The sequence below is a fragment of the Stegostoma tigrinum genome, chromosome 46, assembly GCF_030684315.1.
Source record: "Stegostoma tigrinum isolate sSteTig4 chromosome 46, sSteTig4.hap1, whole genome shotgun sequence".
In the NCBI taxonomy this organism is placed as follows: Eukaryota; Metazoa; Chordata; class Chondrichthyes; order Orectolobiformes; family Stegostomatidae; genus Stegostoma; species Stegostoma tigrinum.
This window is the reverse complement of record NC_081399.1, coordinates 11,212,154-11,349,653: the sequence shown is the minus strand read 5'-3', so window position 1 is coordinate 11,349,653 and position 137,500 is coordinate 11,212,154. Positions and strand designations below refer to the sequence as shown.

Here is a 137,500-nt window from a genome sequence, read left to right as displayed (position 1 = left end):
CTTCAAAGTTTAACAACATCAACACTGCTCAGTCATCCACCAACAATCCCGATGGCTACCAGTGACCAGCAAAGCGATTAGCTGTACAAGCAGAGCAGGTCAGAGGCTGGGAATCCTGCAGCGAGCAACTCCCCTCGTGACTCCCCAAAGCCTGTTCCACCATCTACAAGGCACAAGTCAGGAGTCTGATGGAATAGTCCCCACTTGTCCCTGGATGGGTGCAGTTCCAACACTCAAGAAGCTCGACACCATCCAGGACAAAGCAGCCCTCCAACTCGACTGGCACCACACCCACAAACATCCCACTCCCTTCCCCCACCGACGCTCAGTCACAGCAGTGCGTACCATCTACAAGACGCTCTGCACAGACTCAAAGATCCTCAGGCAGCACCTTCCAAACCCACGGCCCACTTCCATCCAGAAGAACAAGGGGCAGCAGATACATGTGAACAACATGACTGAGCCACTCACCATCCTGATTTGGAAATACAATCACCATCCCTTCAGTGAAGCTGGGTCAGAATCCTGGAATTCCCTCCCTAAGGGATACTTGAGTCTAACGTTACCCCCAAAGACTGGAGCAGTTCAGGGCGGCAGCTCACTGCTGCCTTCTGAAGGGGTAGTGGGTAGCAGTGGAGCCCAGGATGTGCTGTCAGAGTGTGAAGGCTCACCTCTGTTAATCCGGACAACCCGTTCACAGCTTCTGACGTGGGCGCCCAGATCTTCACATCGTGGTCGAGACCGCTGGTTGCTAGGACAGGAAGGTGAGGATGTGGCTCAAGACAATTCACCTGGGCAGTAGGAGTGGAAAACAGAAACAGTAACAGTGCAGTCAGAGAGATAGGGAGGGAGGAGTGTTGCAGATGATTGGGGAAGAAGTGAGAACACCAAGAACTGTTCTTAAACATTGCTCATCTCAGCCTGACCTAATTTACAGAGCACTTTCCCACTTGTGGACTCACCATTTCCCACAGTCTGTACCAGGCCCCACGCCACTGCAATCATTGCTCACCCCACACCACTCTCCCTGGCCAACTCACCCAAACCCTCACTTTTAATGCAGAAATGTAGCCACTTAAAAAAAGGACTATTTCAATTTAAGAGTACAGGTACAATGCTTTTAGACTGTTATTTCCCTCTGGGAAGGAAAGTCCAACAGAACTGGACTCCAGTTTTCAGGTGGGTTCCTGTGGGAGTCAATGATTCACTTAAAGATGCAGCCTTCAGAAACAACCTTAAAATGAGGACAACCTGATAGACGGTGGCTCACTGTTGCACTGGCCAGTGGCCAAGTGTTGATGTCACCACAAGTGCTGGGCTACAGCAGGGCTCTCCTGCCCAGTGACTTCAACTAATACGTACCATGGAGTCTGACATACAGCACAGAAACAGACCCTCCGGTCCAACTTATCCACGCCAACTACATATCCTAAATGAATCTAGTCCCTTTTGCCATATTGCTCTAAACCCTTCCTATTCATGTCCCCATCCCAATGCCTTTTAAATGCTGTAACTGTACCACTTCCTCTGGCAGCTCACTCCATAAGCACACCACCCTCTCAAAGAGTTGCCCCTCAGGTCTCTTCTAAACCTTAAACTGATGCCCTCTGGGGTTTGGATCCCCCCCCCACCCTGGGGAAAGACCTTGTCTATATAGTCTGTCCATGCCCTTTATGATTTTAAAAGCCTCTGAACCTCTGGGAAAATAGCCCCAGTCTATTCAGCCCAACCTTGGCAACATCCTTGTAAATTCTTCCTGAACCCTTTCCGGTTTCACAACATCCTTCCGATTGCAGGGAGACCTAAACTGAACACAGTATCCTAAAAGTTGCCCTAACCAATGTCCTGTACAGCCACAACATGACCCTCCCAACACCTATATTCAATGCACTGACCAATAAAGGTATGCGTACCGAACACCATCTCCTCTATCCTGTCCACCTACCACTCCACTTTCAAGGAACTACAAACCTGCAATCCAAGGTCTCTTTGTTCAGCAACACTCCTCAGGACCTTGCCATTAAGTGTGTGTAAGTTCTGCCCTGATTTCCCTTTCCAAAATGCAGCTCCTCACATTTATCTAAATTATACCTGCCACTCCTTGGCCAGTCTAATCAAGATCTCATCTTGGGAGGTAATCTTGTTCTCGGTCCACTACAACTCCAAATTTTGGTGTCATCTGTAAACGTACTAACCATGCCTCCTATATTCACATTTGAATTATTTTATAAAAATGACAAAAGCAGTGGACCAGCACCGATCTTTATGGCACATCACTGGTCACAGGCCTAGAGCGTGAAAAGCAACCCTCCTCCACCACCATCCTCTGTCTTCTACTTTTGAAGTAATTCTGTATCCAAACAGCTAGATCTCCTTTTATTCCGTGTGACCTAACCTTGCTCAGAGGTTACCATGAGGAGCCTTGTCAAATACCTTACCAAAGTCCAAAGTCCATTCAGATTACATCCACTGTGCTACCCTCAATCCTTTTCATTACTTCAAAACAAAACAAACCAAATCAAGTTAGACAGGCGCAATTTCCCACACACAAAGCCATGTTAGCTGTCCCCAAATACATGGAAATCCTGTCTCTCAGGACTCCCTCCAACAACTTGCCCACCACCAATGTCAGGCTCCCCAATCTATAGCTCCCCAACTTTTCCCTTAAATAATGGCACATTAGCCAGCCTCCAGTCTTTGGGCAACTCACATGTGGCTCTTGATGATACAAACATCACAGCAAGGGGCCCCGTGATATGTTCCCTAGTTTCCCCACAGAATTCTAGGGTACGCCCGATCCCAGGGATTTACCCACCTTTCTGCATTAAGACATCTAGCACCTCCTCCCCTGTAACATGGATTTTTTCCAAGCTGTTACTATTTATTTCCCTATGTTCTATACCTTCCATATCCTTCTCCATGTAAGGACTGGCAAAGTAAATTGTTTAGTATTTCCCCCATCTCCTGCAGATCCACACATCGGCAGCCTTGCTGATCTTTAAGGGGCCCTATTCTCTCCCTGCTTACTGTGTTGTCCTTAATGTATTTGTAGAATCCCTTTGGGTTTTGCTTCGGCCAAAGCTCTGTCCCTTCTTTGCCCTCCTGATCTCCAACTCAAGTATACTCCCCCACTGTTTTTGTACTCTTCTCCGGATTCACTTGACTCCTTGCTGTCTCCGTCTGACATATGCTTTCTTCTTATTCTTGACCAATACCTCAGTTGGTCTCATCACCCTGCATTCCCTGGACCTAACAGGAACAAACTGTCTCTCTGCACTCATTATGTCCCTTTTTGCATGATGACATTTTTCCCATCTTCCAGTCAGCCCTTTACCTGTGAACATTTGCTCCCAAGCTTTTGCTGAACACAGTCAAAATTGGCCTCCAAGTTTTAGATCCGGTCTATCCTTTTCTATCACTATTTAAAAACTAATAGAATGATGGCCACGTAACCCAAAGTGCTCTCCCAATGACACCTCAGTTACCCGCCCTGCCTTAGTTCCCAAGAGGTGGTCACGTTTTGCTCCCTCCCTAGCAGGTCCATCCACACACTGAATCAGGCAATTCCTGTACACGCTTAGATCCCTCCCCATCTCAACCCTTAACACCAAGGCAGTCCCAGTCTACGTTTGGAAAATTAAAGTGCCCGAACATAAACCATCCTATTATTCTCACGGATAACCGAGACCTCACCACAAATTTGCTTTGCAATTTCTCACCGACTGCTGGGGGTCTATATTACAATCTTGGGAACTCTACAGTAGTCAACCAGTAGTGTGGAAACAGGTCGTCTGGTTGCTGTTGGTGGGAGCTGATTTTAACCTTGCTGCTGTTTTTCATACATGACTCAATCACAAAGCAAGAGACGTCAGTTCCTGTGGCAGTGTGTCCCAAACACTCCGTGTTCTGGCTAAAGTGGTTTCACCAGAAATGGATTTTGTGATCACTTTGTACTGACCATCTTGTTCTGACCTCATTCACGAGTAGAGGTGTCGCCTACTCTGTCGTTCCATGTGGGTTGAGAAAGGGTGGCACCTCTTCAAACACCTTTCCTCCAGGGAGAAAAGGAGAGCAGTTGTGAAAAATGCCGTTTTTAAAAGGTTAAACAGCTGGGATTATGCATCCCAAGAGAAAGGAGAGTCAACCCCAACTTTTAAAAGAAACAAAAACAACAACCAGATAGCATTTTCAGGGGGCGGGGCAAAAAGGGAAGGCCATCATCTCCCCTGTGAAGCCACAACAACTGTATGGAAACTGAGCTTAGCCAGCTCTCAAAGACTGAACGCGGCCTGCTTTGGTGTTACAGGGGCCCAGTACCTCAGCAAATGAGGCCACACACAGTACACGCCGTATCCCTCAAAATGTTTTATACTCACCACTCCTCCTTTGTCACCCTCCATGAACTGGACAATTTGACAGGATGACTTCTCCCAGAGGAAGATATGGCCACAGTCACTTCCACTCACGACAAACTCACTCTTGGGGCCGTAGAAATTCACCCCTTTGACTGTGAAAGGGCAAACAAAAAAAAAAAAGCATGAGGAGATCCATCCTACTCCAAGTAGCCACCCCCACTTGGGATAGCCCTCCAAAATAAAACAAAAAAGGAATTAAACCTTCCTACAGAAGTATTCCGCATGCAGGTGGCCTCAAGGCCCTCCACTTCTTCCTGTCCCGCAGGCCCAACCAGTCCCCCTCCACCGACACTCTCATCCGCCTAGCCGAACTCGTCCTCACCCTCAATAACTTCTCTTTCGATTCCTCCCACTTCCTACAGACAAAGGGGGTGGCCATGGGTACCCACATGGGCCCAAGCTATGCCTGCCTCTTTGCAGGTTACGTGGAACAGTCCCTCTTCTGCACCTACACAGGCCCCAAAACCCACCTCTTCCTCCGTTACATTGATGACTATCGGCGTCGCCTCTTGCTCCCCAGAGGAGCTCGAACAGTTCATCCACTTCACCAACACCTTCCACCCCAATCTCAAGTTCACCTGGGCCATCTCCAACACATCCCTCACCTTCCTGGACCTCTCAGTCTCCATCTCAGGTAACCAGCTAGAAACTGATGTCCATTTCAAGCCCACCGACTCCCACAGCTACCTAGAATACACCTCCTCCCACCCACCCTCCTGCAAAAATTCCATCCCCTATTCCCAATTCCTCCGCCTCCACCGCATCTGCTCCCAGGATGAGGGATTCCACTCCCAACATCTCAGATGTCCACGTTCGTCCAGGACCGCAACTCCTCCTCTCTACCACCCCGCACCCCGCACCCCCCACCCCCCCCCCCCCAACCCCCGTGGTCGAGAATGCCTTTGACCGCGTCTCCCGCAACACATCCCTCACACACCACCCCTCCACCACAACCGCCCCCATAGGATCCCCCTCGTTCTCACATACCACCCCACTAACCTCCGGATACAACGCATCATCCTCCGACACTTCCGCCATCTACTATCCGACCCCACCACCCAAGACATTTTTCCATCCCCACCCTTGTCTGCCTTCCGGAGAGACCATTCTCTCCGTGACTCCCTTGTCCGCTCCGCACTCCCCTCCAACCCCACCACAGCTGGCACCTTCCCCTGCAACCGCAGGAAATGCTACACTTGCCCCCACACCTCCTCCCTCACCCCTATCCCAGGCTCCAAGATGATTTTCCATATCAAGCAGATGTTCACCTGCACATCTGCTAATGTGGTATATTGTATCCATTGAACCCGGTGTGGCTTCCTCTACGTTGGGGAAACCCAGTGGAGGCTTGGTGACCGCTTTGCGGAACACCTCCGCTCGGTTCGCAACAAACAACTGCACCTCCCAGTCACATACCATTTTAACTCCCCTTCCCCTTCCTCAAACAACATGTTCATCCTGGCCCTCCTGCAGTGCCACAATGATGCCACCCGAAGGTTGCAGGAACAGCAACTCATTCTGCTTGGGAAACCTGCAGCCTAATGGTATCAAAACCAGCCCAGTTCTTCCCCTCCCCCCACTGCATCCCAAAACCAGCCCAGCCTGTCTCTGCTTCCCTAACCTGTTCTTCCTCTCACCTATCCCCTCCTCCCACCTCAAGCTGCACCTCCATTTCCTACCTACCACCTCATCTCACCACCTTGACCTGTCCATCTTCCCTGGACTGACCTATCCCCTCCCTACCTATCTTCTTTTCTCTCCATCTTCGGTCCGCCTCCCCATTTATTCCAGTTCCCTCTCCCCATCCCCCCTCTCTGAAGAAGGGTCTAGGCCCGAAACGTCAGCTTTTGTGCTCCTGAGATGCTGCTTGGCCTGCTGTGTTCATCCAGCCCTACACTTTGTTATCAAGGAATTAAGTCTGTGCCTAGCCTGCGTGGGGCAATGGACAGGGCCAGTAGCTGACCTGTAGCATTATTGCGATGTCCTTTGTAACGCTTGACGTAATCTGCACCATCGCTGTGGGACGAGTTGAAGAGGTAGATATCCTCGTCGTTGTAACTCGCTAGCAGGTCTGAGGAGCACAGAGAGAGAAAAAATTTAAAATAGTACAAAGTTCCTCCGTACTACTCCACCCAGACAGCTCAGTTTAACCCCCACCCTCCCACGTCAGCACTGTCAGACCCAACCCTCTCACCAGAGCCATCGTGGCTGTAGACCAGACATGTGATGTTGGCTTTCGATTCGCTGTTGATCTGCCAGAAAAGGACAGAGATAGATAAGGAGACAGTTACAGTGATACTGGGAACATACGGACACAGCATGCCGGAGTGAGGGCAAGATGTTGGGGCTCTCTTACTAAGTGATGAGGGCAGAACTTCTTCAGTACACCATTGTTCTCGTTCTCATTTAACTTGCGCTGGTCATACACCCTGCAAGAGAAGGCCAAGGTACAAGGATTAGGTAAGAGAAGATGGAGGGCAGAAAGAGCCTGCAAATGCACACAAATTGATTAAAAAGAGTACGTAAAGTTTGCCACGTGGGGAACAAAGTCATAGAAAATGTGAACAGGCCCACTTTAGCAGGATGAATTATTAAAAATAAAGCAGCATTATTTAAAATGGAGAGACTGCTGAGCTCAAGTATACATGGATTATACAGTCATCAAGTACATTAAGCAAGTAAAAATGGGGTTAGGAGTGTAAACAGAACACTTTGTTGTGACTCAAACAAATACAAAAGAATATTTGCCTTCCAGTTTTGTGGACCGTTGGTGAGGCTATAGCTGAAGTATTGTGTAGTTTTGGCATCATTTGCAAAGGGTGGCCTAGAATGAAGGGACAATTTCAGAATAAAGGGAGTCTCACATTTAGGATAGCGAGGAAGAGATATTTCTTAATCAGTTGTTAGCTTGTGGATCATGAACATCTTGCAGGCTAAGGTGGACAAATGAGTAGCAGATGCATGCTTTCCAGACAGAAGTCGATAAAAAGCTGACTGAGAAGGGATGTGAGGGGAATATAGAATCAAAACCACATCCTATTCAATGTTGGAGTCACTCAGAAGGGCCAAGTGGCCTACGCTTGCTTCTAAACTGGTTGAAGGGTTACAAATCGCTGCTCTGAGGGGAGGCAACACAAGACTGACACTCAACCCAAAAGATGGGCTGCTGCCTCTGACCCCTGAAGGAACACACTGGCCAGTTTGGCATTTTTTTTGGCTCCCAGGAGAGAAATGGAGTGTCTCACCTGACGTACTGATCCCTCCCTCCAACAGCAAACTGGTGGGTATTGGAGGGGTTCATGTAGATGGTGTACAGGCCGACCTTTTTGTCCTTCTCCTTGGTGACAACCAGCTTCCTGGAAGGGGGAACAAGAGGAGAAAGCACAAACATTGCAGCTCAACAATGGTTTGTGTCAGGTCAGAACATCCCAAAGCGCGCGCGAGCATTGATCCCACAGCACTGACAACTCTTTTGGTGACTCATTGGTTAGCAGGGATCTGGGTTTGATCCCACCCTCGCCAACTTTGCACATTCTCCCCATATCTGCACGGGTTTCCTCTGGGTGCGTCCCACAGTCCAAAGATGTGCAGGTTAGGGTGGATTGGCCGCGCTAAATTGTCCCATAGTGCCCAGGGACGTGCAGGTTAGGGTGGATTGGCCGCGCTAAATTGTCCCATAGCGTCCCAGGGGTGTGTGGGTTAGGGTGGATTGGCCATGGAAAACGTGGGATTACAGGGATAGGTTTTTTTTTTGCAGGCAGGGGTTCAGGACGTCAAGGTGAGATGCTCTTCAGGAGGGTCAGTGTGAACTTAATGAGCTGACTGACCTACTTCCACACTGCAGATTCTAGGATTTCCACCTGCTTCTTCACCCAGGATGGAAGGTGCAACTGGATTGTTTTAGAACGAACCAGCCCAGAGCCCACCCTCCAACCCTACAGATCAGATACTCACGATGCTGGCCTTTCTTGGCGCAGGTCAATCGCAAAGACCACAGCGTCCTCTCCAGCTGACAGGAAGGTGCACGGGGAGTCCGGCTCCAGCGCTAGCTGCAGAACAGAGACAAGAAGTACTGAACCACAATGCCACGTGGTTGAATAACTGTTTGAAATTATTCAACCTGATGTGGGGAGCTGGAGCTGGGGACAAAGGCCACAAGGCGGCCCGTGCTCACTCACCTTGTGTGCAGAGCCCTTGTGCTGGGCCACTCGCTTGGTCGACTTGCAACATTCTGTGGCTGACAGCTCAGCAATACGAATCTGGCCGTCACGAGCGCACATCGCCAGCGTGGAGTCACCGCTGTTCGGCAGGAACTTGGCCTGGAGAACACCAAAACAAAAACAGGAGGGAACAGGAGGCAGGGGAACAAAGGCCATCATTACGCTCGCACAGGGAGGGGGGCCGGGGCCGGGATAAACACCGGCCCTGCAGCCGGCACGGGGAAGGGGGGCCTGGGCAGGGACAAACACTGGCCCTGCAGCCAGGATAAACACTGACCCCGTAATTTCCCGACGAGTGATGATTCCTCACCTAGTTGATGTACAGTGATCCGCCGATAATGTCTCTCTCTCCCTCTCTGCTCCCTTACCCGCGACCCCCACCCCGGACACACACACACACACACACACACATGCCCCGACAAAGTGGGGATGATATATTTCCTGCACACAGGCCGGCAGCCCCTACCTGGAAGACATTGCTCTTGTGACCACTGTCGAACTCAAGGACAGGCTTCCGCCGAGCCCAGTCCCAGATTACCACTTTGAGGTCATCGCTGCCGCTGGCCAGCCAGGTCCCACGGCGGTTAAAGTGCAACGTGTTAACACAGCCGGCATGGTGCTCCAGGCTGTGCTGCAGCCTCAGGCGTTCCACAAAGGTCCGCGCTCCGCACGCCCGGTACATAAAGGCACGGGGGTCCCGGCCAATTTCACGGCCCCCCAGGGCTGGAGCAGCACACCAGGTGGGTGGAGGTAAAGCTGCCACCTCCGAGTGCACCCAGCGCTCCAGCGCAGCCTCTTCCTCAGAGGAATCACGCTCCGGCTCACTGGCTCGTTTTGGCCCTCGGCGGCGCCGGGCGCGTGGTTCTGGCTGCCCATCCTCCATCTTACTTTCCTCCTCCTCCCGTTCCTCTCCCTCCTCATCGTCCTCGTCATCCTCCTCATCCACAATGGAGTATGTGCCGGTGTCCTCCAAGGAGTCAGAGTCCCGCTCATCTGAGCTCTCCTTCTCCGTGCCATGCCTGATCCCTTCCCCTCGCCGCTCCCTGTCTTCCTCCTCTTCGTCTTCTGCCATGTGCTCGTCCCCAGTCAGGCTCAGGCTCAGATCGGACGCTTCCACCTCAATACCAGACGAGGACTCACGGGCCTCTTCCGTGTCCTCAGGGCTACTGGACAGGCTGCCTGCAAGGAGCAGGAGGTTAAAGACAGTGAGCACAGTCCCCATCCTCCTGGCACCGAGCTCCCTACAGCATCACGCCCCTCAGTACTGACCAGATGACAGCACCAAATCCTTTCTGCATCACCCACCTCCCTTCGCAAGTGAAGTCCCACCTACTCAGCCGGGATCGACATGGTCAACAGGAATTTTTCAATCAAATAATAAAAAAGGAATTTTGTAGCTTTGTCGGGCTGGGAGCTGCCGTAGGTTCACAGTCAGATCAGGCGGTAAGGCAGGGCTATCTGGTGAACACTTCATGGCACAAAGATACACAGAGTGCTGGGTCCAGGACAGAAGCAACTGCCCCTTTAAAAAGGTAGCCAGTAGGATCAGCAGACTGCTCCGCTGGGCATTGGGATAGGCCCAAGGGCTGCCATGGGGCGGCAAAGTGGCTCAGTGGTTAACCCTGCTGCCTCACAACACCAGGGACCCAGAAATTCTAGCCTTGAGCAGCTGTCTGTGTGGAGTTTACATATTCGCCCCATGTCTGCGTGGGTTTCCCCACAACAGTCCAAAAATCCTCAGTAGATTGACCATTCTAAATTGCCATTGTGTTCAGAAACATCCAGGCTAGGTGGCTTAGCCACGGGAAATGCAGAGTTACAGGGATTGGGAAGTGGTGGATGCAAATAGACCAAGTGGCCCGCTTCCAGACTGCAGGTATTCCATGATCCGGAGATCAGAGTTAGCATACCTGCAGTGAGGGGGAAGGGAGGTATACTGACAGCAGGGTCATGCCAGACAGAAGAAATGTAGAGAGCTCATCACCTACCATTCCTGAAGTCAGGCTTCAGATCCAGTTCATTGCTCCTATCCCCCATCCTGCCAAGTGCCTCAAGGTGATCCACAGGTTAGCAGAGCCTGTGAGAGACAGACAGTTGGAAATGCACAGAAATACTGCATGAGGCTGTAACCTCTGCCATGCCCCCCCGCTTCCCCCTCAAATACAGCTAAACTTCAAAGACTACAAACTGCTGCCTGAATTTCTGTGTTATCCTGCCTGTGAGGCTGCTCGCCATCGAGTGTGATTAGAAATCACTGATCAGACCTCACTATGTCCTGCAACCCCAGCTGTACAAAACCCTGAACAACTCAGTTCATGGTACTGAATTCTTTCAATCTCAGTGAAATTCATAGTCCCAACCTGCTCTCCAGTAGATGGAGAACCCTATTTTACAGTTGTGAAATGTCAAATTTTCTCCGTATTGACAGCTTCCAAAGACCTTTTTGCTTTCAACAAGTAAGTTTAGGATATTTCAGATTTTGGACAAAGGTAGAAAGCCAAGTACCGATCATTTCTTTCAAACTAGAATTTGGGTTGGCTCAGTGGTTAGCACGGCTACTTCACAGCACCAGGGAATCTGGTTTTGATCCCACCCTTGGGTGACTGTCCGTGTGGAGTTTGCACATTCTCCCCACGTCTGTGTGGGCTTCCTCCAGGTGCTCCAGTTTCCTTCCACAGTCTAAAAACGTGCAGGCGAGGGCGGATTGGCCATGGGAATTACAGGGTTACGCTAGTAGGGTCAGCATAGACTGGATGGACCGAATGGCTGTCATCCACACCGTTGGGATTCTATGACTCGACAATATCTCAATCATCCCGAGGGTAGAGAATTCCATGATTCACCACCTTTGGACCGATGAAGTTTCTCCTTAGCTCAGAGATACAGCAGATTGATTCAGAGACCAGCATTACCATGGCACAGCAAGGCACCACTCAGCCCATGCCAGGCTTCTCTAGAGTACTCCAGTCTGTACCCAGTTATCCTGCAATCCTCCTCCCCCCAAGAGACCATGCAAGTTTATTTTCCCTTAGGGCATTCTGTTCTCCAGAAATCATTCATCATAATTCCCATTCACCTGCACGGCAGTGAGCCCTTCTCCCCTCCTCAGTTCATGTACCAATAGCTGATGGGAGAAGCTTTCCCTTATCCAGCTTCTCTAAGCCAGATGGAGTGTAAATTTCAGGTGGACCTCAATCTAAAGTCTCTCCTCCAGAGGGTAACCAGCCCAGGTTCTCCAAGCAAACTCTGGAGAGCAAGTGCACCCCCCACCCCACCGCCAGATGTGCATTGTCTATCCATCAGTTTGTGCTGGAGCTTTCAACTGTCCCGCTTCTGTACTCAATGGCTCTGTCTATGAAAGCCAGGATCCAGCAGATTTATCACTCAAGGAGTCCTACTTCCTTCAAAAGGTTGGCACTCATACACTCCAAGATCCCGTGTCCTCTCCAGAGCTCTTGCCATCCTTTCTGTCAAATGGAATCACCTCATTTCTCAGTATTAAATTCCATCTGCCAGACCCTGTGTGTGCTGGCTTTGTTCGGAGTCTGTCACATCTCCAAATCTGGTATCCCCATAAGCATCTAAATTCTACAGCACTCCAAAATCTAAGCCATTTATACACATACACGCACACACAAAATACCATCTGCACACAAACCAGTCCCAATACTGACACTGAATTTGTGACATAGCATTCTTCCTCGCATTCCAACTTGCCACGCATTCCCAGTTACTGAAATATGTTCAACTTTTTATTTACAAAAATAGTACTTTTTAATAAAAAGCACCTTCCATCGAAAGGGCTTGAATACAAGAAGGTGGAAATCATGTTTTGTCTCCACAAAGCACAGTCAGACCAGACCCTAGAGTGACCAGAACCAGTTCTGCACAATACACACAGACAGGAAGGTCAGCTGTGGAGGCAGCACAATGCAGATTTACTAAAATGATATTTGGATTTCAAGTGTCAAGTTACGATGTGAGATTACACAAAGGCAGAACTCCCTGGAATTCAGAAAGTTTAAAAAGAAACAAGCAATGCCCTCTAACTGATAAACAATTTAATCTCCGTTTGCACAGTAGATTGGTTTATATTTCCCCCAACAAGGAAGCAGAAAAAGTTACAGGCAGCAGGGTGGAAGACTGTGGAATACAAGATTAACAGAGAGAAGGTACTAACAGGTTCAGCATCCTCAAGGGGAGATAGCAAGGACCCTGGCAGTATTCTCCCAAACCTTGCCGGCCAAAGGCAAAATGCCAGAGAACTACAAACACTGCCCCATTATTAACGAAGCGAAGCAGAAACAGGTCAAGAAAGTACAGGCCAGTCAGTCTAACTTCGGCTGTAGCGAAGTAATCAGAAAGCATTGAGGGACAGACTTTATCTGCACTTAGAGACACAGATTACTCAGGAATAGTCACCATAGATTTGTGAAAGAAAGGCTGCATTTGACAAAAAGAGACAGTTTTTTCTAAATAAACTATCCAGGAGTATTGACGGGGGCAACGCATCTGATATTGTCGACATGGACTTTTGATAAAGGTCCCTCCCTGTGCCAGCCAGGTCAGGAAAGTAAAAGCCTACAAGATCCAAGGCAAAGCATCACACAGTCTTAAAACTGGCTGAGAGACAGGGTGCAGAACACGACGGTAGAGGACTGTTTCTGTGACTGGAAGTCTGCTTCCAGTGGGATTTTTTAGGGATCAATGCTGGGACCCTTACAATTTGTGGTGGGGTGGATGAAGAATGAAGAAGAGGTTCACAGGTGACATACATATAGGGAGGGTGAGAAATAATGAGGAACGTAAGCTACAGGGTGGGCTTGGGGTCGGTCAGCTGGGTAGAGCAGAAACAAATGCAATTTAGCCTCGAGAAACATGAAGCAAAGCTAACACGGCAAGGAATTACACTGGATGGGTAGAACCCTGGAGTACTGAAGATCGGATTGTGCTGTGCATATCCAGAGGTCCCTGAAGGACGACTGGTTAAGGCAACATTTGGGATATGTACCTTTATTAGTAGAGGCATGGAGAGGGGTGGGAGATTATGTTGAAACTGTGAAAAATGCTGGTTAGACCGTTAAATGGAATACCACGTTCAGTTGTAGTCACCACATTATAGGGCAGACTGCACTAACGATCACAATCGCTTGTTAACAAGCACGATTGCCCACCTCAGAAATCACATGTCACTGGGTTATGGGTTCTCTGGGTCAGTGCGTGGCTGACTCTTCGAGAGCCATTAGCACTGACGGCAGATTTGACGAGTGCTTCGGGGTGGTAGAATTGGCCCTTCTGACTTTATGATCATTGGCATTCCTTTCTTCAGTTCCTTTCCAGTATTTCCTCTTGCCAACAGGTGCTCACAAAGAAGCTCGTCCTTTCATACAGGAGCCCCCTCCAAGTTGGGTTTCCCGTGAACAAGGGTCTCCCACACTAACACCGGAGGGAAACCTTCAGGAGGTCTTAGAAATGCTTCCTTTGTCCTCATCACATTCAATCTCTTGCTAGGAGTTGAGCAAAGATGACCTGCTTTGGCAATCAGAGCTCAGGCATCGTAGGCACACGGCCAGCCCAGCAGAGCTGGTTTCGGACGATCATGGCCTTCTAAAGCAGAAAGTAAGACTCGCCCTACACAATCCTCAATCAGCATCATGGTCTTTACTCTTCGGGTACAGAGTAAAGTTCCATAAGCATAATCCAGGGGCAGAATTACATCATTTGACCCATCGAATCTGCTCCATTTGATCATAGGCAACATGTTTCTCAATTCCCATCTTCTCCCTTTAATCCTTGAACCCCTTACTAGTCAAAGGCCTGCCTGCCTTCAAGGCACTGAATGATTTGGCCTCTACGGCCCTCTGAAGCAATGATTCCAAGGCTCATCAACCTCCCCTTGTCCCAGTCCCAAAGATCCATGCCTTCACTGAGGCGGTGCCTTCAGGTCCTAATCGCTCCTACTCGTGGAAACATCACCTACACATCCACTCTATCCAGGCTTCTCAGTATTCTGTAAGCTTCAATCAGATCCTGTCCACCAACACTTCAACCTTCTAAACTCCAAGTACAGACCCCAGAGTCCTCAACTACACCTCGAAACGACAAGCCTTTCACCCCCAAGATCATTCTTGTATAGTTCCTCTGGGCTCCCTACAAGGTCAACACACTGTTCCAAGATACAAGGTCCAAAACTGCTCACAATATTCCAAATGCAATCTGACTAGAGCCTTACCCAGTCCCAGCAGTACCTCTCTGCTCTTGCATTCTAGCCCTCTTGAAATGAAGGCTAACATTGCATTTGTCTTGCCAACTGAACCTGCATGTTAACCATAAGAGAATCCTGAACTAGAACCAAGTCGCATTGTGTTTGAGATTTCTGAACACTTTCCCCATTTAGAAAGGTAGCCTACACCTCTTTCTTCCTCTCAGGTGAGAGTTCTGATCTCTCTGCAGCTTCGACACTTGTATTCTGTACACAGCGTGAACCCCGCCCCTCGTAACACACAAAACACCACTTTTCACAGTTATCTCAGTGCATGTGACAATAAATCAAAGGGTATCGCCTCACACGTTCCCCACATTGTATTTCACCTGCCACTTTTGTCCACTCCCCTAGCTTTTCCAATGCTTCCTCAGCACTGCCTGTCCCTCCATCTATCTTTGTGCAAGCTTAGCAACAATGCTTTTCATTTCTCTGTCCAGATTGTTAATGTATAAAAGGTGAACAGATGTGGTCCCAGACAGACCCCTGTGGAACTCTACTAGTAACTGGCTGCCAGCCTGAGAAAGACCCTTTTATCCCCTCTCTCTGCCTTCGGCCAGTCAGCCAATCCTCTAGCCATGTCAGTACCTTATCCCTAACACCATGGGCTCTTATTTCAATTAACAGCCTTCTGTGAAGCACCTTGAGGGGGGTTTCTGGAGCTTCCACTACACGCTCTTCAAACAAACAATCCCAGGATCTGGTAGAGCATGTGGGTTGAAGACTGAAGCTCCTTCTCCACCATCCCTATCCAACTCTCACAGGAGATGGAGCACTGGGCTAGATACACTGTCAGGCTCCTTCTATACTGTCCTCACAAAGAAAGCGATCCCAGGGCAAGATAATGACTTCTTTGCTGATGTTCGTACCACTGTCCTCCCAGATGTGAGGAATCCTTCTCAAAACAACATAGATGGTACTTCAAGGGCTGAGGCAACATCTATATGTAGTCCAAGCTTCAAAGCTGCAGAGATGAGTTAGAAGGGTGACTGTCTTGTACACCAAGGTCTTGGTATCAGCACGGATGTCATGGGCTTTGAAAACACTTATCTTTAAGCGTTTGAAGGCAGGACTCGCAGATTGGGCGGTGGTGCTGATTCTCAGCATCGGTGTCAGTCTTAGACAAGGGGTAGCTTCCCAGGTAAGAGCAAAAGATTGCACATTTGGGAGGATATCTGTCAACCTTAATGGAAAGATAGGCTGATAAGGGATTGGAGGTTTCTGGAGGTTGAAGCAGAGACAGATCTTACTGTATGCTTCCACAACGGGGGCTTGGAGATTCTCTCGAGTCAGAGACAACACGGTCACCTGCACCCTGAAGTTCCCTAAGGGAGTGCAGCGTCATTTAGTTCTTGGATTTCAGCCCGTTGAGGTTGTAAAGTTTCCAGTCTGTCCTGTAAGACACGTCCAACTCACTGGGAAGCTTGCTCTTGACGAGAAAAAACAACAATGAAGCCGACAGAGCGCAAGGGTGTGGGGAGTTCTGGGGCATGGCATATCCTTTGCGTGACCCGCCTCGACCACAAAGGATTCTGTCATACAATACCGAGGAAGCCATTGCCAACATCATTGGCGAGGAGAGAGTGAGGATGATAATCTCATCATACAGCCCTTAGACTGGCCCTTTCTTCATACTATCCATACTAGTCAAAAGCCTTGGCTGGATTGATGAAGGCCACGCAGAGTGCCTGGTGGTGTTGCCAGCATTTCTCTTGGCGTTTGGGCAGTGACAATCACGTGCATAGTTCCATGGTTTGGTTGGAAGCCATACCAGCTTTCAGGAAGGATCTCCCAAGACTGGGAGAAGTCTCACCTAGAGCCTAGCACAGCCTCGGGCAATGATCTCCCCAGCACGGGGGAAAAGGCAGATTTCTCAGTAGCTCCTACAGTTCACCGTCTCCTTCTTTCAAGGTGGTGGTATTGGCAATGAGTTGTTCTCGGTCTCAGATTTTCAGGAACAGCTGAAAAGGGACAGACAAGCTCTGCTCCTCCAAGTTTGGAAATCTGTTGGAATCTGATCTCCTCCTCTATGTGTCGAACAGAGTCCAAGATCATCTCGGAGGAGGAGCTGGAGGATTTCCTCAAATACTTCCTGGATGATTGCATCATGCTTTAGAAGTTCTTTGAAGCATTCTGTCCATCAGAGACTGACATTTTGTCACTCAGAAAGGTGCCACCCTTATTCCACACTGGTTTGGGGCCAAAGGTCTAGACGTTACCTTAGCGGCACTAACAAAACCTGGGTGGTCAAGAAGGAGCTGCGGCTCCTTAGCTTTTTCAGTCACCGGGGGCCTTTGCTGTTTAGATGAGCTCATTCTCAGTGTTTCCTGGCATCACAGTAACTGCTTCCTCACAGCATGAAACAATGGCTGTCTTCAGCTCTTCCAGACTAACCTCCACTCCATTAGAAGTTTTGCTTTAAGTGGTGACAACACTGTTGCGGACGTTTGCTGATCTGCTTGGCTCTGAAGCCACTCAATGTTAAAACTTCCTCCTGAACAGTTATTATCTTCAGCTGCTTCTGATAGATTTTGACAGGCATTGGAGGAGCGGGTGAGTCAGTGTTCGGTCCAGCAGTTGTCTCTACCAGTCACTGCTTTGGTCACAAGGACATCCTTTAGTCTCAGGATTGAAAAATGTGATAATTGATCATGGATGCCTCCAGAAGTCTTGAACTTGTCTTTTGGGTGAAACAGCATGTTGGTGACGACCAGTTGGTGTTCTGCACATTTGGTGAGCAGGGGAATCCTGCTGGAGTTGCAATTCCTGACTCCTTCCTGTCCAACCCTGTTAAGAGTCTCCAAGGAGAGCAATTACATCTCTCTTAAATGGTGGTGAGTCCAGTGACCAGGGTGGAGGCAGGTTTTTCTACAGCATCAGGGGTTGGAGCACAGGTACTCAGCTGTGGGCAGGCAGGGATGTGGGTTGGAGCAAGTTGTTGATAATGCCAACAGGGAGCCCTAAAGAGTTGGTTGATATGTTCATCCTTGCTGCCAAAACGCTCTCGCCTGTTCCTACTCCAAGAGCAAAATGACTGAGTCAAACTCCACCTCCAATGAGTAACAGCAAGAGAGCAGTGGGGAATCTCAGGATGTTGCCTGGGCTGGAGGATCTTTGACACAGGACTGGGCTGGAGGGTCTTTGACACAGGACTGGGCAGGCTGAGATTTTTTTCCCGTGGGGCAGCGAAGGTTGAGAGGGAAATGGATACCAAGCTGCACTGGATTATGAGAGGAAGCTTCCCGTTAATAGAAGGATCAGAAACCAGCAGGATACGGAGTTAACCTAAGATTTAGAAGGTTAACACCAGAGTAAAGGAGAATTTTACTTCATCAGGAGGGTGGGATGAGGTTGGAACTCACTGCCTAAGAAAGGGTGGCCAGGTTTAAAGCTCTCGTAACTTTTGCGCTGCATTTAGGTACAGACTTGTGCTTTATGCTGCTTTAACCTTCGCAGCTATGGGCCAAAAGCTGAAAAATGGAATTGATGCAGCCAAGATGTTGTTGACCAGCAGAGACCAGATGGGCTGAAAGGCGTCCTTCTGTGCTGCAAGTGTCCAGGAACGAGTCTACAAGGACCAAGGGTACACCAGTCAGCTCTTTAAGCTTGCTCCACCATTCAATAAGATCATGGCAGCTCTGATTGTTAGCTCAAACCCACACTCCTGATCACCTTCCACCCATTTATTTAGGGACTCAATTGATCTTTAAGTCAAAAATGCAGAGGCATTGCTTCCATTGTCTTTGCAGAAAGTTCTAAAGACTCATGGCACAACATTTTCACCTCATCTCAAATTCTAAGTGGTGACAGCTTACTTTAAGCAGTAAGATCCCTAGTTCTCAATTCTTCCACAAGATGAAACACCCTTTCCACAACCTCCCTGTCAAAAAAAAAACACCATCATCTTAAATTTGAATCAATTTGCCTCCTACTTTAGCAAACTCCAGCAAATACAGGCCTAGCTCACCCAAACTTCTCATAGGGCAATTCACTTATTCCAGGTATAGCATGGGACACCTTCTCTGAACCACCTCCAATGCATGTTACACCACACATTCCTGAACCTGAGCACACTCAAAGGGTTGGTCACAGAGCAAAGCTCCCTCCACACTGTCCCCATCATACAATCCCAGGACATGGGACAGCTCACAGTTAGCTTTACTCTGTATCTTTCTCTACAGTCCCCAAACATTCCCAGGACAGGTAAAACAGAGCTAATATAAAATTATATTTCCTCTACTCTGAGCCCTCACTGACTTTCCATCATTTTCTTATTTCAGTTTTAGTTTGAAGTCATGAACCAAGAGCTAAAGTTGACTTTTGGGCTTTGGCAAGTTTTTGTTGAAGGCAAAACAGACCAAAACAGGCTATTGTTTATTTATGAGGCCAGTCCTGGTGATAAACTGCAGAATGGCGCCTAATCGAAAGGTCATGCAGGTACCCCACTTCAGGGGAAGAGCGTTGCGTTTAATCAGAGAGATCAGAGTTATTAGTGAGGTTGACACCCAGGAATGAATTCCAGTAAGTCTGGGAATGACCACAAGCTCAAGCAGATAGATGTTGAACGGTAACAACATTAAAAGGTGTTTGGAAGAAGGTATAGGGGACATGTCAGGAGTAGGTTCTTTACATAGGTAGGAAGAGAGACGGGGATTTAAGGCAGAAATTCAGGGAGCTAGGATGGAAGCTGAGAGCTAGGACGAACATAGTTGTTGTCTCTGGTTTGTTGCCCGTGCCACGTGCTAGTGAGGCGAGGAATAGGGAGAGAGAGGAGTTGAACACGTGGCTACAGGGATGGTGCAGGAGGGAGGGTTTTGGATTCTTGGATAATTGGGGCTCTTTCTGGGGAAGGTGGGACCTCTACAAGCAGGATGGTCTTCACCTGAACCAGAGGGTACCGATATCCCGGGAAGGGGGGGGGGGGGGGGGGGGGGGGGGGGGGAGGAATTTGCTAAGGCTGTTCGGGTGGGTTTAAACTAATTCAGCAGGGGGGTGGGAACCAAAATTGTAGTTCGACTATAGAAAAGATTGAGAGTAGGGTGGTCCGAAATAAAGTTTCAGGGAAACAAGATGGCACTGGCAAGCAAGAAGTTGGTTTGAAGTGCGTCTACTTCAATGCCAGGAGCGTCCAGAATAAGGTGGGTGAACTTGCAGCATGGGTTGGTACCTGGGACTTCGATGTTGTGGCCATTTCAGAGACATGGATAGAGCAGGGACAGGAATGGTTGTTGCAGGTTCCGGGATTTAGATGTTTCAGTAAGAACAGAGAAGATGGTAAAAGCGGGGGACGTGTGGCATTGTTGGTCAAGGACAGTATTACAGTTGCAGAAAGGATGTTTGGGGACTCATCAACTGAGGTAGTATGGGCTGAGGTTAGAAACAGGAAAGGAGAGGTCACCCTGTTGGGAGTTTTCTATAGGCATCCGAATAGTTCCAAAGATGTAGAGGAAAGGATAGCAAAGATGATTCTCAATAGGAGTGAGAGAGACAGGGTAGTGGTCATGGGGGACTTCAACTTTCCAGATATTGACTGGGAACGCTATAGTTCGAGTACTATAGACGGGTCCGTTTTTGTCCAGTGTGTGCAGGAGGGCTTCCTGACACAGTATGTAGACAGGCCAACAAGGGGCGAAGCCATATTAGATTTGGAACTGGGTAATGAGCCCGGCCAGGTGTTAGATTTGGAAGTAGGTGAGCACTTTGGTGATAGCGATCACAATTCTGTTATGTTTACTTTAGTGATGGAAAGGGATAGGTGTATACAACTGGGAAAGAGTTATAGCTGGGGGAAAGGCAATTACGACGAGATTAGGCAAGATTTAGGGAGCATAGAATGGGGAAGGAAACTGCAGGGGATGGGCACATTAGAAATGTGGAGCTTAATCAAGGAAAAGCTCCTGTGTCCCCTAGATAAATATGTACCTGTCAGGCAGGGAGGAAGCTGTAGAGCGCGGGATCCGTGGTTTACGAAGGAGGTGGAATCTCTGGTCAAGAGGAAGGAGGCGGCTTACGTTAGGACGAGATGTGAAGGCTCAGTCGAGGTAACCAGGAAAGACCCAAAGAGGGAGCTCAGAAGAGCCAGGAAGAGACATGAGAAGTTGTTGGCGGATAGGATCAGGGTAAACCCTAAGGCTTTCTATAGGTATTTAAGGAATAAAAGAATGACGAAAGTAAGATTAGGCCCAGTCAAGGATAGGAGTGGAAAGTTGTGTGTGGAGTCAGATGAGATGGGGAAGCGCTAAATGAATATTTTTCAACAGTATTCACTCTAGAAAACGACAATGTTGTCGACGAGAATACTGAGATACAGACTACTAGACGAGGTGGGGTTGAGGTTCACACGGAAGAGGTATTAGAAATCCTTCAGAAGGTGAAGATAGATAAGTCCCCTGCGCTGGATGGGATTTATCCTCAGATCCTCTGGGAAGCCAGGGAGGAGATTGCAGAGCCTTTGGCATTGATCTTTAACTCGTCATTGTCTACAGGAATAGTGCCAGACGACTGGAGGATAGCAAATGTGGTTCCCCTGTTCAAGAAGGGGAGTAGAGACAACCCTGGTAATTATAGACCAGTGAGCCTTACCTCAGTTGTTGGTAAAGTGTTGGAAAAGGTTATAAGGGATAGGATTTATAATCATCTAGAAAAGAATAAATTGATTAGGGATAGTCAGCACGGCTTTGTGAAGGGAAGATCGTGCCTCACAAACCTTATTGAGTTCTTTGAGAAGGTGACCAAACAGGTAGATGAGAGTAAACCGGTTGATGTGGTGTATATGGATTTCAGTAAGGCATTCGATAAGGTTCCCCACAATAGGCTATTGTGCAAAATGCGGAGGAATGGGATTGTGGGAGATATAGCAGGTTGGATCAGAAATTGGCTTGCTGAAAGAAGACAGAGGGTGGTAGTTGATGGGAAATGTTCATCCTGGAGACCAGTTACTAGTGGTGTACCGCAAGGGTCGGTGTTGGGTCCACTGCTGTTTGTCATTTTTATAAATGACCTGGATGAGGGCGTAGAAGGATGGTTAGTAAATTTGCAGACGACACTAAGGTCGGTGGAGTTGTGGATAGTGACAAAGGATGCTGTAGGTTGCAGAGAGACATAGATAAGCTGCAGAGTTAGGCTGAGAGGTGGCAAATGGAGTTTAATGCAGACAAGTGTGAGGTGATGCACTTTGGTAGGAGTAACCGGAAGGCAAAGTACTGGGCTAATGGTAAGATTCTTGGTAGTGTAGATGAGCAGAGAGATCTCTGTGTCCTTGTACACAGATCCTTGAAAGCTGCCACCCAGGTTGACAGGGCTGTTAAGAAGGCATACAGTGTTTTAGCTTTTATCAATAGAGGGATCGAGTTCCGGAACCAAGAGGTTATGGTGAAGCTGTACAAAACTCTGGTGCAGCCACACTTGGAGTATTGTGTACAGTTCTGGTCATCGCATTATAAGAAGGATGTGGAAGCTTTGGAAAGGGTGCAGAGGAGATTTACTAGGATGTTGCCTGGTATGGAGGGAAGGTCTTATGAGGAACGGCTGAGGGACTTGAGGCTGTTTTCATTAAAGAGAAGGTTGAGAGGTGACTTAATTGAAACATATAAAATAATCAGAGGGTTAGATAGGGTGGATAGGGAGATCTTTTTTCCTAGGATGGTGACAGTGAGCACAAGGGGGCAGAGCTTTAAATTGAGGGGTCAAAGATATAGGACAGATGTCAGAGGTAGTTTCTTTACTCAGTAGTAAGGGAATGGAACACTTTGCCTGCAACGGTAGTAGATTCGCCAACTTTAGGTACATTTAAGTCGTCATTGGACGAGCATATGGACGTACATGGAATAGTGTAGGTTAGATGGGCTTGAGATCGGTATGACAGGTCGGCACAACATCGAGGGCCGAAGGGCCTGTACTATGCTGTTATGTTCTATAATCTCTCCGTTGTGTACTACTACAAACCTGAAGAGCAACTCCCAAGCTTGAGAAATTCCCATCAACCTGACCCCAAGCTTCTGTTTCGGGGTTTTAAATGCACAGACCATCTGCAAATGCACATGAAATGTACAGAAAATGAACTGTACTCACCTGCTCCAGGACTGATTCCAGTCCCTGTTAGAAAAAGGAACGAGAAAAAAATAAGTCAGGTTTCCCCATCCAATGCAGCGGATGAGCCAGCTCAATACATTTCATGCAAAAAACAGGAAAGCACTCTATTTCTACCTGTTTTTAAGAAAAGAAACTGCAGCCACTGGAAATCGAAAATGACGAAGTGCCGGAGAAGATCAGCAGGTCTGGTAGCATCTGCAAAGGAAAAAAAATAAGATTTAACATGGTCAAGTCCAATGTTTAAAGGAAAGACAAACTGCATGAAAAACAGGTCAGAATGATACCTGGAACAAAGGAAGTTATTGTTCAAGGGAAGAGACAAACTAAAAACAGCAGATGCTGGAATCCAAGGTGGACAAACAGGAGGCTGGAAAAGCACAGCAGGCCTGGCAGCATCTGGAGGAAAAGAGCCGTCAATGTTTTGTGTATTACCCTTCCTCAGGGCCTTAAGAAATCCTGAGGCAGGGTAATGCCCGAAACGTTGACTGCTCCTTTCCTCCAGATGCTGCCGGGCCTGCAGTGTTCTCCCATCCTCCTGTTTGCCCATCATTTAAGGGAAAACTGGATGGGCTGCATGTGTGTCTATCGCAGTTCAGAAGAATAAGTGTGATCTCTTCAAAGCTTCTAAGACCCCGACGGTATTTCTCTGCAGAAGAGTCTGGAGCTAGGGGATTGCCATTAAAAAAGCTGATCATTTTCAACAAGGGGATTACGGGTGTGTGGAACTCTTTTTCCAGAGAAGAGGAGGAGGAAGTGGAGTCATTAAATACTTCTAAGAGACAGATCGCTTCTTGGCTAACAACACAGTCAAGATTTATTGGAGCTACGGTGGAGTTAGGGCCATTATCAGATCAGACATCATCTTTGTAAATGTTTGAACAGGCTGAACAGCCTGCCTCTGTTGTACAGAGCTCTCATTCAGAACTGAAGGGACAGAGAGTTATGCTGTGTTTTATGTTGTTGAAAGTAGAGGCCAGAATAAATGACCACAAACAATAAGCAAAGGTTGCAGTGAAGAAACAAATCATTGGTACATTGGAAGGAGGGAGATTTAGATCTCTCTGAACCTTACAATTCAAACAGGAGCTGATAGGGTAAATGCAGGAAGGCGTTCTTGGTGACTGGGAATCCAGAACCAAGGGGCATTTTAGGGCAGAGATGAGAATAAATGTCTTCATCAAGAGACTGGTGAACCCATGGAATTCTCTAACACAAGAATCTGTTGAGGACAAAACACTGAAGGAGATTAAGAAAAATTATTTGGATTAAAGGGATCAGAAGGTATGGGGAGAAAGCAGGAACAGGGGACTGCGATAGACAATCAGCCCTGATCTCATTGAATGGGGAAACAGCCCAAGGGGTGAAATCGACTACTCCTGCTCATATTTCTACGCCCAGAGTGAGTGCCGTTAGCAGAATAAAGAAGAAGTTTTTCCCCAGATTAGACACGAGACAGTTACAGTGCAGAAGCAGGCCTGTCAGTCAGTCAGGTGACATCCTTCCTTTCCCTTGAAAATTAAAGATTCCCACCGTCCTTTCGAGCAATTCACCCGAGACTGCCTCCGCTGCACCCAAGCTGCATGTTCCAGACCTGAACCACCCACCAAGCTTGAGAAAGCTTCCCTTGTCCCACTACTACTTCAAATCGTGGCCCTTTCATTCTCAATCCTTCCCAAAACCAGAATTTATGTCCCAGCATGTGATTTTGAATGACTCTTCTCAAAGCTCCTGTCAGGCTTCCTCTCCCACAAAGGTCGAATTCCCAGAGCACAGAGTCCCTGCAGTGCAGGAAGAGACCACTCGATCCATCAGGTCTGCACCAGCAAGAGAGAGTGTTCCACTCAGACCAAATCTCCATGACCCCAAATGGGGTTCTTCTGTTTAAAAACCCACCTAACCTGCATCTCTCCAGTGTATGCACCCCAGGACTGTTCTTATCAAGAAACAAAAGGATACAGAAACAGAAATTGCTGGAAAACATTAACGGCTGCAGTGAGAAAGCAGAGAGTTAACATTTCAGATCCAATGAACCCTTCTGCAGAACTGATGGTAGCTGGGAAAAGGTTGCAGACTGATGCAGAAGGAATGGAAGGAATAATAATTTTAAAAAGTGAAATGGAGGCATGTCAAAAGTCTAACATTTACCTGCTCTGGATCCAACACCTCTCCCTGCAAAACAAAAAGGGCAACAGTAACCACCATCAGAACCGTAGAATGAGCAACAGTCACATCTCAACCCTGCCTATCTGAAATTCAGAACTCCGCTAGGGAATGCCACTCTATCAGAGTCGGGCGGGGGGGGGGGGGAAGAGGGGGGAGATGGATCCAGGATGCTTTCCCGAAGGTTTGGTGACGCTGACCCTCACTCACCCCATGAAAGGGGGGGGGGAAAGCTGGAGTTAGGTGCTCCTGGTGTGGTGCATCGGGGGGGGGGTGGCCGAAGAGGGCCACTGTAAAAGACGGGGTCTCACTCTTCCTCCTCTTGGCAGATGCACCGCCTCCGACACAAGCCCGTGGGGGACGCGAACCCTGGAGAGTAACCCCCAACACTCCCGCCCGCCCCCGTACAATCCCCCAAAATTCTCCACCGACTCCAGACCGCGAATACCATCTCTCCCCCCACCACCGCCCCAAACCGCGCGCCTTCATCCAACCCCATCCTTCACCCCCCCAAAAAAAAAAGCACTTACGCTCACCTTAAAGTGAACATTGCCTCATTACTATCATTACATAGATGTGCATTTTTTTTTAAAAGAAAAGAGAAGTTAAACCCCCTCCTGAAGTCTTTTAAAAGATGATATTAGAAATTTTAAAAACACCAGATTATTTTGGGGGGGGGGGGCTTGTTGTTGTAGTTAAACCAATGAAACTGTCTGTTTTTGGGCTCCCCTCCTGCAAAATATTTATATCTTTCAAAAAAAACAGAAATAACAGACGACGAGGCGGGAAAGTGTGTGGCTGGGTGCCCGGGAGGGGAAGTAGTTGCCCCCTTCAGGACTGTCCAGAGCCAGCGGTGCTTGTTAACGTTGTTGTTGTTGTTGTTGTTGTCGACCTGCCCTCCGCCGCCATCTTGATTCTAATGGGGGGGGGGGCGGAGGGAGGGGGTTGACCCTTCCTTCCTCCTCCCCCTCGGCCCCTCGCCTGCTCCACGCCGCCCCCCGCACAATAAAGTTGAGTGACGCCCCGCTCACAACAACAACAACAACGGCCGGCGGACGCACGGCTGCCCCGCAACAAGATGGCCGCCCAAAACGGTCACTTCCTATCCGCCGCGCGAATCCTCTTTCGAGGCCCGCTCCTTCCGAGAAGGCCTCACCCGACCGCTTCACGCCGCCGCCGCCACCCCCCCCCCTACCTTCTCCGGCCTCTGCTTGAATCCCTCCGCCACAGTCTTTTCGGTGAGCGAGAATAAAGAACGCCTTCCGGCCCCACCTTTTAGCGACGCGGGGATCCCATGTTGCCCCCGCCCCCCCCCCGCACACACACACACACACACACACACACACACACCAACCGTCGCCGTACCCCTGACTTCCGGTCGCCATCTTCGCTCCGCCCCTCCGCCGTCTCTCGCGATAAATCGTTTCTTTTCCAACACCCTCCCCTACCTCAAATCGTTCCCAAGAGCGAAATGAAAGCAGTTTGTTTTACCGCCAGTTGGATTCCGAAAATTCGCCGATTTGGAGAAGTCACCCGGAGGGTGGGGTGGGAGGGGAGAAGGGGCATGTCGTCACTTCCTGTACTAGCGAATCATCGCGTGCCCTGGCGGGTGCCATCTTTGTTTAGGGCAAACCCCGCGACAGAACTGATGCGGGGGAAATGGGAACGTGCGCCATCTTTTTTCGAGGCAGGTCAGGAAGCGTCCTTTCCATTTGCGTTGGCTCGGGTGGTCGTCATTTTTGTTTGGGGCACGATTATGGCACCGGCCAACAGCGCCAATGTTGACCTATGGTTTTTTTTGGCACCATCTTTGTTAACGGTGCAGCACTTTATTGACGACCGCGCTTCTCTGTTTAAGTGCTTCCGCTTAACACAGACTATACTTAACGCCTGTCGATACAAACTCCCTTTCAAATAAATAAATATCAACTTTGCGAGCTTTCAGCTGAATATGCTTGACTCTAGACATCGGATATACAACGCGCAAGGGTGACGTCACTTCCTGTATGCATGGGCGCCGCCATGTTTGATGCTCCATTCTATTTACTGGAGGTGAATTGAGTGTTTGGTCCACACTGAGGGCAGTAACATGAATGGGCTCGACTGCAATACAAGTCATTACTCGGGTTTTCTTTTAAAATCTGGAGGTGGAAATATCTCTGGCTTTAATTCCTATTTAAAATTGCCTAGAGGAGAGCCAGGATCCCATTGCTGAGAGTCTGAAGTTACATGTACAGTAGATTTCTTTCCCCAAAAGTTATTAGTCAACCTAATGGTTATCCCTGCACCCCCATAAAAATTGGCATGTGGCTACCATTTTATGCAGTTCAAATTTCATCTTACCATGGTAGGATTCAAACCCATACCATAAAGATATTAACACAGAAAGCTGAACTGCTAGCCCAGTGACATTGTTGCTACTTGCACCAAAACCCTGTTGCTACAACACAATTGTTGCAAGTTTCAAGGAACTGAGTATGGGTGCCTGGCAATATCCAGCAAGATCAGATTGGAAACATCAACTAGGTGTCTCTTAGCACAGACACTAGCAGACCTGATGCTCTCCAACCATTTTCAGTCCTCCTCCTGTCCTTGATGTTCTAACTCTACAAGCTGAATGTCTTCATCCCATTTTTCCCATTTACAAACCAGCAGGACCAAACTACCTCCTCCTGTTGGTCACTCAATAGACTGAATGGCTACTTCCTGTTCCAATACAGTAAGAAAGGGGATTCGTGGATCAAGGAGAAAGACAGGAAGTAAGGGCATTCAGAGAACATATTTGCCATTAGAAAAAGCAGGAGCCACCTTAGTGTTAGAGATCCCAGGCTCCAGACACAGACCAGGATCAGCTGCAGACTTGGTGCCCATACAGAGGAAGCAACAGTTCAGCACTTACATATAATTCTCTGTTTCTTTTCCCCCCTCACACCATCTTCAAGCTTCCATCTGCAAAATAAACCTCCAATTACCTGGCAAGGCAACTAAGTAGAGAACAGATTAACTCACCCAGATATGATTGGTCCACAGTCACATGACTTCTCCCAAAGCTCACCAATCTCTGCAAAAAAAACAAAAACCGAAAGACCTGCGGGTGCTGGAAATCAGAAACGCAAACAGAAATTGCTGAAAAACCTCCACAGGTCTGGCAGCATCTGTGGAGAGAAAGCAGAGTTAACGTTTCAGGTCCAGTGACCCTTCTCCAGCGATTTCTCCTTCAGTATTTTTTAAAAACAAAGCTGTGCATGTGCCCTGATGAAAGCAAGCTGAACAGTACACATTGGAAATGTTACAGTTGTTAATGATAAGATTCTGGAACACCTACCCACACAGCACCATGGGCTGTCTTACTTCCCGCGCCGGTCATGGCAGTTTTCATCGGCAGTTAGGGACCAACAATAAACGTTGGTGCAACCAGCAATAGCCAAGCCCCAGGAATGAAGAAAACAATTCTCAACAGGTGTTATATTAATGCCTGATGTTCAGGGCAGGAGTGTCTCCCCTTCCCACCATTCCCTCCCTCTGCTGCTGAGGGGAGAATGTATAGGAGCAGCTGCAAAGTCAAAGCTTCCACCATTTTTTCCTCAGTAGTGCATCCCATGGCCAAATCCCTCACTCCCCCTCCCAATTCCCCTGCTATTATCCCGTTCTCCACTCCTGTACTCCCACTTAAGAGTCACACGGCATGGAAACAAAACCTTCGGTTCAACCAGTCCACATCTTCGCAAACTAAACTAGTCCTACCTGCTTGTGCTTAGTCCGTATTCCTTCAAACTTATCCGATTCATGTCCTTATTCAAATGTCTTCTAAATACTGTAATTAACATGCACCACTTCCTCAGGGAGCTGATTCCGAACACAAACCACTCTCTGTGTAAAATCATTGCCTCTCATTGTCCTTTTTAAATCTTTTCTCCTCTTACCTTAAAAATATGCCCCCTGGTTTCGAACTTGCCCACATTAGGGAAAAGGTCCCTGTCATCAGATAATGTTCTGGGGACCTAGGTTTGAATCCTGCCCTGGTGGAATTTGAATCCAGTTTTTTAAAAGAAATCTGGGATTCAGAGTCTCGTGATGACTGTGAATCCATTGTCGATTGTCAGGAAAAACCCATCTGGTTCACTATTGTCCTTCAGGAAAGGAAACTGCCATCCTTACCTGGTCTGGCCTACATGTGACTTCAGACCCACAGCTTAACTGCCCTCTGGGCAATTAGGGATGGGCAAAAAACCAGTAAGGTCCACATCCAGGTCAGCCCTCAACCTCCTGCGAATAAAAGTCCCAGTCTTTCCAGTCTATTATTATAACTCAAACCCTCAACACCTGGCAACATCTTGGTAAATCTTTTCTGAATCCTCTCCAGTTTAGCTTTATTCCTTACAGGGAGACCAGAGCTGCCGAGAGTACTCCGGAGACTGTGTACCCTTGTGCAGTAAATCATTGTCAGAATTACAGCACAAAACAGAGGCCTGGGGATAACTACAACTGGAGAGATAGCGTCGTGTTCGCAAGCAGTGAAAAATGCAGAACAAGTTCTGTTAAGCGCCACAAAAATGCAAAGATTGTAAAGTTAGAGACTAACTGTTCAGTTCTTTCAATCTTCAACAGTTCCAACAGGAACATAAGGTCCAGGAGCAACAGTAGGTCATCTGGGCCCTTGAGCCTACTGTGTCTTTCAATAAGATCATGGCTGATCTTTTCAGCTCCACTTACCCTCACCCCCCCCACCATAACCCTTAATTCCTCTTCTGACCAATAATCTGTCTTTGCCTCAAGCATTCAGCGAGGCAGCCTCACTGAGCAGGGAATTCCACGGATTCACAACCCTTTGGGTAAAGATGTTCCTCCTCAACTCAGTCCTAAACCTGCTCCCCCCCTTATTTTGAAGCTATGCCTCCCAGTTCCAGTTTCACCTGCCAGTGAGAACAACCCCCCTGCTTCCAGCTAATCTATTCCCTTCATAATTTTATATGTTTCTATAAGATTCTCCCCTCATTCTTCTAAATTCCAATGAGTATAACCCCAGTCTATTCAGCTTCTCCTCATAAACCAACTCCCTCAACTCTGGAGTCAACTGAGTGAATCTCCTCTGCACCCCCTCCAGTGCCAGTACATCCTTTCTCAAGTAAGGAGACCAAAACTGCACACAGTACTCCAGGTGTGACCTCACCGGCACCCCGTACAGCTGCAACCAAACCTCCCTGCTTTTAAACTCCATCCCTGTAGCAATGAAGGACAAAATTCCATTCGCCTTTTAATTACCTGCTGCACCTGCAAACCAACCTTATGCGATTCATGTACAAGGACACCCAGGTCCCTCTGCACAACAGCCTGCTGCGATAGAGGACAGTTGCAATCAAAGTAAAATAATTCAATAGGTAGCTGAGGCAAACACACCTCAGAGATCCCAATTCAGTTTTCGGCCTGTGACTTCAGTTGAGTGTTAATAGAAACCCACTGGGACAGTAATCGAGATGATACAAGTGTCCTCAGTCCTTGAGTTAGGTGAATCTTGATCACGTTTGCATACAGCTACGTGTGTGCATGTTGATAAAGACGCAATTAGAATTAGCTGTAATATCTCTCGAGCTGAAAAAGCTAGCTGATATTCCCTTAAGGGCTCAAATAAAGGATTTCAACGCCAGCAGAGGAGGAATGGTCAGTGAGTTTGAAGATGGCACCAACAATGGAGGTGTAGTGGACAGCAAAGAAGGTTACCTCAGAGTACAACAGGATCTTGATCAGATGGGCCAATGGGCAGAGGACTGGCAGATGGAGTTTAATTGACATAAATGTGAGGAGCTGCATTTTGGAAAGGCACATCAGGGCATGGCTTACACACTTCATGGGAAGGTCTGAGGAGTGTTGCTGAACAAAGAGACCGTGGGGGAGCAGGTACATAGTTCCTTGAAAATGGAGTAACAGGGAGACAAGGTATTTTTAGAAGGTATTTGGTGCGCTGGCCTTTATTGGTCAGTGCACTGAGTATAGGAATTGGGAGGATCATGTTGCGGCTGTACAGGACATTGGTTAGGGCCACTTCTGGAATACTGTGTGTAATCCCAGTCTCCCCGCTACAGGAAGGATGTTGTGAAACTTGAAAGGGGTCAGCAAAGATTTACAAAGATGTTGGAGGGTCTGAGCTACAGGGAGAGGCTGGGGCTACTTTCCCCGGAGTGTCGGAGGCTGAGGGGGGACCTTATAGAGGTTTATAAAAGCAGGAGGGACAGGGATGGGGTAAATAGGCCAGGTGTTTTACCCCAGGGTAGGGGAGTCCAAAACTAAAGGGAATAGGTTAAAGGTGAGAGGGCAAACATTTAAAAGGGACCTGAGGGGTAACTATTTCACACAGAGGGTGGTGCGTGTATGGAATGAGCTGCCAGGGGAAGTGGTGGGGCCTGGTACAGGTCCAGTATTTAAAAGGCATCTGGATGGGGACATGGATAGGAAGGGTTTAGAGGGACATGGACCAAATGCTGGCAAATGGGACCAGATTAATTTAGGATATCGGGTCAGCATGGACAAGTAGGAGTCTGTTTCTGAGCAGTATGACTGTTTTAATAACAGCAGCAGGGCACAGAGGGTACCTGATGCCCTGAGAAGAGAGGAAAACTAACTAATCAGGAAGAGATATGTCCGAGATAGGTTCAGAGTGCAAATCTCCATCTTCCACCAGGTGGTAATTGATGCATGCATGGAAATGCAGTTCTTGTCAGCACCTGTTATAAACAGAGGTACGAATGAACACAGTTCACAATGTCATAAGATCATTACAAATATATCCCAGAATTCCAGGCATAACGTCACTGATAAAAGGCAAGTGTTTCATCTTGGACTCATCAGGACACTTCACAAGAATATCTTCAGGGAACACCCAACATTTTGATACTGCCCAAGAGCAGCATGTTGATTGGTGGACTCCCGGAGAGGTGTTACCATGGACAATGCACCAACTGAGTATGATTGACTGGCTTTTTCTCATTTCAGACCAAGTTGATATGAAATAGACCGGGCACTGCCCTCACTTATTTTGAGTAAAAACAAGGCGCTGTGGACAAGATGCTCTTCAGAGGGTGGATGTGGACTTGACGGGCTGAATGGCCTGCTTCTGCTCTGTAGGGATTCTACGATTCTGCTCCTTTTATCTTGTCCCCTCACAAGCCCTCCATTTGGATGGCCCCTCTTTTTACCTCCAGCCCTATTCCTCCCTCTCCCATCTCATTTCCCCCATGTTCTATTGCACTCCTCCAAAATCCCATACTCTCCTCCCTCCAACACCTCCACCCTCAAACCCTGCCTTCTCCCCCATCCAAGCCTCCAATCTCTTCCCTTTCCAATTCCTTCCCTTTCCTAGCAAAGTTAGTTCACAGAATCCCTATAGTGTGGAAGTAGGCCGTTCAGCCCATTGAGTCCACATCAATCCTCTGAAGACCATCCCACCCAGATCCATCATCCCTATCCAATGTTTCCCATGGCTAACCCACCTGGCCTGCACATCCCTGGACACTATGGGACAATTTAGCACGGCCAATCCCACCCTAACCTGCACATTCCTGGGCATTATGGGTAATTTAGCATGGCCAATCCACCCTAGCCTGCGCATCTTTGGACTGTGGGAGGAAACTGGAGCACCCGGAGGAAACCCACAGACATGGGGAGAATGTGCAAACTCCACACTAACAGTTGGAGATGCCTCCATCCAGGGGCAAGTGGGCAGTATTCCATCCCACTCCTGACTTGTGCCGAGTAGATGGTAGGACAGGATTTGGGGAATCAGGACGGGAGTTACTCGCTGCAGGATTCCCAGCCTCTGACCTGCTCTTGTAGCTGCTGTGTTTATGTGGTGGGTCCAGGGGAGTTTCTTGTCAATGGTAAGCCCCAGGATGTTGATAGTGGGGGGTTCAGTGATGGTAACACCATTGAATGTCAAGGAGCTGTGGTGAGATGGTCTCTTATTGGTGATGGGCACAGTCTGGCATTTGTGTGGTGCAGATGTTACTTACCATTTGTCAGCCCAAGTCTAGATATTGTCCAGCTCTTTGTAGTGTTTGGAATTTTGTTTTAATTCATTCATGGGCGTGGTTATAACGTACTGGGTCAGCATTTAATGCCCATCTCTCGCCCAATGAATCACATAAGTGCAGAACTTGACTCTCACATGTAGGCTGGACCAGATTTCCTTCTCTCAAGGGCATTAGTGACCTCGATGGGTTTTAACGATAGTGTGGGTAACCTGGTCACAATTGGGCTAACTTCAAACACCAGCTTTCAAAATAAAAACACAGCTGAGTTCAAATGTCACCACCGATCCTGGTGAGGCCACATCTCGGGAATGTCAGCCTAGGCCTACGATTCCTCACCCAGAGATATTGCTGAGTCCCTGTGAACACGCGTCAGTGTCTGAGGAGGGCTGCACCGTGCAACAAACTGACAACCACAGGATAAACATCCCCGTTGCTGATGGCAGAGGGAACGTCGTCGACACAGCAGCTAAAGGTGGTTGGACCTGGGTTGGAAAATCTCTTTCAGTGTGCATTTTTGGCTGAACTTCAACCCCATGCTCCCGATCTTTGGACACCTGGTGTGGAGGGGGTGTGGGCAGATTGGAGGAGCTCCTCCTGGGCCTGGGCCTGGCTATAAACAGGTCCAAGAAGTGGGCTGTGTTGTCTCTGCTGACAGCCTTCACCTCTTGCATGGTTATGTTTGTGCCCAGCTGCCTTTGGAGAGGGAGCGTGCGATGTTTATCAACGCTCTCACTGCCCTTAGGGAGAAGCAGGAACCACAGGGATCAGAAAGCTTCAGTTCCTCCTCCCAGCCCCTACCCCGTACCTTTGATGCTTTACATTGCTACAGCTGTGTTATTAGTTTTTAAGAATAAGGGTCATGGTGATTTCGGTGATAGGACAGCCATTCTGTTGTCTGTGATAACACTTCTGAGTAACTAAACCAAAACCCTGAAGAACTCCTGCAGAGATGTCCAGGAGCTGGGATGTCCTGGAGCTATTATGTCCTGGAGCTGGGACGTCCAGGAGCAGAGATGTCCTTGAGCTGGGATGTCCTGGAGCTATTATGTCCTGGAGCTGGGACGTCCAGGAGCAGAGATGTCCTTGAGCTGGGATGTCCAGGAGCTGGGATGTCCTGGAGCTATTATGTCCTGGAGCTGGGACGTCCAGGAGCAGAGATGTCCTTGAGCTGGGATGTCCAGGAGCTGGGATGTCCTGGAGCTATTATGTCCTGGAGCTGGGACGTCCAGGAGCAGAGATGTCCTTGAGCTGGGATGTCCAGGAGCTGGGATGTCCTGGAGCTATTATGTCCTGGAGCTGGGATGTCCAGGAGCAGAGATGTCCTTGAGTTGGGATGTCCAGGAGCTGGGATGTCCTGGAGCTATTATGTCCTGGAGCTGGGATGTCCAGGAACTGGGATGTCCAGGAGCTGGAATGTCCTGGATCTGGGATGTTCTGGAGCTGAGATATCCAGGAGCTGAAATATCCTGGAGCTGAGATGTCCTAGATCTGGGATGACTGATCTCCAACAACCACGACCACCTTCCTCTGTGCCAGGTATGACTCCAACCCTGATTCCCATCGACTCGTTTCACCAGGGCTTCTTGATACTCCTGGACTGATGGGGCGGGAATTGGCCACGTTGGATTTGTGTACAGGACATACTTGGGCAATTTTCCACATTGTGGGATAGATCCCAGTGTTGTCACTGTACTGGAACAGCTTGGCTAGGGGAATGGCAAGTTCTGGAGCACAAGTCTTCAGTACCACTGCCAGAATGCTGTCAGGGCCCATAGCCTTTGCAGTACCCAGTGTCTCCAACCACGGGATTGGACGGTTTTAGTTATAGAGAGAGTTTAGGGACTTTCTTTTCCCCTGGAGCGTTGGAGGCTGACGGGTGACCTTATAGAAGTTCATAAAATCACAGGGGGATTGAATAGGATAAATAGAGAAGGTCTTTTCCCCCAGGTAGGGGAGTCCAAAACTAGAGGGGCATAGGTTTAAGGTGAGAGGGTTAAGATTTAAAAGGGACCTGAGGGGTAATTATTTCACACAGAGGGTGGTGCGTGTATGGAATGAGCTGCCAGAGGAAGTGGTGGGGGCTGGTACAGTTACAGCATTTAAAAGGCACCTGGATGGGGACATGGATAGTAAGGGTTTAGAGGGACATGGGCCAAATGCTGGCGAATGGGGCTAGGTCAGATCGGGATGTGTGGTCGATGTGGAGAAGTTGGATTAAAGGGTTTGTTTTCGCGACTATTTCTTGATATGACGTGGAGTGAATCGAATTGGCAGAAGACTGGTCTCTGTGATGCTCAGAACTACTGGAGGAGGCCGAGATGGACCGTCCATTCGGCATTTCTGGCTGACGATTGTTCTGAACATGTCATTCTTTTCTGTCAAGTCCATCATGGTGCTATATTCACACGTGGAATGTTTATTGCCCATAGTTTACTGCCCTGGGGAGGGCGATTGGGAGCTGCCTTCTTAACATTCAGCAAATCGGAACACAAGATATTGTACAGGATATCGGTGTGGCGTTTTCTGGAACTCGGGTCTCCCCATTATAGGAAGGATGTTATTCAGCTGCAGAGGATTCAGAAGAGATTTACAGGCACGGGAATGGGGGGTTTGAGTTATAAGGAGAGGGTGGAAAGGCTGGGATTTTTTTTTCCACTGGAGTGCAGGAGGTTGAGTGGTGACCCCATCGAGGTTCATAAAATCATGAGGGGCAAATATAAGGTGAGCATGAGGTGTTTTTTCCCTAGGGGGCTTTCAACTCTGGGGGTATATTTTTAAGGTGAAGGGAGAAAGATTTGAAAAAGACATTTTTTTTACATAGGCAGTGGTTTGTGTGTGGAATGAGCTTCCTGAGGAAGTGGTGGATGAGGGTACAGTTACAGAGTTTAGAAGCCCTTTAGATAAGTTCATGAATAAGAAATGTTTGCAGGGATATGGGCCAGGAGTAGGCAGATGGGACTGGTTTATTTTGAGATTATGTTTGGCATGAACTGGTTGGACCAAAGAGCCTGTTTCTGTGCTATGTGAGTGTATGACTTAAATCCAGAAGCAGGCCATTCAGCCCCTCAAACCTGTTCTGGAATTCAATAAGATCACAGCTGTACTGTGGTCTCAACTCCATTTTCCTGTCTGCACCCAATAACTCTCAAATCTATAACGCTCTTCCGTGAATAATTTTGGAAATAAAACTGAAAACACTGCGGATGCTGAGTATCAGAAACAAGAACGGAATTTGCTGGAAAAGCTCAGCAGGGCTGACAGCATCTGTAGACAGAAATCAGAGTTAACATTTCAGGTCCAGCGACCCTTCCTCAGAACTGATGGTAGCTGGGGAAAGGTGGGTTTTTATGCAGGAGATTGGGTAACAAATGAACGACAAGTGACAATAGACCCCAAAAAGAGAGAAAAATGGTTGGACAAAGGTTTGGTAACAATCGGCCGAGGAGAATGTATAGTTGTTAATGGAGGCTGTTCGTGGCTAACCACAGCGGGTGTGTAATGGCAGGCTACAAGGTAACAAGGCCTGGTGTGTGGGGTAGGGGGCTGGGACACAGGACCCCAAAACCTTACAGTTATCAAACTTGATATTGAGTTCCCAAGTGGAAAATGAGGTGATGTTCTTCCAGCTTCACTGGAGCTCTGCAGCGAGCCAGAGACAGAGATGTTGGCCAGGGAGCAGGACAGTGTGTTAAAGCGGCAGGCAACAAGTAGCTCAGGGTCTTTTCTGCAAGCAGAACATCGATGTTCTGCGAAGCGGTCGCCAAGTCTATACTTCATTTCTCCGATGTAGAAGACACCACATTGTGAGCAGCGAATGCAGTAGCCCAGATTCTGGGAAGTGCAGGTGAAGTGTTGCTTCACCTGGAAGGCATGTTTGGGCCCTTGGATTCTGGGGAGGGAGGAGGTAAATGGGCAGATACTGCACCTTCGCCGGTTACAGGGGAAGGTGCTGTAGGGCTGTGGGGACGTGTTGGGGGCGAAGGAAGAGTGGACCAGGGTGTCCCAGAAGGAATGGCCCCTGCGGAAGGCGGGCAAGGGAGTGTCTGGTGGTGGCATCTCACTGGAGATGGCGTCTGATGATTTTCTGGATGTGGATGCTGCTGGGATGGGAGATGAGGAACCCTATCGCTGTTGTGGGAGGGAAGAGTGCGGGAGATGGGTCAGACCCAGTTGAGGGCCCCATCAACAATGGGGTTGGGGAATCTTCTGACCAGAAGAAAATGAGAAGAGTTAAAAGAGTCGTTGTGGGTGAGGATGAGCTAGGCCAAGAAGAGGTGGGTCGGGATGGTTCAGGTCTTTGCTCCAGGAAGAAGCAGACAGCCCTGAGACCAGTCTCGTGGGGGATAGGCACGTAAAAGGATTGCATGTCCCTGGTAAAGAGGAGGTGACTGGAACTTGCTAACTCCCATTTCCAAAACTGGTGGTGTAAGGTGTGGGCAGGGACTGGACAAGAGAAAACAACAACTGAGTTCTAGGGGTCAGGAACAGGCTGAAACAATGGGTCAGCCCCGGCAAGGCCTGTTTCTAGATTTTGGGAAGGAGGTAGAAGCGAGTTGTATGGGGTTCAAGGCATCACTGAAAGGAGATCACCAGATGAAGTAAAGTTAACAACCATTGTGGATACAATAGCCTGATGTTCCATGGTGAGGTTATGGTCCAGGGTGATGGGAGGAGAGGTCTGACAGCTGGCGCTCAGACTCTGCAATGTAGAGGTCAGTATGCCAGACTACAACAGACACTGCCTGCCACTTTAATGCACACCCTGCTCCCTGGCCAACATCTCGGTCTCTGTCTCTGTCAGCACAAGCTGGAAAGACATCACATCTATTTTCTGCTCGGGGACCCTGCAGTCCTCCGGGCCCAATATTAAGTTCAACAATTTTAAGACTTGAGGCACCTTGTCCGATATCTTTATTCCAAACACATTGTTATCACATGGTCTGCTATTACACCCCATTGTCAGCCACTAACAGCCCCTATTAGTAACCATCCATGCTCCTAGGCTGATCATTATCCACTCCTTTGTCTGTTCGTCTGTTCTCTCTCTCTTTGGTCTCTATCCCCACCTATTGTTTAGTCCTATCCCCTTCGCTTCTGCGTAAATGCCAACTTTTTCCTGGCTACTATCTGTTCTGAGGAAGGGGCTCTGGACCCGAAAATGGAACTCTGCTTTTCTCTTGACAGAGCCAGACCCGCAGAGATTCTCCCATCGGTTTCTGTTTGTGAATATTTTCCGTTTATCCAGGTTTATGAATGACAGAGAAAATAATCCCTCCTCCTCTCGGTTTTCTTTCCCAGAACAGGAGAACAGCTGGCCAGTACCCAGCCTGCTACCTCCCTCGAGGCTGAGAGAAATCACCTCCTGCTCTCCAGCATGCTGTCTGTGTGGTGGACACACTTAGAGTGCCCTTTGGAATTTATTACGAGGGGAAAATGGTGTGGAACTAACGACAATACGATGTGGAGCTGGAGGAACACAGCAGGCCAGGCAGCACCAGAGGAGCAAGGAAATCGACGCTTCAGGTCAGGACCCTTCTTCAGAAAATTCAGAACATTCTCTGAAGAAGGGTCCAGACCTGAAACATCAGCTTTCCTGCTCCTCTGATGCTGCCTGTTCTGCTGTGTTCCTCAAGCTCCACACTGTGTTATCTCAGACTCCAGCAACTACAGGTCTTGCTACCTCATGGCGTGGAAGTAACTTTTCAAAAAGGTAATGGAAAAGTTTGATGATGCCAACACTGTTGAAAACAGCACAGGAAAAGCCCCTTCGGCTGACCAAGCCTGTGCCAATTCCTAATCTAGGCCCGTTATGTAATGGTCATGCTCAGTTTCTCTCCCTCCGTTCACCTCCCATTCTGTCTCTTCACATACGTTTTATTTGCCTGCTTACCACCTCCACTGGCAGTATATTTCAGGTACCCACCACCCAGCTGAGGTGGGACGCACAGATTTCCACAAGGCGCGAAGTAACAGTCTCGTAAAGAGAGCACAAAATAGGGATAGTAGCAACACAGACTCAAAACTGACTGAGTTGTATGAGAGAGAGAGTAAAAGTCAACAAATATCTTTCAGACTGGAAAAAGGTTCGAATGGGACTGCCCACAGATCGACATCCAAACCCTTGCTTCTCCTTGTGGAAATTAAAGAGTTGGATTCTGGCGCACAGGTGAAGATCTCAAAGCTTGCAGATACCACAAATTGTAAGCCATGAGGTAGAGTTCCCATTGGCCCTTCAGGGACTATCAGGCTGTTCTCCTGTTACAGAGAGTCGACCAGCACTGGTTTAATCGGGCAGTCATCACGTTTCCGGTGAGGGGACAGGTTCAGAAGGACAGTCCTCGGCTGGTATGGGAGCTGTGCCCACACTGCCGGCATCACTCTGCATTGCAGAGCAGCCATCCAGCCAACCGAGCCCTGCTAAAAGTCAAGGGCAGTGCGTAACTCCGAAAGGGCATTGACGAGCCGGTGCAGCGGGCAGGCACAGGGGGGCAGGTGAGATTCGTGGCAGGGAAGCGGGGATGATGCACTTTGGGTGGAAGACCATTGAAGGACAATACAAGTTGGAGGGAACAATTCTAAAGGAAGTGATGGAGCTGAGGGATGTGGGCGTATATATGCACAGATCACTGGTGGCGAAGCAGGTAGACAGCATGAAATAAAGCATAGTGTTCATGGTTTTATTAACAGGGACATGGAGTGCAACTTGTATGAGACACTTGTTAGACCTCAGCTGGAGTAACGTGTACAGTTCTGGGCACATTGTGGGAAAGATGTCAATGTGTTGAGCAGAGAATGCAGACGTGATCTACTAGAACAGTTCCAGGAATGAGGAACTTCAGCGATGAGTGTAGATTGAGGAAGGTAGAGACTGTTCTGCCTTGGAGAGGAGAGGGAGATCTGATAGAGGTTTTAAAAATCAGAAGTGGGCTGCACACTTCTGGACTGGGGAGAAGCTGTTTCTTTCTGGGGTGGCACAATAGCTCAGTGGTTAACACTGCAGCCTCACAGCGCCAGGGACTCGGGTTTGATTCCAGCCTTGGGTAATTGTGTGTGGAGTTTGCACATTCTCCCCGTGACTGCGTGGGTTTCTTCCCACAGTCCAAAGATGTGCAGGCTAGGTGGATCGGCCATGCTAAATTGCCCGTAATGTTCAGGGATGTGTGGGTTATAGGGGGGTGGGTCTGGGTGGGATGCTCCAAGGGTTGGTGTGGACTTGTTGGGCCGAAGGGCCTGTTTCCACAATGTAGGGAATCTAATCTAAAAAAAATGAAAACGACAGCAGCCTCACTTTTAAAGTGATTTACAGAAGGAGGTACAGTGGTGTGGGGGGAAAAGAAACCCCTCGCTCTCTCTCACACACACACAGCGAGCAGTGAGGGGATGGAATGCTCTGCCTGAAAATGAAGGCAGGTTCAATCGAAGCATTCAAGAGGAGCGCTGGATTATTACAGGAATAGAAACAGTTTGCAGGGGAATACAGGGGCAGGAAACTGGAACTAGAGAACACAGCCAGTACATACATGTTGGGCCGAATGGCCTGCTTCTGCACTATAACACAGCCACACTGAGGGTACAGAAATATGCTTCCAAGACAGGAACTCGCAGGGGGTGGCGTGTGTGTGTGTGTGCGCGCGTGTGCAATCCCACTGTATCATGTTGGAACAGGAAGCAGCTGAGAGAACCGGGCCATGAATGAGGGGCAGCAAAGCTGCAGGCAGACAGTTCTGTCAAAGGAAGTGCACACACAGGGATACCGTTGAGATGCCGCCTTGGAAAGCTGCAGGATTGTTGATTAAGGCATGAACAGGAGTTGTAGCGACAGCTCCGCTGTGGATGGAAAGTGGGTGATATCTCAGCTGACGATCTGATGTTGGCTCTGAGAAGCCAATGCAGATAATGTTGCACTGGGTAGAAGGAGAAGCATTAACGAGGCCAGTATTGGAGGGGCTCGAGGGCAAAGAGAAGATTTTGAAAAAAGGCATGACGGGCAATTTTTTTTGTCCTTTTTTTTTACAGAGAATGGTTCATGTGCAGAGAAAGCGGTGGATACAGGTGCAGCTACAATGTTGAAAAGACATTTGGTAAGTACGTGAATAGGAAAGATTTGGAGGGTCATGGGACATGAGCAGGCAGAAAGGACTAGTTTAGTTTGGGATTACATTCAGTGCAGACTGAAGGGTCTGTTTTCACGCTGTTTGACTCTAAATGACATCCTGTAGATGTGGTGGAAATGATACCTGAGAGCACCAAGATCTCAAATTTAAGCTGCAAGTTTTTTTTTGAAAACATTAGCTCCACTTGTTGAGTTGAAGAAAGCAAAATTTCAGCAACACTCAGGGTGTGAAAATGGGAGCAGCAGACCATTCGGCCTTTCAGCCAGTACTGCCATTCACGGGATCATCCAGTACAGGACCGAGTTCCTGCTCTTTCCACATACCCTTAGATTGCCTCACCTTAAGAACAACACCCATCTGCAGCCACCCCTCACCAACACCCTGAAACTATCCAATGTTTTCACGTTAATTCCCTTCTGTGGCAGAGAATTCTCACTCCTCTCTGGATGAAGAAAAGTTTCCCTGTCTCTGTCCGAAATGACCCATCCCATATCCTTACACCGCCCTGGGCCTGCGGCAAGAAATGTTTTGAGTCAAATGTGATAGGTGGGACTCCTTCTCCCTGGAGCGTCGCATGCTGCGGGGTAACCTGAGACAGGTTTAGAAAGGCATGAGGGGCGTGGATAGGGTGAATAGACAAGGTCTTTTTCCCTAAGGTGGGAGGGTTCAAACCGAGGGAGCATATCATTCCGTTGAGAGGAGAAAGTTTTGAAAAAAACATGAAGGCTAATTTTTAAAAAAGTGGCTCGTGTGTGGAATGGACTGCCAGAGAAAGTGGTGAACGCAATTAGTTACAATGTCTTAAAGACATTTGGATAAGGACATGCACAGGGAAGGTTTAGGGGGATATGGGTCAAAAGCAGGCAGACAGGACGAGTGGAGTTTGGGAATGTGTTCAGCACAGACGGGTTGGATTGATGTTTCCATGCTGTATGACGACAATTCAACCAGCTGCCCCTTGTCCTTCTGGACAGAAGTGGCCATGGGATTGGAAGGTGCTGCCTGAGGATCTTTGGTGAATCTCTGCAGAGCACCTTGTAGATGGTACACACTGCTGCGACTGAGCGTCAGTGGGGGAGGGAGTGGGATATTTGTGGGTGTGGTGCCAATCGAGCGGGGGCTGCTTTGTCCCTGGATGGTGTCGAGCTTCTTGAGTGTTGTTGGAGCTGCCCCCATCCAGGGGCAAGTGGAGGGTATTCCATCACACTCCTGCCTTGTGCCTTGTAGATGGGGAGACAGGACGGGATTTTAGGGGGAGACAGGACGGGAGTTACTCGCTGCAGGATTCCCAGCCTCTGACCCGCTCCTGTTTATGTGGTGGGTCCAGTTGAGTTCCTAGTCAATGGTAACCCCCAGAATGTGGGTAGTGGGGGGATTCGGTGATGGTAAGGGGCGGTGGTGAGATTATCTCTTATTAGTGATGGTGGTAGCCTGGCATTTGTGTGGCGCGAATATTACTTGCCAGCCCAAGCCTGGATATTGTCAGTGTGCGAGAGAGTGTGCGTGAGTGAGTGTGTGCGAGAGTGAGTGAGATGCGTTGTAAGTGAAAGAGAAGGAGAGATAGAGACAGTGAGATTCAGTGAAATCACTTTTAGAGTTGATCAGGAGTTAATCACACAAACCAGTCCACCACTCGAGCTGGAGAGAGACACCGCTGCAGACCCAGCACAGAGACCGAGCTACGGCCAGGTGAGGAAATATTCCAACGTGGAGCTCTCTGAGAACTCACTGCTCCGTCTCCCGGTCCCCAGCCCGAGGGCATCCAGCAGGAAACCGTCTTCAATGTTGACAGCAGAGAGGAACCAGCAGATTGCAGTTTATGTGCTGCCCCCATAGTCAAATAGCTCCCTGAACAAACATGGCAACACGGGCCCTCCACCTCCTTGTTGGGAACTGCACGGTGTCGGGTTCCCAGATTCAGGGCATCACTCAGAGGGAGGGACGGAGGAAGGGAGGGAGGGAAAGGGTTCAGAATCTGAAACATGATTGGCCCACAGCCTGTCACATGACCACACACTGCTCCGTGCCTGCTGTCATGTTCTCCGGGAGGTTCATCCCATCCAGGTCAAAATTCAGGCCAGGAGGCTGTGGGAATAAACAGGGAGGCGAGTTAGTTCACACCACTGCTTCCCCACGCTTAAACTCAGAGTAAAGCTCCCTTTACACTCTCCCCCATAAGACACTCCCAGGGACAGGGACAGCATGGGGTTAGATACAGAGTAAAGCTCCCTCTACACTGTTCCCCCCCATCAAACACTCCCTGGCACAGGGACAGAACGGGGTTAGATACAGCGTAAGGCTCCCTCTTACACTGTCGCTGTGAAGTGGTCCCTGGTCTCAGTGAGGGCAGTGGGAGATGAAGGAATAATTCTGTAAATGAAGCCCGAAGCGAGGTGGGGAAATGGGAGGCTTGTACTCACCATATCAGCCAGCTCCTTTGGTGGTTCGCCAAGATCCTGGAGCTGACAGCAGGAAAAGAGACAGCGAGTGAGAGCAGTAACAGGCACGCATGTGTGTAAACAGCGAGTGGCGGCGCCCGGCAACATGCAGGATAACGGAGCGCAGGGAGGCGGTGGGGGGAGGAGTAAGAGTTCAAGCAGGGTGGGGGAGCAAGGGGGACGGTAGTGAGCGAGGTTGAACTGCAGGTATTTGCCAACACTGCCCTCTGGAGAAAACATCTCCAATGGTTTCGACGTCAGCGAACTGCTGAAACCACAGTTTCACATCTGAGTGGCCCACACGGGCTGCTCTTTCGCTCCCCCAGCAGCGGTCGTTCCCACAAACAAACCGAATTCACACAGCAATCCACAGTGCGGGGCCGGCACTAATATTCTACCCATTCATTTCCAAGGGTGGGAATGGAGTCTAAATCCAGGCCAGAAAGTCTCAGGGTAGGGGCCAAGCTATCTCAGATGGGGCTGAGGAGGAACTTCTTTTCGGGCAAATTCAACGGGCTGAATGGCAGACCAGCACTTAAGGGAGCTTAATCTAATCATTAATACCAACTAAGGGAACAAGAGCTGGGCAGTTACATTAAACTTGTGTAACGCTGGGCCTGAGCCTGGGGCACTGTGTCCCGTTCCCAGCTCCGGTCTTTGGGAAGGACGTGCAGATATTGGAGAGACTGCAGAGGGATGAGGAACATCAGTGAGGAGTTGGGATTGGAGAAACCGGCACTGTTTCCCCGGGAGAAAAGTGGGCTGATGGGAGATGGGATTGAGGTGTTTAACATTGTGAGAAGGCTGGACGGAGGGGAGAAGGGGAAACTGTACCCACAGTGGGTGGGTGGGGGGGGGGGGTGGTGAAGGATTGAGGAGGAGATCAGAAAAGGAAGTGATAGAGACAGGAAACGGGGAACTTTCTCACACAGCGAGGGGTTTAGGAACGGGAATGAGCTGCCTGAGTGCAAGGGGGGTGCAGGGTCAATTGTATGGGTTTGCTCCTTCGGAAGGCTGGCACAGAGTGAATGAGCTGAGTGGCCAACCCCCACTTCCCCACTGGAGAAAGCCGCATAGTTCGGCCCCTCAATTCTGGCCCTTACCTGTTGCATGAGCTCGAGGATGGTCTCGAAGCGAGCTCGCTGTTGCTCCTCCTGATTGCTGTCCCCGTCAGCCTCGAACTGCTGGCAGATCTTGTCCATGATGACATGCTGCTGCTCGTATCTCTGAAGCTCGTCCCTGGTCAGGGAGTCTCGGTGAACAGATAACCACTCCGGGTACTGGAACACGAGGGAAGAGTGATAAAGGGTTAACCACACGCAGCACTCCATGTTGTCATCCTGCGGCCCCCACCCCCTCCGAAATGCTGAGCAGTCATCATCAGGCAGGACATTCATTCAATAAACATGTGGGAGAGAGCGAGAGTGGCTGGGGTGTGGGGGGGGGAAAACACGTGCAGGTGTAATGATAAGTGGGCACGAGTGTGCGAGAGGGGCAGTGAGGGTGTAAAGTTATAATGGAAGTGTTAGTAGATGTGCATGCGAGACAGCAAAGTGTGAGTTTGAGAGTTGAGCTCTGGACAGTCAGCATGTGAGCTGAGTGGCGCGGGTGAGAGTGATAGTGAATGGAGATTGTGCAAGGAAGTTCACATTCAAGGCAGTCAGTTTGCATGGCAGCGGGGAGTGTGTGTGAGCAGCTGTGTGCTTGCAGCATTGAGCTTGTGAGACTGTGAGCTGTGAACAAGTAATCGTGGATTCGAGGTATTGAGGAGTGAGTGTGTGTGGGTGAGACAGTGAGTACTAAGCGTGCAAGGAGTTCAGCCTTTCATACAATAAGCCATTGTGCATCTAGGGATCATGCAGACAGCTAGCAGAGTGGTGAGTGTGCAAGAATGAGTAATGACTGCAAATCAGTGAACGTGCACAGCAGGGAGTAAAGTGTGAGAGAGAGTAAGCAGGTGTATTAAGCATGGGGAGCAGTCAGTTGTGACCAATGTGAAACTAGGAGCAGGGTTATCAGAGCAGGACTGAAGTGAGGTGCCTCACCTTGACAGCGATCTCCTTCAGCGACGGGTACAGAATGTCCTTAGACAGCAGGTTCTGCATGATGGTCTGCATGACGGGCAGAAAAGAGCCCTCTGCCTCAGCACTTCCCTCAGCCAGCCCCAGGTCCACGCCCAGGCTGCCCATCGCCTGGCTCAACTCCTCTTCAGTGGCATCAGCACCCTGTCACCAGGGGACAGGCAGAGACAGTGAGGCACAGAGAGAGAGACAGAGTGAGACAGGGGAGGAACGCGGACACATGGACACAGAGCGAACGTTATGAGGGAACGACGTTACCTGCAGGCCACTGGCATTTTTGGCCAGCCCGGAGAGTGTCTGCTGTAAACATGAGGTGAACTCCTGATTGGAGGCTGGGTCAGTGCCTGCGAGGGACAGCAGAAGTCAGACAGGACGCAGTTACCAACCGAACGCCCGGTGCTGCCACCCGAAACCCAGCGCTTGCCAGCTCTGTCTGGCACGGCATACTCACCGACCTTGGAGGCAATCTCGGACAGTTTGTGGAACTGTTCGACCAGTTGCGGTTCCTGCTCCGCCAGCTCCTGCATGGCCTTATCGAACTCCTTCGTCGCCTCGGCAGCTAACTCACTGTCAAACAGCTCACTGAAGAATTGTTCCTGGGCAGTGAGGAGTGCATCCTGCAGGCAGGCCAGGGGGGAACATCAGCACCGTGTCACAGGGACAGGGACAGCTCCCTCTACACCGTCCCCCCCTCCGGCAAACACTCACAGGGACAGGGACAGGACAGCTCCCTCCACACCGTCCACCCCCCGTCAAATACTCCCAGGGACAGGACAGCTCCCTCTACACAGATTCCCCCACTACTGGCAAACAGTCACAGGGACAGGGACAGCTCCCTCTACACCGCGCTCCCCCCACCCCCAGTAAACACTCACAGTGACAGGGACAGCTCACTGAAGAATTGTTCCTGGGCAGTGAGGAGTGTATCCTGCAGGCAGGCCGGGAGGAACATCAGCACCGTGTCACAGGGGCAGGACAGCTCCCTCTACACCGTGCCCCCCTCCCCCACATCAAACATTCCCAGGGACACGGACAGCTCCCTCCACACCGTCCCCCTGTCAAATACTCACAGGGACAGGACAGCTCCCTCTACACCGTTTCCCCCTCCCCCATGTCAAACACTCCCAGGGACACAGACAGCTCCCTCTACACCGTCCCCCACAGTCAAACAATCTCAGGGACAGGGACAGCTTCCTCTACACTGTCCCCCGCCTCCTCCGTCAGACACTCCAAGGGACACGGACAGCTCCCTCTACACGATTTCCCCCCGCCCCCGTCAAACACTCCCAGGGACAGGGACAGCTCCCTCTACACCGTCGCCCCCGCATCAAACACTCCCAGGGACAGCAACAGCTCCCTCTACACTGTCCCCACGCCCCCCCCCGCCCCCCACTTCGTCAAACACTCCCAAGGACACGGACAGCTCGCTCTACACCGTCCCCCCCGTCAAACACTCCTAGGTACACAGACAGCACGGGGTTAGATACAGAGTAAAGCTTCCTCTACACTGTCTCCCCATCAAACTCTCCCAGGGACAGGGACAGCACAGGGTTAGATACATTCTGAAGATGCCTCTACACTGTCCCCTATCAAACACTCCCGGGACAGGGACAGCACAGGGTTAGATTCGGAGTATCTGCACTTTGTGTTAAGATCAATGCGGCACTCACTTTGGAGCCTTTTCCATCTGGTTTCTCAGCTTCCACTTTTGCTTGGGGATGTGGAGTAGGTTTCGTTTTGTCAAAATCATCAAGGGCACCTTACAGAAGATATACAGCGTTAGAGATAACAGGAACAGCAGCATTACCAATGGTATCTTACCCCTGCCTCGCCTTGTTCTCTGTCCACACTCCCACTCGTAACCGCATTCTCTTCTACTCCGAGCCCGATATTACTCCTACCTGCACTGTCACACATTCCAGCCACCAAACAGTGCCTCTCACCTCCTAGCTGTATCTGCCGTCTCCATGTATAATCAAACATTGCTGACCTATCCTCGAAATGACCATTCTTCCATTGACAAAATCTCAAAGCATCAAACCTAACTAATTAAAACACATCTCAATGGAGAGACTCAGCAGGTCTGGAAGCATCTGCGAAGACAAACATTTCGCAAAATGTTCTGAACTCTGCTTTTCTCCTCTTTGAGTTTCTGCAGTTATTTCTGCTTTCATTTCAGGTTTCGAGCAACCAAAGCTCTTTATCTTATCTTACCCAGCTAGACTCCCATCGATCCCATCAAACCGAGCCCCCACCGACTAACCCATTGGCCACTCCTCACCGACCAACACCCCAATGGCTGTTCCACACGGCCCACTGACCAATCCTCACTGAACAACAGCCCACTGACTAACACCTACAGGCCATTTCCCTTGACCAAGACCCTATCAACTCATCTTATTCACCAATACACAGTGAGCCAATCCTCATTGATGAACACTACATTCAACAATCCCATTGACCAATCCTCTAGCAAACACCAAGTGGCCAATTTTCATTGGCCAATCCTCAACAACAAACCCAACAATAACCAATCACATTGAGCAACTTGCCAGCTACCAATGCTTATTGAACAACACTCCACTGGCTACTCCGATTGACCAAGACTCCACTGACCAAAGCCCCAGTGGACAAATGTCACTGACTGGGACCACATTGGACTAATCCCTACTGACCAATTCTAACCGGCGAAAACCACATTGACCAAGTAGCCAGTGAACCAATCCACACAGAGTAATCTGCAATAAGCGACACGCTACTACACAAACACTCAGTGATCATTTCTCACTGATCAGCACCAAGCAGCCAAGAGCCCTTGGCCAAACCTCACTGACCAATCTGACTGACCAACTTGCCAATGAACCAATCCCTATTGGTCAATTCTCACAGACTAAGATCCCATTGAACCAATCCGTAATAGTCAGCGATCACGGACTAAGGTCCCAATGAACTCATCCCTATTGGTCAGTGCTCTTGGAATCAGATCCCAATGAACCAATCCCTATTGATCAGTGCCTACGGACTAAGGTCCCAATTAACCAATCCCTATTGTTCAGCGCTCACGGACTAAGGTGCGAATGAACCAATCCCTATTGGTCAGCGCTCACGGACTAAGATCCCAATGAACCAATCCCTATTGGTCAGTGCTCACGGACAAAGGTCCCAATGAACCAATCCCTACTGGTCAGCGCTCACGGACTAAGATCCCAATGAACCAATCTCTATTGGTCAGGGCTCACGGACTAAGGTCCTAATGAGCCAATCCCTATTGGTCAGTGCTCACTGACTAAGATCCCAATGAACCAATCCCGATTGGTCAGCGCTGGACGAAGATCCCAATGAACAAATCTCTATTGGTCAGGGCTCACGGACTAAAGGTCCCAATGAAACAATCCCTATTGGTCAGGGCTCACTGACAAAGTTCCCAGTGAACCAATCCCTATTGGTCAGTGCTCACTGACTAAGATCCCAATGAACCAATCTCTAATGGTTAGTGCTCACGGACTACGGTCCCAATGAACCAATCTCTAATGGTCAGTGCTCACGGACTAAGGTCCCAATGAAACAATCCCTATTGGTCAGGGCTCACGGACTCAGGTCCCAATGAACCAATCCCTATTGATCAGCGCCTACGGACTAAGGTCCCAATTAACCAATCCCTATTGTTCAGCGCTCACGGACTAAGGTGCGAATGAACCAATCCCTATTGATCAGCGCCTACGGACTAAGGTCCCAATTAACCAATCCCTATTGGTCAGGGCTCATGGACTAAGATCCCAATGAACCAAACCTCTACTGGTCAGCGCCTACGGACTAAGGTCCCAATGAACCAATCCCTATTGGTCAGCGCCTACAGACTAAGGTCCCAACGAACCAATCCCTATTGGTCAGGGCTCACTGACTATGGTCCCAATGAACCAATCCCTATTGGTCAGGGCTCACTGACTACCAGCCATTAACCAAAACCCTCTCGGCCATTCTAGCCTTTGACCTCTACCCTCTGACCGTTGCGGCGGGTTGAGACTTATTCAATGTTTGCAGAGTCTCCTCCTCAGTGTCAGCATCATCCTCTCACTTTCCAACAACTCCTGGAGCTCCTCATCCTCCTCTCCACCTCCACCTCCTCCTCCTGCCGCCGCCATCTTCCCCGTCACCAGCCACTGACGTCACCGCGCCGGCACCGCTTCCGTTCCAGCCGCGGCCTTCACTTCCGCCGGGTCCCACACCGCCCAGCGGGCGCCGCCATCTTGTCCCGGAAGAGCGTTGAAGAGTGTCAATACCGGACATCCGGTTGCCTCTTAAAGGCACACGCACCAAGCGCCACTCACCCGGAAGTGGGCCCTTTACCATTCAGAGAGTCATGTTTTGTGCATTTCTTCATCGTGTTTATGTTAAAATTTATTTAGTGCTTAAACTTCATGAATAGAATCAATATGTAGGTCATCGACATAGATTCCAAAGTAGTTCTAGATTCACCTACAGGATTCTTTTGTGCATTTCCATCATTGAGATAAATATATGATCGGCTAAAAGAGTACTCTCTGTACAATGTTGTGTTTTGCATCCTCCCTTCAGCAATGAGCATAAAGTAAATAAAATAGCCCTAAGAATAAGCCTTAGAAACTATCAAAGATTTTCATCCATTAGAATAAGAAACAGGAGTAGACCATTCAGCCCCTTCAGCCTGCTCCACCATTCAATAGGATGATGGCTGTTCCAACATTCTTCACGTCCACTTTCCTGACCTTTCACTGTAATCGTCCATTCCTGGACTGATCAAGAATATATCTACCTCAACCTGAAATATACACAAGAACTCTCCCCCCGCCCCACCCCACACACACCTTTCTATGGCATGGAGTTCCAAAGACACACAACCCTCTGAGACAGGAAATCCCTCCTCCTCTCCGTCTTAAATTGGTGACCCTTTATTCTGAGACTGTGCCCTCTGGCCCGAGATTCCCAACAGGGGAAACATCCTCGCTCAGCATTTACCCTGTCAAACCCCGTAAGAATCCTGTATATTACTAATCGGGATATATCACAAGAACATCAATTCAAGCAGAATACATGCATGTGCACTTGACACAAAAAGTAGCAGCTCAGAGGACAGTGTAGAATTAGCTCTAAGTTCCAAAATGATTTAGATAGGTCAGTGAAGTGGGCAGAAATGTGGCAGATGGAATTCAACTCTGATAAGTGTGGAGTAATGCATTGACATGATAAATGGGATTATGCTGAAATGGGTGGATGAAGTGAGAGATCTTGGCATTGTCAGGGATGCACATGACTGAGCAGCACAAAATGGCCAATGGCTGCCCAGGGCTAATGCAGCAAAATATGACTGACAGTAGTTAGAGAGCTCAGGAAAATATTCGCTTAATGTAGCTGCAGAAGTTAGAACAACAGCAGCTCTGTGGAATTGCTATAGAATATGCAGCTACAGTTGTTTACACATAAGACATAGATAAGAATATTTCACACTACTATTAATTTGTGAATCTCTCTTTAATTATTTCATCAACCTGTTACAAAACTAATAGTAGGTTTTATTCGGGATCCTTCGAATAATCATAGATATTGATTCCAACGTAGTTATAGATTCACCTACATAGTAAAAAAAATCACAGAGAGCTGGAGAGGAGGTAAATCATGAGAGCAAACCAGTCTCTGACAGTAAAAGCAACTCCCATATTATGACAGCGAGAAATGAATCATCGGTTACAGAAATGAGCAGAGATTGGAATGTGGGTTAAATGAACACTTTGTTAGACAGCCCTGTTTGAAGACAGAGAGTGGGGTGGGGGGATTTCACTTAAACATGCTAAGATAGAAACTGCTCATTAGCTAAAGAATTCTAACATTAGCGGTAATCACATAACTTTGTTCAAATTGAAACTATAACTCTTTGGTTCTTCCCGTAATGATGATTGTAAGGAATTTGAAAGGTCCTGGCATGATAGGTAAGTATCCAATTATTTGGCAGTTACCAGACTGTAGTTGGCAAACGATTGGGAGAGAATAGACCTGAATACAGTGAAAAGCCTGAAGAAGGGAAATAAGACAGTGTTATGGACCCGAGCAGACTCTCTCAAAATATTTTAAAATATCCTACACCCTAACATTTTCTGAATTAAAGAGTAAAGGTGAAGTGCCGAGATGGGACGCGCCTGGTCAAATTACTCGATATTAAGCAAAACACAATTGATTTAAACACTACGGTTAAAATACAAACAAAAGAAAGAGGAATTTAGAGTAAATTAACCTTTGGAAAGCTTAACTGAATAACAGGTACAGTAGCCGATACTCATTCACTGCTCCCATTTAGTAACACCCAATTAACACACCCCATGGCAAAAAGGCAAATTTAGGCACAGATTTTCACATGCAGTTCTCCAATCCAGGAGGCTAAAAAAAAGAGAAAATTCAGAGAGAACAGCAGTCAGAAAACATTCACTAAAGCTCTTATTAGACCCTGAAGGCTTCTAATAATAGCAAAAGCAGGAAAATCTGGATCAGTGACAACTGGCCAAACCCATTCAGCCTCCATTCTTCCAACTTGTAAAACAAAACACAAGGCCTTCCAAGCTGTTTACCTACAGTATCCAGTTCAGCATCTCTGCCTCACAATGACTCTTCCAAATAAAAGGGCCAAGGTAACTTTTAGAAGTGACAGCATTGTCACAAGATCCTGGGAGACATTCTGAAACTGTGGAGGATGAGGAGTTGACCCGAAATCCATCTCTGGCTGTACAGTCATACAATTAGCTTATTTGGAAACGCACGTCATTAATTAATAGTATGATATGTTTGCAATTGCGAAGACAGGATGAAACAAATGTATAAAAATGTATAGAGGTGTAGAGCTTGATGAACACAACAGGTCAAGCAGCGTCTTCGGAGCAGGAAAACTGACATTTCAGGCCTAGACCCTGAGGGGTCTAGGCCTGAAACGTCAGTTTTCCTGCTCCGAAGACGCTGCTTGGCCTGTTGTGTTCATCCAGCTGTACACTTTGTTATCTCGGATTCTCCAGCATCTGTAGTTCCCATTATCTCTTATAAAAATGCATGTTTTCCTTTGTTTGGTGAAGTGCTCTGTTACATCTTGTATTTTCCAATGAGGATCTGACTTGTGTGTAACTGCCAGGTAATCTTTATTGCGGCTTTATTTTCAGTATTGCTTCTTATTCCAGTGCCACAAGGCCCATAAAAAATTCACAATGTCATAAATTACACTGTTTAAGCTCAAACCCTGCCCCCATCCCGGTTTGGTTACTATTGGTCAGTGGTACTAGGTTATCCCTTTGTAATCGGCTCTCAGGTACAGCAGGTTATGCAGTTAGCCTCAGCAATTTACCTACTGTGGTGTACACCGTGGAACTGTTGATGGTCCATAACCTGAAGGAAGTGCTGCCTCATTCACCCATGTGAACATCTTTCCAACTGACCCAATCACGTCACTGAAAGACTGGTATATGACCCACCTGTGGTGCAAGATAATGTCTGGCTTAGAAGGGGTGGACGCTGGGAAGTTGTTTCCGTTAGGCGGGGAGACTAGGACCCGTGGGCACAGCCTTAAAATTAGAGGGGGTAAATTTAAAACGGAAATAAGGAGATATTTCTTCAGCCAGAGAGTGGTGGGCCTGTGGAATTCATTGCCGCAGAGTGCAGTGGAGGCCGGGACGTTAAATGCCTTCAAGGCGGAGATTGATAAATTCTTGATCTCACAAGGAATCAAGGGCTACAGGGAGAGTGCAGGGAAGTGGAGTTGAAATGCCCATTATCCATGATTTAAATGGTGGAGTGGGCTTGATGGGCCGAATGGCCTTACTTCCACTCCTATGTCTTATGGTCTTATGGATGGTGTTTCCCAGACTCTCTTATCTCCCTGTAAGGTGATGGGGGCTGCTTTTACTAAGTCAGACTGCGTCTAGATCTCTAAAAGCTTTTAGTTTTTTTTTCATCAGTGCATCTGTAACTACTTCAGAGCCTCTATCTATGATTATCGGAAGGATCTTAATTAAAACCTACTCTTACTATTCTAACAGATTGACAAAATAATTCGAGAGGGATCGTGTGAAATGTTCTCTTTTGCATAAATGACTGCAGCTGCAGATTCCATCTCAGTTTGGTAACCTTGAGTCTACAGACATGCTATTGTTCTACTTGTGAAGACTACATTAGGCAAATAGTTTCCCAAGCTCTTGAACTACCATCGGCCACGTTCTGTTGCATGAGCTGCCGTCGGCCATTTTGTTCTGCTCAGTCGTGGGCAGCCGTCGGCCATTTTGTTCTGCTCAGTCGTGGGCAGCCATTGGCCATTTTGTGCTGCTCAGTCATGGGCAGCCATCGGCCATTTTGTTCTACCCAGTCGTGGGCAGCACTGACAAGCTCTCTGAATTTTCAGAGGGATTCTTCCCACTGCTGTAATTTCAATAAACTCTTTGATGCTGCAAGTGAACTCCTTGATCCACCTGGTTATTCCATTCCAACAGCGTGTGCTCGTGCACAGGTCCCTAAAGGTAGCAGTATGGGTAGATAAGGTTATAAAGAAGACATATGGAATGCTCTCCTTCACACAGAGGTATGGAATAGGAAAGGATGTATAGGATGACGAAATTGTATATGACCCTGGTGAGGCCACAACTGAAGTATTGTGTTCAGTTCTGGTCACCACGTTACAGGAAGGACATTCATTAACAGGATGAGGATGTTGCTGACCACGCAGTGTTTACTGCCCGTCTCTATTGCCCAGAGGGCAGTTGAGTAAACCACATTGCTGTGGGTCTGGAGTCACATGGAGGCCAGACCAGTAAGGATGGCAGTTTTCTTCCCCACAGGGCATTAGTGAACCGGATGGGTTTCCCCGACAATCAACAATGGATTCACAGTCATCATTGCATCCTTAATTTCAGATATTTAATTTATTCAAATTCCACCATCTACCACGGCAGGATTTGAACCGGGTCCCCAGAATGTTGTCTAGTCTCTGGATTAACAATCCAGCAATAATACCACTAGGCCATCGCCTCCCCTAAATTGCTGTGCGTAAACTGCAGAGATTAGCCACTGGAATGATGCCAGTGTTGGAGAATTGTAGCTACGAGGGGAGATCGGAGACAGTGGGGTTGCTTTCCTTGGAGAATTGTAGCTACGAGGGGAGATCGGAGACAGTGGGGTTGCTTTCCTTGGAGAATTGTAGCTACGAGGGGAGATTGGAGACAGTGGGGTTGCTTTCCTTGGAGAATTGTAGCTACGAAGGGAGATTGGAGACAGTGGGGTTGCTTTCCTTGGAGCAGAGAAGGCTGAGGGCGTGGTGACATAGACTCTGCACAGCACAGAAATAGACCCTTCTATCCAACCCATCCATGCCGACCAGCATTTGGCCCATATCCCTCTAAACCCTTACTATCCATGTCCCCATCCAGGTGCCTTTTAAATGCTGTAACTGTACCAGCCCCCACCACTTCCTCTGGCAGCTCATTCCATACACGCACCACCCTCTGTGTGAAAAAGTTACCCCTTAGGTCCCTTTTAAATCTTTCCATTTTAGTATCAGACTCCCCCAACCTTGGGAAAAAAAACACCCAGTCTTCTCACCCTGTCCATGCCCCAAGATTTTATAAACCTCTATCTGGTCACCACCACCCACCCCCAGCTTCTCCCTGTAGCTCAAACCCTCCGACCCTGGCAACATCCTCGTAAATCTTTTCTGAACCCTTTCAAGTTTCACAACATCCTTCCTGTAGCAGGGAGACCGGGATTACACACAGTATTCCAGAAGTGGCCCTAACCAATGTCCTGTACAGCCGCAACGTGGCCCTCCCAGCTCCCTGTGCTCAATGCACTGACCAATAAAGGTGTCTTTGGGCCAACATGGCACGTCGAACTGCCCCTTTTCTATGGTTCTATGAGGGGCACAAGGAGAGCAGGTGGTATGTAGAATATGAGTAGTAGGGGTGTGACCGCGAACAACGCAGCAGATAGGGTTGATTGACTGTGAGGATTTGTTTATATTTTGTACCAGGCTGGCTGCCTCAAGTTGATCAGGGGACAGTCTTGAGAAAAGAACCAGCTTTCTCTCATTTTGGTGAGTCGAAACAGGGACAATGTGAGCGCGTGTCTGTCCTCGACAGGCTGCAGTGATCCCATTGCGTAAACTGGAGGAACAGCATCTCATCTCCAGGTTAGGCACGTCGCGGGCTACTGGGCTTAATATTGAGCTCAACACCTTCAAAATCTTGAACCAGCTCCCATTTCTTCCCTTCCTTTTAGCTTCACTCATTGCATTCGCTGTCACTATGTCCTCTCTTCCCCTCCCCACAGCCCTGCTGTAGGACTGTCCATCCTCCCCAGTCTGGAAAGTAGACACACCATTGCTCTGCTCTTCTCTCATTTCCAATCTCTTAATCTGAACTAGCAACATCCCTTCTCCCCCAGCACACTGCCTGCTCCCTCCACTCTCCACGTCCGTTATCTAGACTCGAAGGATTGGTTTGCTCTGTGTCCATGGAATAGCCTGACCCATTGTGATCCCCAGCACTTCTTGTTTTCAGGACAGACTCCAGCATCTGCAGTAACTTACTCCTATAGTGTGTACTTTTCTTTCTGTCCGCAAAGCCATGTGCCCCATGAATATTTAGCTGGCAGTGCAATTACAGGTGGAAACAGATCCTTCGGCCCAACCAGACGGGCCGACCCGATATCCTAAATTAATCTCGTCCTATTTGCCAGCAACAGGCCCTTATCTCACTAAGCCCTGAACAAAAACAGAAGCTGCTGGAAAAGCTCAGCAGATCTAGCAACATCTGTGAAGGATGAAACAGTTAACGTTTCGGGTCCGGACCCGAGTGCTGAGGAAGGGTCACCGGACCCGAAACGTTAACTGTTTCATCCTTCACAGATGTTGCTAGATCTGCTGAGCTTTTCCAGCAGCTTCTGTTTTTGCTCCAGATCTACAGCATCCGCAGTTCTTTTGGTTTTTATGTACTTATGTTCTAAACCCTTCCCATTCCTGTCCCCATCCAGATCCCTTTTAAATGCTGTAACTGTACCAGCCTCCACCACTTCCTCTGGCAGCTCATTCCATACACGCACCACCCTCTGTGTGAAAATGTTACCCCTCTGGTCCCTTTTAAATCTTTCTCCTCTTACCTTAAACCTATGCCCCTCCAGTTTTGGACTCCCCTACCCTGAGGAAAATACCTTGCTTATTTACTCTAACCACACCCCTCATGATTTATAAGGTTTATAAGGTGATCTCTATAAGGTCACCCCTCAGGCTCCCACACTCTGCGGAAAATAGCCCCAGCCCATTCACCCTCTCCCGAGAGCTCAAACCCTCCAACATCCTTGTAAATGTTTTCGAGACCCTTTCACAACATCTTTTCTGTAGCAGCCCATATGATATTCTTTAATTATGCAATAGAATTTTAATGATATAATTCATTCAAAATGTTCTGTCTGGGCATCTCAGTTGGTAACGCTAATTTAGTCAATCTGCTCGGACAGGGAAATAGAGCTCGAAGGGTGACCAAGCAGGCTTGGATCGTTTTCTTAAAAGGAGCAAAGGCTGAGGAGCAGCATGATCGAGGGTATGGACGGAGTGAGCAGAGAGCAGCTCCTCTCTTTGGTTAAGGGGGCTATCATGAGAGGTCACAGTTTCAGGGCGAGGGGCAGGAGATGCAGAGGGGATTTAGGGAACAAGCCTTTTCACTCGGGAATCTGGAACACTGCCTGAGCATTTGGAATATAGCATTCAAGGATATGGGGCAGGTGCAGGAAAGGAGGATCTTTGTGTAGTTTATTGGTGCAGACTCAGTAGGCCGAAGGGCTGTCACTGCATTTGTATAGCACAATGAATCTACATTTATGACAGACCTCTGGGGCAGCTGGGATTCGATGACATTCGAAGATCATGGCCAACATCTAAACTTGTACAAAAGACAGAGATAATGGGAACTGCAGATGCTGGAGAATCCAAGATAACAAGATATAGAGCTGGATGGACACAGCAGGCCAAGCAGCATCTCAGGAGCACAAAAGCTGACGTTTCGGGCCTAGACCCTTCATCAGAAAAAGGGGGATGGGGAAACATCAGCTTTTGTGCTCCTCTGATGCTGCTTGGCTGCTGTGTTCATCCAGCTCTACACTTTGTACAAAAGGCAGGCTGGGCCTGAGCCTGGAGCGGTGTGTCCCATTCCGAGCTCCACACTTTGGGAAGGACGTGCAGGAAAGATTGACCGAGGGTGAGGAATGTCAATGAGGAGTCGGGATTAGAGAAGCTGGGACTGGTTCCCTGGGAGAACAGGAGGCTGATGGATCGAGAAGGAGAGGGACACAGACTGAAGGAGACCGGGAAAAGAAGTGATAGAGACAGGAAAAGGTGGGGGTCTGGCTTTCTCTCACGGCCAGGGGTTTAGGAGCAGGAATGAGCTGCCCGAGAGTGTCGCACAGTAGGGTCAATCGAGGATTTTAAGGGGATATGGGATAATTATTGGGAAAGGGCAGAAAGCTCTTTTGGAAGGCTAGCACAGGCGCAATGGGGCTGAGCGGTCTCCTTCTGCGCTTGAAGATGTAGCCTCAATTTCCCGCTTTTGTGAGTCCGCTGATCCACGGAAGGGTCCTGTGCTGACACAAAATCAGATCTGCATGCGCCCTGGCCTTGCTATCGTGACATATTCCCTGCAGCCTGTAGGGAGGGTTCTGAAGGCTGTTAAATGCAGAGCTGAGCATCCCTGTCTGTCCTCCCCACACAGAAAGGATGTCTGGCATCCTGAGGACCACTAAATGATTCACCAAAACAGACTCTCAGACAGACAGGGACAGACTCTCACCTTTAATTCCATCAGAACGTGGCTGAAACATGTGAATATTTTGTACCCACCAGCCCCTCCGCATTTCCCGGGACACCACTCCAAGCCCTCACGCACACCACTGTGTTTTGTGTTGCACAAAATCCGAGATCCTGCCCCTCCCCACCACCGAAAGGGGTTCATCCGTCCGCTCCTCTCCCTAGCCCGGAACGCCCAGCGGGAGGAGGAAGAAAGGAGCGGTGGGGTGGTCTGCGCGTCACCACCCAGTCGAATAGCTGCAGCTGGCAGCCCTCACGCTGCGAGACACCCAACCCCATCCCTTAGTGTCCATCACCCTCCCCCCCAGGCCTGACCAGTGTTAAATAAATCAGATACACACACAGCTGCCTCCGAAGAGTTCTCCTCCCTCCCTCTCCCTCACACACGCTCCTCAATCTCTCGACTTCACACCCCACAGTTACTGTCTCTCACACACACTCCACCCGCGCCCTCCCACCCCCGCCACTTCACCTGGAGTGTCTCCCATACACACACTGCTCCTCTCTCTCTCTCACACACACACACGCACGCACACACACACACGCACGCACACACACACACAGTTCCTCTCTCTCTCTCTCTCTCTCGCACACACACACAAACAGACACACACTGTTCCTCTCTCTCTCTCACACAGACAGACACTGACACACACACACACACACACACACACACACACACACACACACACACACACACACCCCCCTCTCTCACTCACTCTCCCCCAGCCTCTCCCATGCCCGCCCAACAGCAGGCAGTCCTCCAGGTCAGTAGGTTGCGTCGCTGTGTTCCCGTGAGGTGGTGAACAGGACATTGGCCTTGGCGTTGATGAAGTACACGAGGATGAGCGAAACCAATAGCACTGCAATCCCAGTCAGCAGTGTGATGATCTGAGCGAGGGATAGACACACAAAGAGAGAGAGAGAGATAGAATCTGTCAGACTAACTGTGTTTTTACAAGGCCTCGGCGACGGGCCGTACTGCCCAGGGCCCAATGTGACCGAGGCCTCGGTGACGGGCCGCACTGCCCAGGGCCCAATGTGACCAAGGCCTCGGTGACGGGCCGCACTGCCCAGGGCCCAATGTGACCAAGGCCTCGGCGACGGGCCGTACTGCCCAGGGCCCAATGTGACCGAGGCCTCGGTGACGGGCCGCACTGCCCAGGGCCCAATGTGACCGAAGGCCTCGGCGACGGGCCGCACTGCCCCGGGCCCAATGTGACCAAGGCCTGAGCGACGGGCCGCACTGCCCAGGGCCCAATGTGACCAAGGCCTCGGCGACGGGCCGCACTGCCCAGGGCCCAATGTGACCAAGGCCTCGGCGACGGGCCGCACTGCAGAGGGCCCAATGTGACCAAGGCCTCGGCGACGGGCCGCACTGCCCAGGGCCCAATGTGACCAAGGCCTCGGCGACGGGCCGCACTGCCCAGGGCCCAATGTGACCAAGGCCTCGGCGACGGGCCGCACTGCAGAGGGCCCAATGTGACCAAGGCCTTGGCGACGGGCCGCACTGCAGAGGGCCCAATGTGACCAAGGCCTCGGCGACGGGCTGCACTGTCCAGGGCCCAATGTGACCAAGGCCTCGGTGACGGGCCGCACTGCCCAGGGCCCAATGTGACCAAGGCCTCGGCGACGGGCCGCACTGCCCAGGGCCCAATGTGATCAAGGCCTCGGACGGGCCGCACTGCCCAGGGCCCAATGTGACCAAGGCCTTGGCAACGGGCCGCAATGCCCAGGGCCCAATGTGACCAAGGCCTTGGCGACAGGCCGCAATGCCCAGGGCCCAATGTGACCGAGGCTTTGGCGATGGGCCGCACTGCAGAGGGCCCAACGTGACCGAGGCCTTGGCGACGGGCCCCACTGCCCAGGGCCCAACGTGACCGAGGCCTTGGTGACGGGCCCCACTGCCCAGGGCCCAACGTGACCGAGGCCTTGGCAACGGGCCGCACTGCCCAGAGCCCAACGTGACTGAAGCCTAAATGACAGGCCGCACTTGCCTTCCGCCACGGTCAAGCCTGATCCCGTGGGGCTCTCACCTCAAGTTTCTTGCTAGCCACCAGGAAGATTCGAGCGTTGATGCCTTTCCAGCGGCTCTCAGTCCACGTTGAGTACTCAGTCGAGGCCCAGTCATTGAGCTCAAAGGCCGGTGAGATGGCTTTGACCAACCAGACAGGGCTGCGCAGGCAGTAGGCCTCAGGCTCGGTGGCGTTCTCTCGCAGCCCGCCCCGGATCCATAGGAAGTCGTAGAGCTGCCGGAAGAGAGAGAGAGGATGAGAGTGAGGGAGGGAGCGTGCGAGGGAGGGAGAAGAGGAGTGTCACAAGGACAATGGAGGAGGACAGAGACTCACATCACGGTCCTGCTTAGGCCTTTTGTCTGCATTGCTGCACTCCTCTCTAGTCAGGTTTGTGGCCTGGCCGGTCAGGTTGGCCAAGATGTGCTGCACAAACTGGGTCGGCAGGTTCAGCTGGGAAGCAGCAGAAACATAAAACATCATCTGTTCCTCATCTGTGGGCAAACACAGGCAGAGAGAGAGAAATGAGTAAAGGGGCAGTGTGAGACGGAGGGGCGGGGGGGGTGCGAGCGACAGGCGGCGGGGGGGGGCGAGATGGGCGGCGGGGGGTCTAGACAGACGGGGCGAGCGCGAGAGAGAGAGACAGACGGACCGGGCGAGCGCGAGAGAGAGAGACAGACGGGGCGAGCGCGAGAGAGAGAGAGAGAGAGAGACAGACGGACTGGACGAGCGTGAGAGAGAGAGAGAGACAGACAGACGGGGCGAGCGCGAGAGACAGACAGACAGACGGGGCGAGCGCGAGAGACAGAGACACACGGGGCGAGCGCGAGAGACAGAGACACACGGGGCGAGCGCGAGAGACAGAGACACACGGGGCGAGCGCGAGAGACAGAGACACACGGGGCGAGCGCGAGAGACAGAGACACACGGGGCGAGCGCGAGAGACAGAGACACACGGGGCGAGCGCGAGAGACAGAGACACACGGGGCGAGCGCGAGAGACAGAGACACACGGGGCGAGCGCGAGAGACAGAGACACACGGGGCGAGCGCGAGAGACAGAGACACACGGGGCGAGCGCGAGAGACAGAGACACACGGGGCGAGCGCGAGAGACAGTGACACACGGGGCGAGCGCGAGAGACAGTGACACACGGGGCGAGCGCGAGAGACAGTGACACACGGGGCGAGCGCGAGAGACAGTGACACACGGGGCGAGCGCGAGAGACAGTGACACACGGGGCGAGCGCGAGAGACAGTGACACACGGGGCGAGCGCGAGAGACAGTGACACACGGGGCGAGCGCGAGAGACAGTGACACACGGGGCGAGCGCGAGAGACAGTGACACACGGGGCGAGCGCGAGAGACAGTGACAGACGGGGCGAGCCCGAGAGACAGTGACAGACGGGGCGAGCCCGAGAGACAGTGACAGACGGGGCGAGCCCGAGAGACAGTGACAGACAGACAGACGGGGCGACTGCGAGAGAGAGACAGACAGATGGGGCGAGCGCGAGAGACAGAGACAGACAGACAGACGGGGCGACTGCGAGAGAGAGACAGACAGACGGGGCGAGCGCGAGAGACAGAGACAGACGGGGCAAGCACGAGAAACAGTGACAGACGGGGCGAGCGCGAGAGAGACAGTGACAGATGGGGCGAGCGCGAGAGAGACAGACAGACAGACAGACGGGGCGAGCGCGAGAGAGACAGACAGACAGACGGGGCGAGCGCGAGAGACAGAGACACACAGACAGATGGGGCGAGCGCGAGAGACAGACAGACGGGGCGAGCGCGAGAGAGAGACAGACAGAAAGACGGGGCGAGCGCGAGAGACAGAGACAGAGACAGACGGGGCGAGCGCGAGAGAGACAGACAGACGGGGCGAGCGCGAGAGAGAGACAGACAGATGGGGCGAGCGCGAGAGACAGACAGACGGGGCGAGCGCGAGAGAGACAGACAGACAGACGGGGTGAGCGCGAGAGAGAGACAGACGGGGCGAGCGCGTGAGACAGAGACAGACGGGGCGAGCGCGAGAGACAGAGACAGACGGGGCGAGCGCGAGAGACAGAGACAGACGGGGCGAGCGCGAGAGACAGAGACAGACGGGGCGAGCGCGAGAGACAGAGACAGACGGGGCGAGCACGAGAGACAGAGACAGACGGGGCGAGCGCGAGAGACAGAGACAGACGGGGCGAGCGCGAGAGACAGAGACAGACGGGGCGAAAGCGAGAGACAGAGACAGGGCGAGCGCGAGAGACAGAGACAGACGGGGCGAGCGCGAGAGAGAGGGAGAGCGACAATGGGATTAAGGGAGGGAGAGAGATGGCGTGGGTGGAAGGGTGAGTAGGAGTGAATGGAGCGAAGGGTTGGGCAGGCTGAAAGAGCCCCTGGGAGCGAGGGGGAAGTCACAGAGTGGGGAGCTGGGTGTGTGAATGTGCAGGGTCAGGACAGAGAGTGATGGAGCCGCGGTGATGGGACAGAAAGGGGGCAGGCTGTGTTGTCTGTTCAGGGAGGACTGTCACACCAGAGTGGGGGCAGCGGGGGTGGAAGAACGGGCTTGGAAGGCCACTGGAACGCAGACCAACAGCGAACAGCCTTAACCCAGGAGTGAGTCCGTCCATCCATCCATCCAGCCACAGAAGGAATCCTTGGTCGTCTCGGCCGCCATCTTGGCCGAGCAATGCATTCTGGGTTGTGAAAGTCCCCTATGACTTGGAATAGAGAGTGTGAGGTGAAGCAGCCATTGCTGAGGGAGGAGTGGGGCTTTCGGTACTGACCCCTCCCTCTTCTTCGCAAACACCAACACATGGCACACCATGGCAGAGAGCAGGAAGTGCCAGGATTTGGTATTCTCACTCCCCACCCCTACACCTTACCCAGGGGTTTGTTTACCCAGAGTTCTCTTCTCAATCACGCTGCGAATGGCGCGACTCCAGGAATTATTCGGCTGGATCAGGAATGTATACAGCATCCGAGAAACCTGTGGGTATGAGGCAGAAAGCACCCGCAAATCAATCTGCAGCCATTCAGGCACCCACACACACTCTCCCCCCTCACTCCCCGCTCCCTTTAATATCCCACCCAGTCTAATCCCACTCTCCCCCTCACTCCCCGCTCCCTGTAATATCCCACCCAGTCTAATCCCACTCTCCCCCCTCACTCCCCGTTCCCTGTAATATCCCACCGAGTCTAATCCCACTCTCCCCGCTCACTCCCCGCTCCCTTTAATATCCCACCCAGTCTAATCCCACTCTCCCCCCTCACTCCCCGCTCCCTTTAATATCCCACCTGGTCTAATCCCACTCTCCCCCCTCCCTTTAATATCCCACCCAGTCTAATCCCACTCTCCCCCTCACTCCCCGCTCCCTTTAATATCCCACCTGGTCTAATCCCACTCTCCCCCTCACTCCCCGCTCCCTATAATATCCCACCCAGTCTAATCCCACTCTCCCCCCTCACTCCCCGCTCCCTTTAATATCCCACCTGGTCTAATCCCACTCTCCCCCTCACTCCCCACTCCCTGTAATATCCCACCCAGTCTAATCCCACTCTCCCCCTCACTCCCCGCTCCCTATAATATCTCACCCAGTCTAATCCCACTCTCCCCCTCACTCCCCGCTCCCTATAATATCTCACCCAGTCTAATCCCACTCTCCCCCTCACTCCCCGCTCCCTATAATATCTCACCCAGTCTAATCCCACTCTCCCCCTCACTCCCCGCTCCCTATAATATCTCACCCAGTCTAATCCCACTCTCCCCCTCACTCCCCGCTCCCTATAATATCTCACCCAGTCTAACTCCACTCTCCCCCTCACTCCCCGCTCCCTATAATATCTCACCCAGTCTAATCCCACTCTCCCCCTCACGCCTGCAGGGGCTGTAGAGAGCCCAGGCGCCCATGGACCCTCACCCCCAGCCAAGCTTCACTCTGGCCTCCAGCACATTACATTAGCAACAGTGACAAGATCCACTGATCCGAGGGTCTGAGCCTCACCATCACAGGGTCGGCTTTGATGTTGTCTAGGTGTTCACTCCCTCCTGCTTCAAGGTACAAAGCTCTCGCCAACATCGTACCCACATCCGCGAGAGCCTGCATTGGGCAACAACACTGCACACATCAGGCTGTATGTCGACCAGCGTGTACGGGGTAGGGGGGTCACCGTGTCAGCGCACGCGGGGCTACTGTGTCCGCGCGAATGGTGTGGGGGTGGCTGTGTCCGCACGTACCCGGGGGGGAGGGGGGGGGGGGGGGAAGGATGACTGTATCCGCGTGTACGGGGTGGGGGAGGGTGTGGTGACTGTGTCCGCGAATACTGGGCGGGGGGTGGAAGTGGGGTGGGGGTGTGGTGACTGTGTCCACGAGAACGGGGGGGGGGTGGCTGTGTCCTTGAGTACAGGGGTGTGGCGTGGGGGTGTGGTGACTGTATCCACGAGTACAGGGGGGGGTTGGCGGGGTGGCTGCATCCACGAGTACGGGGGGGGTGGCTCTATCTGCGAGTACGGGGGGGGGGCTGTGTCCGCGAGTACGGCGGGTGGGGGGGTTTGGGGACGGGGGACGGGGGGGGGCTGTGTCCGCGAGTATGGGGAGGGGGTGGCTGTGTCCGTGAGTACAGGGGGTTGGCGGGGGGAGCTTGGCTGTATCCGCGAGTATGGCGGGGGGGGCGGTGGCTGTGTCCGCGAGTACGGGGGGGTTCGGGGGGGGGGGGGGGGTGGCTGTGTCAGCGAGTACGGGGGGTTTGGGAGGGGGGGGTGGCTGTATCCGCGAGTACGGGGAGGGTGACTGTATCCACGCATACCAGTCTAACTGCGCTAGTCTGTTAGACGTACCCTTGCTGTATCTGTCTCGTAGGTAAGAGACTCCTCAGCTGTGAGGTTTTCTGGATATTGCAATCCGATGTTACCTGCCGTGTCATAAGCACTCTCATAATACCTGTCAACATCAGACAGCAGCGACATTACATCAATGGCATGACAAAATATCCCAAACCAAAACAACTTAACCTGCCAACACAGAATCTGGCCATTCTGCCCATCTGCGGCTTGATACCACGCCACACAACCTTCCACCCACTAACTTCATCTGCCCCATCAGCAAAATCTTCTATTCCTGACACCCGTGGCAAGGGAGCGCCACGCTGTCGGAGGGTCTGTACTGAGTGACAAGTGTCGATTCTTTCCTTCACAAGAATTTGCTCACCGCTACCTTAAAAATATTCAATGTCATTATCCCCCACCATCCTTTCATTAAGTCAACTGCGTCAGATGACCCTCTGGCTATTAGCCTCGTAAACTCCCTGTAGAGCTTTGTATACATTGTAATGATGCTGTAGCGCTAACAGGTTATTTTCTTCTGGACTTTTGTACAGAGAATGGGAGACAGCTGCTGAGCTCTCTGTGAGGATACAAATAACTTGTGAGGCCTTGGGGAGTGTGGTGCAGTTTTAAACGATTGGAACAACAGAAGCTGCCTCAACAAGTGTAGTCACGCTCCCACAGAACCAGGGATTTACCGTGCGGAATCTCAACTGCGCAGCAGCTGCTGGACATTTGAAGAGGTAAAAGTTATATCCCACACCAAACTTGCCAGAAGCTGAAAATGACTCATTTTTCCTACTTTGCCTTGTGAATAAGAAACCATCTTCTATCTGTGCCAATGTGTTAACCCTCACCGCCCCAACCTCACCACTATCCTCGTCCTGCACCATCTTTCCAAAATAACCTTCGGTGATGGGCCTTATCAAATGTCGCCTGGAAAGCCAACTGAAGCTAACTGTTTATCTTTGATCTACAGGGCATGTTACTGATGCCAAGAACTCCAGCTAACTGTTTGAACGTGGGTTCCCTTTCACAAAACCGTACCAACACTGCTCAATTGCACAGAACTTCAGTAATTGCCCTCCTGTAGCCTCTTTAACAACAGTTTCTAAGATTTCCACCCTGATAGGTGGGCTGGCACCAAGCTGTATTGTGGAACCACCATCAACAAACAGAGTTATCACCACTTCCTGTCTGTGGGATCTTGCTGTGCTCAAGTTCTCAGTTGGATTTGCTGCGTAACAACAGGTCATCGCACTTCGATGAAGCGTCTTCCATGGGCGTAAAGCATTCCCTGACCTCCTGATGTGGTAGTCGGGGGTCCCGAGATCCAAGTGCCCTTGAGGATTGTTGCTGATGACAATGGCAGCACAGTCACCCAGAATGCACAGGGCCAGAGAAAGCCCTCTATCATGCTGGATCGTGACACAGAGAGTTGGGGGTGGGTGGGGGGGGCTTTCTCAGTCACAGTCCTGGGCTGGGTACAGAGCCGTGGTTGGGGTGGCACAGACCTGTTGGTGAAGGCAGCTTGGTGGTCAGTCAACACGGCCCCTGGAATGGACCGCTCCCGCAGAAACCTCTGGAAGGACGAAGGTGGGAGGGGCTGGCTGTGACCCGGCTCCTGCAGGGTGATGTTTGTCCCAGAGGTGGCGTTAAAGACAGACTTCAGCAGATTCTGCACCTGTCCAGAACAGAAGGAGAGAGGTGAGGCATGGGCATGGAGGTGAGGGCAGACAGAGATGCACAGCGTGAGACAGAGAGGAGGGACAGTGTGTGAGAGAGAGCGAGAGCGCGAGAGCGAGTGCGCGAGTGCGCGAGTGCGCGAGAGCGCGAGAGCGCGAGAGCGCGAGAGCGCGAGAGCGAGAGAGCGAGAGAGCGAGAGAGCGAGAGAGCGCGAGAGCGCGAGAGCGCGAGAGCGCGAGAGCGCGAGAGCGAGAGAGCGAGAGAGCGCGAGAGCGCGAGAGCGAGAGAGCGAGAGAGCGAGAGAGCGAGAGAGCGAGAGAGCGAGAGAGCGAGAGAGCAAGAGCGAGAGAGAGAGCGAGAGCGAGAGCGACAGCGCGACAGGGACAGCGCGACAGGGACAGCGCGACAGGGACAGCGCGACAGGGACAGCGCGACAGGGACAGCGCGACAGGGACAGCGCGACAGGGACAGCGCGACAGGGACAGCGCGAGAGGGACAGCGCGAGAGGGACAGCGCGAGAGGGACAGCGCGAGAGGGACAGCGCGAGAGGGACAGCGCGAGAGGGACAGCGCGAGAGGGACAGCGCGAGAGGGACAGCGCGAGAGGAGAGAGAGAGCGAGAGAGACAGCGCAAGAGTGAAAGAGAAGACAGAGCACGAGAACACCAATGCGCGAGAGAGAGACAGAAAGAGAAAGTGTGCCAGCACGAGAGAGAGAGAGAGACAGCCAGTGTGCAAGAGACAGCTAGCGAGCGAGCGCGCGGTGGGGAGACAGACAGAGACAGAGCGAGCAAGCGCATGGTGGGGGAGAGAGAGAGAGTGCGCGGTGTGGAGAGTGAGAGAGACAGAGAGCGAGAGAGCAGGGGTGACAGAGAGCGAGCGCACAGAGGAGAGAGACAGAGAGCGAGAGACAGAAAGTGAGTGCGCGGGGGAGAGAGCGCGGGAGACAGTGTGAGAGAGCTAGCCAGCACGAGACAGCAAGAAACAGACAGCGCGAGAGAGAGAGAGAGACCACACGCAACAGAAGCATACCCCTTCTTCAGTGCTGGCATTCTGTCGAGACACTGGGTCAGTGTGAGCCCAAATCGAATGGCCCTGACCAACCTGAAATTCAGAGGGGAGTAATTTACTGTGGAACCACACTCCAGTCTGACCCAGCATGCTCCCCACATACGCTTGGAGCTCACTGCCTGTAGCAATGAGCATGGTACCCAGCTCGCTCTCCACAAACCTGGTTAAGCTCCAGAAAACTGCCAATATTTCCCAGCTGGATGGGAAAGTTGCCTTTCTTCATATCGTAAACTACCTTGGAACTGCCGATATAGTCAAATGTTTCCTGCAAGATGACAGAAGGTACGTGAGGGAGATATACTCTGTATCTAATCCCATGCTTTCCCTTGTTCCTGGGAACAGGAGCAGGGCACGGTACAGCTGACTGTTTGGGAGTTGTGGGGGGGGAAACGGAGCATCACTCCACGTCTAGTCAGCGTTCTTACCCCTTGGAAGAAGAGGAACATGATATTTTTCCGCAGCGTCCTGACATCTGAGACTTGGCTGAGGGCCTGAGCGGCTGACAGCAGAGCGATAAAACCCGAGACCGTGCTGTCAGCTCCGGGAGCGACTCCCCAGAAGAAGGAGCGAGCATCAAGCTGTAGAGAGAGTCAGGGAGAATTAGTGCTGGTGGCAATGACTGGGGAGCTGGGAGAACGAGGCGGGGGGTGGAGGGGAGGTGGTCCTCCTCACAAGCCTCACTAATCCCAGCAGCACCACAGAAGACGTACAGAAATACTCGATCTCCTCAATTGCTTGCATTTCAGCCCCACATTCACAGAAAACTGGCTTTAGACTGAATCTGTGTTTCTTTTAGGCAAATAGACTCTTGCAATGGGACCGGAGCAGACGCCCACAAAATATTTTAAGATATCCTACACCCTAACTTTTCATGAATTAAAAAGTAAATGTGAAGTGCTGAGATGCGACGCGCCTGGTCAAACTGCTCGATGTTAAGCAAAACACAATTGATTTAAACACTACGGTTAAAATACAAACAAAAGAAAGAGGAATTTAGAGTAAATTAACCTTTGGAAAGCTTAAGTGAATAACAGATACAGTACCCGATACTCATTCACTGCTCCCATTTAGTAACACCCAATTAACACACCCTTTAGCCAAAAGGCAAATTTAGGAACAAATTCTCACATGCAGTTCTCCAATCCAGGAGGTAAGAAACAAAACATCAAGAGAAAATTCAGAGAGTGTGGCAGTCAGGAGACGTTTGCTGAAGCTTTGAGCCCGAAGGCTTCTGCTCAAAACTAACGCTAAAAACTGAAAATCAACTGACAGCTGGCCATATCCAGGCTGCTTCCATTGTTCCAACTTTCAAATAAAACTCCAAGATCGCTGCTCCTTCACTGTTGCTGGGTGAAAATCCTGGAATTCCCTCCCTAATAGCGTTGTGGGTCAACCCATGGCAGGAGGGCTGCAGCAGTTCAAAAAGGCAGCTCACCCCCACCTTCTCAAGGGCAACTGGGGATGGACAAGAAATGCAGGCCAGCCAGCGATGCCCACATCCCACAAATGAATAAAAGATAGCTGTATGCCTCTGCCTTACAACCTCTATCCAAAATCAAACCAACACAAAATAGCCTCTTAAAGAGACAGCATCATCACACTTTAGTTGCAGGTCACAAACTAGTGGCATGGACTTCCAGCAGCTCAAACTCTAACCCACTGATATACCTGCCCTTACACAGGCAAGCACAGAGGGAGGGGAAAAAAAAGCACAGGTGCTATGGACAGAGGGGAAACCATGGTCTTTGTTTACAGGATCTTCTTCAATGCTCCTTACGCCGACCAGAACATTGCTTCTTGATCTGGTCTCTCTTTGACTTGTGTGTAGAAGGCACAGGGTGGCTCGGTCACAATTAGAAAATTCTGACTGACGAAATAAAAATCATAACTTGCAGAAACAGAAGGAAGCAGAACCCAGGCTTAAAGTGGCCTTTATTGCAGAGAGACCTCCTGAGCTGGTGGAAACTCACAGCCTGTCACTATCCTCCTCTCAGCCCCGAACCTTCAACTACCTGAGAGCCAATCATAGTCACTGGCAGACAGAAACACCTTTGTCATCACTAGGAAAAGGCCAATCTTGTTGCCGGGTGAATCTCCATTCATATACACCCCTCCCTCGGTCCCAATGTGTTTGCACCTTCTTCTGACATTGCTCAAACCGGCAGCTGTGTAAACAATACTTACAATGAGCACCGGGTTAGAACACAGTTATTTTCTCATTTTGAATTAAAAAGAACAGAAAAGAAAGAGGAACAAAAACAAAGTTGCTGGTAAAGCTCAGCAGGTCTGGCAGCATCTCTTGGAGGAGAAAACAGAGTTAACGTTTCGGGTCCAGTGACCCTTCCTCAGAACTGATGGTGGCTGGGAGAGTGTCAGTTTATAGCCAGAAAATAGGGAGGTGGGTGGGGTAGGGAGTAAGCGATAGGATAGAGCCCAAAGAGAGAGACAGACAGTTGGACAGACAAAGGAGTTGCTAATGATCTGGCTGAGAGGGGGAAGAGTTGTTAATGAGGACTGTTAGTGACCAACAACAGGGAGTGTGTAGTGGCAGGCTACGTGGTAACTAGGCCTGGAGTGTGGGGTGGGGGGGCTGGGACATGGGAGAGTTTAGGCCCTAAAATTATTGAGCTCAATATTGAGTCCGGAGGGCTGTAGGGTCCCCAAGCGGAAGATGAGGTGTTGTTCCTCCAGCTTGCGTTGGGCTTCACTGGAACACCATAGCAAGCCAGAGACAGATGTTGGCCAGGGAGCAGGACAGTGAGTTAAAGTGGCAGGCAACAGGTAGTTCAGGGTCTTTTTTATTTAAAAAGAAGTTTATAAAATAATGAAAGAAAGATGTGGAGAGAATTAATGGCAATTGCCTTTTCTCTAAGATGGGGAATTTCAAGTCTAGAGGGCACATTTTTAAGGTGAGACGGCAAGAGATTTAAAACAAAAGACATGTGGGGGGGGCAATTTCTTTTTACACAGAGGTTGGTTCGCATGTGGAGTGCACTTCCCGAGGAAGTGGTGGATATGAGAACTATTACAAAGTTTAAAAGACATTTGGATGAATAAAAGGAAAAGCTTGAAGGGATATGGAGCCGGCACAAGTTTAAGGTGAGAGGGGGAAAGAGTTCAGAGCAGACCAACTTTTCATTTAAAAACAGAGGGTGCCTGGAACATGCTACCGGGGAGAGGGGAGAAACAGAAAAATGAGCAATGTTTAGAGAGACAGGGAAGGGATGGATACAGGGAGAGGGGGAGAGAGAGAGAGAGAGAGAGAGAGAGAGTTAAGAAGACATGGTGGGTCGAGGGCCTATCCCTGAGCCGTTCTGTATTCAAATTTCTCACAATTCAGCTCCCTGCTGCGTTCCCTGCTCAGGGCTGTACTCAAACTCTATCCCCAATAGACCCGCACCCTCAAACTTACTCACCCTGGAGGCAGCAAGGACGAACTGTCTGTCAGCAGGCACAGTCTGAGACTTGTTGATGGGCTGCAGAACACCCCACACATTGTAATCTGACAGTGGGTCACACACCACCTCTGAAACAACAAACAGTCAGCGTGCAAACACAACAGGAATTTATCATCACTCAGACTTTCACAATAAAATTACGGTGCAAAGTGTTTAAATAACAGACTTCGGGGGACAGTGGGAGAGAGAGAGAGAGAGAGAGTGGGGATAAGAGAGTGAGTGAGGGGGAGGGAGAGGGAGAGAGAGAGAGAAAGAGAGAGAGAGACAGAGACAGAGAGAAAGCATGAGCGGGGATAGCACAGAGAGTGAGGGGGATAGTGGGAGAGAGAGCAGGGATAGGGCAGTGAGTCAGGGGGAGGGGGAGGGAGAGGGAGATAGAGCGAGAGAAAGAGAGAGAGAGACAGAGAGAAAGCATGAGTGGGGATAGCACAGAGAGTGAGGGGGACAGTGGGAGAGGGAGAGAGAGAGAGAGAGAGAGTGGGGAATAGGACGGTGAGTGAGGGGGAGGGGGAGGGGGAGAGAGGGAGAGGGAGAGAGAGAGAGAGAGAGAGAAAGAGAGACAGAGAGAAAGCATGAGCGGGGATGGCACAGAGAGTGAGGGGGACAGTGGGAGAGGGAGAGCGGGGATAGGACAGTGAGTGAGGGGACAGTGGGAGAGAGAGAGCGGGGATAGGACAGTGAGTGAGGGGGACAGAGGGGGAGAGAGAGAGCGGGGATAGGACGGTGAGTGAGGGGACAGAGGGAGAGAGAGCGGGGATAGGAAAGTGAGTGAGGGGGACAGTGGGACAGAGAGACAGAGCGGGGATAGGACAGTGAGTGAGGGGGACAGAGGGAGAGAGAGAACGGGGATAGGACAGTGAGTGAGGGGGACAGAGGGAGAGAGAGAGAGCGGGGATAGGACAGTGAGTGAGGGGGACAGAGGGAGAGAGAGAGAGCGGGGATAGGACAGTGAGTGAGGGGGACAGTGGGAGAGAGAGAGAGCGGGGACAGGACAGTGAGTGAGGGGGACAGAGAGAGAGAGAGCGGGGATAGGACAGTGAGTGAGGGGGACAGTGGGACAGAGAGAGAGAGCGGGGATAGGACAGTGAGTGAGGGGGACAGTGGGAGAGAGAGAGAGCGGGGATAGGACAGTGAGTGAGGGGGACAGTGGGGGAGAGAGAGAGCGGGGACAGGACAGTGAGTGAGGGGGACAGAGAGAGAGAGAGCGGGGATAGGACAGTGAGTGAGGGGGACAGAGGGAGAGAGAGCGGGGATAGGACAGTGAGTGAGGGGGACAGAGGGAGAGAGAGCGGGGATAGGACAGTGAGTGAGGGGGACAGTGGGAGAGAGAGCGGGGATAGGACAGTGAGTGAGGGGGAGAGTGGGAGAGAGAGAGAGCGGGGATAGGACAGTGAGTGAGGGGGACAGTGGGAGAGAGAGAGAGCGGGGATAGGACAGTGAGTGCGGGGGATAGGGGGAGAGAGAGAGAGCGGGGATAGGACAGTGAGTGAGGGGGGCAGGGGGAGAGAGAGAGCGGGGATAGGACAGTGAGTGAGGGGGACAGTGGGACAGAGAGAGAGAATGCGGGGATAGGACAGTGAGTGAGGTGGACAGTGGGAGAGAGAGCGGGGATAGGACAGTGAGTGAGGGGGACAGTGGGGGAGAGAGAGAGCGGGGATAGGACAGTGAGTGAGGGGGACAGAGGGAGAGAGAGAGAGCGGGGATAGGACAGTGAGTGAAGGGGACAGTGAGAGAGAGAGCGAGGATAGGACAGTGAGTGAGGGGGACAGTGGGGGAGAGAGAGAGCGGGGACAGGACAGTGAGTGAGGGGGACAGTGGAGAGAGAGAGAGCGGGGATAGGACAGTGAGTGAGGTGGACAGTGGGAGAGAGAGCGGGGATAGGACAGTGAGTGAGGGGGACAGTGGGGGAGAGAGAGAGTGGGAATAGGACAGTGAGTGAGGGGACAGTGGGGGAGAGAGAGAGCGGGGATAGGACAGTGAGTGAAGGGGACAGTGAGAGAGAGAGCGAGGATAGCACAGTGAGTGAGGGGGACAGTGGGGGAGAGAGAGAGCGGGGACAGGACAGTGAGTGAGGGGGACAGTGGGAGAGAGAGCGGGGATAGGACAGTGAGTGAGGGGGACAGTGGGAGAGAGAGCGGGGATAGGACAGTGAGTGAGGGGGACAGTGGGGGAGAGAGCGGGGATAGGACAGTGAGTGAGGGGGACAGTGGGAGAGAGAGAGAGCGGGGATAGGACAGTGAGTGAGGGGGACAGTGGGAGAGAGAGAGAGCGGGGACAGGACAGTGAGTGAGGGGGACAGGGGGAGAGAGAGAGCGGGGATAGGACAGTGAGTGAGGGGGACAGTGGGACAGAGAGAGAGAGCGGGGATAGGACAGTGAGTGAGGGGGACAGAGGTAGAGAGAGAGCGGGGATAGGACAGAGAGTGAGGGGGACAGAGGGAGAGAGAGAGAGCGGGGAGAGGACAGTGAGTGCGGGGACAGTGGGAGAGAGAGAGAGAGCGGGGATAGGACAGTGAGTGAGGGGGACAGTGGGAGAGAGAGAGAGCGGGGACAGGACAGTGAGTGAGGGGGACAGTGAGAGAGAGAGAGAGCGGGGATAGGACAGTGAGTGAGGGGACACTGAGGGAGAGAGAGAGAGCGGGGACAGGACAGTGAGTGAGGGGGACAGTGGGAGAGAGAGAGAGCGGGGATAGGACAGTGAGTGAGGGGGATAGGGGGAGAGAGAGAGAGCGGGGATAGGACAGTGAGTGAGGGGGACAGGGGGAGAGAGAGAGCGGGGATAGGACAGTGAGTGAGGGGGACAGAGGGGGAGAGAGAGAGGGGATAGGACAGTGAGTGAGGGGGACAGAGGGAGAGAGAGCGGGGAAACGACAGTGAGTGAGGGGGACAGAGAGAGAGAAAGCGGGGATAGGACAGTGAGTGAGGGGGACAGAGGGAGAGAGAGCGGGGATACGACAGTGAGCAAGGGGGACAGAGGGAGAGAGAGAGCGGGGATTGGACAGTGAGTGAGTGGGACAGTGGGACAGAGAGAGAGAGCGGGGATAGGACAGTGAGTGAGGGGGACAGAGGGAGAGAGAGAGCGGGGATTGGACAGTGAGTGAGGGGGACAGAGGGAGAGAGATCGGGGATACGACAGTGAGTGAGGGGGACAGAGAGAGAGAGAGAGCGGTGATAGGACAGTGAGTGAGTGGGACAGTGGGACAGAGAGAGAGAGCGGGGATAGGACAGTGAGTGAGGGGGACAGAGGGAGAGAGATCGGGGATACGACAGTGTGTGAGGGGGACAGAGAGAGAGAGAGAGCGGGGATAGGACAGTGAGTGAGTGGGACAGTGGGACTGAGAGAGAGAGCGGGGATAGGAGAGTGAGTGAGGGGGACAGAGGGAGAGAGAGAGAGCGGGCATAGGACAGTGAGTGAGGGGGACAGTGGGAGAGAGAGAGAGCGGGGATAGGACAGTGAGTGAGGGGGACAGTGGGAGAGAGAGCGGGGATAGGACAGTGAGTGAGGGGGACAGTGGGAGAGAGAGCGGGGATAGGACAGTGAGTGAGGGGGACAGTGGGGGAGAGAGCGGGGAGAGGACAGTGAGTGAGGGGGACAGTGGGAGAGAGAGAGAGCGGGGATAGGACAGTGAGTGAGGGGGACAGTGGGAGAGAGAGAGAGCGGGGATAGGACAGTGAGTGAGGGGGACAGTGGGAGAGAGAGAGAGAGCAGGGATAGGACAGTGCGTGAGGGGACAGAGGGGGAGAGAGAGAGCGGGGGAAGGACAGTGAGTGAGGGGGACAGAGGGAGAGAGAGAGAGCGGGCATAGGACAGTGAGTGAGGGGGATGGGGGAGAGAGAGAGAGCGGGGATAGGACAGTGAGTGAGGGGGACAATGGGAGAGAGAGAGAGCGGGGACAGGACAGTCAGTGAGGGGACAGAGAGAGAGAGAGCGGGGATAGGACAGTGAGTGAGGGGGACAGAGGGAGAGAGAGCGGGGATACGACAGTGAGTGAGGGGGACAGGGGGAGAGAGAGAGAGCGGGGATCGGACAGTGAGTGAGGGGGATGGGGGAAGAGAGAAAGCGGGGATAGGACAGTGAGTGAGGGGGACAGAGGGAGAGAGAGAGAGCGGGGATAGGACAGTGAGTGAGGGGGACAGAGAGAGTGAGAGCGGGGATAGGACAGTGAGTGAGGGGGACAGAGGGAGAGAGAGAGAGCGGGGAGAGGACAGTGAGTGAGGGGGACAGTGGGACAGAGAGAGAGAGCGGGGATAGGACAGTGAGTGAGGGGGACAGAGGTAGAGAGAGAGCGGGGATAGGACAGTGAGTGAGGGGGACAGAGGGAGAGAGAGAGATCGGGGATAGGACAGTGAGTGAGGAGGACAGTGGGAGAGAGAGAGAGCGGGGACAGGACAGTGAGTGAGGGGGACAGTGGGAGAGAGAGCGGGGATAGGACAGTGAGTGAGGGGGACAGTGAGAGAGAGAGAGAGAGCGGGGATAGGACAGTGAGTGAGGGGACACTGGGGGAGAGAGAGAGAGCGGGGATAGGACAGTGAGTGAGGGGGACAGTGGGAGAGAGAGAGAGCGGGGATAGGACAGTGAGTGAGGGGGACAGAGGGAGAGAGAGAGCGGGGATAGGACAGTGAGTGAGGGGGACAGAGGGAGAGAGATCGGGGATACGACAGTGAGTGAGGGGGACAGAGAGAGAGAGAGCGGGGATAGGACAGTGAGTGAGGGGGACAGTGGGGGAGAGAGAGAGCGGGGACAGGACAGTGAGTGAGGGGACACTGGGGGAGAGAGAGAGAGCGGGGATAGGACAGTGAGTGAGGGGGACAGTGGGAGAGAGAGAGAGCGGGGTTAGGACAGTGAGTGAGGGGGACAGAGGGAGAGAGAGAGGGGATAGGACAGTGAGTGAGGGGGACAGAGGGAGAGAGAGCGGGGATACGACAGTGAGTGAGGGGGACAGCGAGAGAGAGAGAGCGGGGATCGGACAGTGAGTGAGTGGGACAGTGGGACAGAGAGAGAGAGCGGGGATAGGACAGTGAGTGAGGGGGACAGAGGGAGAGAGAGAGGGGGGATAGGACAGTGAGTGAGGGGGACAGAGGGATAGAGAGAGAGCGGGGATAGGACAGTGAGTGAGGGGGACAGAGGGAGAGAGAGAGCGGGGATAGGACAGTGAGTGAGGGGGACAGAGAGAGAGAGAGCGGGGATAGGACAGTGAGTGAGGGGGACAGTGGGACAGAGAGAGAGAGCGGGGATAGGACAGTGAGTGAGGGGGACAGTGGGAGAGAGAGAGAGCGGGGATAGGACAGTGAGTGAGGGGGACTGTGGGGGAGAGAGAGAGCGGGGACAGGACAGTGAGTGAGGGGGACAGAGAGAGAGAGAGCGGGGATAGGACAGTGAGTGAGGGGGACAGAGGGAGAGAGAGCGGGGATAGGACAGTGAGTGAGGGGGACAGAGGGAGAGAGAGCGGGGATAGGACAGTGAGTGAGGGGGACAGTGGGAGAGAGAGCGGGGATAGGACAGTGAGTGAGGGGGAGAGTGGGAGAGAGAGAGAGCGGGGATAGGACAGTGAGTGAGGGGGACAGTGGGAGAGAGAGAGAGCGGGGATAGGCCAGTGAGTGCGGGGGATAGGGGGAGAGAGAGAGAGCGGGGATAGGACAGTGAGTGAGGGGGGCAGGGGGAGAGAGAGAGCGGGGATAGGACAGTGAGTGAGGGGGACAGTGGGACAGAGAGAGAGAGTGCGGGGATAGGACAGTGAGTGAGGGGGACAGAGGGAGAGAGAGAGAGAGCAGGGATAGGACAGTGCGTGAGGGGACAGAGGGGGAGAGAGAGAGCGGGGGAAGGACAGTGAGTGAGGGGGACAGAGGGAGAGAGAGAGAGCGGGCATAGGACAGTGAGTGAGGGGGATGGGGGAGAGAGAGAGAGCGGGGATAGGACAGTGAGTGAGGGGGACAATGGGAGAGAGAGAGAGCGGGGACAGGACAGTCAGTGAGGGGACAGAGAGAGAGAGAGCGGGGATAGGACAGTGAGTGAGGGGGACAGAGGGAGAGAGAGCGGGGATACGACAGTGAGTGAGGGGGACAGGGGGAGAGAGAGAGAGCGGGGATCGGACAGTGAGTGAGGGGGATGGGGGAAGAGAGAAAGCGGGGATAGGACAGTGAGTGAGGGGGACAGAGAGAGAGAGAGAGAGCGGGGATAGGACAGTGAGTGAGGGGGACAGAGAGAGTGAGAGCGGGGATAGGACAGTGAGTGAGGGGGACAGAGGGAGAGAGAGAGAGCGGGGAGAGGACAGTGAGTGAGGGGGACAGTGGGACAGAGAGAGAGAGCGGGGATAGGACAGTGAGTGAGGGGGACAGAGGTAGAGAGAGAGCGGGGATAGGACAGTGAGTGAGGGGGACAGAGGGAGAGAGAGAGATCGGGGATAGGACAGTGAGTGAGGAGGACAGTGGGAGAGAGAGAGAGCGGGGACAGGACAGTGAGTGAGGGGGACAGTGGGAGAGAGAGCGGGGATAGGACAGTGAGTGAGGGGGACAGTGAGAGAGAGAGAGAGAGCGGGGATAGGACAGTGAGTGAGGGGACACTGGGGGAGAGAGAGAGAGCGGGGATAGGACAGTGAGTGAGGGGGACAGTGGGAGAGAGAGAGAGCGGGGATAGGACAGTGAGTGAGGGGGACAGAGGGAGAGAGAGCGGGGATAGGACAGTGAGTGAGGGGGACAGTGGGGGAGAGAGAGAGCGGGGACAGGACAGTGAGTGAGGGGACACTGGGGGAGAGAGAGAGAGCGGGGATAGGACAGTGAGTGAGGGGGACAGTGGGAGAGAGAGAGAGAGCGGGGATAGGACAGTGAGTGAGGGGGATAGGGGGAGAGAGAGAGAGCGGGGATAGGACAGTGAGTGAGGGGGACAGAGGGAGAGAGAGAGCGGGGATAGGACAGTGAGTGAGGGGGACAGAGGGAGAGAGATCGGGGATACGACAGTGAGTGAGGGGGACAGAGAGAGAGAGAGCGGGGATAGGACAGTGAGTGAGGGGGACAGTGGGGGAGAGAGAGAGCGGGGACAGGACAGTGAGTGAGGGGGACAGAGAGAGAGAGAGAGCGGGGATAGGACAGTGAGTGAGGGCGACAGAGGGAGAGAGAGAGAGCGGGGATAGGACAGTGAGTGAGGGGGCCAGAGGGAGAGAGAGAGGGGATAGGACAGTGAGTGAGGGGGACAGAGGGAGAGAGAGCGGGGATACGACAGTGAGTGAGGGGGACAGCGAGAGAGAGAGAGCGGGGATCGGACAGTGAGTGAGTGGGACAGTGGGACAGAGAGAGAGAGCGGGGATAGGACAGTGAGTGAGGGGGACAGAGGGAGAGAGAGAGGGGGGATAGGACAGTGAGTGAGGGGGACAGAGGGATAGAGAGAGAGCGGGGATAGGACAGTGAGTGAGGGGGACAGAGGGAGAGAGAGAGCGGGGATAGGACAGTGAGTGAGGGGGACAGAGGGAGAGAGAGCGGGGATAGGACAGTGAGTGAGGGGGACAGTGGGAGAGAGAGCGGGGATAGGACAGTGAGTGAGGGGGAGAGTGGGAGAGAGAGAGAGCGGGGATAGGACAGTGAGTGAGGGGGACAGTGGGAGAGAGAGAGAGCGGGGATAGGACAGTGAGTGAGGGGGACAGTGGGAGAGAGAGAGAGCGGGGATAGGACAGTGAGTGCGGGGGATAGGGGGAGAGAGAGAGAGCGGGGATAGGACAGTGAGAGAGGGGGGCAGGGGGAGAGAGAGAGCGGGGATAGGACAGTGAGTGAGGGGGACAGTGGGACAGAGAGAGAGAGTGCGGGGATAGGACAGTGAGTGAGGGGGACAGTGGGAGAGAGAGCGGGGATAGGACAGTGAGTGAGGGGGACAGTGGGAGAGAGAGCGGGGATAGGACAGTGAGTGAGGGGGACAGTGGGAGAGAGAGAGAGCGGGGATAGGACAGTGAGTGAGGGGGACAGTGGGAGAGAGAGAGAGCGGGGATAGGACAGTGAGTGAGGGGGACAGTGGGAGAGAGAGAGAGAGCAGGGATAGGACAGTGCGTGAGGGGACAGAGGGGGAGAGAGAGAGCGGGGGAAGGACAGTGAGTGAGGGGGACAGAGGGAGAGAGAGAGAGCGGGCATAGGACAGTGAGTGAGGGGGATGGGGGAGAGAGAGAGAGCGGGGATAGGACAGTGAGTGAGGGGGACAATGGGAGAGAGAGAGAGCGAGGATAGGACAGTGAGTGAGGGGGACAGAGGGAGAGAGAGAGCGGGGACAGGACAGTCAGTGAGGGGACAGAGAGAGAGAGAGCGGGGATAGGACAGTGAGTGAGGGGGACAGAGGGAGAGAGAGCGGGGATACGACAGTGAGTGAGGGGGACAGGGGGAGAGAGAGAGAGCGGGGATCGGACAGTGAGTGAGGGGGATGGGGGAAGAGAGAAAGCGGGGATAGGACAGTGAGTGAGGGGGACAGAGGGAGAGAGAGAGAGAGCGGGGATAGGACAGTGAGTGAGGGGGACAGAGAGAATGAGAGCGGGGATAGGACAGTGAGTGAGGGGGACAGAGGGAGAGAGAGAGAGCGGGGAGAGGACAGTGAGTGAGGGGGACAGTGGGACAGAGAGAGAGAGCGGGGATAGGACAGTGAGTGAGGGGGACAGAGGTAGAGAGAGAGCGGGGATAGGACAGTGAGTGAGGGGGACAGAGGGAGAGAGAGAGATCGGGGATAGGACAGTGAGTGAGGAGGACAGTGGGAGAGAGAGAGAGCGGGGACAGGACAGTGAGTGAGGGGGACAGTGGGAGAGAGAGCGGGGATAGGACAGTGAGTGAGGGGGACAGTGAGAGAGAGAGAGAGAGCGGGGATAGGACAGTGAGTGAGGGGACACTGGGGGAGAGAGAGAGAGCGGGGATAGGACAGTGAGTGAGGGGGACAGTGGGAGAGAGAGAGAGCGGGGATAGGACAGTGAGTGAGGGGGACAGAGGGAGAGAGAGAGCGGGGATAGGACAGTGAGTGAGGGGGACAGAGGGAGAGAGATCGGGGATACGACAGTGAGTGAGGGGGACAGAGAGAGAGAGAGCGGGGATAGGACAGTGAGTGAGGGGGACAGTGGGGGAGAGAGAGAGCGGGGACAGGACAGTGAGTGAGGGGACACTGGGGGAGAGAGAGAGAGCGGGGATAGGACAGTGAGTGAGGGGGACAGTGGGAGAGAGAGAGAGCGGGGATAGGACAGTGAGTGAGGGGGATAGGGGGAGAGAGAGAGAGCGGGGATAGGACAGTGAGTGAGGGGGACAGAGGGAGAGAGAGAGCGGGGATAGGACAGTGAGTGAGGGGGACAGAGGGAGAGAGATCGGGGATACGACAGTGAGTGAGGGGGACAGAGAGAGAGAGAGCGGGGATAGGACAGTGAGTGAGGGGGACAGTGGGGGAGAGAGAGAGCGGGGACAGGACAGTGAGTGAGGGGGACAGAGAGAGAGAGAGCGGGGATAGGACAGTGAGTGAGGGCGACAGAGGGAGAGAGAGAGAGCGGGGATAGGACAGTGAGTGAGGGGGACAGAGGGAGAGAGAGAGGGGATAGGACAGTGAGTGAGGGGGACAGAGGGAGAGAGAGCGGGGATACGACAGTGAGTGAGGGGGACAGCGAGAGAGAGAGAGCGGGGATCGGACAGTGAGTGAGTGGGACAGTGGGACAGAGAGAGAGAGCGGGGATAGGACAGTGAGTGAGGGGGACAGAGGGAGAGAGAGAGGGGGGATAGGACAGTGAGTGAGGGGGACAGAGGGATAGAGAGAGAGCGGGGATAGGACAGTGAGTGAGGGGGACAGTGGGACAGAGAGAGAGAGCGGGGATAGGACAGTGAGTGAGGGGGACAGTGGGGGAGAGAGAGAGCGGGGACAGGACAGTGAGTGAGGGGGACAGAGAGAGAGAGAGCGGGGATAGGACAGTGACTGAGGGGGACAGAGGGAGAGAGAGCGGGGATAGGACAGTGAGTGAGGGGGACAGTGGGAGAGAGAGCGGGGATAGGACAGTGAGTGAGGGGGAGAGTGGGAGAGAGAGAGAGCGGGGATAGGACAGTGAGTGAGGGGGACAGTGGGAGAGAGAGAGAGCGGGGATAGGACAGTGAGTGAGGGGGACAGTGGGAGAGAGAGAGAGCGGGGATAGGACAGTGAGTGCGGGGGATAGGGGGAGAGAGAGAGAGCGGGGATAGGACAGTGAGTGAGGGGGGCAGGGGGAGAGAGAGAGCGGGGATAGGACAGTGAGTGAGGGGGACAGTGGGACAGAGAGAGAGAGTGCGGGGATAGGACAGTGAGTGAGGGGGACAGAGGGAGAGAGAGAGAGAGCAGGGATAGGACAGTGCGTGAGGGGACAGAGGGGGAGAGAGAGAGCGGGGGAAGGACAGTGAGTGAGGGGGACAGAGGGAGAGAGAGAGAGCGGGCATAGGACAGTGAGTGAGGGGGATGGGGGAGAGAGAGAGAGCGGGGATAGGACAGTGAGTGAGGGGGACAATGGGAGAGAGAGAGAGCGGGGACAGGACAGTCAGTGAGGGGACAGAGAGAGAGAGAGCGGGGATAGGACAGTGAGTGAGGGGGACAGAGGGAGAGAGAGCGGGGATACGACAGTGAGTGAGGGGGACAGGGGGAGAGAGAGAGAGCGGGGATCGGACAGTGAGTGAGGGGGATGGGGGAAGAGAGAAAGCGGGGATAGGACAGTGAGTGAGGGGGACAGAGGGAGAGAGAGAGAGCGGGGATAGGACAGTGAGTGAGGGGGACAGAGAGAGTGAGAGCGGGGAGAGGACAGTGAGTGAGGGGGACAGTGGGACAGAGAGAGAGAGCGGGGATAGGACAGTGAGTGAGGGGGACAGAGGTAGAGAGAGAGCGGGGATAGGACAGTGAGTGAGGGGGACAGAGGGAGAGAGAGAGATCGGGGATAGGACAGTGAGTGAGGAGGACAGTGGGAGAGAGAGAGAGCGGGGACAGGACAGTGAGTGAGGGGGACAGTGGGAGAGAGAGCGGGGATAGGACAGTGAGTGAGGGGGACAGTGAGAGAGAGAGAGAGAGAGCGGGGATAGGACAGTGAGTGAGGGGACACTGGGGGAGAGAGAGAGAGCGGGGATAGGACAGTGAGTGAGGGGGACAGTGGGAGAGAGAGAGAGCGGGGATAGGACAGTGAGTGAGGGGGACAGAGGGAGAGAGAGAGCGGGGATAGGACAGTGAGTGAGGGGGACAGAGGGAGAGAGATCGGGGATACGACAGTGAGTGAGGGGGACAGAGAGAGAGAGAGCGGGGATAGGACAGTGAGTGAGGGGGACAGTGGGGGAGAGAGAGAGCGGGGACAGGACAGTGAGTGAGGGGACACTGGGGGAGAGAGAGAGAGCGGGGATAGGACAGTGAGTGAGGGGGACAGTGGGAGAGAGAGAGAGCGGGGATAGGACAGTGAGTGAGGGGGATAGGGGGAGAGAGAGAGAGCGGGGATAGGACAGTGAGTGAGGGGGACAGAGGGAGAGAGAGAGCGGGGATAGGACAGTGAGTGAGGGGGACAGAGGGAGAGAGATCGGGGATACGACAGTGAGTGAGGGGGACAGAGAGAGAGAGAGCGGGGATAGGACAGTGAGTGAGGGGGACAGTGGGGGAGAGAGAGAGCGGGGACAGGACAGTGAGTGAGGGGACACTGGGGGAGAGAGAGAGAGCGGGGATAGGACAGTGCGTGAGGGGACAGAGGGGGAGAGAGAGAGCGGGGGAAGGACAGTGAGTGAGGGGGACAGAGGGAGAGAGAGAGAGCGGGCATAGGACAGTGAGTGAGGGGGATGGGGGAGAGAGAGAGAGCGGGGATAGGACAGTGAGTGAGGGGGACAATGGGAGAGAGAGAGAGCGGGGACAGGACAGTCAGTGAGGGGACAGAGAGAGAGAGAGCGGGGATAGGACAGTGAGTGAGGGGGACAGAGGGAGAGAGAGCGGGGATACGACAGTGAGTGAGGGGGACAGGGGGAGAGAGAGAGAGCGGGGATCGGACAGTGAGTGAGGGGGATGGGGGAAGAGAGAAAGCGGGGATAGGACAGTGAGTGAGGGGGACAGAGGGAGAGAGAGAGAGCGGGGATAGGACAGTGAGTGAGGGGGACAGAGAGAGTGAGAGCGGGGATAGGACAGTGAGTGAGGGGGACAGAGGGAGAGAGAGAGAGCGGGGAGAGGACAGTGAGTGAGGGGGACAGTGGGACAGAGAGAGAGAGCGGGGATAGGACAGTGAGTGAGGGGGACAGAGGTAGAGAGAGAGCGGGGATAGGACAGTGAGTGAGGGGGACAGAGGGAGAGAGAGAGATCGGGGATAGGACAGTGAGTGAGGAGGACAGTGGGAGAGAGAGAGAGCGGGGACAGGACAGTGAGTGAGGGGGACAGTGGGAGAGAGAGCGGGGATAGGACAGTGAGTGAGGGGGACAGTGAGAGAGAGAGAGAGAGCGGGGATAGGACAGTGAGTGAGGGGACACTGGGGGAGAGAGAGAGAGCGGGGATAGGACAGTGAGTGAGGGGGACAGTGGGAGAGAGAGAGAGCGGGGATAGGACAGTGAGTGAGGGGGACAGAGGGAGAGAGAGAGCGGGGATAGGACAGTGAGTGAGGGGGACAGAGGGAGAGAGATCGGGGATACGACAGTGAGTGAGGGGGACAGAGAGAGAGAGAGCGGGGATAGGACAGTGAGTGAGGGGGACAGTGGGGGAGAGAGAGAGCGGGGACAGGACAGTGAGTGAGGGGGACAGAGAGAGAGAGAGCGGGGATAGGACAGTGAGTGAGGGCGACAGAGGGAGAGAGAGAGAGCGGGGATAGGACAGTGAGTGAGGGGGACAGAGGGAGAGAGAGAGGGGATAGGACAGTGAGTGAGGGGGACAGAGGGAGAGAGAGCGGGGATACGACAGTGAGTGAGGGGGACAGCGAGAGAGAGAGAGCGGGGATCGGACAGTGAGTGAGTGGGACAGTGGGACAGAGAGAGAGAGCGGGGATAGGACAGTGAGTGAGGGGGACAGAGGGAGAGAGAGAGGGGGGATAGGACAGTGAGTGAGGGGGACAGAGGGATAGAGAGAGAGCGGGGATAGGACAGTGAGTGAGGGGGACAGAGGGAGAGAGAGAGCGGGGATAGGACAGTGAGTGAGGGGGACAGAGAGAGAGAGAGCGGGGATAGGACAGTGAGTGAGGGGGACAGTGGGACAGAGAGAGAGAGCGGGGATAGGACAGTGAGTGAGGGGGACAGTGGGAGAGAGAGAGAGCGGGGATAGGACAGTGAGTGAGGGGGACAGAGGGAGAGAGAGCGGGGATAGGACAGTGAGTGAGGGGGACAGAGGGAGAGAGAGCGGGGATAGGACAGTGAGTGAGGGGGACAGTGGGAGAGAGAGCGGGGATAGGACAGTGAGTGAGGGGGAGAGTGGGAGAGAGAGAGAGCGGGGATAGGACAGTGAGTGAGGGGGACAGTGGGAGAGAGAGAGAGCGGGGATAGGACAGTGAGTGAGGGGGACAGTGGGAGAGAGAGAGAGCGGGGATAGGACAGTGAGTGCGGGGGATAGGGGGAGAGAGAGAGAGCGGGGATAGGACAGTGAGTGAGGGGGGCAGGGGGAGAGAGAGAGCGGGGATAGGACAGTGAGTGAGGGGGACAGTGGGAGAGAGAGAGAGAGTGCGGGGATAGGACAGTGAGTGAGGGGGACAGAGGGAGAGAGAGAGCGGGGATAGGACGGTGAGTGAGGGGGACAGAGGGAGAGAGAGAGCGGGGATAGGACAGTGAGTGAGGGGGACAGAGGGAGAGAGAGCGGGGATAGGACAGTGAGTGAGGGGGACAGAGGGAGAGAGAGCGGGGATACGACAATGAGTGAGGGGGACAGAGGGAGAGAGAGAGCGGGGATAGGACAGTGAGTGAGGGGGACAGTGGAGAGAGAGAGAGCGGGAATAGGACAGTGAGTGAGGTGGACAGTGGGAGAGAGAGCGGGGATAGGACAGTGAGTGAGGGGGACAGTGGGGGAGAGAGAGAGCGGGGATAGGACAGTGAGTGAGGGGGACAGAGGGAGAGAGAGAGAGCGGGGATAGGACAGTGAGTGAAGGGGACAGTGAGAGAGAGAGCGAGGATAGGACAGTGAGTGAGGGGGACAGTGGGGGAGAGAGAGAGCGGGGACAGGACAGTGAGTGAGGGGGACAGTGGAGAGAGAGAGCGGGGATAGGACAGTGAGTGAGGTGGACAGTGGGAGAGAGAGCGGGGATCGGACAGTGAGTGAGGGGGACAGTGGGGGAGAGAGAGAGCGGGGATAGGACAGTGAGTGAGGGGACAGTGGGGGAGAGAGAGAGCGGGGATAGGACAGTGAGTGAAGGGGACAGTGAGAGAGAGAGCGAGGATAGGACAGTGAGTGAGGGGGACAGTGGGGGAGAGAGAGAGCGGGGACAGGACAGTGAGTGAGGGGGACAGTGGGAGAGAGAGCGGGAATAGGACAGTGAGGGGGACAGTGGGGGAGAGAGAGAGCGGGGACAGGACAGTGAGTGAGGGGGACAGTGGGAGAGAGAGCGGGAATAGGACAGTGAGGGGGACAGTGGGAGAGAGAGAGAGCGGGGATAGGACAGTGAGTGAGGGGGACAGTGGGAGAGAGAGCGGGGATAGGACAGTGAGTGAGGGGGACAGTGGGAGAGAGAGCGGGGATAGGACAGTGAGTGAGGGGGACAGAGGGGGAGAGAGAGAGGGGATAGGACAGTGAGTGAGGGGGACAGAGGGAGAGAGAGCGGGGAAACGACAGTGAGTGAGGGGGACAGAGAGAGAGAAAGCGGGGATAGGACAGTGAGTGAGGGGGACAGTGGGAGAGAGAGAGAGTGGGGATAGGAGAGTGAGTGAGGGCGACAGAGGGAGAGAGTGAGAGCGGGGATAGGACAGTGAGTGAGGGGGACAGAGGTAGAGAGAGAGCGGGGATAGGACAGTGAGTGAGGGGGACAGAAGGAGAGAGAGAGAGCGGGGATAGGACAGTGAGTGAGGGGACAGTGGGAGAGAGAGAGAGCGGGGACAGGACAGTGAGTGAGGGGGACAGTGGGAGAGAGAGCGGGGATAGGACAGTGAGTGAGGGGGACAGTGAGAGAGAGAGAGAGCGGGGATAGGACAGTGAGTGAGGGGACACTGGGGGAGAGAGAGAGAGCGGGGATAGGACAGTGAGTGAGGGGGATAGGGGGAGAGAGAGAGAGCGGGGATAGGACAGTGAGTGAGGGGGACAGGGGGAGAGAGAGAGCGGGGATAGGACAGTGAGTGAGGGGGGCAGTGGGACAGAGAGAGAGAGCGGGGATAGGACAGTGAGTGAGGGGGACAGAGGGAGAGAGAGAGCGGGGATAGGACAGCGAGTGAGGGGGACAGAGGGAGAGAGAGAGGGGATAGGACAGTGAGTGAGGGGGACAGAGGGAGAGAGAGCGGGGATACGACAGTGAGTGAGGGGGACAGAGAGAGAGAGAGAGCGGGGATTGGACAGTGAGTGAGTGGGACAGTGGGACAGAGAGAGAGAGCGGGGATAGGACAGTGAGTGAGGGGGACAGAGGGAGAGAGAGAGCGGGGATTGGACAGTGAGTGAGGGGGACAGAGGGAGAGAGATCGGGGATACGACAGTGAGTGAGGGGGACAGAGAGAGAGAGAGAGCGGTGATAGGACAGTGAGTGAGTGGGACAGTGGGACAGAGAGAGAGAGCGGGGATAGGACAGTGAGTGAGGGGGACAGATTGAGAGAGATCGGGGATACGACAGTGTGTGAGGGGGACAGAGAGAGAGAGAGAGAGCGGGGATAGGACAGTGAGTGAGTGGGACAGTGGGACTGAGAGAGAGAGCGGGGATAGGAGAGTGAGTGAGGGGGACAGAGGGAGAGAGAGAGAGCGGGCATAGGACAGTGAGTGAGGGGGACAGTGGGAGAGAGAGAGAGCGGGGATAGGACAGTGAGTGAGGGGGACAGTGGGAGAGAGAGCGGGGATAGGACAGTGAGTGAGGGGGACAGTGGGAGAGAGAGCGGGGATAGGACAGTGAGTGAGGGGGACAGTGGGGGAGAGAGCGGGGATAGGACAGTGAGTGAGGGGGACAGTGGGAGAGAGAGAGCGGGGATAGGACAGTGAGTGAGGGGGACAGTGGGAGAGAGAGAGAGCGGGGATAGGACAGTGAGTGAGGGGGACAGTGGGAGAGAGAGAGAGAGAGCAGGGATAGGACAGTGCGTGAGGGGACAGAGGGGGAGAGAGAGAGCGGGGGAAGGACAGTGAGTGAGGGGGACAGAGGGAGAGAGAGAGAGCGGGCATAGGACAGTGAGTGAGGGGGACAGTGGGAGAGAGAGAGAGCGGGGATAGGACAGTGAGTGAGGGGGACAGTGGGAGAGAGAGAGAGCGGGGACAGGACAGTGAGTGAGGGGGACAGTGGGAGAGAGAGAGAGCGGGGATAGGACAGTGAGTGAGGGGGACAGTGGGAGAGAGAGAGAGCGGGGATAGGACAGTGAGTGAGGGGGATGGGGGAGAGAGAGAGAGCGGGGATAGGACAGTGAGTGAGGGGGACAATGGGAGAGAGAGAGAGCGGGGACAGGACAGTCAGTGAGGGGACAGAGAGAGAGAGAGCGGGGATAGGACAGTGAGTGAGGGGGACAGAGGGAGAGAGAGCGGGGATACGACAGTGAGTGAGGGGGACAGAGGGAGAGAGAGAGATCGGGGATAGGACAGTGAGTGAGGAGGACAGTGGGAGAGAGAGAGAGCGGGGACAGGACAGTGAGTGAGGGGGACAGTGGGAGAGAGAGCGGGGATAGGACAGTGAGTGAGGGGGACAGTGAGAGAGAGAGAGAGAGCGGGGATAGGACAGTGAGTGAGGGGACACTGGGGGAGAGAGAGAGAGCGGGGATAGGACAGTGAGTGAGGGGGACAGTGGGAGAGAGAGAGAGCGGGGATAGGACAGTGAGTGAGGGGGACAGAGGGAGAGAGAGAGCGGGGATAGGACAGTGAGTGAGGGGGACAGAGGGAGAGAGATCGGGGATACGACAGTGAGTGAGGGGGACAGAGAGAGAGAGAGCGGGGATAGGACAGTGAGTGAGGGGGACAGTGGGGGAGAGAGAGAGCGGGGATAGGACAGTGAGTGAGGGGGACAGAGAGAGAGAGAGCGGGGATAGGACAGTGAGTGAGGGGGACAGTGGGAGAGAGAGAGAGCGGGGATAGGACAGTGAGTGAGGGGGATAGGGGGAGAGAGAGAGAGCGGGGATAGGACAGTGAGTGAGGGGGACAGAGGGAGAGAGAGAGCGGGGATAGGACAGTGAGTGAGGGGGACAGAGAGAGAGAGAGCGGGGATAGGACAGTGAGTGAGGGGGACAGTGGGGGAGAGAGAGAGCGGGGACAGGACAGTGAGTGAGGGGGACAGAGAGAGAGAGAGCGGGGATAGGACAGTGAGTGAGGGCGACAGAGGGAGAGAGAGAGAGCGGGGATAGGACAGTGAGTGAGGGGGACAGAGGGAGAGAGAGAGGGGATAGGACAGTGAGTGAGGGGGACAGAGGGAGAGAGAGCGGGGAGACGACAGTGAGTGAGGGGGACAGCGAGAGAGAGAGAGCGGGGATAGGACAGTGAGTGAGTGGGACAGTGGGACAGAGAGAGAGAGCGGGGATAGGACAGTGAGTGAGGGGGACAGAGGGAGAGAGAGAGGGGGGATAGGACAGTGAGTGAGGGGGACAGAGGGATAGAGAGAGAGCGGGGATAGGACAGTGAGTGAGGGGGACAGAGGGAGAGAGAGAGCGGGGATAGGACAGTGAGTGAGGGGGACAGAGGGAGAGAGATCGGGGATAGGACAGTGAGTGAGGGGGACAGTGGGGGAGAGAGAGAGCGGGGACAGGACAGTGAGTGAGGGGGACAGAGAGAGAGAGAGAGAGCGGGGATAGGACAGTGAGTGAGGGGGACAGTGGGAGAGAGAGCGGGGATAGGACAGTGAGTGAGGGGGACAGTGGGAGAGAGAGCGGGGATAGGACAGTGAGTGAGGGGGGCAGGGGGAGAGAGAGAGCGGGGATAGGACAGTGAGTGAGGGGGACAGTGGGACAGAGAGAGAGAGTGCGGGGATAGGACAGTGAGTGAGGGGGACAGAGGGAGAGAGAGAGCGGGGATAGGACAGTGAGTGAGGGGGACAGAGGGAGAGAGAGCGGGGATAGGACAGTGAGTGAGGGGGACAGAGGGAGAGAGAGCGGGGATACGATAATGAGTGAGGGGGACAGAGGGAGAGAGAGAGCGGGGATAGGACAGTGAGTGAGGGGGACAGTGGAGAGAGAGAGAGCGGGGATAGGACAGTGAGTGAGGTGGACAGTGGGAGAGAGAGCGGGGATAGGACAGTGAGTGAGGGGGACAGTGGGGGAGAGAGAGAGCGGGGATAGGACAGTGAGTGAGGGGGACAGAGGGAGAGAGAGAGAGCGGGGATAGGACAGTGAGTGAGGGGGACAGTGGGAGAGAGAGCGGGGATAGGACAGTGATGAAGGGGGACAGTGGGGGAGAGGGCGGTGATAGGACAGTGAGTGAGGGGGACAGTGGGAGAGAGAGCGGGGATAGGACAGTGAGTGAGGGGGACAGAGGGAGAGAGAGAGAGCGGGGATAGGACAGTGAGTGAGGGGGAGAGTGGGAGAGAGAGAGAGCGGGGACAGGACAGTGAGTGAGGGGGACAGTGGGAGAGAGAGCGGGGATAGGACAGTGAGTGAGGGGGACAGTGAGAGAGTGAGAGAGCGGGGATAGGACAGTGAGTGAGGAGACACTGGGGGAGAGAGAGAGAGCGGGGATAGGACAGTGAGTGAGGGGGACAGTGGGAGAGAGAGAGAGCGGGGATAGGACAGTGAGTGAGGGGGACAGTGGGACAGAGAGAGAGAGCGGGGATAGAACAGTGAGTGAGGGGGACAGAGGGAGAGAGAGGGCGGGGATAGGACAGTGAGTGAGGGGGACAGAGGGAGAGAAAGCGGGGATACGACAGTGAGTGGGGGGGACAGAGAGAGAGAGAGCGGGGATAGGAAAGTGAGTGAGGGGGACAGTGGGACAGAGAGAGAGAGCGAGGATAGGACAGTGAGTGAGGGGGACAGTGGGAGAGAGAGAGAGCGGGGACAGGACAGTGAGTGAGGGGGACAGTGGGAGAGAGAGAGAGAGCGGGGACAGGACAGTGAGTGAGGGGGACAGTGAGAGAGAGAGAGAGAGAGCGGGGATAGGACAGTGAGTGAGGGGACACTGGGGGAGAGAGAGAGAGCGGGGATAGGACAGTGAGTGAGGGGACAGTGGGGGAGAGAGAGAGCGGGGATAGGACAGTGAGTGAGGGGGACAGTGAGAGAGAGAGCGGGGATAGGACAGTGAGTGAGGGGACAGAGGGAGAGAGAGAGAGCGGGGATAGGACAGTGAGTGAGGGGACAGTGGGAGAGAGAGAAAGCGGGGATAGGACAGTGAGTGAGGGGGACAGTGGGACAGAGAGAGAGAGCGGGGATAGGACAGTGAGTGAGGGGGACAGAGGGAGAGAGAGAGCGGGGATAGGACAGTGAGTGAGGGGGACAGAGGGATAGAGAGAGAGCGGGGATAGGACAGTGAGTGAGGGGGACAGAGGGAGAGAGAGAGAGCGGGGATAGGACAGTGAGTGAGGGGGACAGTGGGAGAGAGAGCGGGGATAGGACAGTGAGTGAGGGGGACAGTTGGAGAGAGAGAGAGAGAGAGAGAGAGAGCGGGGAGAGGGCAGTGAGTGAGGGGGACAGTGGGGGGGAGAGAGAGAGTGGGGATAGAACAGTGAGTGAGGGGACAGTGGGAGAGAGAGAGAGCGGGGATAGGACAGTGAGTGAGTGGGACAGTGGGAGAGAGAGAGAGCGGGGATAGGACAGTGAGTGAGGGGGACAGTGGGACAGAGAGAGAGAGCGGGGTTAGGACAGTGAGTGAGGGGGACAGAGGGAGAGAGAGAGAGCGGGGATAGGACAGTGAGTGAGGGGGACAGTGGGAGAGAGAGCGGGGATAGGACAGTGAGTGAGGGGGACAGTGAGAGAGAGAGAGAGCCGGGATAGGACAGTGAGTGAGGGGACACTGGGGGAGAGAGAGAGAGCAGGGTTAGGACAGTGAGTGAGGGGGACAGTGGGAGAGAGAGAGAGCGGGGATAGGACAGTGAGCCAGGGGGACAGAGGGAGAGAGAGAGCCGGGATAGGACAGTGAGTGAGGGGGACAGAGGGAGAGAGAGAGAGGGGATTGGACAGTGAGTGAGGGGGACAGAGGGAGAGAGAGCGGGGATACGACAGTGAGTGAGGGGGACAGAGAGAGAGAGAGCGGGGATAGGACAGTGAGTGAGGGGGACAGTGGGACAGAGAGAGAGAGCGGGGATAGGACAGTGAGTGAGGGGGACAGAGGGAGAGAGAGAGCGGGGATAGGACAGTGAGTGAGGGGGACAGTGGGAGAGAGAGCGGGGATAGGACAGTGAGTGAGGGGGACAGTGGGAGAGAGAGCGGGGATAGGACAGTGAGTGAGGGGGACAGTGGGAGAGAGAGCGGGGATAGGACAGTGAGTGAGGGGGACAGTGGGAGAGAGAGCGGGGATAGGACAGTGAGTGAGGGGGACAGTGGGAGAGAGAGAGAGAGCAGGGATCGGACCGTGAGTGAGGGGACAGAGGGGGAGAGAGAGCGGGGAGAGGACAGTGAGTGAGGGGGACAGTGGGAGAGAGAGAGAGCGGGGATAGGACAGTGAGTGAGGGGACCACTGAGAGAGAGAGAGAGCGGGGACAGGACAGTCAGTGAGGGGACACTGGGGGACAGAGAGAGAGCGGGGATGGGACAGTGAGTGAGGGGGACAGTGGGAGAGAGAGAGAGCGGGGATAGGACAGTGAGTGAGGGGGATAGGCGGAGAGAGAAAGCGGGGATAGGACAGTGAGTGAGGGGGACAGAGGGAGAGAGAGAGAGCGGGGATAGGACAGTGAGTGAGGCGGACAGAGGGAGAGAGAGCGGGGATACGACAGTGAGTGAGGGGGAGAGAGGTAGAGAGAGAGCGGGGATAGGACAGTGAGTGAGGGGGACAGAGGGAGAGAGAGAGAGCGGGGATAGGACAGTGAGTGAGGGGACAGTGGGAGAGAGAGAGAGCGGGAATAGGACAGTGAGTGAGGGGGACAGTGGGAGAGAGAGCGGGGATAGGACAGTGAGTGAGGGGGGCAGTGAGAGAGAGAGAGAGCGGGGATAGGACAGTGAGTGAGGGGACACTGGGGGAGAGAGAGAGAGCGGGGATAGGACAGTGAGTGAGGGGGACATTGGGAGAGAGAGAGAGAGAGCGGGGATAGGGAGAGAGAGAGAGAGAGCGGGGATAGGACAGTGAGTGAGGGGGACAGGGGGAGAGAGACAGCGGGGATAGGACAGTGAGTGAGGGGGACAGAGAGAGAGAGAGCGGGGATAGGACAGTGAGTGAGGGGGACAGTGGGACTGAGAGAGAGAGCGGGGATAGAACAGTGAGTGAGGGGGACAGAGGGAGAGAGAGAGCGGGGATAGGACAGTGAGTGAGGGGGACAGAGGGAGAGAGAGAGGGGATAGGACAGTGAGTGAGGGGGACAGAGGGAGAGAGAGCGGGGATAGGACAGTGAGTGAGGGGGACAGTGGGACAGAGAGAGAGCGGGTTAGGACAGTGAGTGAGGGGGACAGAGGGATAGAGAGAGAGCGGGGATAGGACAGTGAGTGAGGGGGACAGAGGGAGAGAGAGCTGGGATACGACAGTGAGTGAGGGGGACAGAGAGAGAGAGCGGGGATAGGACAGTGAGTGAGGGGGACAGAGAGAGAGAGAGAGCGGGGATAGGACAGTGAGTGAGGGGGACAGAGGGAGAGAGAGAGAGCGGGGATAGGACAGTGAGTGAGGGGGACAGAGGGAGAGACAGAGAGAGCGGGGATAGGACAGTGAGTGAGGGGGACAGAGGGGGAGAGAGGGAGGGGTAGGACAGTGAGTGAGGGGGACAGAGGGAGAGAGAGCGGGGATACGACAGTGAGTGAGGGGGACAGAGAGAGAGAGAGCGGGGACAGGACAGTGAGTGAGGGGACAGTGGGACAGAGAGAGAGAGCGGGGATAGGACAGTGAGTGAGGGGGACAGAGGGAGAGAGAGAGCGGGGATAGGACAGTGAGTGAGGGGGACAGTGGGACAGAGAGAGACAGCGGGGATAGGACAGTGAGTGAGGGGGACAGAGGGAGAGAGAGAGAGCGGGGATAGGACAGTGAGTGAGGGGGACAGAGAGAGAGAGAGCGGGGATAGGACAGTGAGTGAGGGGGACAGTGGGACAGAGAGAGAGAGCGGGGATAGGACAGTGAGTGAGGGGGACAGAGGGAGAGAGAGAGAGAGCGGGGATAGGACAGTGAGTGAGGGGGACAGTGGGACAGAGAGAGAGAGCGGGGATAGAACAGTGAGTGAGGGGGACAGAGGGAGAGAGAGAGCGGGGATAGGACAGTGAGTGAGGGAGACAGAGGGAGAGAGAGCGGGGATACGACAGTGAGTGAGGGGGACAGAGAGAGAGAGAGCGGGGATAGGACAGTGAGTGAGGGGGACAGTGGGACAGAGAGAGAGAGCGGGGATAGGACAGTGAGTGAGGGGGACAGAGGGAGAGAGAGAGCGGGGATAGGACAGTGAGTGAGGGGGACAGAGGGAGAGAGAGAGAGCGGGGATAGGACAGTGAGTGAGGGGGACAGAGGGATAGAGAGAGAGCGGGGATAGGACAGTGAGTGAGGGGGACAGAAGGAGAGAGAGCGGGGATACGACAGTGAGTGAGGGGGACAGAGGGAGAGAGAGAGAGCGGGGACAGGACAGTCAGTGAGGGGACACTGGGGGAGAGAGAAAGCGGGGACAGGACAGTGAGTGAGGGGACACTGGGGGGGAGAGAGAGAGAGCGGGGATAGGGCAGTGAGTGAGGGGGACAGTGGGGGGGAGAGAGAGAGTGGGGATAGGACAGTGAGTGAGGGGGACAGTGGGAGAGAGAGAGAGCGGGGATAGGACAGTGAGTGAGGGGGACAGTGAGAGAGAGAGCGGGGATAGGACAGTGAGTGAGGGGACAGTGGAGGAGAGAGAGAGCGGGGATAGGATAGTGAGTGAGGGGGACAGAGGGAGAGAGAGACAGTGGGGATAGGACAGTGAGTGAGGGGAACAGTGGGAGAGAGAGCGGGGATAGGACAGTGATTGAGGGGGACAGTGGGAGAGAGAGCGGGGATAGGACAAAAAGTGAGTGAGAGGGACAGTGGGAGAGAGAGAGAGAGAGCGGGGATAGGACAGTGAGTGAGGGGACAGAGGGAGAGAGAGAGCGGGGATAGGACAGTGAGTGAGGGGGACAGAGGGAGAGAGAGAGAGCGGGAAGAGGACAGTGAGTGAGGGGGACAGAGGGAGAGAGAGAGAGCGGCGATAGGACAGTGAGTGAGGGGGACAGAGGGAGAGAGAGAGAGAGCGGGGATAGGACAGTGAGTGAGTGGGACAGTGGGAGAGAGAGAGAGCGGGGATAGGACAGTGAGTGAGGGGGACAGTTGGAGAGAGAGAGAGCGGGGATAGGACAGTGAGTGAGGGGGACAGAGGGAGAGAGAGAGAGCGGGGATAGGACAGTGAGTGAGGGGGACAGAGGGAGAGAGAGAGAGAGCGGGGATAGGACAGTGAGTGAGGGGGACAGAGGGGGAGAGAGGGAGGGGTAGGACAGTGAGTGAGGGGGACAGAGGGAGAGAGAGCGGGGATACGACAGTGAGTGAGGGGGACAGAGAGAGAGAGAGCGGGGATAGGACAGTGAGTGAGGGGACAGTGGGACAGAGAGAGAGAGCGGGGATAGGACAGTGAGTGAGGGGGACAGAGGGAGAGAGAGAGCGGGGATAGGACAGTGAGTGAGGGGGACAGAGGGAGAGAGAAAGAGCTGGGACAGGGCAGTGAGTGAGGGGGACAGAGGGAGAGAGAGCGGGGATACGACAGTGAGTGAGGGGGACCGAGAGAGAGAGAGCGGGGATAGGACAGTGAGTGTGGGGGACAGTGGGACAGAGAGAGAGAGCGGGGATAGGACAGTGAGTGAGGGGGACAGAGGGAGAGAGAGAGCGGGGATAGGACAGTGAGTGAGGGGGACAGTGGGAGAGAGAGCGGGGATAGGACAGTGAGTGAGGGGGACAGTGGGAGAGAGAGCGGGGGTAGGACAGTGAGTGAGGGGGACAGTGGGAGAGAGAGCGGGGATAGGACAGTGAGTGAGGGGGAGAGTGGGAGAGAGAGCGGGGATAGGACAGTGAGTGAGAGGGACAGTGGGAGAGAGAGAGAGCGGGGATAGGACAGTGAGTGAGGGGGACAGTGGGATAGAGAGAGAGCGGGGATAGGACAGTGAGTGAGGGGGACAGAGAGAGAGAGTGGGGATAGGACAGTGAGTGAGGGGGACAGTGGGAGAGAGAGAGAGAGCAGGGATAGGACAGTGAGTGAGGGGACAGAGGGGGAGAGAGAGCGGGGAAAGGACAGTGAGTGAGGGGGACAGAGGGAGAGAGAGAGAGCGGGGATAGGACAGTGAGTGAGGGGGACAGTGGGATAGAGAGAGCGGGCATAGGACAGTGAGTGAGGGGGACAGAGGGAGAGAGAGAGAGCGGGGAGAGGACAGTGAGTGAGGGGGACAGTGGGAGAGAGAGAGAGCGGGGACAGGACAGTGAGTGAGGGGGACAGTGAGAGAGAGAGAGAGCGGGGACAGGACAGTCAGTGAGGGGACACTGGGGGACAGAGAGAGAGCGGGGATCGGACAGTGAGTGAGTGGGACAGTGGGAGAGAGAGAGAGTGGGGATAGGACAGTGAGTGAGGGGGATAGGCGGAGAGAGAGAGCGGGGATAGGACAGTGAGTGAGGCGGACAGAGGGAGAGAGAGCGGGGATACGACAGTGAGTGAGGGGGACAGAGGTAGAGAGAGAGCGGGGATAGGACAGTGAGTGAGGGGGACAGAGGGAGAGAGAGAGAGCGGGGATAGGACAGTGAGTGAGGCGGACAGAGGGAGAGAGAGAGCGGGGATAGGACAGTGAGTGAGGGGACAGTGGGAGAGAGAGAGAGCGGGGATAGGACAGTGAGTGAGGGGGACAGTGGGAGAGAGAGCGGGGATAGGACAGTGAGTGAGGGGGACAGTGAGAGAGAGAGAGCGGGGATAGGACAGTGAGTGAGGGGACACTGGGGGAGAGAGAGAGAGCGGGGATAGGACAGTGAGTGAGGGGGACAGTGGGAGAGAGAGAGAGAGCGGGGATAGGGAGAGAGAGAGAGAGAGCGGGGATAGGACAGTGAGTGAGGGGGACAGGGGGAGAGAGAGAGAGCGGGGATAGGACAGTGAGTGAGGGGGACAGAGGGAGAGAGAGAGCGGGGATAGGACAGTGAGTGAGGGGGACAGTGGGAGAGAGAGAGAGCGGGGACAGGACAGTGAGTGAGGGGGACAGAGGGAGAGAGAGCGGGGATACGACAGTGAGTGAGGGGGACAGTGAGAGAGAGAGAGCGGGGATAGGACAGTGAGTGAGGGGACACTGGGGGAGAGAGAGAGAGCGGGGATAGGACAGTGAGTGAGGGGGACAGTGGGAGAGAGAGAGAGAGCGGGGATAGGGAGAGAGAGAGAGAGCGGGGATAGGACAGTGAGTGAGGGGGACAGGGGGAGAGAGAGAGCGGGGATAGGACAGTGAGTGAGGGGGACAGAGGGAGAGAGAGAGCGGGGATAGGACAGTGAGTGAGGGGGACAGTGGGAGAGAGAGAGAGCGGGGACAGGACAGTGAGTGAGGGGGACAGAGGGAGAGAGAGCGGGGATACGACAGTGAGTCAGGGGGACAGAGGGAGAGAGAGAGAGCGGGGATAGGACAGTGAGTGAGGGGGACAGTGGGACAGAGAGAGAGAGCGGGGATAGGACAGTGAGTGAGGGGGACAGAGGGAGAGAGAGAGAGCGGGGATAGGACAGTGAGTGAGGGGGACAGAGGGAGTGAGAGAGAGAGCGGGGATAGAACAGTGAGTGAGGGGGACAGAGGGAGAGAGAGAGCGGGGATAGGACAGTGAGTGAGGGGGAGAGAGGGAGAGAGAAAGAGCGGGGACAGGGCAGTGAGTGAGGGGGACAGAGGGAGAGAGAGAGAGAGAGGGGATAGGACACTGAGTGAGGGGAGGTGGGAGAGAGAGAGAGAGAGCGGGGATAGGACAGTGAGTGAGGGGGACAGTGGGGGAGAGAGAGAGAGCGGGGACAGGACAGTGAGTGAGGGGGAGAGTGGGAGAGAGAGAGAGCGGGGATAGGACAGTGAGTGAGGGGACAGTGGGAGAGAGAGAGAGCGGGGATAGGACAGTGAGTGAGGGGGACAGTGGGAGAGAGAGAGAGCGGGGATAGGACAGTGAGTGAGGGGGACAGTGGGGGAGAGAGAGAGCGGGGATAGGACAGTGAGTGAGGGGGACAGAGGGAGAGAGAGAGAGCGGGGATAGGACAGTCAGTGAGGGGGACAGTGGGAGAGAGAGAGAGCGGGGATAGGGCAGTGAGTGAGGGGACAGTGGGAGAGAGAGAGCGGGGATACGACAGTGAGTGAGGGGACAGAGAGAGAGAGAGAGAGAGAGAGAGAGAGAGAGAGAGAGAGAGAGACAGAGAGAGAGAGCAGGGATAGGACAGTGAGTGAGGGGGACAGTGAGAGAGAGAGCGGGGATAGGACAGTGAGTGAGGGGGACAGAGGGAGAGAGAGAGAGCGGGGACAGGGCAGTGAGTGAGGGGGACAGAGGGAGAGAGAGAGAGAGCGGGGATAGGACACTGAGTGAGGGGAGGTGGGAGAGAGAGAGCGGGGATAGGACAGTGAGTGAGGGGGACAGTGGGGGAGAGAGAGAGAGCGGGGATAGGACAGTGAGTGAGGGGGAGAGTGGGAGAGAGAGAGAGCGGGGATAGGACAGTGAGTGAGGGGACAGTGGGGGAGAGAGAGCGGGGATAGGACAGTGAGTGAGGGGGACAGTGAGAGAGAGAGCGGGGATAGGACAGTGAGTGAGGCGACAGAGGGAGAGCGAGAGAGCGGGGATAGGACAGTGAGTGAGGGGACAGTGGGAGAGAGAGAAAGCGGGGATAGGACAGTGAGTGAGGGGGACAGTGGGACAGAGAGAGAGAGCGGGGATAGGACAGTGAGTGAGGGGAACAGAGGGAGAGAGAGAGCGGGGATAGGACAGTGAGTGAGGGGGACAGAGGGATAGAGAGAGAGCGGGGATAGGACAGTGAGTGAGGGGGACAGAGGGAGAGAGAGCGGGGATACGACAGTGAGTGAGGGGGAGAGAGAGAGTGAGTGCGGGGATAGGACAGTGTGTGAGGGGGACAGTGGGGGAGAGAGAGAGCGGGGACAGGACAGTGAGTGAGGGGGACAGTGGGAGAGAGAGAGAGCGGGGATAGGACAGTGAGTGAGGGCTACAGTGGGTGAGAGAGCGGGGGGATAGGACACTGAGTGAGGGGGACAGTGGGAGAGAGAGCGGGGATAGGACAGTGAGTGAGGGGGACAGTGCGAGAGAGAGCTGGGATCGGACAGTGAGTGAGGGGGACAGTGGGAGAGAGAGCGGGGATAGGACAGTGAGTGAGGGGGACAGTGGGAGAGAGAGAGAGCGGGGATAGGACAGTGAGTGAGGGGGACAGTGGGATAGAGAGAGAGCGGGGATAGGACAGTGAGTGAGGGGGACAGAGAGAGAGAGAGCGGGGATAGGACAGTGAGTGAGAGGACAGAGGGAGAGAGAGAGAGCGGGGATAGGACAGTGAGTGAGGGGGACAGTGGGAGAGAGAGAGCGGGGATAGGACAGTGAGTGAGGGGGACAGAGGGAGAGAGAGCGGGGATAGGACAGTGAGTGTGGGGGACAGTGGGACAGAGAGAGAGAGCGGGGATAGGACAGTGAGTGAGGGGGACAGAGGGAGAGAGAGAGCGGGGATAGGACAGTGAGTGAGGGGGACAGTGGGAGAGAGAGCGGGGATAGGACAGTGAGTGAGGGGGACAGTGGGAGAGAGAGCGGGGGTAGGACAGTGAGTGAGGGGGACAGTGGGAGAGAGAGCGGGGATAGGACAGTGAGTGAGGGGGAGAGTGGGAGAGAGAGCGGGGATAGGACAGTGAGTGAGAGGGACAGTGGGAGAGAGAGAGAGCGGGGATAGGACAGTGAGTGAGGGGGACAGTGGGATAGAGAGAGAGCGGGGATAGGACAGTGAGTGAGGGGGACAGAGAGAGAGAGCGGGGATAGGACAGTGAGTGAGGGGGACAGTGGGAGAGAGAGAGAGAGCAGGGATAGGACAGTGAGTGAGGGGACAGAGGGGGAGAGAGAGCGGGGAAAGGACAGTGAGTGAGGGGGACAGAGGGAGAGAGAGAGAGCGGGGATAGGACAGTGAGTGAGGGGGACAGTGGGATAGAGAGAGCGGGCATAGGACAGTGAGTGAGGGGGACAGAGGGAGAGAGAGAGAGCGGGGAGAGGACAGTGAGTGAGGGGGACAGTGGGAGAGAGAGAGAGCGGGGACAGGACAGTGAGTGAGGGGGACAGTGAGAGAGAGAGAGAGCGGGGACAGTACAGTCAGTGAGGGGACACTGGGGGACAGAGAGAGAGCGGGGATCGGACAGTGAGTGAGTGGGACAGTGGGAGAGAGAGAGAGTGGGGATAGGACAGTGAGTGAGGGGGATAGGCGGAGAGAGAGAGCGGGGATAGGACAGTGAGTGAGGCGGACAGAGGGAGAGAGAGCGGGGATACGACAGTGAGTGAGGGGGACAGAGGTAGAGAGAGAGCGGGGATAGGACAGTGAGTGAGGGGGACAGAGGGAGAGAGAGAGAGCGGGGATAGGACAGTGAGTGAGGCGGACAGAGGGAGAGAGAGAGCGGGGATAGGACAGTGAGTGAGGGGACAGTGGGAGAGAGAGAGAGCGGGGATAGGACAGTGAGTGAGGGGGACAGTGGGAGAGAGAGCGGGGATAGGACAGTGAGTGAGGGGGACAGTGAGAGAGAGAGAGCGGGGATAGGACAGTGAGTGAGGGGACACTGGGGGAGAGAGAGAGAGCGGGGATAGGACAGTGAGTGAGGGGGACAGTGGGAGAGAGAGAGAGAGCGGGGATAGGGAGAGAGAGAGAGAGCGGGGATAGGACAGTGAGTGAGGGGGACAGGGGGAGAGAGAGAGAGCGGGGATAGGACAGTGAGTGAGGGGGACAGAGGGAGAGAGAGAGCGGGGATAGGACAGTGAGTGAGGGGGACAGTGGGAGAGAGAGAGAGCGGGGACAGGACAGTGAGTGAGGGGGACAGAGGGAGAGAGAGCGGGGATACGACAGTGAGTGAGGGGGACAGTGAGAGAGAGAGAGCGGGGATAGGACAGTGAGTGAGGGGACACTGGGGGAGAGAGAGAGAGCGGGGATAGGACAGTGAGTGAGGGGGACAGTGGGAGAGAGAGAGAGAGCGGGGATAGGGAGAGAGAGAGAGAGCGGGGATAGGACAGTGAGTGAGGGGGACAGGGGGAGAGAGAGAGCGGGGATAGGACAGTGAGTGAGGGGGACAGAGGGAGAGAGAGAGCGGGGATAGGACAGTGAGTGAGGGGGACAGTGGGAGAGAGAGAGAGCGGGGACAGGACAGTGAGTGAGGGGGACAGAGGGAGAGAGAGCGGGGATACGACAGTGAGTCAGGGGGACAGAGGGAGAGAGAGAGAGCGGGGATAGGACAGTGAGTGAGGGGGACAGTGGGACAGAGAGAGAGAGCGGGGATAGGACAGTGAGTGAGGGGGACAGAGGGAGAGAGAGAGAGCGGGGATAGGACAGTGAGTGAGGGGGACAGAGGGAGTGAGAGAGAGAGCGGGGATAGAACAGTGAGTGAGGGGGACAGAGGGAGAGAGAGAGCGGGGATAGGACAGTGAGTGAGGGGGAGAGAGGGAGAGAGAAAGAGCGGGGACAGGGCAGTGAGTGAGGGGGACAGAGGGAGAGAGAGAGAGAGAGGGGATAGGACACTGAGTGAGGGGAGGTGGGAGAGAGAGAGAGAGAGCGGGGATAGGACAGTGAGTGAGGGGGACAGTGGGGGAGAGAGAGAGAGCGGGGACAGGACAGTGAGTGAGGGGGAGAGTGGGAGAGAGAGAGAGCGGGGATAGGACAGTGAGTGAGGGGACAGTGGGAGAGAGAGAGAGCGGGGATAGGACAGTGAGTGAGGGGGACAGTGGGAGAGAGAGAGAGCGGGGATAGGACAGTGAGTGAGGGGGACAGTGGGGGAGAGAGAGAGCGGGGATAGGACAGTGAGTGAGGGGGACAGAGGGAGAGAGAGAGAGCGGGGATAGGACAGTCAGTGAGGGGGACAGTGGGAGAGAGAGAGAGCGGGGATAGGGCAGTGAGTGAGGGGACAGTGGGAGAGAGAGAGCGGGGATACGACAGTGAGTGAGGGGACAGAGAGAGAGAGAGAGAGAGAGAGAGAGAGAGAGAGAGAGAGAGAGACAGAGAGAGAGAGCAGGGATAGGACAGTGAGTGAGGGGGACAGTGAGAGAGAGAGCGGGGATAGGACAGTGAGTGAGGGGGACAGAGGGAGAGAGAGAGAGCGGGGACAGGGCAGTGAGTGAGGGGGACAGAGGGAGAGAGAGAGAGAGCGGGGATAGGACACTGAGTGAGGGGAGGTGGGAGAGAGAGAGCGGGGATAGGACAGTGAGTGAGGGGGACAGTGGGGGAGAGAGAGAGAGCGGGGATAGGACAGTGAGTGAGGGGGAGAGTGGGAGAGAGAGAGAGCGGGGATAGGACAGTGAGTGAGGGGACAGTGGGGGAGAGAGAGCGGGGATAGGACAGTGAGTGAGGGGGACAGTGAGAGAGAGAGCGGGGATAGGACAGTGAGTGAGGCGACAGAGGGAGAGAGAGAGAGCGGGGATAGGACAGTGAGTGAGGGGACAGTGGGAGAGAGAGAAAGCGGGGATAGGACAGTGAGTGAGGGGGACAGTGGGACAGAGAGAGAGAGCGGGGATAGGACAGTGAGTGAGGGGAACAGAGGGAGAGAGAGAGCGGGGATAGGACAGTGAGTGAGGGGGACAGAGGGATAGAGAGAGAGCGGGGATAGGACAGTGAGTGAGGGGGACAGAGGGAGAGAGAGCGGGGATACGACAGTGAGTGAGGGGGAGAGAGAGAGTGAGTGCGGGGATAGGACAGTGTGTGAGGGGGACAGTGGGGGAGAGAGAGAGCGGGGACAGGACAGTGAGTGAGGGGGACAGTGGGAGAGAGAGAGAGCGGGGATAGGACAGTGAGTGAGGGCTACAGTGGGTGAGAGAGCGGGGATAGGACACTGAGTGAGGGGGACAGTGGGAGAGAGAGCGGGGATAGGACAGTGAGTGAGGGGGACAGTGGGAGAGAGAGCTGGGATCGGACAGTGAGTGAGGGGGACAGTGGGAGAGAGAGCGGGGATAGGACAGTGAGTGAGGGGGACAGTGGGAGAGAGAGAGAGCGGGGATAGGACAGTGAGTGAGGGGGACAGTGGGATAGAGAGAGAGCGGGGATAGGACAGTGAGTGAGGGGGACAGAGAGAGAGAGAGCGGGGATAGGACAGTGAGTGAGAGGACAGAGGGAGAGAGAGAGAGCGGGGATAGGACAGTGAGTGAGGGGGACAGTGGGAGAGAGAGAGCGGGGATAGGACAGTGAGTGAGGGGGACAGAGGGAGAGAGAGCGGGGATAGGACAGTGAGTGAGGCGGACAGAGGGAGAGAGAGCGGGGAGAGGACAGTGAGTGAGGGGGACAGTGGGACAGAGAGAGACAGCGGGGATAGGACAGTGAGTGAGGGGGACAGAGGGAGAGAGAGAGAGCGGGGATAGGACAGTGAGTGAGGGGGACAGAGAGAGAGAGAGCGGGGATAGGACAGTGAGTGAGGGGGACAGTGGGACAGAGAGAGAGAGCGGGGATAGGACAGTGAGTGAGGGGGACAGAGGGAGAGAGAGAGAGAGCGGGGATAGGACAGTGAGTGAGGGGGACAGTGGGACAGAGAGAGAGAGCGGGGATAGAACAGTGAGTGAGGGGGACAGAGGGAGAGAGAGAGCGGGGATAGGACAGTGAGTGAGGGAGACAGAGGGAGAGAGAGCGGGGATACGACAGTGAGTGAGGGGGACAGAGAGAGAGAGAGCGGGGATAGGACAGTGAGTGAGGGGGACAGTGGGACAGAGAGAGAGAGCGGGGATAGGACAGTGAGTGAGGGGGACAGAGGGAGAGAGAGAGCGGGGATAGGACAGTGAGTGAGGGGGACAGAGGGAGAGAGAGAGAGCGGGGATAGGACAGTGAGTGAGGGGGACAGAGGGATAGAGAGAGAGCGGGGATAGGACAGTGAGTGAGGGGGACAGAAGGAGAGAGAGCGGGGATACGACAGTGAGTGAGGGGGACAGAGGGAGAGAGAGAGAGCGGGGACAGGACAGTCAGTGAGGGGACACTGGGGGAGAGAGAAAGCGGGGACAGGACAGTGAGTGAGGGGACACTGGGGGGGAGAGAGAGAGAGCGGGGATAGGGCAGTGAGTGAGGGGGACAGAGGGAGAGAGAGACAGTGGGGATAGGACAGTGAGTGAGGGGAACAGTGGGAGAGAGAGCGGGGATAGGACAGTGATTGAGGGGGACAGTGGGAGAGAGAGCGGGGATAGGACAGTGAGTGAGAGGGACAGTGGGAGAGAGAGAGAGAGAGCGGGGATAGGACAGTGAGTGAGGGGACAGAGGGAGAGAGAGAGAGCGGGGATAGGACGGTGAGTGAGGGGGACAGTGGGAGAGAGAGAGAGCGGGGATAGGACAGTGAGTGAGGGGGACAGTGAGAGAGAGAGAGCGGGGATAGGACAGTGAGTGAGGGGGACAGAGGGAGAGAGAGCGGGGATCGGACAGTGAGTGAGGGGGACAGAGGGAGAGAGAGAGAGTGGGGATAGGACAGTGAGTGAGGGGGACAGAGGGAGAGAGAGAGAGCGGGGATAGGACAATGAGTGAGGGAAACAGTGGGAGAGAGAGCGGGGATAGGACAGTGAGTGAGGGGGACAGTGGGAGAGAGAGCGGGGATAGGACAGTGAGTGAGGGGGACAGTGGGAGAGAGAGAGAGCGGGGATAGGACAGTGAGTGACGGGGACAGTGGGATAGAGAGAGAGCGGGGATAGGACAGTGAGTGAGGGGGACAGAGAGAGAGAGAGCGGGGATAGGACAGTGAGTGAGGGGGACAGTGGGAGAGAGAGAGAGAGCAGGGATAAGACAGTGAGTGAGGGGGACAGAGGGAGAGAGAGAGAGCGGGGATAGGACAGTGAGTGAGGGGGACAGTGGGAGAGAGAGAGCGGGGATAGGACAGTGAGTGAGGGGGACAGAGGGAGAGAGAGAGAGCGGGGATAGGACCGTGAGTGAGGGGGACAATGGGAGAGAGAGAGTGCGGGGATAGGACAGTGAGTGAGGGGACAGTGGGAGAGAGAGAGAGCGGGGATAGGACAGTGAGTGAGGGGGACAGTGGGAGAGAGAGAGAGCGGGGATAGGACAGTGAGTGAGGGGGACAGTGGGAGAGAGAGAGCGGGGATAGGACAGTGAGTGAGGGGGACAGAGGGAGAGAGAGAGAGCGGGGATAGGACAGTGAGTGAGGGGGACAATGGGAGAGAGAGAGAGCGGGGATAGGACCGTGAGTGAGGGGGACAATGGGAGAGAGAGAGAGCGGGGATAGGACAGTGAGTGAGGGGACAGTGGGAGAGAGAGAGAGCGGGGATAGGACAGTGAGTGAGGGGGACAGTGGGAGAGAGAGCGGGGATAGGACAGTGAGTGACGGGGACAGTGAGAGTGAGAGAGAGCGGGGATAGGACAGTCAGTGAGGGGTCAGTGGGAGAGAGAGAGATAGCGGGGATCGGACAGTGAGTGAGGGGGACAGTGGGAGAGAGAGAGAGCGGGGATAGGACAGTGAGTGAGGGGGATAGGGGGAGAGAGAGAGAGAGCGGGGATAGGACAGTGAGTGAGGGGGACAGGGGGAGAGAGAGAGCGGGGATAGGACAGTGAGTGAGGGGGACAGAGGGAGAGAGAGAGAGAACGGGGACAGGACAGTGAGTGAGGGGGACAGAGGGAGAGAGAGCGGGGATACGACAGTGAGTGAGGGGGACAGAGAGAGTGAGAGCGGGGATACGACAGTGAGTGAGGGGGACAGTGGGACAGAGAGAGAGAGCGGGGATAGGACAGTGAGTGAGGGGGACAGTGGGAGAGAGAGAGAGCGGGGATAGGACAGTGAGTGAGGGGACAGTGGGAGAGAGAGAGCGGGGATAGGACAGTGAGTGAGGGGGACAGTGGGAGAGAGAGAGAGCGGGGACAGGACAGTGAGTGAGGGGGATCGCGGGAGAGAGAGAGAGCGGGGATAGGACAGTGAGTGAGGGGGATAGGGGGAGAGAGAGAGCGGGGATAGGACAGTGAGTGAGGGGGACAGAGGGAGAGAGCGAGAGCGGGGATAGGAGAGTGAGTGAGGGGGACAGAGGGTGAGAGAGTGGGGACAGGACAGTGAGTGAGGGGGACAGAGGGTGAGAGAGTGGGGATACGACAGTGAGTGAGGGGGACAGAGGGAGAGAGAGCGGGGATACGACAGTGAGTGAGGGGGACAGAGAGAGAGAGCGGGGGTAGGACAGTGAGTGAGGGGACAGTGGGAGAGAGAGAAAGCGGGGATAGGACAGTGAGTGAGGGGGACAGTGGGACAGAGAGAGAGAGCGGGGATAGGACAGTGAGTGAGGGGAACAGAGGGAGAGAGAGAGCGGGGATAGGACAGTGAGTGAGGGGGACAGAGGGATAGAGAGAGAGCGGGGATAGGACAGTGAGTGAGGGGGACAGAGGGAGAGAGAGCGGGGATACGACAGTGAGTGAGGGGGACAGAGAGAGTGAGTGCGGGGATAGGACAGTGTGTGAGGGGGACAGTGGGGGAGAGAGAGAGCGGGGACAGGACAGTGAGTGAGGGGGACAGTGGGAGAGAGAGAGAGCGGGGATAGGACAGTGAGTGAGGGCTACAGTGGGTGAGAGAGCGGGGATAGGACACTGAGTGAGGGGGACAGTGGGAGAGAGAGCGGGGATAGGACAGTGAGTGAGGGGGACAGTGGGAGAGAGAGCTGGGATCGGACAGTGAGTGAGGGGGACAGTGGGAGAGAGAGCGGGGATAGGACAGTGAGTGAGGGGGACAGTGGGAGAGAGAGAGAGCGGGGATAGGACAGTGAGTGAGGGGGACAGTGGGATAGAGAGAGAGCGGGGATAGGACAGTGAGTGAGGGGGACAGAGAGAGAGAGAGCGGGGATAGGACAGTGAGTGAGAGGACAGAGGGAGAGAGAGAGAGCGGGGATAGGACAGTGAGTGAGGGGGACAGTGGGAGAGAGAGAGCGGGGATAGGACAGTGAGTGAGGGGGACAGAGGGAGAGAGAGCGGGGATAGGACAGTGAGTGAGGCGGACAGAGGGAGAGAGAGCGGGGAGAGGACAGTGAGTGAGGGGGACAGTGGGACAGAGAGAGACAGCGGGGATAGGACAGTGAGTGAGGGGGACAGAGGGAGAGAGAGAGAGCGGGGATAGGACAGTGAGTGAGGGGGACAGAGAGAGAGAGAGCGGGGATAGGACAGTGAGTGAGGGGGACAGTGGGACAGAGAGAGAGAGCGGGGATAGGACAGTGAGTGAGGGGGACAGAGGGAGAGAGAGAGAGAGCGGGGATAGGACAGTGAGTGAGGGGGACAGTGGGACAGAGAGAGAGAGCGGGGATAGAACAGTGAGTGAGGGGGACAGAGGGAGAGAGAGAGCGGGGATAGGACAGTGAGTGAGGGAGACAGAGGGAGAGAGAGCGGGGATACGACAGTGAGTGAGGGGGACAGAGAGAGAGAGAGCGGGGATAGGACAGTGAGTGAGGGGGACAGTGGGACAGAGAGAGAGAGCGGGGATAGGACAGTGAGTGAGGGGGACAGAGGGAGAGAGAGAGCGGGGATAGGACAGTGAGTGAGGGGGACAGAGGGAGAGAGAGAGAGCGGGGATAGGACAGTGAGTGAGGGGGACAGAGGGATAGAGAGAGAGCGGGGATAGGACAGTGAGTGAGGGGGACAGAAGGAGAGAGAGCGGGGATACGACAGTGAGTGAGGGGGACAGAGGGAGAGAGAGAGAGCGGGGACAGGACAGTCAGTGAGGGGACACTGGGGGAGAGAGAAAGCGGGGACAGGACAGTGAGTGAGGGGACACTGGGGGGGAGAGAGAGAGAGCGGGGATAGGGCAGTGAGTGAGGGGGACAGAGGGAGAGAGAGACAGTGGGGATAGGACAGTGAGTGAGGGGAACAGTGGGAGAGAGAGCGGGGATAGGACAGTGATTGAGGGGGACAGTGGGAGAGAGAGCGGGGATAGGACAGTGAGTGAGAGGGACAGTGGGAGAGAGAGAGAGAGAGCGGGGATAGGACAGTGAGTGAGGGGACAGAGGCAGAGAGAGAGCGGGGATAGGACAGTGAGTGAGGGGGACAGAGGGAGAGAGAGAGAGCGGGAAGAGGACAGTGAGTGAGGGGGACAGAGGGAGAGAGAGAGAGCGGCGATAGGACAGTGAGTGAGGGGGACAGAGGGAGAGAGAGAGAGAGCGGGGATAGGACAGTGAGTGAGGGGGACAGTGGGAGAGAGAGAGAGCGGGGATAGGACAGTGAGTGAGGGGGACAGTTGGAGAGAGAGAGAGCGGGGATAGGACAGTGAGTGAGGGGGACAGTGGGAGAGAGAGAGAGAGCGGGGATAGGACAGTGAGTGAGGGGACAGAGGGAGAGAGAGAGAGCGGGGATAGGACGGTGAGTGAGGGGGACAGTGGGAGAGAGAGAGAGCGGGGATAGGACAGTGAGTGAGGGGGACAGTGAGAGAGAGAGAGCGGGGATAGGACAGTGAGTGAGGGGGACAGAGGGAGAGAGAGCGGGGATCGGACAGTGAGTGAGGGGGACAGAGGGAGAGAGAGAGAGTGGGGATAGGACAGTGAGTGAGGGGGACAGAGGGAGAGAGAGAGAGCGGGGATAGGACAATGAGTGAGGGAAACAGTGGGAGAGAGAGCGGGGATAGGACAGTGAGTGAGGGGGACAGTGGGAGAGAGAGCGGGGATAGGACAGTGAGTGAGGGGGACAGTGGGAGAGAGAGAGAGCGGGGATAGGACAGTGAGTGACGGGGACAGTGGGATAGAGAGAGAGCGGGGATAGGACAGTGAGTGAGGGGGACAGAGAGAGAGAGAGCGGGGATAGGACAGTGAGTGAGGGGGACAGTGGGAGAGAGAGAGAGAGCAGGGATAGGACAGTGAGTGAGGGGGACAGAGGGAGAGAGAGAGAGCGGGGATAGGACAGTGAGTGAGGGGGACAGTGGGAGAGAGAGAGCGGGGATAGGACAGTGAGTGAGGGGGACAGAGGGAGAGAGAGAGAGCGGGGATAGGACCGTGAGTGAGGGGGACAATGGGAGAGAGAGAGTGCGGGGATAGGACAGTGAGTGAGGGGACAGTGGGAGAGAGAGAGAGCGGGGATAGGACAGTGAGTGAGGGGGACAGTGGGAGAGAGAGAGAGCGGGGATAGGACAGTGAGTGAGGGGGACAGTGGGAGAGAGAGAGCGGGGATAGGACAGTGAGTGAGGGGGACAGAGGGAGAGAGAGAGAGCGGGGATAGGACCGTGAGTGAGGGGGACAATGGGAGAGAGAGAGAGCGGGGATAGGACAGTGAGTGAGGGGACAGTGGGAGAGAGAGAGAGCGGGGATAGGACAGTGAGTGAGGGGGACAGTGGGAGAGAGAGCGGGGATAGGACAGTGAGTGACGGGGACAGTGAGAGTGAGAGAGAGCGGGGATAGGACAGTCAGTGAGGGGTCAGTGGGAGAGAGAGAGAGAGCGGGGATCGGACAGTGAGTGAGGGGGACAGTGGGAGAGAGAGAGAGCGGGGATAGGACAGTGAGTGAGGGGGATAGGGGGAGAGAGAGAGAGAGCGGGGATAGGACAGTGAGTGAGGGGGACAGGGGGAGAGAGAGAGCGGGGATAGGACAGTGAGTGAGGGGGACAGAGGGAGAGAGAGAGAGAACGGGGACAGGACAGTGAGTGAGGGGGACAGAGGGAGAGAGAGCGGGGATACGACAGTGAGTGAGGGGGACAGAGAGAGTGAGAGCGGGGATACGACAGTGAGTGAGGGGGACAGTGGGACAGAGAGAGAGAGCGGGGATAGGACAGTGAGTGAGGGGGACAGTGGGAGAGAGAGCGGGGATACGACAGTGAGTGAGGGGGACAGTGGGACAGAGAGAGAGAGCGGGGATAGGACAGTGAGTGAGGGGGACAGAGGGAGAGAGAGCGGGGATACGACAGTGAGTGAGGGGGACAGAGAGAGAGAGCGGGGGAAGGACAGTGAGTGAGGGGGACAGAGGGAGAGAGAGAGAGTGGGGATAGGACAGAGAGTGAGGGGACAGAGGGAGAGAGAGAGAGTGGGGATAGGACAGTGAGTGAGGGGGACAGTGGGAGAGAGAGAGAGCGGGGATAGGACAGTGAGTGAGGGGGACAGTGGGAGAGAGAGAGAGAGCGGGGATAGGACAGAGAGTGAGGGGGACAGAGGGAGAGAGAGAGAACGGGGATAAGGCAGTGAGTGAGGGGGAGAGTGGGGGAGAGAGAGAGCGGGGATAGGACAGTGAGTGAGGGGGACAGTGAGGGAGAGAGAGAGCGGGGATAGGACAGTGAGTGAGGGGGACAGTGGGAGAGAGAGAGAGCGGGGACAGGACAGTGAGTGAGGGGGATCGCGGGAGAGAGAGAGAGCGGGGATAGGACAGTGAGTGAGGGGGATAGGGGGAGAGAGAGAGCGGGGATAGGACAGTGAGTGAGGGGGACAGAGGGAGAGAGAGAGAGCGGGGATAGGACCGTGAGTGAGGGGGACAATGGGAGAGAGAGAGAGCGGGGATAGGACAGTGAGTGAGGGGACAGTGGGAGAGAGAGAGAGCGGGGATAGGACAGTGAGTGAGGGGGACAGTGGGAGAGAGAGCGGGGATAGGACAGTGAGTGACGGGGACAGTGAGAGTGAGAGAGCGGGGATAGGACAGTCAGTGAGGGGTCAGTGGGAGAGAGAGAGAGAGCGGGGATCGGACAGTGAGTGAGGGGGACAGTGGGAGAGAGAGAGAGCGGGGATAGGACAGTGAGTGAGGGGGATAGGGGGAGAGAGAGAGAGAGCGGGGATAGGACAGTGAGTGAGGGGGACAGGGGGAGAGAGAGAGCGGGGATAGGACAGTGAGTGAGGGGGACAGAGGGAGAGAGAGAGAGAACGGGGACAGGACAGTGAGTGAGGGGGACAGAGGGAGAGAGAGCGGGGATACGACAGTGAGTGAGGGGGACAGAGAGAGTGAGAGCGGGGATAGGACAGTGAGTTAGGGGGACAGTGGGACAGAGAGAGAGAGCGGGGATAGGACAGTGAGTGAGGGGGACAGTGGGAGAGAGAGAGAGCGGGGATAGGACAGTGAGTGAGGGGACAGTGGGAGAGAGAGAGCGGGGATAGGACAGTGAGTGAGGGGGACAGTGGGAGAGAGAGAGAGCGGGGACAGGACAGTGAGTGAGGGGGATCGCGGGAGAGAGAGAGAGCGGGGATAGGACAGTGAGTGAGGGGGATAGGGGGAGAGAGAGAGCGGGGATAGGACAGTGAGTGAGGGGGACAGAGGGAGAGAGCGAGAGCGGGGATAGGAGAGTGAGTGAGGGGGACAGAGGGTGAGAGAGTGGGGATAGGACAGTGAGTGAGGGGGACAGAGGGTGAGAGAGTGGGGATAGGACAGTGAGTGAGGGGGACAGAGGGAGAGAGAGCGGGGATACGACAGTGAGTGAGGGGGACAGAGGGAGAGAGAGCGGGGATACGACAGTGAGTGAGGGGGACAGAGAGAGAGAGCGGGGGTAGGACAGTGAGTGAGGGGGACAGAGGGAGAGAGAGAGAGTGGGGATAGGACAGAGAGTGAGGGGACAGAGGGAGAGAGAGAGAGTGGGGATAGGACAGTGAGTGAGGGGGACAGTGGGAGAGAGAGAGAGCGGGGATAGGACAGTGAGTGAGGGGGACAGTGGGAGAGAGAGAGAGAGCGGGGATAGGACAGAGAGTGAGGGGGACAGAGGGAGAGAGAGAGAACGGGGATAGGGCAGTGAGTGAGGGGGAGAGTGGGGGAGAGAGAGAGCGGGGATAGGACAGTGAGTGAGGGGGACAGTGAGGGAGAGAGAGAGCGGGGATAGGACAGTGAGTGAGGGGGACAGTGGGAGAGAGAGCGGGGATAGGACAGTGAGTGAGGGGGACAGTGGGGGAGAGAGAGAGCGGGGATAGGACAGTGAGTGAGGGGGACAGTGGGAGAGAGAGCAGGGATAGGACAGTGAGTGAGGGGTCAGTGGGAGAGAGAGAGAGAGCGGGGATAGGACAGTGAGTGAGGGGGACAGTGGGAGAGAGAGAGAGCGGGGATAGGACAGTGAGTGAGGGGACAGAGGGAGAGAGAGAGAGTGGGGATAGGACAGAGAGTTAGGGGGACAGAGGGAGAGAGAGAGAGCGGGGATAGGACAGTGAGTGAGGGGGACAGTGAGGGAGAGAGAGAGCGGGGATAGGACAGTGAGTGAGGGGGACAGTGGGAGAGAGAGCGGGGATAGGACAGTGAGTGAGGGGGACAGTGGGAGAGAGAGAGAGCGGGGATAGGACAGTGAGTGAGGGGGACAGTGGGAGAGAGAGAGAGCGGGGATAGGACAGTGAGTGAGGGGGACAGTGGGAGAGAGAGAGAGAGAGAGCGGGGATAGGACAGTGAGTGAGGGGGACAGAGGGTGAGAGAGAGAGCGGGGATAGGACCGTGAGTGAGGGGGACAGTGGGAAAGAGAGAGAGAGCGGGGATAGGACACTGAGTGAGGGGACAGTGGGAGAGAGAGAGAGCGGGGATAGGACAGTGAGTGAGGGGGACAGTGGGAGAGAGAGAGAGAGTGGGGATAGGACAGTGAGTGAGGGGGACAGTGAGGGAGATAGAGAGCGGGGATCGGACAGTGAGTGAGGGGGACAGTGGGAGAGAGAGCGGGGATAGGACAGTGAGTGAGGGGACAGAGGGAGAGAGAGCGAGCGCGGGGATAGGACAGTGAGTGAGGGGGACAGAGGGAGAGAGAGAGAGCGGGGATAGGACAATGAGTGAGGGAAACAGTGGGAGAGAGAGCGGGGATAGGACAGTGAGTGAGGGGGACAGTGGGAGAGAGAGCGGGGATAGGACAGTGAGTGAGGGGGACAGTGGGAGAGAGAGAGAACGGGGATAGGACAGTGAGTGAGGGGGACAGCGGGATAGAGAGAGAGCGGGGATAGGACAGTGAGTGAGGGGGACAGAGAGAGAGAGAGCGGGGATAGGACAGTGAGTGAGGGGGACAGTGGGAGAGAGAGAGAGAGCAGGGATAGGACAGTGAGTGAGGGGACAGAGGGGGAGAGAGAGAGCGGGGAAAGGACAGTGAGTGAGGGGGACAGAGGGAGAGAGAGAGAGCGGGGATAGGACAGTGAGTGAGGGGGACAGTGGGAGAGAGAGAGAGAGCGGGGATAGGACAGTGAGTGAGGGGGACAGAGGGAGAGAGAGAGAGCGGGGATAGGACCGTGAGTGAGGGGGACAGTGGGAGAGAGAGAGAGCGGGGATAGGACAGTGAGTGAGGGGACAGTGGGAGAGAGAGAGAGCGGGGATAGGACAGTGAGGGAGGGGGACAGTGGGAGAGAGAGCGGGGATAGGACAGTGAGTGACGGGGACAGTGAGAGTGAGAGAGAGCGGGGATAGGACAGTCAGTGAGGGGTCAGTGGGAAAGAGAGAGAGAGCGGGGATCGGACAGTGAGTGAGGGGGACAGTGGGAGAGAGAGAGAGCGGGGATAGGACAGTGAGTGAGGGGGACGGGGGAGAGAGAGAGCGGGGATAGGACAGTGAGTGAGGGGGACAGAGGGAGAGAGAGAGAGAACGGGGATAGGACAGTGAGTGAGGGGGACAGAGGGAGAGAGAGCGGGGATACGACAGTGAGTGAGGGGGACAGAGAGAGTGAGAGCGGGGATAGGACAGTGAGTGAGGGGGACAGTGGGACAGAGAGAGAGAGCGGGGACAGGACAGTGAGTAGGGGGACAGTGGGAGAGAGAGAGAGCGGGGATAGGACAGTGAGTGAGGGGACAGTGGGAGAGAGAGAGCGGGGACAGGACAGTGAGTGAGGGGAAAGTGGGAGAGAGAGCGGGGATAGGACAGTGAGTGAGGGGGACAGTGGGACACAGAGAGAGAGCGGGGATAGGACAGTGAATGAGGGGGACAGAGGGAGAGAGAGAGCGGGGATAGGACAGTGAGTGAGGGGACAGTGGGAGAGAGAGAGAGCGGGGATAGGACAGTGAGTGAGGGGGACAGTGGGGGGGAGGGAGAGAGTGGGATAGGACAGTGAGTGAGGGGACAGTGGGGGAGAGAGAGAGCGGGGATAGGACAGTGAGTGAGGGGGACAGTGAGAGAGAGAGCGGGGATAGGACAGTGAGTGAGGGGGACAGTGGGGGAGAGAGAGAGCGGGGATAGGACAGTGAGTGAGGGGGACAGTGGGAGAGAGAGCGGGGATAGGACAGTGAGTGAGGGGGACAGTGGGAGAGAGAGAGAGCGGGGATAGGACAGTGAGTGAGGGGGACAGTGGGAGAGAGAGAGAGGGGATAAGACAGTGAGTGAGGGGTACAGAGGGAGAGAGAGAGAGCGGGGATAGGAGAGTGAGTGAGGGGGACAGAGGGAGAGAGAGCGGGGATACGACAGTGAGTGAGGGGGACAGAGAGAGAGAGAGAGGGGATAGGACAGTGAGTGAGGGGGACAGAGGGAGAGAGAGAGAGAAAGGGGATAGGACAGTGAGTGAGGGGGACAGTGGGACAGAGAGAGAGAGCGGGGATAGGACAGTGAGTGAGGGGGACAGAGGTCGAGAGAGAGCGGGGATAGGACAGTGAGCGAGGGGGACAGAGAGAGAGAGAGAGAGAGAGAGAGAGAGAGCGGGGATAGGACAGTGAGTGAGGGGGTCAGTGGGAGAGAGAGCGGGGATAGGACAATGAGTGAGGGGGACAGAGGGAGAGAGAGAGAGCGGGGATAGGACAGTGAGTGAGGGGGACAGTGGGAGAGAGAGAGAGCGGGGACAGGACAGTGAGTGAGGGGGACAGTGGGAGAGAGAGCGGGGATAGGACAGTGAGTGAGGGAGACAGTGAGAGAGAGAGAGAGCGGGGATAGGACAGTGAGTGAGGGGACACTGGGGCAGAGAGAGAGAGCGGGGATAGGACAGTGAGTGAGGGGGACAGTGGGAGAGAGAGAGAGCGGGGATAGGACAGTGAGTGAGGGGGATCGGGGGAGAGAGAGAGAGCGGGGATAGGACAGTGAGTGAGGGGGACAGGGGGAGAGAGAGAGAGCGGGGATAGGAGAGTGAGTGAGGGGGACAGAGGGAGAGAGAGAGAGAGAGCGGGGATAGGACAGTGAGTGAGGGGGACAGAGAGAGAGAGAGAGAGAGAGAGAGCGGGGAGAGGACAGTGAGTGAGGGGACAGTGAGAGTGAGAGAGAGCGGGGATAGGACAGTCAGTGAGGGGTCAGTGGGAGAGAGAGAGAGAGCGGGGATCGGACAGTGAGTGAGGGGGACAGTGGGAGAGAGAGAGAGCGGGGATAGGACAGTGAGTGAGGGGGATAGGGGGAGAGAGAGAGAGAGCGGGGATAGGACAGTGAGTGAGGGGGACAGGGGGAGAGAGAGAGCGGGGATAGGACAGTGAGTGAGGGGGACAGAGGGAGAGAGAGAGAGAACGGGGACAGGACAGTGAGTGAGGGGGACAGAGGGAGAGAGAGCGGGGATACGACAGTGAGTGAGGGGGACAGAGAGAGTGAGAGCGGGGATAGGACAGTGAGTGAGGGGGACAGTGGGACAGAGAGAGAGAGCGGGGATAGGACAGTGAGTGAGGGGGACAGTGGGAGAGAGAGAGAGCGGGGATAGGACAGTGAGTGAGGGGACAGTGGGAGAGAGAGAGCGGGGATAGGACAGTGAGTGAGGGGGACAGTGGGAGAGAGAGAGAGCGGGGACAGGACAGTGAGTGAGGGGGATCGCGGGAGAGAGAGAGAGCGGGGATAGGACAGTGAGTGAGGGGGATAGGGGGAGAGAGAGAGCGGGGATAGGACAGTGAGTGAGGGGGACAGAGGGAGAGAGCGAGAGCGGGGATAGGAGAGTGAGTGAGGGGGACAGAGGGTGAGAGAGTGGGGATAGGACAGTGAGTGAGGGGGACAGAGGGTGAGAGAGTGGGGATAGGACAGTGAGTGAGGGGGACAGAGGGAGAGAGAGCGGGGATACGACAGTGAGTGAGGGGGACAGAGGGAGAGAGAGCGGGGATACGACAGTGAGTGAGGGGGACAGAGAGAGAGAGCGGGGGTAGGACAGTGAGTGAGGGGGACAGAGGGAGAGAGAGAGAGTGGGGATAGGACAGAGAGTGAGGGGACAGAGGGAGAGAGAGAGAGTGGGGATAGGACAGTGAGTGAGGGGGACAGTGGGAGAGAGAGAGAGCGGGGATAGGACAGTGAGTGAGGGGGACAGTGGGAGAGAGAGAGAGAGCGGGGATAGGACAGAGAGTGAGGGGGACAGAGGGAGAGAGAGAGAACGGGGATAGGGCAGTGAGTGAGGGGGAGAGTGGGGGAGAGAGAGAGCGGGGATAGGACAGTGAGTGAGGGGGACAGTGAGGGAGAGAGAGAGCGGGGATAGGACAGTGAGTGAGGGGGACAGTGGGAGAGAGAGAGAGCGGGGACAGGACAGTGAGTGAGGGGGATCGCGGGAGAGAGAGAGAGCGGGGATAGGACAGTGAGTGAGGGGGATAGGGGGAGAGAGAGAGCGGGGATAGGACAGTGAGTGAGGGGGACAGAGGGAGAGAGAGAGAGCGGGGATAGGACCGTGAGTGAGGGGGACAATGGGAGAGAGAGAGAGCGGGGATAGGACAGTGAGTGAGGGGACAGTGGGAGACAGAGAGAGCGGGGATAGGACAGTGAGTGAGGGGGACAGTGGGAGAGAGAGCGGGGATAGGACAGTGAGTGACGGGGACAGTGAGAGTGAGAGAGAGCGGGGATAGGACAGTCAGTGAGGGGTCAGTGGGAGAGAGAGAGAGAGCGGGGATCGGACAGTGAGTGAGGGGGACAGTGGGAGAGAGAGAGAGCGGGGATAGGACAGTGAGTGAGGGGGATAGGGGGAGAGAGAGAGAGAGCGGGGATAGGACAGTGAGTGAGGGGGACAGAGGGAGAGAGAGAGAGAACGGGGACAGGACAGTGAGTGAGGGGGACAGAGGGAGAGAGAGCGGGGATACGACAGTGAGTGAGGGGGACAGAGAGAGTGAGAGCGGGGATAGGACAGTGAGTGAGGGGGACAGTGGGACAGAGAGAGAGAGCGGGGATAGGACAGTGAGTGAGGGGGACAGTGGGAGAGAGAGAGAGCGGGGATAGGACAGTGAGTGAGGGGACAGTGGGAGAGAGAGAGCGGGGATAGGACAGTGAGTGAGGGGGACAGTGGGAGAGAGAGAGAGCGGGGACAGGACAGTGAGTGAGGGGGATCGCGGGAGAGAGAGAGAGCGGGGATAGGACAGTGAGTGAGGGGGATAGGGGGAGAGAGAGAGCGGGGATAGGACAGTGAGTGAGGGGGACAGAGGGAGAGAGTGAGAGCGGGGATAGGAGAGTGAGTGAGGGGGACAGAGGGTGAGAGAGTGGGGATAGGACAGTGAGTGAGGGGGACAGAGGGTGAGAGAGTGGGGATAGGACAGTGAGTGAGGGGGACAGAGGGAGAGAGAGCGGGGATACGACAGTGAGTGAGGGGGACAGAGGGAGAGAGAGCGGGGATACGACAGTGAGTGAGGGGGACAGAGAGAGAGAGCGGGGGTAGGACAGTGAGTGAGGGGGACAGAGGGAGAGAGAGAGAGTGGGGATAGGACAGAGAGTGAGGGGACAGAGGGAGAGAGAGAGAGTGGGGATAGGACAGTGAGTGAGGGGGACAGTGGGAGAGAGAGAGAGCGGGGATAGGACAGTGAGTGAGGGGGACAGTGGGAGAGAGAGAGAGAGAGCGGGGATAGGACAGAGAGTGAGGGGGACAGAGGGAGAGAGAGAGAACGGGGATAGGGCAGTGAGTGAGGGGGAGAGTGGGGGAGAGAGAGAGCGGGGATAGGACAGTGAGTGAGGGGGACAGTGAGGGAGAGAGAGAGCGGGGATAGGACAGTGAGTGAGGGGGACAGTGGGAGAGAGAGCGGGGATAGGACAGTGAGTGAGGGGGACAGTGGGGGAGAGAGAGAGCGGGGATAGGACAGTGAGTGAGGGGGACAGTGGGAGAGAGAGCAGGGATAGGACAGTGAGTGAGGGGTCAGTGGGAGAGAGAGAGAGAGCGGGGATAGGACAGTGAGTGAGGGGGACAGTGGGAGAGAGAGAGAGCGGGGATAGGACAGTGAGTGAGGGGACAGAGGGAGAGAGAGAGAGTGGGGATAGGACAGAGAGTTAGGGGGACAGAGGGAGAGAGAGAGAGCGGGGATAGGACAGTGAGTGAGGGGGACAGTGAGGGAGAGAGAGAGCGGGGATAGGACAGTGAGTGAGGGGGACAGTGGGAGAGAGAGCGGGGATAGGACAGTGAGTGAGGGGGACAGTGGGAGAGAGAGAGAGCGGGGATAGGACAGTGAGTGAGGGAGACAGTGGGAGAGAGAGAGAGAGAGAGCGGGGATAGGACAGTGAGTGAGGGGGACAGAGGGTGAGAGAGAGAGCGGGGATAGGACCGTGAGTGAGGGGGACAGTGGGAAAGAGAGAGAGAGCGGGGATAGGACACTGAGTGAGGGGACAGTGGGAGAGAGAGAGAGCGGGGATAGGACAGTGAGTGAGGGGGACAGTGGGAGAGAGAGAGAGAGTGGGGATAGGACAGTGAGTGAGGGGGACAGTGAGGGAGATAGAGAGCGGGGATAGGACAGTGAGTGAGGGGGACAGTGGGAGAGAGAGCGGGGATAGGACAGTGAGTGAGGGGACAGAGGGAGAGAGAGCGAGCGCGGGGATAGGACAGTGAGTGAGGGGGACAGAGGGAGAGAGAGAGAGCGGGGATAGGACAATGAGTGAGGGAAACAGTGGGAGAGAGAGCGGGGAAAGGACAGTGAGTGAGGGGGACAGTGGGAGAGAGAGCGGGGATAGGACAGTGAGTGAGGGGGACAGTGGGAGAGAGAGAGAACGGGGATAGGACAGTGAGTGAGGGGGACAGTGGGATAGAGAGAGAGCGGGGATAGGACAGTGAGTGAGGGGGACAGAGAGAGAGAGAGCGGGGATAGGACAGTGAGTGAGGGGGACAGTGGGAGAGAGAGAGAGAGCAGGGATAGGACAGTGAGTGAGGGGACAGAGGGGGAGAGAGAGAGCGGGGAAAGGACAGTGAGTGAGGGGGACAGAGGGAGAGAGAGAGAGCGGGGATAGGACAGTGAGTGAGGGGGACAGTGGGAGAGAGAGAGAGAGCGGGGATAGGACAGTGAGTGAGGGGGACAGAGGGAGAGAGAGAGAGCGGGGATAGGACCGTGAGTGAGGGGGACAGTGGGAGAGAGAGAGAGCGGGGATAGGAAAGTGAGTGAGGGGACAGTGGGAGAGAGAGAGAGCGGGGATAGGACAGTGAGGGAGGGGGACAGTGGGAGAGAGAGCGGGGATAGGACAGTGAGTGACGGGGACAGTGAGAGTGAGAGAGAGCGGGGATAGGACAGTCAGTGAGGGGTCAGTGGGAAAGAGAGAGAGAGCGGGGATCGGACAGTGAGTGAGGGGGACAGTGGGAGAGAGAGAGAGAACGGGGATAGGACAGTGAGTGAGGGGGACAGAGGGAGAGAGAGCGGGGATACGACAGTGAGTGAGGGGGACAGAGAGAGTGAGAGCGGGGATAGGACAGTGAGTGAGGGGGACAGTGGGACAGAGAGAGAGAGCGGGGACAGGACAGTGAGTAGGGGGACAGTGGGAGAGAGAGAGAGCGGGGATAGGACAGTGAGTGAGGGGACAGTGGGAGAGAGAGAGCGGGGACAGGACAGTGAGTGAGGGGGACAGTGGGAGAGAGAGCGGGGATAGGACAGTGAGTGAGGGGGACAGTGGGACACAGAGAGAGAGCGGGGATAGGACAGTGAATGAGGGGGACAGAGGGAGAGAGAGAGCGGGGATAGGACAGTGAGTGAGGGGACAGTGGGAGAGAGAGAGAGCGGGGATAGGACAGTGAGTGAGGGGGACAGTGGGGGGGAGGGAGAGAGTGGGATAGGACAGTGAGTGAGGGGACAGTGGGGGAGAGAGAGAGCGGGGATAGGACAGTGAGTGAGGGGGACAGTGAGAGAGAGAGCGGGGATAGGACAGTGAGTGAGGGGGACAGTGGGGGAGAGAGAGAGCGGGGATAGGACAGTGAGTGAGGGGGACAGTGGGAGAGAGAGCGGGGATAGGACAGTGAGTGAGGGGGACAGTGGGAGAGAGAGAGAGCGGGGATAGGACAGTGAGTGAGGGGGACAGTGGGAGAGAGAGAGAGGGGATAAGACAGTGAGTGAGGGGTACAGAGGGAGAGAGAGAGAGCGGGGATAGGACAGTGAGTGAGGGGACAGTGGGAGAGAGAGAGAGCGGGGATAGGAGAGTGAGTGAGGGGGACAGAGGGAGAGAGAGCGGGGATACGACAGTGAGTGAGGGGGACAGAGAGAGAGAGAGAGGGGATAGGACAGTGAGTGAGGGGGACAGAGGGAGAGAGAGAGAGAAAGGGGATAGGACAGTGAGTGAGGGGGACAGTGGGACAGAGAGAGAGAGCGGGGATAGGACAGTGAGTGAGGGGGACAGAGGTCGAGAGAGAGCGGGGATAGGACAGTGAGCGAGGGGGACAGAGAGAGAGAGAGAGAGAGAGAGAGAGAGCGGGGATAGGACAGTGAGTGAGGGGGTCAGTGGGAGAGAGAGCGGGGATAGGACAATGAGTGAGGGGGACAGAGGGAGAGAGAGAGAGCGGGGATAGGACAGTGAGTGAGGGGGACAGTGGGAGAGAGAGAGAGCGGGGACAGGACAGTGAGTGAGGGGGACAGTGGGAGAGAGAGCGGGGATAGGACAGTGAGTGAGGGAGACAGTGAGAGAGAGAGAGAGCGGGGATAGGACAGTGAGTGAGGGGACACTGGGGCAGAGAGAGAGAGCGGGGATAGGACAGTGAGTGAGGGGGACAGTGGGAGAGAGAGAGAGCGGGGATAGGACAGTGAGTGAGGGGGATCGGGGGAGAGAGAGAGAGCGGGGATAGGACAGTGAGTGAGGGGGACAGGGGGAGAGAGAGAGAGCGGGGATAGGAGAGTGAGTGAGGGGGACAGAGGGATTGAGAGAGAGCGGGGATAGGACAGTGAGTGAGGGGGACAGAGGGAGAGAGAGAGCGGGGATAGGACAGTGAGTGAGGGGGACACTGGGGGAGAGAGAGCGGGGATAGGACAGTGAGTGAGGGGGAAAGTGGGACAGAGAGAGAGAGCGGGGATAGGACAGTGAGTGAGGGGGACAGAGGGAGAGAGAGAGCGGGCATAGGACAGTGAGTGAGGGGGACAGTGGGAGAGAGAGAGCGGGGATAGGACAGTGAGTGAGGGGGACAGTGGGAGAGAGAGAGAGCGGGGTCAGGACAGTGAGTGAGGGGACAGTGGGGGAGAGAGAGAGAGCGGGGATAGGACAGTGAGTGTGGGGGACAGTGGGAGAGAGAAAGAGCGGGGAGAGGAGAGTGAGTGAGGGGGACAGAGGGAGAGAGAGAGGGGATAGGACAGTGAGTGAGGGGGACAGAGGGAGAGAGAGCGGGGATACGACAGTGAGTGAGGGGGACAGAGAGAGTGAGAGCGGGGATAGGACAGTGAGTGAGGGGGACAGTGGGACAGAGAGAGAGAGCGGGGATAGGACAGTGAGTGAGGGGGACAGAGGGAGAGAGAGAGCGGGGATAGGACAGTGAGTGAGGGGGACAGAGGGAGAGAGAGAGAGCGGGGACAGGACAGTGAGTGAGGGGGACAGAGTGAGAGAGAGAGAGCAGGGATAGGACAGTGAGTGAGGGGACAGTGGGAGAGAGAGAGCGGGGATAGAACAGTTAGTGAGGGGGACAGAGGGAGAGAGAGAGAGAGCGGGGATAGGACAGTGAGTGAGGGGACAGTGGGAGAGAGAGAGAGAGCGGGGATAGGACAGTGAGTGAGGGGGACAGAGGGAGAGAGAGAGAGTGGGGATAGGACAGAGAGTGAGGGGACAGAGGGAGAGAGAGAGAGTGGGGATAGGACAGTGAGTGAGGGGGACAGTGGGAGAGAGAGAGAGCGGGGATAGGACAGTGAGTGAGGGGGACAGTGGGAGAGAGAGAGAGAGAGCGGGGATAGGACAGAGAGTGAGGGGGACAGAGGGAGAGAGAGAGAACGGGGATAGGGCAGTGAGTGAGGGGGAGAGTGGGGGAGAGAGAGAGCGGGGATAGGACAGTGAGTGAGGGGGACAGTGAGGGAGAGAGAGAGCGGGGATAGGACAGTGAGTGAGGGGGACAGTGGGAGAGAGAGCGGGGATAGGACAGTGAGTGAGGGGGACAGTGGGGGAGAGAGAGAGCGGGGATAGGACAGTGAGTGAGGGGGACAGTGGGAGAGAGAGCAGGGATAGGACAGTGAGTGAGGGGTCAGTGGGAGAGAGAGAGAGAGCGGGGATAGGACAGTGAGTGAGGGGGACAGTGGGAGAGAGAGAGAGCGGGGATAGGACAGTGAGTGAGGGGACAGAGGGAGAGAGAGAGAGTGGGGATAGGACAGAGAGTTAGGGGGACAGAGGGAGAGAGAGAGAGCGGGGATAGGACAGTGAGTGAGGGGGACAGTGAGGGAGAGAGAGAGCGGGGATAGGACAGTGAGTGAGGGGGACAGTGGGAGAGAGAGCGGGGATAGGACAGTGAGTGAGGGGGACAGTGGGAGAGAGAGAGAGCGGGGATAGGACAGTGAGTGAGGGAGACAGTGGGAGAGAGAGAGAGAGAGAGCGGGGATAGGACAGTGAGTGAGGGGGACAGAGGGTGAGAGAGAGAGCGGGGATAGGACCGTGAGTGAGGGGGACAGTGGGAAAGAGAGAGAGAGCGGGGATAGGACACTGAGTGAGGGGACAGTGGGAGAGAGAGAGAGCGGGGATAGGACAGTGAGTGAGGGGGACAGTGGGAGAGAGAGAGAGAGTGGGGATAGGACAGTGAGTGAGGGGGACAGTGAGGGAGATAGAGAGCGGGGATAGGACAGTGAGTGAGGGGGACAGTGGGAGAGAGAGCGGGGATAGGACAGTGAGTGAGGGGACAGAGGGAGAGAGAGCGAGCGCGGGGATAGGACAGTGAGTGAGGGGGACAGAGGGAGAGAGAGAGAGCGGGGATAGGACAATGAGTGAGGGAAACAGTGGGAGAGAGAGCGGGGAAAGGACAGTGAGTGAGGGGGACAGTGGGAGAGAGAGCGGGGATAGGACAGTGAGTGAGGGGGACAGTGGGAGAGAGAGAGAACGGGGATAGGACAGTGAGTGAGGGGGACAGTGGGATAGAGAGAGAGCGGGGATAGGACAGTGAGTGAGGGGGACAGAGAGAGAGAGAGCGGGGATAGGACAGTGAGTGAGGGGGACAGTGGGAGAGAGAGAGAGAGCAGGGATAGGACAGTGAGTGAGGGGACAGAGGGGGAGAGAGAGAGCGGGGAAAGGACAGTGAGTGAGGGGGACAGAGGGAGAGAGAGAGAGCGGGGATAGGACAGTGAGTGAGGGGGACAGTGGGAGAGAGAGAGAGAGCGGGGATAGGACAGTGAGTGAGGGGGACAGAGGGAGAGAGAGAGAGCGGGGATAGGACCGTGAGTGAGGGGGACAGTGGGAGAGAGAGAGAGCGGGGATAGGACAGTGAGTGAGGGGACAGTGGGAGAGAGAGAGAGCGGGGATAGGACAGTGAGGGAGGGGGACAGTGGGAGAGAGAGCGGGGATAGGACAGTGAGTGACGGGGACAGTGAGAGTGAGAGAGAGCGGGGATAGGACAGTCAGTGAGGGGTCAGTGGGAAAGAGAGAGAGAGCGGGGATCGGACAGTGAGTGAGGGGGACAGTGGGAGAGAGAGAGAGAACGGGGATAGGACAGTGAGTGAGGGGGACAGAGGGAGAGAGAGCGGGGATACGACAGTGAGTGAGGGGGACAGAGAGAGTGAGAGCGGGGATAGGACAGTGAGTGAGGGGGACAGTGGGACAGAGAGAGAGAGCGGGGACAGGACAGTGAGTAGGGGGACAGTGGGAGAGAGAGAGAGCGGGGATAGGACAGTGAGTGAGGGGACAGTGGGAGAGAGAGAGCGGGGACAGGACAGTGAGTGAGGGGGACAGTGGGAGAGAGAGCGGGGATAGGACAGTGAGTGAGGGGGACAGTGGGACACAGAGAGAGAGCGGGGATAGGACAGTGAATGAGGGGGACAGAGGGAGAGAGAGAGCGGGGATAGGACAGTGAGTGAGGGGACAGTGGGAGAGAGAGAGAGCGGGGATAGGACAGTGAGTGAGGGGGACAGTGGGGGGGAGGGAGAGAGTGGGATAGGACAGTGAGTGAGGGGACAGTGGGGGAGAGAGAGAGCGGGGATAGGACAGTGAGTGAGGGGGACAGTGAGAGAGAGAGCGGGGATAGGACAGTGAGTGAGGGGGACAGTGGGGGAGAGAGAGAGCGGGGATAGGACAGTGAGTGAGGGGGACAGTGGGAGAGAGAGCGGGGATAGGACAGTGAGTGAGGGGGACAGTGGGAGAGAGAGAGAGCGGGGATAGGACAGTGAGTGAGGGGGACAGTGGGAGAGAGAGAGAGGGGATAAGACAGTGAGTGAGGGGTACAGAGGGAGAGAGAGAGAGCGGGGATAGGACAGTGAGTGAGGGGACAGTGGGAGAGAGAGAGAGCGGGGATAGGAGAGTGAGTGAGGGGGACAGAGGGAGAGAGAGCGGGGATACGACAGTGAGTGAGGGGGACAGAGAGAGAGAGAGAGGGGATAGGACAGTGAGTGAGGGGGACAGAGGGAGAGAGAGAGAGAAAGGGGATAGGACAGTGAGTGAGGGGGACAGTGGGACAGAGAGAGAGAGCGGGGATAGGACAGTGAGTGAGGGGGACAGAGGTCGAGAGAGAGCGGGGATAGGACAGTGAGCGAGGGGGACAGAGAGAGAGAGAGAGAGAGAGAGAGAGAGCGGGGATAGGACAGTGAGTGAGGGGGTCAGTGGGAGAGAGAGCGGGGATAGGACAATGAGTGAGGGGGACAGAGGGAGAGAGAGAGAGCGGGGATAGGACAGTGAGTGAGGGGGACAGTGGGAGAGAGAGAGAGCGGGGACAGGACAGTGAGTGAGGGGGACAGTGGGAGAGAGAGCGGGGATAGGACAGTGAGTGAGGGAGACAGTGAGAGAGAGAGAGAGCGGGGATAGGACAGTGAGTGAGGGGACACTGGGGCAGAGAGAGAGAGCGGGGATAGGACAGTGAGTGAGGGGGACAGTGGGAGAGAGAGAGAGCGGGGATAGGACAGTGAGTGAGGGGGATCGGGGGAGAGAGAGAGAGCGGGGATAGGACAGTGAGTGAGGGGGACAGGGGGAGAGAGAGAGAGCGGGGATAGGAGAGTGAGTGAGGGGGACAGAGGGATTGAGAGAGAGCGGGGATAGGACAGTGAGTGAGGGGGACAGAGGGAGAGAGAGAGCGGGGATAGGACAGTGAGTGAGGGGGACACTGGGGGAGAGAGAGCGGGGATAGGACAGTGAGTGAGGGGGAAAGTGGGACAGAGAGAGAGAGCGGGGATAGGACAGTGAGTGAGGGGGACAGAGGGAGAGAGAGAGCGGGCATAGGACAGTGAGTGAGGGGGACAGTGGGAGAGAGAGAGCGGGGATAGGACAGTGAGTGAGGGGGACAGTGGGAGAGAGAGAGAGCGGGGTCAGGACAGTGAGTGAGGGGACAGTGGGGGAGAGAGAGAGAGCGGGGATAGGACAGTGAGTGTGGGGGACAGTGGGAGAGAGAAAGAGCGGGGAGAGGAGAGTGAGTGAGGGGGACAGAGGGAGAGAGAGAGGGGATAGGACAGTGAGTGAGGGGGACAGAGGGAGAGAGAGCGGGGATACGACAGTGAGTGAGGGGGACAGAGAGAGTGAGAGCGGGGATAGGACAGTGAGTGAGGGGGACAGTGGGACAGAGAGAGAGAGCGGGGATAGGACAGTGAGTGAGGGGGACAGAGGGAGAGAGAGAGCGGGGATAGGACAGTGAGTGAGGGGGACAGAGGGAGAGAGAGAGAGCGGGGACAGGACAGTGAGTGAGGGGGACAGAGTGAGAGAGAGAGAGCAGGGATAGGACAGTGAGTGAGGGGACAGTGGGAGAGAGAGAGCGGGGATAGAACAGTTAGTGAGGGGGACAGAGGGAGAGAGAGAGAGAGCGGGGATAGGACAGTGAGTGAGGGGACAGTGGGAGAGAGAGAGAGAGCGGGGATAGGACAGTGAGTGAGGGGGACAGTGGGAGAGAGAGAGAGCGGGGACAGGACAGTGAGTGAGGGAGACAGTGGGAGAGAGAGAGAGCGCAGATAGGGCAGTGAGTGAGGGGACAGTGGGATAGAGAGAGAGCGGGGATAGGACAGTGAGTGAGGGGGACAGTGGGAGAGAGAGAGAGCGGGGATAGGACAGTGAGTGAGGGGGACAGTGGGGGAGAGAGAGCGGGGATAGGGCAGTGAGTGAGGGGGACAGAGGGAGAGAGAGCGGGGATAGGGCAGTGAGTGAGGGGGACAGAGGGAGAGAGAGAGAGAGCGGGGATAGGACAGTGAGTGAGGAGGACAGTGGGAGAGAGAGCGGGGATAGGACAGTGAGTGAGGGGACAGACGGAGAGAGAGAGAGTGGGGATAGGACAGTGAGTGAGGTGGACAGTCGGAGAGAGAGAGAGCGGGGATAGGACAGTGAGTGAGGGGGACAGAGGGAGAGAGAGAGAGCGGGGATAGGACAGTGAGTGAGGAGGACAGACGGAGAGAGAGAGAGAGCGGGGATAGGACAGTGAGTGAGGGGGACAGTGGGAGAGAGAGAGCGGGCATAGGACAGTGAGTGAGGGGACAGTGGGAGAGAGAGAGAGCGGGGAGAGGACAGTGAGTGAGGGGACAGAGGGAGAGAGAGAGAGAGCGGGGATAGGACAGTGAGTGAGGGGGACAGTGGGAGAGAGAGAGAGAGAGCGGGGATAGGACAGTGAGTGAGGGGACAGACGGAGAGAGAGAGCGGGGATAGGACAGTGAGTGAGGGGGAGAGTGGGAGAGAGAGCGGGGATAGGACAGTGAGTGAGGGGGACAGTGGGAGAGAGAGCGGGGATAGGACAGTGAGTGAGGGGACAGACGGAGAGAGAGAGAGCGGGGATAGGACAGTGAGTGAGGGGGACAGTCGGAGAGAGAGAGAGCGGGGATAGGACAGTGAGTGAGGGGGACAGAGGGAGAGAGAGAGAGCGGGGATAGGACAGTGAGTGAGGGGGACAGAGGGAGAGAGAGAGAGCGGGGATAGGACAGTGAGTGAGGGGGACAATGGGAGAGAGAGCGGGCATAGGACAGTGAGTGAGGGGACAGTGGGAGAGAGAGAGAGAGCGGGGATAGGACAGTGAGTGAGGGGGACAGTGGGAGAGAGAGAGAGAGCGGGGATAGGACAGTGAGTGAGGGGGACAGAGAGAGAGAGAGAGAGAGAGAGCGGGGAGAGGACAGTGAGTGAGGGGACAGTGGGAGAGAGAGAGAGCGGGGATAGGACAGTGAGTGAGGGGACAGTGGGAGAGAGAGAGAGCGGGGCTAGGACAGTGAGTGAGGGGTCAGTAGGAGAGAGAGAGAGAGATCGGGGATAGGGCAGTGAGTGAAGGAGACAGAGGGAGAGAGAGGGAGAGAGAGAGAGAGAGAGAGAGAGAGAGAGAGAGAGAGCGGGGATAGGACAGTGAGTGAGGGGGACAGTGAGAGAGAGAGAGAGCGGGGATAGGACAGTGAGTGAGGGGGACAGTGGGAGAGAGAGAGAGCGGGAATCGGACAGTGAGTGAGGGGGACAGTGGGAGAGGGAGAGAGTGGGGATAGGACAGTGAGTGAAGGGACAGTGGGAGAGAGAGAGAGCGGGGATAGGACAGTGAGTGAGGGGGACAGTGGGAGAGAGAGCGGGGATAGGACAGTGAGTGAGGGGGACAGTGGGAGAGAGAGAGGGCGGGGATAGGACAGTGAGTGAGGGGGACAGAGAGAGAGAGAGCGGGGATAGGACAGTGAGTGAGGGGGACAGTGGGAGAGAGAGAGAGCGGGGATAGGACAGTGAATGAGGGGAACAGTGGGAGAGAGAGAGGGCGGGGATAGGACAGTGAGTGAGGGGACAGTGGGAGAGAGAGAGAGCGGGGATAGGACAGTGAGTGAGGGGGACAGTGGGAGAGAGAGAGAGCGGGGATAGGACAGTGAGTGAGAGGGACAGTGGGAGAGAGAGAGAGAGAGCGGGGATAGGACAGTGAGTGAGGGGACAGACGGAGAGAGAGAGAGCGGGGATAGGACAGTGAGTGAGGGGTCAGTGGGAGAGAGAGAGAGATCGGGGACAGGGCAGTGAGTGAGGGAGACAGAGGGAGAGAGAGAGAGAGAGAGAGAGAGAGAGAGAGAGCGAGAGAGCGGGGATAGGACAGTGAGTGAGGGGGACAGTGAGAGAGAGAGAGAGCGGGGATAGAACAGTGAGTGAGGGGGACAGTGGGAGAGAGAGAGAGCGGGAATCGGACAGTGAGTGAGGGGGACAGTGGGAGAGAGAGAGGGCGGGGATAGGACAGTGAGTGAGGGGGACAGAGAGAGAGAGAGAGAGAGAGAGAGAGAGAGCGGGGATAGGACAGTGAGTGAGGGGGACAGTGGCAGAGAGAGAGAGCGGGGATAGGACAGTCAGTGAGGGGAGAGTGAGAGAGAGAGCGGGTATAGGACAGTGAGTGAGGGGACAGAGGGAGAGAGAGAGAGCGGGGATAGAACACTGAGTGAGGGGGACAGTGGGAGAGAGAGAGGGCGGGGAAAGGACAGTGAGTGAGGGGGACAGAGAGAGAGAGAGAGCGGGGATAGGACAGTGAGTGAGGGGGACAGTGGGACAGAGAGAGAGAGCGGGGATAGGACAGTCAGTGAGGGGGACAGAGGGAGAGAGAGAGGGGGGATAGGACAGTGAGTGAGGGGGACAGTGGGAGAGAGAGAGAGCGGGGAGAGGACAGTGAGTGAGGGGGACAGTGGGAGAGAGAGAGAGCGGGGATAGGAGAGTGAGTGAGGGGACAGTGAGAGAGAGAGCGGGGATAGGACAGTGAGTGAGGGGGACAGAGGGAGAGAGAGAGAGCGGGGATAGGACAGTGAGTGAGGGGGACAGAGGGAGAGAGTGCGGGGACAGGACAGTGAGTGAGGGGGACAGAGGGAGAGAGAGCGGGGATAGGACAGTGAGTGAGGAGACACTGGGGGAGAGAGAGAGAGCGGGGATAGGACAGTGAGTGAGGGGACACTGGGGGAGAGAGAGAGAGCGGGGATAGGATAGTGAGTGAGGGGGAACAGTGGGAGAGAGAGAGAGCGGGGATCGGACAGTGAGTGAGGGGACACTGGGGGAGAGAGAGAGAGCGGGGATAGGACAGTGAGTGAGGGGGACAGTGGGAGAGAGAGAGAGCGGGGATAGGACAGTGAGTGAGGGGGATAGGGGGAGAGAGAGAGAGCGGGGATAGGACAGTGAGTGAGGGGGACAGGGGGAGAGAGAGAGCGGGGATAGGACAGTGAGTGAGGGGGACAGTGGGAGAGAGAGAGAGAGAGCGGGGATAGGACAGTGAGTGAGGGGACAGACGGAGAGAGAGAGAGCGGGGATAGGACAGTGAGTGAGGGGTCAGTGGGAGAGAGAGAGAGATCGGGGATAGGGCAGTGAGTGAGGGAGACAGAGGGAGAGAGAGAGAGCGGGGATAGGACAGTGAGTGAGGGGAACAGTGGGAGAGAGAGAGGGCGGGGATAGGACAGTGAGTGAGGGGACAGTGGGAGAGAGAGAGAGCGGGGATAGGACAGTGAGTGAGGGGGACAGTGGGAGAGAGAGAGAGCGGGGATAGGACAGTGAGTGAGAGGGACAGTGGGAGAGAGAGAGAGAGAGCGGGGATAGGACAGTGAGTGAGGGGACAGACGGAGAGAGAGAGAGCGGGGATAGGACAGTGAGTGAGGGGTCAGTGGGAGAGAGAGAGAGATCGGGGATAGGGCAGTGAGTGAGGGAGACAGAGGGAGAGAGAGAGAGAGAGAGAGAGAGAGAGATAGCGAGAGAGCGGGGATTGGACAGTGAGTGAGGGGGACAGTGAGAGAGAGAGAGAGCGGGGATAGAACAGTGAGTGAGGGGGACAGTGGGAGAGAGAGAGAGCGGGAATCGGACAGTGAGTGAGGGGGACAGTGGGAGAGAGAGAGGGCGGGGATAGGACAGTGAGTGAGGGGGACAGAGAGAGAGAGAGAGAGAGAGAGCGGGGATAGGACAGTGAGTGAGGGGGACAGTGGCAGAGAGAGAGAGCGGGGATAGGACAGTCAGTGAGGGGAGAGTGAGAGAGAGAGCGGGTATAGGACAGTGAGTGAGGGGACAGAGGGAGAGAGAGAGAGCGGGGATAGAACAGTGAGTGAGGGGGACAGTGGGAGAGAGAGAGGGCGGGGAAAGGACAGTGAGTGAGGGGGACAGAGAGAGAGAGAGAGCGGGGATAGGACAGTGAGTGAGGGGGACAGTGGGACAGAGAGAGAGAGCGGGGATAGGACAGTCAGTGAGGGGGACAGAGGGAGAGAGAGAGGGGGGATAGGACAGTGAGTGAGGGGGACAGTGGGAGAGAGAGAGAGCGGGGAGAGGACAGTGAGTGAGGGGGACAGTGGGAGAGAGAGAGAGCGGGGATAGGAGAGTGAGTGAGGGGACAGTGAGAGAGAGAGCGGGGATAGGACAGTGAGTGAGGGGGACAGAGGGAGAGAGAGAGAGCGGGGATAGGACAGTGAGTGAGGGGGACAGAGGGAGAGAGTGCGGGGACAGGACAGTGAGTGAGGGGGACAGAGGGAGAGAGAGCGGGGATAGGACAGTGAGTGAGGAGACACTGGGGGAGAGATAGAGAGCGGGGATAGGACAGTGAGTGAGGGGACACTGGGGGAGAGAGAGAGAGCGGGGATCGGACAGTGAGTGAGGGGGAACAGTGGGAGAGAGAGAGAGTGGGGATCGGACAGTGAGTGAGGGGACACTGGGGGAGAGAGAGAGAGCGGGGATAGGACAGTGAGTGAGGGGGACAGTGGGAGAGAGAGAGAGCGGGGATAGGACAGTGAGTGAGGGGGATAGGGGGAGAGAGAGAGAGCGGGGATAGGACAGTGAGTGAGGGGGACAGGGGGAGAGAGAGAGCGGGGATAGGACAGTGAGTGAGGGGGACAGAGAGAGAGAGAGCGGGGATAGGACAGTGAGTGAGGGGGATAGGGGGAGAGAGAGAGAGCGGGGATAGGACAGTGAGTGAGGGGGATCGGGGGAGAGAGAGAGAGCGGGGATAGGACAGTGACTGAGGGGGACAGGGGGAGAGAGAGAGCGGGTATAGGACAGTGAGTGAGGGGGACAGAGGGAGAGAGACAGAGCGGGGATAGGAGAGTGAGTGAGTGGGACAGAGGCAGAGAGAGAGGGGATAGGACAGTGAGTGAGGGGGACAGAGAGAGAGAGAGCGGGGGTAGGACAGTGAGTGAGGGGCACAGTGGGACAGAGAGAGAGAGCGGGGATGGGACAGTGAGTGAGGGGCACAGTGGGACAGAGAGAGAGAGCGGGGATGGGACAGTGAGTGAGGGGGAAAGAGGGAGAGAGAGAGCGGGGATAGGACAGTGAGTGAGGGGGACAGAGGGAGAGAGAGAGAGCGGGGATAGGACAGTGAGTGAGGGGGACAGAGGGAGAGAGAGAGAGCGGGGATAGGACAGTGAGTGAGGGGGACAGAGGGAGAGAGAGAGAGCGGGGATAGGACAGAGACTGAGGGGACAGTGGGGGAGAGAGAGAGCGGGGATAGGACAGTGAGTGAGGGGGACAGTGAGAGAGAGAGCGGGGATAGGACAGTGAGTGAGGGGGACAGTGGGGGAGAGAGAGAGCGGGGATAGGACAGTCAGTGAGGGGGACAGTGGGAGAGAGAGCGGGGATAGGACAGTGAGTGAGGGGGACAGTGAGAGAGAGAGCGGGGAGAGGACAGTGAGTGAGGGGACAGTGAGAGAGAGAGCGGGGATAGGACAGTGAGTGAGGGGAGGGGAGGGGAGTGGGGAGGGGGAGGATAGTTGGACAGTGTGTGAGGGGAGGGGAGGGGTAGGAGGGGGACGTACCCGGGTTGATGGAGATGGTGACCTGCGCCATGTTGCGCCTCATACAGGTGACGGAGTCGGTGACAGCGTGCATGTGGGCGGCCAGCTGCATGGCACACAGCGGGTAGTCTGGGCCCGTTCCATTCACTCGCACATTGTGCTCCAGGAAACACTGCCAACAGGGGGAGACACTCTCCGTGAGCCCTCACCCTCCATCACCCTCAGCCTCACCCTCAGACTCCATCACCCTCTGCCCCATCACCCTCCGTCTCCATCACCCGCCCCCTCCATCACCCTCACCCGCCCCCTCCATCACCCTCAGCCTCACCCTCCGCCACCTCACCCTCAGACTCCATCACCCTCTGCCCCATCACCCTCCGTCTCCATCACCCTCACCTTCCATCACCCTCACCTTCCATCACCCTCACCCTCCGCCACCTCAGCCTCCAACCCCCTCACCCGCCCCCTCCATCACCCTCAGCCTCACCCTCTGCCACCTCAGCCTCCATCCCCCTCACTCTACCCTCACCCTTAGTAACCCTCAGCCTCACCCTCTGCCCCCTCACCTTCTGCCCCCTCACCCTCACCCTCCTTTCCCCTCACCATCCGCCCCTCACCCTCCACCCCCCCACCCTCCGCCCCCTCGCCCTCCGCGCCCCTCACCCACACCCTCTGCCCCCTCACCCTCACCCTCCGCCCCTTCACCCTCATCCTCCGCCCCCTTCACCCTCACCCTCCGCCCCCTTCACCCTCACCCTCCGCCCCCTTCACCCTCCTCCATTCACCCACACCCACTGTCGCCCTCACCCTCCCCTACCATCGCCCTAACCCTCCGCCCCCTCACCCTCCGTCAACCTCACCCTCACCCTCCGCCCCACTCACCCTCCGTCACCCTCTCCCTCCACCCCCTCACCCACACCCTCCGTCACCCTCTCACCCTCCCCCTCCGCCCCCTCACCCTCGCCCTCCGCCCCCTCACCCTCCACCCCCTCAGCCTCCGCCCCCTCTCCCTCACCCTCCACCCCATCACCCTCCATTCCTGAGGGACCGGCATCTTGCTCCCTCCCACTCCGTCCCCTCACCCTCAGTTACTGAGAGACGAGACCACCTCCCCCATCCAAACCATACCTCCCTCCTCCATTCAGCCCTGTCTCTCCAGCCTATCCCACTGCACAGCAAGAGAAGGCAATTCAGCCCTCTCCCCAGCCTGTCCCACAGGAGAGCAGGAGGCCATTCAGCCCTCTCCCCAGTCTGACCGACAAGAACTGCAGGAAGCCATTCAGCCACCCCCCGACCCACAGGAGCCTGGTACACAGGAACAGGAAGCCATTCATCCCTTTCTCAAACCTGGCACACAGCAACAGTTGGGCATCATTCTGGATGTCAGGATTTATGACAAAAGGTGGTAACTTGGAGTTTGCGATGCCTCACCTTGCGGATGACTTGAGTCTCACTGTCATCCCTCAGCAGGAAGACTGGAAAGGGAAAGTCTTCATACGACAGCTCATTACCATCTGGGTTCCACAAGGTCTTGTTACAGTTCACAAACTCAGGCCCATAGTCCTGGGAATAAACGCCTGGAGGTGGGAAGGACAAGAGACGGAGGGAGAGGGATACAGAAGGAGGTGGGGGGATGAGAGACGGAGGGAGAGGGATACACAGGGAGGTGGGGGGATGAGAGACGGAGGAGAGGGATACACAGGGAGGTGGGGGGATGAGAGACGGAGGGAGAGGGATACAGAGGGAGGTGGGGGGATGAGAGACGGAGGGAGAGGGATACAGAGGGAGGTGGGGGGGAACGAGAGATGGAGGGAAAAGGATATAGAGGGAGGTGGGGGGATGAGAGACGGAGGGAGAGGGATACAGAGGGAGGTGGGGCGGAACGAGAGATGGAGGGAAAAGGATATAGAGGGAGGTGGGGGAACGAGAGACGGAGGGAGAGGTATATAAGGGGAGTGGCAGAGACAGGAACAAGGAGAAAAACGGAGGGGGTGAGCCACCGTGCACAGTTCCGGTCCCCGTATCCCTCAGTCAGACCCACACTCGGAGCACCGTGCACAGTTCCGGTCCCCGTATCCTTCAGTCAGACCCACACTCGCAGCACCGTGCACAGTTCCGGTCCCCGTATCCCTCAGTCAGACCCACACTCGGAGCACCATGCACAGTTCCCGTCCCCGTATCCCTCAGTCAGACCCACACTCGGAGCACCGTGCACAGTTCCGGTCCCCGTATCCTTCAGTCAGACCCACACTCGCAGCACCGTGCACAGTTCCGGTCCCCGTATCCCTCAGTCAGACCCACACTCGGAGCACCGTGCACAGTTCCGGTCCCCGTATCCCTCAGTCAGACCCACACTCGGAGCACCGTGCACAGTTCCGGTCCCCGTATCCCTCAGTCAGACCCACACTCGGAGCACCGTGCACAGTTCCGGTCCCCGTATCCCTCAGTCAGACCCACACTCGGAGCACCGTGCACAGTTCCGGTCCCCGTATCCCTCAGTCAGACCCACACTCGGAGCACCGTGCACAGTTCTGGTCCCTGTATCCTTCAGTCAGACCCACACTCGCAGCACCGTGCACAGTTCCGGTCCCTGTATCCGTCAGTCAGACCCACACTCGGAGCACCGTGCACAGTTCCAGTCCCCGTATCCCTCAGTCAGACCCACACTCGGAGCAACGTGCACAGTTCTGGTCCCCATATCCCTCAGTCAGACCCACACTCGGAGCACCGTGCACAGTTCCAGTCCCCGTATCCCTCTGTCAGACCCACACTCGGAGCACCGTGCACAGTTCTGGTCCCCATATCCCTCAGTCAGACCCACACTCGGAGCACCGTGCACAGTTCCAGTCCCCGTATCCCTCTGTCAGACCCACACTCGGAGCACCGTGCACAGTTCTGTTCCCCGTATCCCTCAGTTAGACCCACACTCGGAGCACCGTGCACAGTTCTGGTCCCCATATCCCTCAGTCAGACCCACACTCGGAGCACCGTGCACAGTTCCAGTCCCCGTATCCCTCTGTCAGACCCACACTCGGAGCACCGTGCACAGTTCTGGTCCCCATATCCCTCAGTCAGACCCACACTCGGAGCACCGTGCACAGTTCTGGTCCCCATATCCCTCAGTCAGACCCACACTCGGAGCACCGTGCACAGTTCCGGTCCCTGTATCCCTCAGGTGGATCCACACTTTGGAACACTGTGTAATTCAGGAGAAACGTTTTCCTGCAGGGAATGCTGGACAAGTCTCTATGCACCGTGCTGGGTCTCTCTCTGTGGTGGGGGGTGGAGGGGATTGAACAGGAGGCAGGCTGCCCCTGGACTCACCAGACCCGGTGTTGGGGCATTTCAGATGTGGCGAGAACTGAGCAGCTTCTGGTTTGTTAGGAATCACCACAGCAACACCAGCGACCCGACCCTTCACCTTTAACCTCATCATGACGTCCCTGTGAAAGAGCAGAGAGAGATTACAGGGGGTGGGAGGGTGGGGGGAGCTCAGTGCCAAACGATCCTGAAAGCTGCCTGTGTCTCCCTGAACGACCTCCTTCAATTCCCTCTCGAACATAGGAGCAGGGGACGTCATTCAGTTCCCTTCCTCCTCCCAACAGTCTACTCCGCCACTTTCAGAGGGCTGGTCAGTCAGCTCGCTGATGCCAGGTGGGAAACAGCAAGGAGATAGCCTTACATCGCAGGAGGGTATAGACGGGCTGATGTGTGGCTAATGGAACCCAATGCTGACAAGTGGGATATGATGCATTTAGGCAGGACAAACAAGGAAAGAGAATATGCAGTGAGCAGCAGGACCCTGTGAAGCAGCGAGGATCGGGGGACCATGCTGTGCACACTCGGGGGTCCCTCAGTCAGGAGGATAGGTGGATGAAGTGATTTGGAAGGCACACACCTTCCTTGCCTTTATTAGCCGAGGAACGCAGTGCAAGATCGGAACTGGATAAAATGTTGGTTCGGCCACAGCGACAGTATTGTGTGTGGTTCTCGTCCGGGGGTGGGGGGAGGTGATGGAGAGAGTGGGGAGGGTGTGTGAGGGTCCTGGAGAGGGTGCAGAGGGGATTTACCAGGATGGTGCCTGGGCCTGGGGAGTTTCAGTGATGGGGAGAGACTGGGCGGGCTGGGGTTGTTTTCTTTAGAGCAGAGGAGATCGAGGTGGGGGGGGCGGGGGTTGTGTGTGTAAAATGCTGAGGGGCAATCACAGGGTAGGCAGGATGGAACCCTTCCCCTTCATGGAGGGTCAGTGACTGGAGAAATCTGTTTCACTCAGAGTGTGGTGGGGAATCTGGGGCTCACTGCCTGTAAGGCTGGGGGAGACAGGCACCCTCATCCCGCTGGAGAAGTGTTTAGGTATGCACCAGCATTGCCAAGGTGGCTCAAGATTAGAATAGTTCGGTGGTTTCTATGACTGGCCAAGAAGTGACGGGCCGAAGGGTCTCATTCTGTGCTGCAGACACCGACGACTCAATCAATTGTTACCATGCCACCCCCAGACGGTCTGCACCAGCTCGAAGTTTAACGATCGCGATGTTGAAGATGATCCAAGTTGAAGGCATTTTCCACATCTCAATCCAAAATTGGCTGACCCCCCCCCACCCAACAAGCAGCTGGTTTTGGTCGGGGAGGAGGGTGAGAACAGCCTCTCAGTCACATCCCACTCTGAGGGTATAGAATGTATCAATGAAATTGCCCCTTAAAGTGCCCCGGACAGCCAGAGGAAGCTGGTCTGGGCCACAGTGAGACAGACCACCTTTGTCAGAGAATTCTGTTGTGTTCGCTACCATCCTTCAAGGAAGGGCACCACCATCTTCATCCAGTCTGGCCCACACGTGACTCCAGACCCACAGGAACTTGCTCAACTGTGGAAGGGCCGAGCGTGTCACGCTGTTCAGTGAGTATCTAAGGATTGGTAACAACTGCAATTCTTACAAGAGGGACCCACACCACGGGGAGACACCCATCCCGAGCCGAGTCAGTCACACCACTCTGTGCTGGCCAACTGGTCCAGTCACCAACAGCTCAGTACCGTGCTGCAGTCTGTGTGCTCCCGTCAGCGCCGAGGGAGCGCCGCGCCGTCGGAGGGTCAGCGCAAGGGAGTTACGCACTGTCGGAGGGTCAGCGCCGAGGGAGTTACGCACAGTCGGAGGGTCAGCGCCGAGGGAGTTACGCACTGTCGGAGGGTCAGCGCCGAGGGAGTTACGCACTGTCGGAGGGTCAGCGCCGAGGGAGTTACGCACAGTCGGAGGGTCAGCGCTGGGGCAGCGCCGCACTGTCGGAGGGTCAGCGCCGAGGGAGTTACGCACAGTCGGAGGGTCAGCGCCGAGGGAGTTACGCACAGTCGGAGGGTCAGCGCCGAGGGAGTTACGCACAGTCGGAGGGTCAGTGCTGAGGGAGTTACGCACTGTCGGAGGGTCAGCGCTGGGGGAGTGGGCACTGTCAGAGGGTCAGTGCTGGGGGAGTGGGCACTGTCGGAGGGTCAGCGCTGGGGAGTGGGCACTGTCAGAGGTTCAGTGCTGGGGGAGTGGGCACTGTCAGAGGGTCAGTGCTGGGGGAGTGGGCACTGTCGGAGGGTCAGCGCTGGGGGAGTGGGCACTGTCAGAGGTTCAGTGCTGGGGGAGTGGGCACTGTGGGAGGGTCAGTGCCAAGGGAGTGGGCACTGTCGGAGGGTCAGCGCTGGGGGAGTGGGCACTGTCAGAGGGTCAGCGCTGGGGGAGTGGGCACTGTCGGAGTGTCAGTGCTGGGGAGTGGGCACTGTCGGAGGGTCAGCGCTGGGGGAGTGGGCACTGTCT

At 55.2% G+C, this 137,500-nt stretch overlaps 3 protein-coding genes across 5 annotated transcripts in view; all 3 read right to left on the bottom strand.

The window, feature by feature from the left end:
* dcaf8 (DDB1 and CUL4 associated factor 8) overlaps positions 1-26,683 on the bottom strand; it is a 28,831-nt gene extending 2,148 nt beyond the window's left edge. The window contains exons 1-14 of one of the 3 annotated variants that reach the window (XM_059642748.1): positions 26,640-26,683; positions 25,134-25,157; positions 23,103-23,183; positions 22,968-22,991; positions 10,624-10,712; positions 9,102-9,814; positions 8,594-8,734; positions 8,370-8,464; positions 7,661-7,771; positions 6,772-6,844; positions 6,610-6,667; positions 6,379-6,486; positions 4,377-4,507; positions 672-791 (exon numbers count right to left, since the gene is read on the bottom strand). In XM_059642748.1, coding sequence (XP_059498731.1) covers positions 672-791; positions 4,377-4,507; positions 6,379-6,486; positions 6,610-6,667; positions 6,772-6,844; positions 7,661-7,771; positions 8,370-8,464; positions 8,594-8,734; positions 9,102-9,814; positions 10,624-10,672 — 1,599 coding nt within the window. In that variant the 5' untranslated portion in view covers positions 10,673-10,712; positions 22,968-22,991; positions 23,103-23,183; positions 25,134-25,157; positions 26,640-26,683. Of the gene's footprint in view, positions 1-671; positions 792-4,376; positions 4,508-6,378; positions 6,487-6,609; positions 6,668-6,771; positions 6,845-7,660; positions 7,772-8,369; positions 8,465-8,593; positions 8,735-9,101; positions 9,815-10,623; positions 10,713-22,967; positions 22,992-23,102; positions 23,184-25,133; positions 25,158-25,684; positions 26,063-26,343; positions 26,458-26,639 lie in introns of those variants that run through there. The other 2 variants (XM_059642747.1, XM_059642746.1) reach the window with 2 other exon arrangements.
* A 16,178-nt stretch (positions 26,684-42,861) lies between these two features.
* Positions 42,862-49,994, bottom strand: pex19 (peroxisomal biogenesis factor 19). Its single transcript, XM_048525416.2, has 8 exons — positions 49,881-49,994; positions 47,476-47,564; positions 46,257-46,422; positions 46,064-46,149; positions 45,770-45,949; positions 44,828-45,004; positions 43,707-43,748; positions 42,862-43,371 (listed from the first exon to the last, which is right to left on the bottom strand). Exons 1-8 carry the CDS (start codon positions 49,945-49,947, stop codon positions 43,288-43,290), a joined length of 891 nt encoding a protein of 296 aa, XP_048381373.1. The 5' UTR covers positions 49,948-49,994; the 3' UTR covers positions 42,862-43,287.
* Positions 49,995-58,622: 8,628 nt separating this feature from the next.
* On the bottom strand, positions 58,623-135,156 carry ncstn (nicastrin). Its single transcript, XM_059642840.1, has 14 exons — positions 135,033-135,156; positions 133,140-133,285; positions 131,730-131,880; positions 71,653-71,762; positions 68,662-68,814; positions 68,397-68,501; positions 68,198-68,269; positions 66,996-67,165; positions 65,497-65,599; positions 64,664-64,759; positions 63,561-63,648; positions 61,007-61,164; positions 60,695-60,907; positions 58,623-59,549 (listed from the first exon to the last, which is right to left on the bottom strand). The coding sequence occupies exons 1-14, from the start codon at positions 135,142-135,144 to the stop codon at positions 59,427-59,429; spliced, it is 1,800 nt and encodes a 599-aa protein (XP_059498823.1). The 5' UTR covers positions 135,145-135,156; the 3' UTR covers positions 58,623-59,426.
* Positions 135,157-137,500: the final 2,344 nt, after the last annotated feature.

What these genes read in the sequence shown, in the direction of transcription:
- pex19 (XM_048525416.2), bottom strand. Translation starts at nt 49,947, where the DNA reads ATGGCGGCGGCAGGAGGAGGAGGTGGAGGTGGAGAGGAGGATGAGGAG. An exon ending in GCTCCAGGAGTTGTTGGAAA is followed by an intron (nt 47,565 to 49,880) that starts GTGAGAGGATGA and finishes ATCTTCTGTAAG; the next exon opens with GTGCCCTTGATGATTTTGAC. An exon ending in CGAGATTGCCTCCAAGGTCG is followed by an intron (nt 46,150 to 46,256) that starts GTGAGTATGCCG and finishes TGTCCCTCGCAG; the next exon opens with GCACTGACCCAGCCTCCAAT.
- ncstn (XM_059642840.1), bottom strand. Translation starts at nt 135,144, where the DNA reads ATGATGAGGTTAAAGGTGAAGGGTCGGGTCGCTGGTGTTGCTGTGGTG. An exon ending in ACGAGACAGATACAGCAAGG is followed by an intron (nt 64,760 to 65,496) that starts GTACGTCTAACA and finishes TGCCCAATGCAG; the next exon opens with GCTCTCGCGGATGTGGGTAC. An exon ending in GATTGAGAAGAGAACTCTGG is followed by an intron (nt 61,165 to 63,560) that starts GTAAACAAACCC and finishes GTTTGCCCACAG; the next exon opens with ATGAGGAACAGATGATGTTT.